The sequence below is a fragment of the Hyaena hyaena genome, unplaced genomic scaffold (genome assembly GCF_003009895.1).
Source record: "Hyaena hyaena isolate Hyena2069 unplaced genomic scaffold, ASM300989v1 scaffold_16, whole genome shotgun sequence".
Classification (NCBI taxonomy): Eukaryota; Metazoa; Chordata; class Mammalia; order Carnivora; family Hyaenidae; genus Hyaena; species Hyaena hyaena.
The window spans coordinates 6,705,960-6,850,138 of NW_024080650.1; the positions used below are offsets into that span (position 1 = coordinate 6,705,960).

Sequence of the window (144,179 nt, forward strand, 5' to 3'; positions counted from 1 at the left end):
AAACAGGGACAATGAAATCAGCCTCATAGGCTTATTAGAAAGGTTATTTGGAAAATACTTGCCAAAATTCCTGACAAACACCTCCAATTAATATGTTTAAGTTCCTTTCTCTTCTTCCTTTTGGAATAATATAATCTAATTGATTGGTAAGGACAGTTTTCCACAAGATAATATGATAAGAAAAATTGGGCAAACTGTCTAGAGCCGTAATATTGTAGCCACTAGCTATTTGTGCCTATTAAGCGCTTGAAATGTGTCTCCTATAATTAGGAACTGAATTCTTTATTTTATTTCATTTTAATTCATTTAAGGTTAATTTAAAATCTGATACTTGATTCAAGTATTGGAAAATGTTTATGAATATTTGGAACAATGGGTATGTGAATTCCTTTGTCAACCACAAATTATATAAAATTGAAATACAGATCAAGGATTTACTATGAATATTTAACACTTGAATTAAGATATACTATGTCAAATACTTACCATATTTTAAAGACTTGTTACAAAAAAAGAAAATGTAAACTATTTTATTAATAATTTTTACATTGATTACATATTTAAATGATATTTGGATATGTTGGGTAAACAGAATACATTACAAAATTAATTTCATCAGTTTCTTTTTACTCCTTTAATTTACTAACTAGAAAACTTAAAACTGGGACACCTGGGTGGCTCAGTCAGTTAAGCAACCCACTTTGGCTCAGGCCATGATCTCACAGTTCCTGAGTTCAAGCCTCATGGTCAGGCTCTGTGCTGATACTGTGTCTGCCTCCCTCCTCTCTCTGGCCCTCTCTTGCTTGTGCTCTCTTTCTCTAAAAAATAAATAAACTTAAATAGAGTTTAGGGGCAACTTGGCGGCTCCGTCAGTTAAGTGTCTGACTTCCACTCAGGTCATGATCTCACAGTTTGTGAGTTCGAGCCCTGCGTTGGGCTCTACACTGACAGCTCAGAACCTGGAGTCTGCTTTGGATTCTGTGTCTCCCTCCCTCTCTGTTCCTCCCCCATCGCACTCTGCCTCTCTCTCAAAAATAAAGATTTTTTAAAAAATTATTTTTAAGAGTTTAAAAAAATGAAAATTTAAAACTCCATAAATGACTTGCATTATATTTCTATTGGATGGTGCTTGGCAGAGAGTAGTAAATAATTAGACTGAGTTTTCTTACCAGAGTGGCTGGTGATCTTGGCCTTGGTCAGATATTTCATTAATTAATTGAGCACCTATTCTGAGCTGGAGAGAATGGAACAACTGAATCATAAATAAGCATATAAACAAACATTGTAAATAATACAATTACAAATAATTCTCATGAGCACAAGGAAAAAATATATACAGTAATGAATAAGGCCAAGAGATTGGGGTAGTTCCCTTAAATGAGAGAGCAGGCAGAGGAGGCCTCCAAGAGGAGAGACATTTGACTTAAGATCTGAAGGTTAAAGATGAACTAGAAGTGCAACGATCTCGATGAGAGGAACATTTTACAGAAATATTATCGTCTCAAGGTCAGAAAGCTACTCAGGAGTCAGACTGGGATTGTACACTCAGATTTGTCAGTCCCCAGAGTCTGTGATCTTAACCATTTGTGAGAAATGCTACTTTTCCATCTGGTGATAATATTGCCCTAGTCTTCTAAAGGGGTAAAATTATTGCTAGTGACCCACTGCCCTTTTCCTGCCTTATTGTATAGAACCTATCTTGTTATGTTTCGAATGTGGCATTCCCCAGTTAGATTCCTAAGGGAGGGAATCCATACACATAGGCATGTGGCATATCTTGGAGGAAAGCATCCTTTTCTATTCTTTTTAACATTTTGATCTTCTATGACAAGGATAAATTATGAAGATTGCAGAAATGGTAGAAATTATTTCTTAGGAAAGGAGTTAAACAGGTGTTGCTTTCTAAAGCTATGACTTAATGGGGTCAGGCTAACAAGCCTGAAGGAATAGAAATGACCTAGTGGGAAAATAATGGTAATTCTGAGAAAAGGACAGTGGATTTTGGAGCAGGGGACCAGCCAACACAATAGTCCCATGGGGAATTAGATCAGGAAGAGGCTTTTATAGATTGAAAAATTGGTGTAATCTGACATGCTGGGTTACAAAATTTTATAGGCAAAACTGATGAGGAGCACCACCTTTATCTTGGACTTTGGGTCTCCAGTATTTCTTTTCAACTTCCAGGGAGTGCTGTGAAATTACAAGTGTATGGTGAACCATTTATGTTACAGATTTTGCTTGATTTTTTTTTATGCTATGGCTAAAAACCCAGAAATCTGGTTAGGCTTTGCTTTACTTCACAAAAGAAAAGGACTAAAGAAAACCTTCACATGTACAAAAACAAATATGGAGGAAAATGACTCCAGTGTTGTGTGCAGAAGCATGAAGGAGGATATTGAGATGCACAGGTTTCGGGAAAGATCAGCATAGCTGTGTCAAAAGCATAATTCAAGTTAAAAAAACAACAACAACCTCATTTTCATGCAATGAAAGGAATTCTATATCTAGCTCTGATCTCTCCCCTCACTCCAGGCTTATAGATCAAATTGCCCACTTGGTATACAATCACCAATAGAAAAAATATCTTATGGTCATCCCAAATGGAACATGGCTAAAATAGAACTTTTGGGTTCTGTGCCTAGTTTTTTCTCATCTAGGGAAATGAGCACTATTTAATTGCTCAAGCCTACCCCCCAATATCCATTCTGTCATCAAGTCCAGTTAATTCTACTTCCAAAATGTATTTAAAACTTCTTTACTTTTTTCCACCTCCAAAATCATTCCCCACCTAGTGCAACCTGCTATCATTCTGTATAGCATCAAGAGCCTCTGAGCAGGTATCTTGGCTTTTATTCTTGCTTCCCAATTTGTTGTTAGGTGGGCAATCACAAGCCAACCTAGATCCAAGAAAGGTAATATGGACCGTCAACAATCAGTGAAAGGAGTGTCAAAGGATTTGGGGCCTTTTTTTTTTTTTTTAACTGCCACACTGACTCTTACAGAAATTGTAAAGTACTTCCATTGTCATTCCCACTGCTTCTGGTCACAGGCCTTCCCCAATATGAAAAAAAGTCCACACCAACAGCATCTCTCTTGAAAGTCACATTTTTGCATGCTTTACCTAAGAACTCAGCAAGCCTGTCTGTTTAGACTTTGAGGTGATTAATTCCAAGTAGCCCCTTACCTCTGTATTGCTAGCTCTTCAGTTAGCCTCTGGAAAATTATTTAGTCTCTCCAGGGCTCAGTTTCTCCATGAATTAAAAGTTCCTTATATCTCATCATCTCTAAGTGCCTTGCAATTGAGCCAACACTGTTAGAGTTCAGTCTCTGGCCGTGCTCACAGACTATGGATGTGTAGCTAATCATAAATTTTTAATTGCATTAGTTATAAGAGATCATTTCATCTTATGATCATAGGACATGATACAGTCTGAGGATTTGGGTTGTCTTGCTATCCCTCCTCCACAGCATCCCTAAATCATTTGAACCAACTTTAGACAGTATGATGATTTCTATACGCAATTTTATAAAAGCTACTTTCTCTGTTTTGGCCTAGCCAGTTTGTCCCCATTCCAGTTTTCCCAGCATGCTCCTATCTGATCTGGCCTTTTTTTTTTTTTTCCTGCAAAGTCTTTTCTTTCTAACTGCTCTAAGATTTTTCTTCAGTTGTCTTATTCAGAAGAGGCTTCTTTTTGTTAGCATAAATTTATAACAAAAAAATTTTTCTCCTGTATTTGAATTTATTTTGCTCTTGTATTAAAAGTACAATGCATGTTGAAGCAGAGAACTAAATTCCTTTTATATTTCAGGGTCCATTTAAGCTAGAGGAAAAGACAAAATATTTTTTTCCAAAATTATTTAGATGAAAGTTTTTTAAATTCATTGTGATTGAATTACATATAAGGAGAAAAAAATTTATTTTGTTTATCATCAAGCCTCTTTTTCTAAATTTTGATTCTGAAATATACATTAATATGTCACCTATATGTAAATAAATGTAACAAAAGTGAGTTCTTATGAAGAGAAATTTAATATGTTTAATCAAACTAAATAACTATCAGGTTCAAGAGGGTTGAGGTAGCTTTTTTAAAAAATTTATTTCTGAGAGGGAGAGAGACAGCATGAGCAGGGGAGGATCAGATAGAGAGGGAGACACAGAATCCAAAGCAGGCTCCAGGCTCTGAGCTAGCTGCCAACACAGAGCCTGACACAGGGCTCAAACCCACGAACTGCAAGATCATGCCCTGAGCTGAAGTAGGATGCTTAACCGACCGAGCCACCCAGGTGCCCTGAGGTAGCTTTTTTTTTCTTTTTTTACCTTTTCATTGCAGTATAACATACACACAGAAGATTACACAAATAATAAGTTTATGATTTTAGGAACTTTTCACAAACTGAAAACATCCATGTAACCAGCCAAAGGACTGACTTTTATCTTGCTAAAGGATTCTCAATGGTGGGCCCTTGAGAAACTCCTTACATTGTTATTAACTTTATGTAAGCATGAGGCTATTCCTGCCAACTAAATTATACAGTCAACTTCAACACCGTTTATATAGTAGGACCATAGTTTACACCTCATTTTTTCTACCACAGAGCTAGCTAAATGCCCTGAACTGAGGACACCTTCAATAAATGAATATGAGCTATATTCAGACTCAGTTTATTAAACATTAATACATGCCAATTTCTTCTTTTTATGCTTCTATTTCCTACTTCACCTACTATATCACTGACCTTCGAAGTCTTTTTGTTGGCCGCAACCTCATTGGCCAAATGGAATTTCTTGAGACTCTTCATCTATTCTTTCACTCTGAGCTCAATTGTTCCCATGTTTTTAACAAATATCTATATGGTGAAGACTCTCAAATTATAACCTATAATATAGTCAATTAATGGCAGTGATGGCCTCAGTTAATGGCCTCTTGGAAGCCATACCCCTTTGCAATGTGACTTTGCAACTGCTCCCATCATGAGGTAGAGTCTTTTTCTCCACCCACTGAATCTTGGATGGCTTTGTATCTTTCTTTGGTAAACAGAATACTGAGGAAGTGATGATATACTAATTGTGAGTTTAAGTCTTTTTTTTTATTATTCCTTATTTTTGAGAGAGAGACAGAGAGAGTGTGAGCAGGGGAGGAAGAGAGAGAGAGGGACACACAGAATCCAAAGCAGGCTCCAGGCTCTGAACTGTCAGCACAGAGCCTGATGTGGGGCTCAAACCCACAAATGGCAAGATCATGACCTGAGCCAAAGTCAGATGCTTAACCAACTGAACCGTCCAGGCACCCCTAAGGCTCTTCTTACTCTTGAAACCTTCCCTCTATTATATGAGTAAGCTCAAGTAGCCCATTAAAGAATGAAAACCCATGGAGATCATTACACTGACAATCAACCAACCCTCAGAAGTGAAACAACCGAGCCAACGCACAGCTGACAACTGATACATTAGGGAAACAAAGTGAAACTAAATAAGACTCCCAGCTTAACCCAAGGTAAGTTGCCAACCTGAAGAATAGTTATTGTTTAAGCTGCTAACTTTTGGAGTGGTTTGTTACACAGCATTAGCTAACTGATATACCAGTTTAGACTTATATACAGACATACATTCAACTACCAGACTGGCTTCTCCATATAAATGGTCCACAGCCATCCTAAAAAAAATCTACACTAAACTGTTGATTTTTACCCCCAAGTAATAATCTCCCCTTTCAATCTTTTCCTCTTAGAAAGTAGTTCCACTATACATCCAGATATTCAAACACAATATCTCAAAGATATCTTTAATTCTCCCTTTCCCTTACCACTCACACTCAAACCATTAGCAAATCCTGTTGACTCTATTTTCTAAATTTGTCTTGAATCTACACTTCTTTCCAGCACCTCTAACATCACTTCTCCAAGTTTAAGCCTCTGTCATCTCTTGCTTATACTACAGTAGTCTCCTATCCGATCTCCCCACTCTACTGCTAAACTTCTCCAACCGCTTTTCACACAAAAGCTAATTTTGATTTTTAAAATTCTACAATATCATGTCACTAACCTGCTTAAAACTCTTCAAAGACATTCCATCATGATTAAAATCAAATCCAGATATCTAATCGTGGCCTATAAAGTCCTACATGACCAAGCCCCAGTTATTCTCTCCAATCTCACCACCTGCCACTCTCCCTTTAACTCGCCTTATCCCAGCCACATTTGCCTTCTTGGTTCTCCCAGAACAACCTAATCCCTCACATCTTAAGAGTGTCATTCTTGCTGTTCTGTCCGCTACAAACCTCTTCCCTTGCTTTTTGTTCTTTATCTGGTGGGATCTATTACATCCTTCTCAGGTTAAATCTCATCACCTCTTGGAGGTCTTCTGGGACACTCTCAAGTGGTATTCCTGCTTCACTCATTTTCCTCCAACTCATTGAAATTATTACAATTCTTATTCTCTGTATATTTAGTTAACAATTCCTTTTTTTTTTTTTTTTTGTGCCTGTCTTCTCTACCAGATCAGAAGTCCCATGAGGGTAGGAGACTGTGTTGACTTTGTTCATTTAATATCATCAATGTTTACCACAATTTTTGTCCAACAATAGGCACTCAGGAAATGCTAGTTGAATAAATGAATTTAATATAATCCCCTCAATAACAATATCAGATAGATTTTTAGTATCCCAATTTTACAAATAAGAAACTTGAGGATAGATATTGTCTGTATAATTATTTTTCAGAGCAGATAAAGGGATGGAAACATGGTAGTAAGGCTAATTTGTTAGAAAAATAATAAGGGACTGAAACAAAATTAACCTACTGGGAACATATAAAAGGCCTAATCCTTCATCTCTCAATTCCAGTGACTTGATAACCAAGCAAGTGTGTACTTATTGGGAGGGAGTGTTGTAAAGAAATATGAAAAACAAAATGCCCCAACTCACAATTGGTTGTTCCCCACTCTTGGACTGTGGCTGCAGTTTCCATAGTCATGTCCTCATGAAAATAAATCCAGATGTAGGAAGAAAAGGTCATAAAATAATGGATTTTCTTTAGCATCTCCTTCTTAGCAAAGAGCAAACTATTTTTCCAAAGCCTCCAGCAGGTTTTTAGTTATATTTCATTGGCCATAATTTGGTTCTACTACTACTTCTAGACAAATCATTTGCTAAGGAGTCCATGACTGCCACATCTGGTCTGCATTCATCACCATTCATCACCTGGGCTAGGCTTGTTGCCACACAAATGCATCAAGATTCTGTATCTGTGATAGAAGGGGAGAATGGCAATTGATCATGTAAGCAACAGCATCTGTCACAGCAATTCAATTATCCTGTGTTCCTCTGTCCCATTTTATCCTAGGAATTATAGGTGCCCTAGATTCAGTCCATGGACTAGGAAATTCAGAGTTCAATATCATGACATTGAAAGTCAGCAAGGTTAAAGCCTATTTTTCTGAGAAATTGATGAATTCATATGTTGTACTCAAAGAAGTTCAACCTCTCACCTCTTGGCAATGGATAAACTCAAATACCAGGCATAGTGAAACAAAACAAAATGAAATATGGTACTGTTCTGATGATAAACCTAAAATTGTCCTGATAGATAAATCCAGCTATGTTTTAAATTCAGCACTTTACAAACAACCTAATATTCAAATATCAAAATAGATCCCTTTTGACTAAATCTCAATGTTGTGTTTCTGATAGAGACAACTTTCATTTTCCATAAAATTCAACCTGTTTGTTTATGCTTCATGCAGTCAGACAAGAATGCTGAAAAGTACATATAGCCTAATAGAGAAAAGTTTGGCCTGGTGGAACCAGCCTTCGCCTGAGAATTGGGAGACTGGATTCAAGTGTTTCTTTTTCCTAAAACTGGCTGTATCGGGGTGCCTGGGTGGCTCAGTTGGTTAAGTGTCTGACTTCGCCTCAAGTCATGATCTCACAGTCTATGGGTTCAAGCCCCACGTCGGGCTCTGTGCTGACAGCTCAGAGCCTGGAGCCTGCTTCAGATTTTGTGTCTCCCTCTCTCTCTGCCCCTCCCCCACTCTCTCTCTGTCTCTGTCTCTCAAAATAAAATAAAGACATTTAAAAAAAAAGAAAAAAAAAACTGGCTGTATGAACTTAGGCAAGTCACTTCATTTCTTCTGTGAAATAAAGAGATTAAATAGACTGGGAGCTTTCAGATTCTAAAATTCTGTCATTATATCTGATATCCAAGTTAAAGCCAACTGGACAATGTATTGGTAAGGGCAATTGATGTCATAACAAACAATGTCCTCAAATTATAGTGGCTTAATACCATAAAAGCTTATTTCTTACATAATGTTCCAATTAGATTCATGAGGCATTCCTGGTGTTTCCTCTGAGCAGTTTCAAGGACTCAGCTTCATTCATTTCATATCCCCTGCATTTGGCTTCCATGGTTTCTGTAAGGGAGAACATGAATAATAAAACAGGAGATTTTATGGCAGACATGTCAATTTGGGAAGATGCATTTGCTAGAATCTTGTCACATGGTCCCAGACTAAATAAAAGTAAGGTTGGATAATGTAACCTGTGCGACTATAAAGAAGGAACAGGATTGAAGAATATTGAGCTAGTCTCTACCATAAACATTTTTGGATATATTTCTTTCTCTGAATTCCAAGTAACTAAGGGAAATAATAATCTCACTTTGAATATTCCCATTGTGTCATTGCTTGTCTGTGTTCCCTAGCACCTCATACTACTACTATGTTTTATCATGAATTAACTCTTTATATGTCTATGTCTTACTAGTTGCTGGGAGGTTCCTGAAAGAGGGACCTTCTGTAATTCCTCTCTCCACCCTCAGGGCTCAGCACAGTGGATGGCACCTACTAAGGATTGGAGATACTGAACAAATCAGAAAAGAGGACATATTCCAAACTGTTTTGTCCTGATGTTGGTGGTCAGTGCTCATTCCCAAACATCTATATTGAGGAGGCATGATCTATATGGTTTAATTTTTGTGTCTGTATGGAGGAAAGGAATGGTAAAATTATGTTTGTTTAATACTTTAGAAAAGTTTTAAGAAACAGCATTTGTAATTTCACAGAAGAATGGGGAAGATTTATTAAATGGGGGTGAAAGAGGTAAAACTATCAACTTTGAACCCCATTGGTATTGAGGAAGGATGATAGAGTAAGTAAAGAGATGATTGTGTGTTTGTGAAGCTCAAATATTTTTCAGCACAAGCTGGCTGAGCCCATGGCCTTAACAGGAGAAGGTATCAAAGCCACCACAATGCCTGGCATAATAGTTCTTCTGCTCTAGGACAATTGCTGACTTTCCCTCCACCCATCCCATTGTCCAACACTGACACCCAGCATGGCCTAATCCAGAGTGCACTCCCAAAGAAGTGATTTTGAAGGTTGCTAGAATCTCAAGATGCCTATACCCTACAATTAGAAACTACCCCTGTAGCAGTCTCAGGTTTTCAGCATACAGACCAGAGATGCACACATGAGTTTCTTTTGTTTCAAGTTAAGGATGCATTTTCATGGTTTTTTAAAATTCAATAATAATAAACATTTGTTGAAAGCCCAACTTCTAGAAATGTACTATCCAATAGTCACTAGCCACATGTCAAGTGCTAAATAGCTATAGAGGGCTAGTGGCTATCCCATTGGACAACGCAGCTATAGAGTATTTTCTGGCATCACAGAAATTCTACTGGAAAAAACTGCCCTAGAAACTGCTTCCATACAGTGTGTCCAGCTTTCTGGATCAAGTTATCTCAACCTTATGTGGTAGATAAACTCTTTTTGTATTGTAAATATCAAAAGAGGTCCTACATTCTGCTAAAATTTATATATATATACAAGCAGTTTCTTAAAATAAATTGTACATATTTGTAGGGCCAGTCTACCTTGGAAAGCTAAATTTCTCATCTCTAATATGAATGAAGTTTTAACTGCCTGGAGCTCAGCCATCATTATAGATTAGAGGTTAAATAAAACAACAGATCTAATATCTCCTGAAATGTTCTAGAGAGAGAGACAGAAAGAGACAGAGAGAGCAAGCAATGTGAGACCCTTGTCAGATAACAGAAGTAAAAATGCACTGAAAAAGAACTTTGCCTATTTTGGAGGTATTATCTCCAAGTACATATCATTTAAAAAATAAAATTCTATATTAAAATATTCAAAACACTGAAACATTTGTACTCTTCATATATGTTAACCTCTAAGCTGTATAATAAGATATGGCATCATTTTTTTCCCAAGAGAAGTTCACCCAAAAAGTCAGGAACCTATTTTGTTATTGGTCCAGGAGAGGCAAGAATCTTACCTAATCTTCAGAGAGGCCATCTGGGCTACTTATTAGAGATATTCATAAAAATTCCAGCTCTACTTTTCCATAAATGTGGGAAACCTACTTTTGCCACTCCCTAAAGTAAGAGAGGCCAGATGATTTGGTTTTCATGGTTAAATATGAGCAGGAATGATGTACATCTCTTCCACTGTTAACATTTAGGTTTCTGTGCTTGTCTGATTCTTCTGTTCTTCTCATGTTGACAGTCATGGAAGCCCACACTGGAGTTTCCATCAGTGGAAATCCATCAGTGATTATGATGAAGAAAGGCCCCGCGATAATTTGCATTGGACAAATAGCAAGTAAAAGAATCAACTTTTATTATGTTAAGCCATTATGAACATGAAGGTGTTTGTTACTGCAGTACAATCTAGCCTGTTGTGACCAATACATCATCCAAATTCAGGTCATATGTCTCAAAATGGAAAAAATGAGTTCTGAGTCCTTTGTTTTTGTGAATAAAAATAGAAAAGCTATATATATGCAGATCAAGAGTTAGATAGAAGCAAGGGATCAAATTTGACAAAGTCAATCCTAGCCGTGATTTCTTATAGGCGTTAAACATACAAAGAAAAAAATAGCTTGTTCATGTGAGCATAAATGGTATGTAGAGATTTGTTTAAGCTCTGCTGTGAGGCAGGGCTTCTTTTTTTTTTTTTCAACTAAAAAATGCTATATAGGCTATGTATATCTACGATGCTTTTCCTACAAGAGGTTTAAAATTTTCATTCCCTTCTTTCTAGATAAGCTGCTAAGATCTTTTTTTCCCTTTAAGAGAAAATAAACCATTGAGATTAACATCCAGCTTGCTGAGTCATTTGTTTTCTACTTGAATGTTAACTACAGGGATCTGAAGGCAGCAAGGAGGGAGAGAGAGACAGAGACAGAGACAGAGACAGAGATGAAGATGTGGATTCTTCAGAGAGAGAGAGATTTAGGGAGAGAAGGAGAAAGATTGATTCTAGAAAGAAAGAAGAAAAATCTGTTAAGTCAAATGGAAAAGCAAAAATAAAATTTGAAATATTTAGCTAAGACAACAGTTTTCTTACTCTGTAGTGGGAGCCCTTTATTTCTTTCTCTTTATTTTTATTTTTTTCTAATATTTTATTCATTTTTTGAGAGAGAGATAGAGACAGCATGAGCAGGGGAGGGTCAGAGAGAGAGGGAGACACAGAATCCAAAGAAAGGCTCCAGGCTCTGAGCTAGCTGTCAGCACAGAGCCCGATGTGGGGCTTGAACCCACGAACCGTGAGATCATGACCTGAGCTGAGTCGAACACTCTTAACCAACTGAGCCACCCAGATGTCCCTGTGTAGGAGCCCTTAGTACAATACTATAATAAAAACTGTAATATGATTAAGATTTGAATCAGGTTTTCACAGTGGAAAAGAGCAAGGTCATTTAGAATGGGAAAGACCTAATGTTATTTAGCCCAGTGCCTCCACTATTAGTTGTCTGACTAACAAAAGTCAGCTCACTTTTCTGAGTCATTATTTCTTTGTCTATAAAAAGGGAATAATAAAACCTAGGATATACGTTGGTTGGAAAGAAAGAATACTATAAAATACAGTAAAGGATATTGGAAAGTACATGACACCAAGCAGAGACCACTGTTTCATTCTCTCTTTGGACTCTCACATTATCTCTTCTTTGTTCTACCAGAAAGTTTCTTTCTCTACAAGGCTTTCTAAAGACCAGCCTTAGAAGGACAAACTGTAGTTCTAATTCTGCCACTTACTGGAATACTGTGTTGAGTTTTTCACATTCCTGGGGCACCTGGGTGGCTCAGTCAGTTAAACGTCCAACTCTTGATTTCAGCTCAGGTCATGATCTCACAGTTCATGGGATGAAGCCCCACATGGGTTTCTGGGCTGGGTTCTCTCTCTCTCTCTCTCTCTCTCTCTCTCTTTCTCTCTCTCTCTCTCTCTGCATCTCCTCTGCTTCACACACACACACACACACACACACACACACACACTCTCTCTCTCTCTCTCTCTCTCTCTCATAATAAACATTTTTAAAAAGCTTTTCACATTCCTTATTTAATATTCACATAATTTTCTCTAAGTTTTCTCCCATTTTACAAAAGAAGAGGCTTAGACAGAGTTAGATACTATGTGCCCAAGTTCACATAGATAGTCCTTTAGTGATCTAATGCCACAATAATGCAGTCTTGCAAACATCCCTCAAATTCAGGGGCTCATAAAGAGCCATTTGGTATGCTTGTCAACCTGTGGATCAACTGGGCAGTTCTGCTCATCTGAATTGCCCAGCAGGGCCCACTCATGCAACTGCAGTAATTTGAGGTTTGGCAAGTCTCTCTAGTCTATGATCAGAGAACAATAAGTGAGCAGCAGGAAATGGAGTAACCTCTGGCTTCTTCATTGAATGAAATGCTGACCATGAGCCAGCAAACTAACCTTCCTTGGACCCTAAGCCAGAGACCTCCTTTGGTACAATGCTTTAAATCTGTACAGACCTGGGGCTCCTGGGTGGCTAAGTAGGTTGGGAATCCAACTTCGGCTCAGGTCATGATCTCACAGTTCGTGGGTTCGAGCCCCACATCAGGCTCTGTGCTGACAGCTAGCTCAGAGCCTGAAGCCTGCTTCGGATTCTGTGTCTCCCTCTCTCTCTGACTCTTCCCTGCTCACACTGTCTCTATCTCTCTCAGAAATAAATAAAAAAGTTAAAATTTTTTAAAAAAATCTGTACAGACCTGGAGTAGGGAAATGATGAAGTCAATGGTTCTGACAGAAAGGATGCCTCAATCTCCATGTTGTCCCTGAGAGAGATGACTGACAGCAGGACAGAGCCTACTAAAGGCATATAAAAAGCTTCTAGCCCAGGGCTAGGAGGGAAGGCTTTTAAGGGAAGGGCAATCAAGCTTGGGAATACACCACAACTAGAGATGATTGAAGCTGATGTTTCAACACAGTGCCACACCAAAATGTGGTCCATGAACCGGCAGCATCAGCATCACTTGGGAGTTTGTTAGAAATGTGGGCTCTTGGGACTCCACCCTAGACCTCCTGAGTCAGAATCTGAGAAGCACTTCTTTAGCAAGAATCAAGAGAGTCATATCATTGGGATGTCATCTGTAGCCAGATTTTCACTAGTAGGTGAATTAACCCTTCAAGTCCCAGCACCTTGCTGAGCCTCTGACATCCCAGCCAAGCTGTTAACACCTTCAGTTGCTCAATTGGCCCCACTCTCTAAAATGAGTATCTATTATTTTTGCTTACTTAGCATCCATTGCCCTTCCTGTTGACCTCACTCTGAGACAATTCTCCTCCCCAACTCTCAGTCCATGTCTTTTGGATGGGATTTATCATGGAAATGGACATGTGACCCAGGGTACTGAATTAGTGCAGAACACCCCTCCAGCCATAGTGACCCTTCTGGAAGAAGCACATAACTCAGACTAGCCAATGAAAAGAATAGTCAGGGATATTTGTTGGAACTATTAGAAAAGTAGCAGGCTCTCTCTGCCATTGACCACAGCTAGTGGCATCTATCTGAGAATGAGGTCAACACATAGATGATAAGAGATTAATTTTTGATGACATTGTTTGAGCACCTGAATCCAGTGTTTGCTTGAAGCCAGACTTAACCCTAGAATTTTTTATTATGTGTCAATATGTTGCCTTTTTTGCCTAAGTTACTGTGATTAAGAGTTCTATAACTTGCAAGAAACATATTCCTGATATACAAAGCCACCCCATGTCCTAAGCTTGCTGACCCCACACAAGTCCTCAGTCAGCTCTCAGCTTCCACTCTCTCTTCTGTTCCTCATCGCCTGCATGACATGATCATTTTCCAACCTCCAAATTTCAAAATTGTAATTGTACTTGTTTCCATGGTCACAAGCCAAATGGATTTTCATGAGATAATACTGGTAATGACCCCATAGATTTGGGTGGACATTATCTTTCCCAAGTATAACATAGACCTGAAGTTCTGGCCTCTATCTAGAACTTCACTATTCAAAATGTGGACCAGGAAAATCAGGATCACCTAGGTGTTTGTTACAGATGAAGAATTTCAGGCACCACCATGGACCTGCTGAATCATAATTTGTATCTTCACAAATCTCCAGTAATTCATGTACTCAAGTGGCAAAAGTTACTGCCTGGGAGTTAGAAGACTGTTTCTATAGTTCTTCCTCTGTCCCAGTTTTTTTACCTGTAAAATGAACAGACCAGAATATTTCAGAGATTTACTCCAACCTGGACTTTCTAAGATACTCATGTTTTTCAGTCCTTGACTCAAACAGACTGTGACAGCCTAGCATGCAAATTAATAGAAAAGGTTGGGGGAGGGCAGAAAAATAAAAGAATGCTTCCATCAGTCAGAAAGCAATTGGTTAGGCCCTTTGTGTAAAATGATATCCACCTCCGACTAGAAACAATTTCTATTTTAAAAATGAGAAAACAAGCCCAGAGAAGTTAACAGGTTTTCAAAAACCACATAGTGCAGATACAGCAGAGAAGAAATGGGAAGATACAGTAGAGCTGAGAAGGTACAAAAGAACAGAGGGTAGTGTTTGGAAATGGTTGCTCTGGAGCTGGACTGCCTAGGCACTTATTATTGGGTGTCCTTAGGAAGACACTTAACTGTTCTGTGTCTCAATTTACTCATTTGTCCAATGGGCATTATAATAGTACAAACTTCATGACATTGTAGGGAATTAAATCTGTAAAGTGTTTAAACTATGCCAGCAATACATAACATTTTATATATCTTTGTTAAAGAAATAAAAATAAATCTTGATCCCTGTCTAGAATGATTTCCATGGTACACCACCACTCTCCCATGCCAAAAATATCCCCTCTTTCCCCACAAGATTTCTGTAACCACCAGGCAATGTCTGAAACCCTACTTTAGTTCTTTTTTTAAATTACTTTAGTATTTTTTTTAACATGGTGAACATGAATTAATTTAACATTAATTTAATATTAAATAGTTACCTGATGATCCATTTTTAATAGAAACTACCAAGGCAGCAGGTTAGCTTTGCTAAGGTCTTGAAAGGAGAAGGGGATTTGATTAACAAATTAAGTGAATAGAATGAAACAAAAAGAAAATAAGGTAACATCTATTCACCAGTTTATCAATGGCTTACCTACAGCAATAGTTTGAAATACTGGATACATTTGGGAAGCTTTAAAACATTATCAATGTCCAGGGCTCACTTCAACACAATTAAATTAGAATTTTTGGAAATGGTACCTAAGCATGAGCATTTTTTAAAAAGCTCCCTATAGTAGACTGAATGATTTCTCCCAATGATATCAGGGTCTAATTTCTGGAACCTGTAAACATTATTTCATTTTGAAAAAGTGTCTTGCAGATGTGATTACGTTAGGGACCTTGAGATGAGATTATCCTAGATTATCTGGGGTGAGGCTTAAATGAAATGAGGCTTCATGTAACCTTATGAAAGGGAGGCAGAGAGGCATATGTGGACATATGAGCACAGAAGAGAAGGCAATGTGCACTTAAGAAGAATGTGTATTCTGTTGTTGGGTGGAATGTTATATAGATGTCTGGGAGATCTAGTATGTTTTAGTGTTGTTCAAGTCTTTAAACTTTACTGATCTTCTATTAAGGTCTTGTATCTACATTGAAAATAGAGTGTTGAAGTCTCCTACTATTATTGTTGAAGTATCTATTTCTCCCTTCAGTGTATTTGTGGTTTGCTGTGGTGTATATATTATTATGTCTTCTTGAGCAATTGGCACTTTTATTATAAAAATCTCCTTGTTTGTCTCTAGTAATAATTTGTGTCTGAAAACCTATTTGATCTGTTATTAGTATAGTCAGTCCAGTTCTCCTACATTTGTTTGCATAATCTTTTGCTGTCTTTTTTATTTTCACTCTATCTGTATCTTTGACTATAAACTGGATCTCTTGTAGCCAGCGTATAGTTGGATATTTGAACAATTTAACCAAGCTCTGTCTTTTAATTAGAGTGTTTTATGCATTTACATTTAATACAATTGATGAAGTAGGCTTTATGTCTGTCCTATTGCTATTTGTTTTCTATATGCCTTATGTCTTTTTCCTCTACTCCTCCAACTGCCTTCTTTTGTGTTAAATATTTTCTAGTGTACCATTTTAATTTCATTTTCATTTTGTTTCTTTTACTATTTTACTATTATTTCTAGTTATTTTCTTAGTGGTTGCCCAGTGCTTGGTGCTCCATGTAAGAAAGTCTTTTTCTTTCATCACTTTGAAACTTTTTATACCATTGTCTTCACGGTTTCTGATGAAAAATCAGCTGTTAATCTTTTTCAGGATTGCTTATATGAGATGAATCACTTCTGTATCTGTGTTCAAGATTTTTTTCTTTGTGTCTCCAGTTTTCCTACTTGAAGTTCATATTTAAGTTTCTTAAATATGTAGATTAGTGTAATTTTCCAAATTTGGGACATTTTGGCCATTATTCCATCAAATACTCTTTCTATCCCTTTCCCTCCTCACTTTCTTATAGTCCCTTTATGCATATTTGGTACACTTGATGGTGTCCCACTTGTCTCTGTGGTTCTGTTAATTTTTTAATTCTTTTTTTTCTTTCTGTTTCTCAGACAATAATTTTAATTGACTTATCTGTATTTTTAAAAAATTTTTTAATGTTTATTTATTTTTTTGAGAGAGAGATTGAGTGAGCTTGAGTGGGGGAGGGGCAGAGAGAGAGGGAGACACAGAATTTGAAACAGGCTCTGGGCTCTGAGCTGTCAGCACAAACCCCAGGGCAGAACTTGAACCCACAAACCATGAGATCATGACCTGAGACAAAGTTGGATGCTTAACTGACTGAGCCACCTAAGTGTCCCAATTGACCTATCTTTAAATTTGCTAGTTCCTTCTTCAGCCAACTCAAATCTACTATTGTCCTTCTCTAGTGAATTTTTCATTTTAGTTATTATACTTATAAGCCCTGGAATTTCTATTTGGTTCTCTTTAAAAATAATATCTATCTCTTCATTGATATTCTGTATTTATTTAAGTTATTTTTTTAATAGTTTCCTTTAATTTTGTAGACATGAGTTCTTTTACTTCTTGACATACTGATAATCAATCACTAACTTAAATTTTTTGTCCAGTTAGTTTACTGTCTAGGTGTCCTCATGGGAAGTCTCTATTGATCATTTTCCTCCTGCTTATGGGTCATATTTCTTTACATGTTTCAATAATTAGTTAAAAACTGTACATTTAAAATAGTGTAATGTGGCAACTCTGGAGATCAGATTCTGCCACCACCACTACCCCCAGAATTTATTACAGCCACTGTTTGTTTGTTAGTTTAGTGACTTTCCCAAACTACTTCAGTAAAGTCTGTATTCTTTGTTGTGTGTGGCCCAAAGTCTCTGTTCAGCTAACTTAGTAATCAGCTAATGAATGTATAGATTTCATTAAATTCCTTGAACCAATAAGTCTCACAGTCTTTGCAGAGAACTCTGTGTGTTAGGGTAATGTTTCAACACTCTAGCAGGCAATTTACAACACTGCCTTGGTCTTTACTTCCTGCTTTTGCAGAATCTCAAGATCATGCAGACATAAGACCTTCTCACTTCTTCTCAGGGCATGTGCACAGCCCTATGCAGCGGTATGAATATCTAGATTCCCAGAAATACATTGGAGTTTTTCAAAGCCCGTATGCACATCTCACTTCTCAGCATTTCCTTTTAAGTTTCTGTGTCACCATCTTGTTTGCCCCAACTATTATTACTGCCTCAGGCAGCTGCTATGTTAAATATTTGCTCCTGATTGTTTTTGACAAATGCCTTGGGGAAAACACTGTTCACACTGAGTTCTGAGTCACATCAAAGACAAGCACTGAGAGGGGTAGTTCCCAGGAAACTTTCAAACAGGTAAAGTAGTGACAATTCTCTTCAGATGGGGCTTCTGGGGAGCTCCAAATCAATTATGCCCCCCTTCATTGTCTTCTAGGTTTCTAGGCTGTCAAGGCTACCACAGAACTGAAGAGAGAGGAGTGGGAATAGAAAAAGGTAAATGGTAAAAATTTGCCATTCTTATCTAGATCTAGCCTTTTTTTTTTTTAATACATATTCTTCAAATTGTTGCATAGCTTTAGTTAATATCCAGAGTTCTAAAAAATTTTTTTTGGCTTTGACAATTTTTGCCAGTGAGTTCATTGCTTTTATGGAGTAACAGATTTTGGAAACACAATTATAAACACAATTATGTTATTGAGATGTTGACTCCCAATAGGCCTGTCCAGATGTTAGCTCACATCTCACTTTTCAATTTTAATCCAGATTCTCTTTAGCATTACCCAGAAAAACAAAAGGGTTAAAAATACATTTCAATATTCATTTTTGCTCTCCACTATAAAAGTGGATAGCATTTTAACAGACTGAGCAAACAAGATTTTAGAATTGCCAAGGCATTATAAGGTAGTCATTTAGGTAGAGGATTGAAGTCCATACAAATAAAGTATGCCTCCTTAAAAGCATTTGGAAATAATTTCATAATTTTGCTGTCTCTAATTCTTTTTTTTTTTTTTTTACTTTTTTTTATTTGGGAGAGAGAGCATATGTGTGAATGAGAAAGAGGGGCAGAGGGAGAGAGAATCTGAGGCATGCTCCACATTCAGCATGTGGAACCCAATACAGGGCTCAATTCCATTACCCAGGGATCATGACTTGAGCTGAAATCAAGAGTTGGACGCTCAACCAACTGAGACACCAAGGCACCTCGATCTCTATTCTTTTAAAGAGTTAATATATTCACATTAAAAAATGAAACATTAACAAATAAATAAAATTATGCATCTTTGTCTTTATTCTTTCCCAAAGAAACTGTCTTTAAATATTTCAGTTTTTTAAGTTCTTCTTGTTGTTTATAACTTTAATTTTAAATTACATACTTCTGTTCTTGATTTATAAACTTTAAATAATATGTATTAACTCTCTTTTTTAAAGATTAGAACATCATCTAATTGGCTCTTTCTCTCTTTTTAAAAATTTTTTTAAATATTTATTCATTTTTGAGAGCGAGAGAGAGAGAGCATGAGTGGGAGAGGGGCAGAGAGAGAAGGAGACACAGAATCCAAAGCAGGCTCCATTCCCTGAGCTGTCAACACAAGCCTGATGTGGGCCTCAAACCCACAGGCCCTGAGATAATGACCTCATGCTGAAGTCAGATGCTTAACCAAATGAGCCACCCAGGTGCCCTGGCTCTTTCTCTCTTATTAAAACACTGAAACTTTGTTACTTTCATTAAATTTTTGTTTTCTGTTGCTTAATTGTATACCTAACTTTGTATATAATCATGTAATATAATTAAACTTTCTTTCATTCTTCTACCACCTTTATACTAATTCTCTTAAACCTTTACCATAGAAAATGAGTAAATTGGGGCTTGTATATTAAATGACATCTCTCCACTTTATCCCCTTCTCAGCACCCTCCTTTAATGACCACATTCTGACAAGTTCTCTTACTATTTTTATAATTTAGGGCTCATAACATTTAGTTTCTATTAGGAAAACATAGTGAAGTCTCTTGTGCTTAATCTACAGCTTGATTATAAACTTTGAGAAATCAGTAAATAGTATTTATAGTATTATGATCATATAAATACTATTCACTGCAGAACCAAGTAGTGAGTCTTTAAATATTCCTATGACACTAAATCTTCATGCAAAGAAAATAATCAAACAAAAAGGACAAATGGAAGCTCTTTCCTTAAGCTCCATCAAAAATTGCTCAAAATTGTGTCATATTTGGACCAAAAATGTATGGTATAGCTTTTGCCTTTCCTGGCATTTATAGGGCACTTTTATTTTTATTATTGTTCAAAGAGATCTATGTCATTGTCAGACTAATACACCTTTTAAATCACACGATTTGTGAAATTATCTAATTTTTACTGTTTTATTTCTGTACGTGCTTCCTAGCTTTGATCTTAGGAAATAAATCCTACTACATTAGTTCTAACATTTACTAAATCCCTAGGCTTCTGCACTTTGTGGATTTTTTTGTGTGTATTGTTGTTTTTCTGGGGTACAGTCTTCAGAAAATATTTTTATTTGCAGAAAGAGTGCACAGATAGTAAACATCCTGAAACTGTGTGTTTCTGGAAACATCTTTATTTTGTCCTTAATTCCTTATCAACATTTTGGCTTAATATAGATTTATAGACTGCAACTTATTTTTCTTCTAACAATTCAAGATTTTTGAATTGCCTCCTGTCATCCAGATTTGCTGATGAGAAGTCTGGTGTTGATGTAATTCATGTTTCTTTGTAAGCAGCCATCTTTTTTTCCCCTCTATAGAAGCTTTAAAATCTTCTTCAAGGAAGTGGGAAATTATGCAAAAGACGAAGCATACTCATTGTGTGGGATTAATTTATAACCGAATAATGCTAACCTATTCATATTAATAACTGAGTCATTATTTAACAAAAAGTAATGGTATTGAGAGGATGCGGAAAGGGAAAAAGGGCAATATAAGAGAGCTTAATTATCATTGGTGATAACAATAAACCAAATGGTAGTCTATTTTATGAGTCAGAAATTAGCAATATCTACATATTATTTAGAAAGAAAAAATACATCACTCAAAGGAAACGATAATGTCATTGAAAACTGTTATCTTTCGGGGCGCCTGGATGGCTTAGTCGGTTAAGTGTCCGACTTTCGCTTGGGTCATGATCTCGCGGTTTGTGGGTTCGGGCCCCGCGTCGGGCTCTGTGCTGACGGCCAGCTCAGAGCCTGGAGCCTGTTTCAGTCTGTGACTCCCTCTCTCTCTGACCCTCCCCTGCTCACGCTGTCTCTCTCTCTCTCTCCTAGAAATAAATAAAAACATTAAAAAAAAAAAAGAAAACTGTTATCTTTTTATAGCTAGAGATAGCTAGATAGAGATAGATATACACTTATACATATATATATATATAATATATATAGAAATATATAATGTCAAGAGGAGAAAAGTGATATGAAGAAAAATAATTCAGGGTAAGAATAAAGAATGACAGTGAATTGGAGATTAGCATGGTTAGCTAGTTTGGTTTGTCAGAGAAGACTCCTTTGAAAAAGTAACAGTGAGGAGGTGAGACATGAGAATATTTGGGGAAGAGTGTTTCAGGTAAAAGTAATAGCAAATACCAAGGTCGTGAGGTGGAACTGTATTTGATTGTACAATGAACAAGAGGGTCAGTGTGATTATAATGGAGATAAGTATAAGGAGAGTGTTGGGAAATGAGTCTGAAGAGGCGGCCAGGAGCCTGATCTTGTAGGTTAAGAGAAGGACTTCTAAATGTCATAGTAGCCATTAAACATTTTTTAGAAAGATTTGTTTTTTGCAAGTGGCATTGTGATAGCTATATGAAAAAATAGGGGCTAGGAGACAAATTTGGAGGCTACTGTAAAAGCCCAAGTGAAAGATGATTGTGGCTTCAACTGTAGAGGTTGAGAAGTGGGTGAATTTAGACAATGTACTGAAAATAGAGCAACATTTGCTCATACATGAGATGTTCATGGGAAAGAGGTTAGTGAAATAAGACAAGATTTTCATCCTGAGGATGTAGGTGAATGTAGATGCCACTTACTAATATGGAGAAGGGAGCCATTTTGGAGTTAAAAATCACAAATTCCACTTTGTACATGCTAGGTTTTGTATCATATTTGCTTTATATTTATGTGCAGGTACTGAGTAGGAAGTTGGATGGACAAGCTACAGTTTAAGAGATAAATAAGAGTTGAATATGTAAATATGAGAACATTAACACAAATGCTACTCAAGGTTCTAGAACTGGATAAAATCACCAAGAAGTGAGTGCATAGATAGGAGAAAAGATACATGGCTGAGCCTATAGAGCTGGGAAGATGAAGAAAAGCCAGAAAAGGAGAATGAAACTAAGATGTTTATGAGTACTAATTTAGTAAACAGGACACCTACTGAGATTGTTAATTAAGAATATAAGAGATGAAGAGCAGAGAAAACCAAATGATGCATATATATGTTCAGTTTGAGATGCCTTTATCCTACAGATAAGAGTATTCAGTAAGAAGCAAGGAACATGACTCTGAAGCTCATGAGAGAAGATGGGATTAGTCATATAAAATTAGCAGACATACATATATGAACAATGATTAAACTCAGGGGGCATGAATCAGATTCTTTTAAGACAACATGTGAAGGAAGGAATAGGACATCGGTTCCTATTTTCCTACCATGAAGACTATACGAGTCTGAAAAAATCAATCAGAATTCTCATATTAATTTAGAATTAAAATAGGGGTGCCTGAATGGTTCAACCAGTTAAGCAGCTAATTGTTGGACTCTTGATTTTGGCTCAGGTCATGATCCCACGAACCATGGCATCGAGCCCTGCCTCAGGCTCTGTGCTGACAGTGTGGGGCCTGCTTAGGATTCTCTCTCTTCCTCTCTCTCTACCCCTCCCCTGCTTGTGCATGCTCTTTCTAAGTAAATAAAATTTTAAAAATTTAGAATTCAAATAATAATTGCTTGCATACACATCATAGAGTATTGTGAGAATAAAATGAGACCAAGTGTGTGATAGTGATTTATAATTTGTACAGGCCTTTGCAAATGTGAGCTGCTAAATTTTCTTCTCTTTGGCTTAGAGTACAAAAGTTTTCATGGTGGAGAGTAAGGACACATTATATGGACAAATGGTGCTCCCAGAGGGCTTGTGTGGAGCTCAGGAAAATGTATAGCGTAACCTGCTGGGTGCCACAATTTTACTGCTTTAACTCATCTGCTATGGAAAATGAGGAGTCAGCAAACAAAGGGAGAGAAACAGAGTGGAGGGCACTTCATAGAGCACTTTAAGAAATGGAATGAGTGGTATAGAGTGTCAGGTGAAGGCAGAGGTTTCAAAATGGGAAAAATGGGAAGTCCATTGGAAACGACCAGGAGATCATTGGTGCTACCTGCTGAGATATTAAAGTGAAGAAGTGCTCTGGTGCCTGTTAGGTAGCAGAACTGCCTGCCTTTCATGGCCAAAACTGATAGAATAGTTTCAGATATCCTTTGTCCATTCCCAGACATAACCTGAATTATTCACCTTAACCCATCTCACTCTGACTTTCACTGCCAGGGTTCCTGACTCCTGAAATAAGTTCCTATTTAAAATCTCATATCATTCCCTCAAAACCAGTGGTCAATCTTGCTCTTCTGTTCTGACCTCCTTGATTGACTCTTTCCAGTACATTTTGACTGCATCATCTTGACCCAATTCTTATTTATGCTCCTTATTTGGTATTGATCTCTAAATTCCCTCCTTGATTGTACTTGGCACTCTTTTCCTTTGACTATGTTGTTTCTGTTTATTCCAAGTAATCATCTTGCCAGCCTAGATCCCTTTCTTGGAATTCACCCCAACCAAACCTTGCGGTCAGTGCCCACAGATTCATCCCATTAGCAGATGGAACCCTAAAGCTGCTAATGAAAAAAGTCATACATAAGCCACAACACGTTGAGGCAGAGAGGTTAGCTGTAAAGGGAGGATGTGATAGTTAATTTTATGGGTCAACTTGACTGGGACACAAGGTGCCCAGATATTTGGTCAAACATTATTCTCGGTGTTTCTGTGAAGGTATCACTGGATAAGATTAACATTTAAATCAGTAGACTGACTAAAGCAGATTACCCTCCCTAATGTGGTGAGCCTCATCCAATCAGCTGAAGGCCTAAATAGAATAAAAAATCTGAATGGAAAGCCCAGTAATGGAAAGTTCCTTCTGCCTGATTGTCTTTAAACTGAGATGCTGGCTTTTTCCTGCCTTCAGATTCAGGCTGAAACAACATCTCTTCCTGAGGCTCAAGCTTGCTGGCCTTTGGACTGGTACTATACCATTGGCTCTCCTAGGTCTCTACCTTCCAACTTACCCTGCAGATCTAGAGGCTTATCAGCCTCCATAATCATGCTAGCCAATTCTTTATAAGTCTTTTTGCGTGTGTGTGTGTGTGTGTGTGTGTGTGTGACACACACAGGGGCAGGGAAGAGAAAATACATACGTATGTATATGTGTGTGTATACATTGTACTGGTTTTGTTTCTCTTTCTCTGGAGAACCCTGACTAATACATATGGAATGAGTCTGATAGGGTTGGAAGAGTCTGTACTAAAGCGTAATGATTATAAACTTGGCCTATGGGGTTCAAATTCCAGCTGTACCATTTATTCCCTGTGCTTTCAGTCAGGTTACTTAACCACTCTAATCCTCAGTTCCTTCCTCTGTTTCACCTAAACTCCAGTATGTGTCAAGCATATAGAAGGTTTTAGATGTTGAATAAATGAATGAATGAATACAGATGAAGAAACTAGGGCCCAGATGAATTAAATGATACATATCTAGTTAGTAGCTAATGAAAAAAAAATCAACCCTCCATATTAAAGCAGCAGTTATGAGTCATTACTTAGAGAAAGTTAAAAGTCTCATCAAGTTGATAGATTTATTTTATTTAACCAATACTTCATAAAGTCAGATATGAAGATTCTAAGTGCTTCACAATTTCCTTGTGAGTTGATTATAATTCTTGTCCCCATTTTACCTATGAGAGAACAGAGAGATGATAGAACAATAAGATTCTTAAAAGATTTACTGAAGGAATACTGTGATCCTTTTCCAATAGCCTTTTTAAGTTCCGCTAATTTTGACTATTATGTTCTCCTTCCTTGTGTCCCTAGTTGAAATGAGGTTCTTCCTCCCTCATTGACCACAGGAATGTCTTGGCATTGGAGAGAGTTCTAGGGTCATTCATGTACAAAGGAGAGCCTACAATGTAGATGAGTTAAGGGACAGGAGTATGGAGGTACCTACCCTCCTCTGGCTGATGAGCACTCTCCTCATTTCCTACAATGCTGTTCTTAGTAAAAACCAAAGTATTATTTAAAACTCTGGGTATGCAATCATATTTCTTCTCTACATGGCAAGCTAGAAACAGAAACCAATATTCCCAGTTCTTTTTTTACCTCTCACAAAATATGGCCCAACCTGAATGGCTTTAGGTAATCAGGAAAACCTGGAGAGTTTAGCTCTACAGCATTTAAGCTTTCACCAGGTACTATTTATTCACTATCTGTGAATGCGGTGGGGGCTAGGGTAAAGACTGGAGAGCATATAATGAAAAAGTGGTAAATACACTTTATGGAAAGTAAACCAAGGAATCAAAACAGTTGATCTGTCAAATTGTATATTCTTGTGCCCAAGCCTTGAGCCCTCATGGTGTCTTGAAATATAGTCACAGGATGCCAGGCATATCCCAAAGGTGGACCTTGGAGAAGGGGATTCTGAGCAGAGCAAATAATAACTATTTGTAAATTGACTTTGGAAAGATCATATGATATAAATTTTTATTAAAACTTTTATTATTATACTTTTTGAAGTAGTAATTTTTTAGTCAATCATACATCTTGTACCTTACCTAGGAAATACAATCTAAATACCTTGGATCTGGAGCTATTACAAACTAGAAGAGTTTGGGGCATGGTGTACCAGAAAAAGCTTTCAGAGACTAAATTAGCATAGTGTAAATGCCCATCCAGCAGAGCAGGTAATTTTCTCATTACTCATCAAATGAGTTCCTAACCATTAGTTACTCTACATGTTGGTTCTTTGTGGAAATAACTCACAGGCAGCTGAATCATTTCAAAGCAAATTTTCCATCAACTTCCTTCTCTGTATGGTTTAGACCTTTATAGACCCTGAATAACTTAAACTTGCTGATTCCCCACTGGTAAGGATGACTATTGATTTTTTTTTTAATCAAGCAATGAGAAACCCCTGGGGAGAAATCCTTATTATCATATTAAAAATATATTCAGGGCTATCTGATCATCCTTAGTAGACATATATTTATCCAGAGTTTGTTTCTCAAACTCTGCTACCTCTCCCAGAGCAAGATGAAGAACTTCCTAACCAGTAGACTTTTCAGCATAAACAGAGGAAAGTGGAAAATGCTGCCACCATCACAAGATGATCTTTTGGGCCTGTGGTATTTTCTGTGAAGCTTCGAATCAGTCTCACTCTCTCCTCTTATGTGTAATATTTAAAGATGTCAGTGTGTGGCATCAGCAGTTGAAATTCAGAATACCAACCCAGTCCTCCCCTGTGATTTCCACATCACTTTTGCCTGCAGGATGAGCCTAAGTCAGTGACGTACTTCCTTTATTTATTTGTTTTTTTTTTTTTTTAAATCCGGACTATCCCCCAGCTCCTCCGTTCTTCGACAAAACTTTCTGCATGAATGATTTCCAGTATGAGGGCCATACACATATTTTATTTCTCCTCCTTGCAGGCTTTTCCCCAGGAGACTTCCATGTGCTAAGTAAGTGTCATATTTTGGAAAGAAATCTTTACTGTAAAGGATTTTGTAGGGACATTGCATTTGTCACCACTTCCCTGAGCCCATTCCAGCTCGCTTTATAATGAAAGTGAGAACTGTAACTAGGAATTTTATTGCCAATTAAGGATCTGAGGACCATGCAGATTTTCTTCTTCTTTATTGTATAAGAATCTTAAATGTTTAATGAATATTTCAGCAACATGCCTTGTTTTAAGAATCCAGCTTTAATAAAAATCCAAACAATATCTGTTAATTATCATTGAAAACATTAATATTTCAAAATACCCTTTGGGTCAGGGAATCTTTAAGAAACAATGACTTCTACTTATTTCAGTTAAAGGGATCTTTATTAAATTCTTACAGCTTTGCTGGCTCTAAACGCCCCATTACAACTCTGCTTTCCTCCTTTCTTTTCCTGGGATTCTCTCTACAATAGCTTGCAATTAAAAACTTGAGCGTGGTTCTCAGGCCAGAGAATCGGGTGGGTGGTGTGGGTGTGTGTGTGTGTGGGGGGGGGGTATTTGTGTGTGTGGTGGCAGGGGTGGGGGCTGTGCGTTGTTTTTCCGGACCCAAGACAAGGATTTTCCATCGCCTGAAAGAGCCCCCAAGTTTTAACATTGCGAGGCACGACTTCTAATCGCAGTCTTCCCGGAAAAGTACAAACAGTTCCTCAGCCGAGGTCCCCCACCTCCCACGCGCTCTCCAACTCGCCCTCCCTGCGGAGAGCCCCACGACAGCCTCCACAACACCTGTGAATCATCCGAGAGGCTGCCACCGCGGAACCATTTACATACCCCACCACCCTCCCTCCCTCGGTGCCTTAATGCACAACAGAGGACAGTTAAGATTATTGCTTTATGATTATTATTTTTAATCTCCCATATGACCAGCACAAGTAGCTTTTCTCTCCCACGCCGTGTGGAGCACCAGAGGGCCCCTGAGCTAGCCTCGACTGGTACCCAGGGTTTGCGCACTGAATGAACCACCAGAATTTTGTAGTGTCCCAGAGATTCTTGAATCCGCAGTCCTCCACACTCCCCTTGGAAATCTGGGCGGTTCTATAGGCGCATATGCGCCTCCGTGAACTATTCCTAAGAAACCTAACATAAAACCTCAGGCTCCGATCACAAATTCAGCCGAAAACAGCGTCATCGATTTTGCCCTCAATAAACAACTCTCAACTCCAAGCCGTGAACTCCAGCAAACCCACGCTGGTTGGGTTAACTACTCTTCCCACCCCCTTCGCCCAATTCATTTTATATCTCTCAGAGATAATTGCTCTGACGTACTTTAATGTGTACGAGTCTGTCTCCCCAACTGACCACATTAATGCAAACTCCAAGAGCTCGATGCTGCTTTGATAAAATGAATTCACTCATAAAAATAGCAGCCCACGTAGCGTGGCCATATATGGAGCTGGTGAGGGTTGACAGGGATGCCCCTTCCGAGCCGTTTCTTTAGAAAAAACAAATTGCAACTGAAATCTCCTCTACTCTCCCTCTCCCGCCCCCATCTACTCTTCAGCCTTCCCCTCCCCTTCTATGACTCAACCAAAGACAACTCAGCAGGGAGAACAATTATACATAATCACCTATTTATCGCATATATAACACACATATATATACATACAGATACGTATGTACACACACACACACACACACACACACACACACACACACACAACACACACGCAGAATATCAGAAAACCAGTCGCGAGATAAATGTTTATTTGCCCGAGACCGGTGTTAAAATGGAGTCATAAGAATCGTCCCGTTTCAGGTGTTTATGAAAGACTACAGCACAAAGGTTTGCAGTAAAGCGCACCCGGAGCTGAGTCAAGCGGTCCGCACGTCTAGGCTCCTCCCCTCCCACCACCAGCTTCCATCCTCCCTCCGCCCTCCCCTCAACACACTTCCTCCCGCCCCTCCTGGAGAGGGCTATTAAAAGCTGCTGACGTCAAAAGGGACGGCCATCTTTGATGAGGGCAGAGCTCACGTTGCATTGAAGACGAAACCTCGGGGAGGTCAGGCGCTGTCTCTCCTTCCCTCCCAGCCCGGCGGCTCCTCCACACTTGCGACCTGCAGGGGCCGGGCGAACACCACCCTCTGAAGAAGCCAAGGTAAGGAGCCTCCACCTCAGTTCGTGGTTCTGGTTTTGGATGGCTACATAGCCAGAGGGGACCACAGCCGCGAAGACCAAGTGAGCTTGGGCAAATACAAGTATTTGTGCACCCAGGGTGCGGTATTCCGTGTGTGCGCGTCGGGATAGCTCCTGTCTGGGGCTTTATAAAGTATTTTCGAGGTGAGCTGCTTAGGGAAGGGAGGAATGGGGACACTGCGGATGGAGCGGTGGGGAGAAAGCGCAAGGAAACGTACAGAATAATAACTTACTCTTTCGAAACAGTAGTGGGACTCTCTCTCTTCCATCTTGCGATGCAGTTTTTAGAGATGTTTAGGCTACTGGGTGGTTTTTTTTTTTTTTTCCCTATATACCAAAACAAACAAACCCTGCCGTTCTGACCCTGTTAGTTTGACTATTGTCGTTAAGGCGCTATTATCCAGGGAAGAATTAGGGAGAGAGTAGGTTGTGGGAGCTGGGGAGGCGAAAGGAGAAGGGGGAGTTCCCGCCCCGGGCAAGCTGAGCAGCAGCAGCGGCGGCAGCCTCCATGCCCCGCGGACTTGATTTATGCCGCCTGCTCCACGTCAACTGCAGGCTGGCGGGAGGCGGGCGGGTCGTGCTGTGTGGGAGGGCTCTGCGGAGGGCTGGCGGGGGTGGGCTCGCCTCGGGGACTGCGGCGGCCCGCAGTCAGTCAGCACCCTGGACAGCAATACCGAGGGACCGCACAGGCGCCCGCGACCTTTCAGGACCGCGGACAGCGGTCGGCAGCAGCGCCGCATCTACCTGCGGCAGAGATGCCTGGCCAGAGCTGGGGGTTCAGGGCTGGAGGCCAAACTGCCTCTGTGAGACCCTGGTCTCACAAGACTCCCTAATAGAGAAGGCATGGTAGGTTAAATTTTTTTTAAAGGAAAAAATCCTTCCCACAGGACTCCTTTGCAGGCAGTTACCTGCTTTCATCATCAGCTCCTGCATAGCTTCAAAAAAATAAGTCTACTTGTGGAAATTTTCATGTTCCTCTCTACCCCTTTTTAGGCAGGAAATAAACAAATTAAAAAAAAATTTCCATTCATCTTCCAGTTGGATATCAAGGGTTTTGTTTGTTTTTGTTTTTAACACAGAGTATATCTGTCTACAGACCTTGGGTGCGCATGAATGAAGTATATATGAAGATGCCAACATGATCTGTTTACAGAAGTGATATATTTCCATATATATTTCTATTTGATAAAAAAAAAACAAAAAACATGGGGGTAGTTGAACTAAGCAGAATCAACTTTAAGAATGAAGCCCTCTACCTCTTCCTTCTCCCCCGTTCTTGTAATTCGGTATGAACATAAGCACGCACTCCCACAAATACATTTCTGAGAAATATTATTGGTCCTGTAGGGTGTAGATTTAATTTCTTTGGTCATGGTTTCAGAGTGAGTGGAAGTGTTTCCTATGGATATTGGTTATCTCAGTCTGCTAGTTTTTGATTTTGACATCTTTAAGACTGGTTTTCCTCAGGAAAATGCAACTGTGTCCTTCAGGCTAATGCAGGTGTTAGACTGAAACCGGACTCTGACCTAAAGATCTACTGCAATTTCTATTACGGCACTGCGGGATTTTGCTGAGACAGTGATAAGTACTTTAACCATTTTCTACTCTGAGGCTTGGGGCCTCTGAGTGAACACAAATTACCACAGGGATGTTTCCTGCTGTTTGATATAAATAAAATATGCATAAAATGGCCAGGAGCAAAACTGTGCTATTTGAATAGTTGTTAAGTAAGAGTAATAGCATAATAGGTAAGAATTTATGCAACGCATTAAAGAAACGCTGTCATGATCCTTTGAAAAGCCTCACAGTAAGATCTTGGATTGTTTTTGTTAGCCATAACTCCAATCATTTCTATACTAGAGTTGCTAAAATGCCCTGTCAATACAGAGAAAGTATTTTCATTCCCAGCTCTTCATTTCCTAGTTTTTTTTTTCAATTTTATATAACCATGTGTTTCCATGTATGTTGATCTGTTACTGTATATGGATGTAAAATCAGCATTCAGGGGTACGTAACTGTGTGGAAGAATTTTTTAACTCTGCAATCTGCAAACGAAATAAACAACTGTGTTTTAGTGATGGGAGGAGGGGAGAAAAAGGGGTAGGAGTCTTTGAAAATGCTTTGACTTCATGCTGCATGTCCAGACGGCCCTGCATAGTTGCGTCAAATGAAAAAGCCTAACGCTGCCGGAATTACGTGCTTGGACATTAGTAATTACTGCTGGGTTTGTTTGCTAGTGGAAGACTGGGGGGATGGGGGTGAGGTAGAAGACCGCAGTCAAGCTGGCAAAGGGCACAGTTCTGGGAAGAAGTGGCGATGTGCACAATTATGGAGCTAATTCTAGAACAGCTTACTGAGAAATTAAAGAAAAACATAATTGAGGCGTGAATTTAACATTTATATTATTGATAAGCCTTGGAGGAAAAAATGAAGAGATTTTCTCTTTTAAGTTTTAAGTTTTAAACATCCAGGGCAATACGGCAAGAAGAGGCAGGAACAGATGGACACAAGGATTGCCAGGAAACATTCATGTACACCTTCTGATGGTACCTGCTTGTTTGTTCATTGGCATTTTCTGCATTATCACCTTGGCATTCAGAATACAAAACCATTTATAATCTCCTTAACCTCTCCGTGGTAAAATCTCCCAAGAATTTATAATTTTATTTCTACTTTGTCAAACATGTATGACCATACATACACAAACACAGTAAACTGCCCCTTAATTAGCTTGTCTAAAGACATTCCTAAGTCTAAGTGATAACCCCAGAGTGATGATTATCAACCAGAAAACTGATATTTCTGTCAGTGACACCTCTTTCCATAGCAGCCAGCCTTCAGCAGAACATGCAGGTTTTGATGATTAGTAGAAATGAGAGGTAACTTGAGAAAGAGGTTGAGAGAGGAGACATGAAGGATAAAAATAGATCAATCTGCTTTTTATATGATGCACTATGAATAAACTATTTCTCTCACATTTGGAACTGCTTTTCAATTCTACAAAGGTAAGAAAATTGGTGTTGTCAGCATCAGCGTAGATACATTTCTGCAATGTCATCCCTTGTCAGCAAGGACCAACCTGATAGGAACATGTTGACCAATCAGTAAGTACCAGATACATAAATGAACTCCATGGAGTATATAAAGTCTCATATTTATATGATCTTTGACCTCGATAAGTTTAGCATGTAGCAATCTTAGTAAAAACAATAAATAATAAGATCAATAAGTAATACAAGAATGAAAATATAATACAACAGTAGAAGAAAAATCACGAGGGAGTATATAATTATTTGCCAAGTGAATGTGATCAGAAATAAGGAAGGCAATTTCTGAGGAGGACAGTGTTGCAGTGGACTCGAATGATCTGAGCAGGGCGGCAGGACTCCACTTGGCTTTTGGAGGTTGGAAAAGAGATCTTCCAAGTAAAAGTTATAGCATAGGTAGAACTACAGGTAAGGCAAACCCAAGTAATAGACAGCAAATGTCCATCCGTTTGGGTAGTGGGAAGCTTATGCTGAGGAAAACACTAGAACAGAGACAGACTTGAGGCCTTCAATGGAAGGAATACCATGCTGATGATTTGGCATTTTATCTTCTACTGTTGATTTCAGAGTAGAAGCTGATATAATAAAGTAACCAGGTCCTTTTTAACATCTGAGAATTGCTATTCACAGATTGGATTACATTTGCCTTCTTCCAGAAATAGGGGGGAGTAAATTGGTGTAAAGGATGATTAATTAAAAGAAAAAAAAGTAAGTCCTCATTGAGGCATCTTTTAAGATCCCTTTTCAGGATACACACAGACTTATGAGTCCTGGCCAGAAGTTAATTGTAAGTTTCAGATTTTCATTAGTGACTAGAACAAATTATTCAAGATGAGCACCTACCAGAGAGATTGAAAAGCAGGTCAGGAATCCAGGAATGAGAGTATGCAGAAGATATACTTGAATAATAAACATGCAGAACATATTTATCTCTCACACCTTTGGAGTATTCTGCATTATCAAATACACTGGCTAGCTAGATGAAAATAGGTGCCAGTTTTTCTGTGCATGTTTCAGGCAGCATGACACATGGAACTAGCCCCAAGTAGCTAAAACTGAACAACAACAGAAAAGCTATAGTAAATTTTTGGAAAACTGAGATGAGGTAGGCAGAATATAATATTTCTTTCCCTACCATCCTAGCTGACTTTGGCTGAGTACCCTCACTCCAGGGCTAGCTTGAGATCTGAACTATGCCTATTTCATTTTTAATCCTGTGGTTACTACTCACACAGCAGAGCTTCAGAATTCCAAATGCTGACAGAACTGCTGAACTGAAATAGTCAATGGCTTCATGTAGAGGAATAAGTGGTGGTTGCAGACATAGAGCTTGTTGCTATTTCAATTCTCACTCTGAAGTGTCAAGGGACTATCCTCATCTGTTCTTTACCAAAACACTGGCAGGAGAGACATCCTTAGGATAATATGTTGATTTCCAAGCTGATTCCCTGGGGGAAATTTGGAAATAGTGATGTTTCAAAGGAGGTCAAACTGGTAGTTATTGAACTGCATGCAGAGGGCCTTCTAAGTATCAAGTAAGAGGGAGGGAGGAGATACCACGTAGTAGTGGAGGAAGCAGGACTCGGTAAGTAGAGAAAGAGTTTTGAAAAAAAGATTAGTTGTAAAAGGGAAAAGATTTCAGAGAAATTTCTGGAGAGTTCTAGCTGCAACTTCAGAATTACAATCATTGCTATAACAATAATTGCTACTCCTTTCTACATAATTTTCTTCACCAGGATTTCAAAGCGCTTCACTCAATATAAAAGTATAACCAGTTTCTGATTTCTAAATGAATAATGCAAGTCACAGTTATAGTATGAGTTTATGTATGATATTAGATAACAATAAGGCATAGATCTGATTTAGAAGAACAGAGATAGCCAAAGCAGTGATTAATCAGAATAGGCCTATGGGGGAGAAGAGTGAGGCACTAATTCTAAAAGCTTTTACCTGTACTAGTTCATTGAATCTTCATAACATCCCCACAATAAGGGTACCATTATTATTTCTATTTTACAGATGAAGGAACTGAGGCAAAGAAAGGCTAAGAAACTTGCCTAAGATCACAGACCAGAGCCAGGATTTAAAAGCAATCACTGCGAGTCCAGAGACCAAGCTATTAACTATCTGTTATGCGACCGCTTGCATCATCCACATTTTTCTTATCGGTCAAATCAGGCACAGAGAATGTACATGATTTCTTTTCCAATATCTTTTCCCCCTCAATTGGGCTGCAGGGCATGATGTCAAGGATGCTTGCCAATCAGGAGCCAGGAGACCTGGTTCTAGCCCTGATGTCTGCTTGTAATTTCCTGTTCTGGAATCACACTATCTTTAAAAAAGTCACTCAACCACCAGTGAAACTCAGTTTGTTCATCTGTAGAATGACAGAACTGGAATAATATTTTCCAATATCCCTATCATTCAGAAGTTAATGAAATCAGTGCTGAAAACTCTGGGTAATAGGTCTGGGTCCAGTGACCTGTTGGTCTCAGCTGGCACTGCTTTAATATTGCTTCACTGCCTGATCTGACTCCCTCCCCCATTATAAGATTAATTTATATCCACAGCCTTCCTCCTCCTCAGCCTTTCTCTCTCTCTCTCCCCCAATAATTTCTTTGACACTACTTTTCTGAAGCCTTTCTGGTCAGACTTCAGAAATCCTCGCCATTTTCCTCAAAGCCCTGATCTGAGCCATTGCTGTTTTGGGGATCTTTCTTCCATCTCAATCAGATTTATTGCTGTCTGTCACAGACTAATTCCTACAACCTGCTTAACTTTTTATAATTCTTTTTCCAGTCTAATTAGCTGGGTTGTTTTTTCTCCCCTTTCTTGACCCCCTTTTGATGATCTCCTGTGTCTGACTTAAGACAGTTTATTAGCCACTATTGTTTCATTTCTCCTTTCTCTTCCTCTGCCACATAGAAAAAGAGAAGTAGACACTTTCGTAGGATCTGTGGGCTCTTAAGTATTTAAAAAGTAACAATTCCTTATGGCCTGAATCACATGATATTAGTAGCTAGCTAATCAATCACTAGGAGTGGGGAGTTAGAAGAACATTTCAAAAAAGCTTTGAGGTCAAGCCACAAGGAGAAGGGGAAGCTTTAAAGCCTAGGAGATTTAAAGTTCAGAGGCTAGCAGCTGGCAGTACAATGTTTATTAATTAAACTCATAATCACATGTGAATTAAAGTCCCATGTTCCAGAAAAGCCATGTTCTCCTTGTTGCTGCAATCCCATTCCTATTGCAATATTTCAGCATCTTTTCACCGAAGTAAAGCATAATATTATAAGAGGAGATCCTAATTGTTTTTCTTGCTGCTGACTCACAGAGGTTAGCCTCTGTAGTGATTAACTGACGATAAGAATAATTCTGTATCCCCAAAAAGAGATGGGGGGAAATCCTGTTTAAGGGCTCATGTTTCTTTTTAAATGCTTAACAGTCATTCTAGAGAAAGTCAGAGTGAATTGCAATGCCAGCACCGGATTGATGCTGAATGACAGCTGCACTAGATTTGTGGATTGTTTTCTGTGGTCATGGAAAAATATACATGATCCTCTTAGCTAGTAAAGGAAGCCAGATTCTGTTCCATGTGAAGTGGGGACTAGAACAACTCATTAATCTTTTCTTCTGCTTTTGGGTTTTTTGTTGTTCCTGTTGTTGAATTGATTTGGTTCCTCTTACCCAAAGATGGCCAATTCTTTTGTCTGAAATTGAGTCTGTTTGCACTTTCTGCTGACTCACCTCATCCATCTTCCAAAATGGTTCCTTTTATGCTTGAAGAGCAAGGATATATTCCTGCTAAAATGGGAGGTTCTACAAAATGACCATCTGGTCTCATCACTTCCAATATCCCAATAACACCAGTCACAGATTTTGAACTTGGGAGATGACTTTTCATGCCTGCAGGCTTGAGTGAGTGGCTTCTATTCTTTATTGATGGCAGCATATCAGAAAATGAAAGCCTCATATGTACCCGTTGGCCTCACCCCTATTTCAGAGAAAAACCTTGGGATAGCTCTGAGAATTCTGCAAGTTGGGCAGAGTCCCTTTCCTATGGAGAATCTTAGACAAAATTGCTGATTTCCTTTCTTCTATTCATCTTTTGTCCAATATAAAAAAATAATGACTGACAAATTGCAAAGCAGTCTATTTCTTGAATTTCTCTGCAGTTAGTCCAAGATTGGTCTGATGGCTAGCTAGAAGTAGTTCACACTGAGACTTCTCCATCAATAAACAGAAAGTAGAGGGAAATGAATGCCTGTGAGTCTGCTAGGAAGCCTATGTAATAATCCTGTCAAATGAATTTTTAATTTTAATGGGAAAGCCTATTGTAACTTCACTATAACACTAGAAATAGAGATAGCATTCCTCTTTTAGGCCAGAGAAATTGCTGAACATGTCTACTTTTTCCAGTTCCAAGATGACTACCCCTGTATTCTTCAAACATAATCAGCTGTCATTATGGCACTCTTATTAATTAATTAATTAATTCAACAAATATTTATTGAGCATCTGTCATGTGCCAGGAAAACACTGTACTGATTACTATAGAGCAGTAAATTAAAAATGCATGTTTCAGCCCTCAGTGCATTTTTCTGGGCATCCCCTTTTGAGGTATTATTATTTTAGAAGACATGTTCCACGTGGGATCCCTTTTTGAATCTAAGATATTAACCTATCTTAGAAAAGAACTTGGTTCTCTATTCAGTGTATACAAGTGATTGAAGGTTTTTACTGAGTGATCAGTATCCAGAGAAAGATTGCTACATCATAAACAGAATATATATTAAGAACCAGCCTCAGCCATCAAGGAATTTAGTAAATATCTAAGATACACCCCATGTAGATTTGTCTCTCTTGACATGTAATCGACTAGGATATCACCAAAATTTCCTTTAAGTATGTGTCTGTATGCCTGTATCCCATTCTATTAGGACCTCTTCCTATATAGATCATTTCCACCACTCACAGGGAAAACAGGTCAAGCTTTGAGGAACATGGTACCTCCTAGGCCAGAAAAAAACCTAGTGCTGACTATAAAGTTCATGGAGCAATACAAGAATAGGGTGACAGAGAGAAACAGCAGCATCTTTTCAATGACAGGACTTCCCAAGCCAATCCACTTCCCTCCTTTGAGAACTCTGTCTTGTTAAACAAGGTTCAAAGATTCAAGATCAAGTAGAAGTATGTGTTAATCCTTCAACTCTTGCTTTTAGAAATTTATCTCTTCTTACCGATGAGCAATGCTCCCATCTCCCTTATATGATTTATCACAGTGCTTTGTAATTACCTATTTATGCATTTCTCTTCCTTAACAGACTATAAAAGTTTTTGAAAGCAAGGGCAATATGTTAACCATCTTTGAACCCTTGGTACCTGTAACAGTACCTGTCACACACCAGGTATACAGGAAATGAATGAGTGAATGGGAATACCAACTGCCCTTTTGCAGAGAAAAGAATTCTACCACTGTAAGTAATTCCTCCTTTTACTGACCAAATGTTATGATTAAAACAACTCAGGAAGGTTGATTCACTCTAAATGTTGGAATGAAGTTATGTCCCAAGGAAGTACTTTTGTTCACCCCTTACTAGCTGCCAAACTTTGGCAAATAGTTTATTTTTCTGACCTGCTTTTTTATCTCCCGTGAATCAGGGGTTAAAATGCTAACAAAGAATCAGGTGATGCTCAAGCAAAGCATTGCTAAAAGCACATTTATATTCAGAGATGAAAAACCACTGCCTGTGAGTGATTTAAGTCAATTTCACATACAGAGCCAAGCTATTTGACATATATAAAATACACAGTTAAAATTCTTTGCTTTCCACTAAGATGAAAAAGATATTTAAATTTTTTTTTAATGTTTATTTATTTTTGAGAGGGAGACAGAGTGTGAGCAGGGGAGGGGCAGAGAGTGAGGGAAACACAGAATCCGAAGCAGGCTCCAGGCTCCCAGCTGTCAGCACAGAGCCAGACATGGGTCTCAAACTCACAAACCGTGAGATCATGACCTGAACTGAAGTTGGATGCTTAACTGACTGAGCCACCCAGGTGCCCCCAAAAAGATATTTTTGATGCTGCTGTCCATTCATATCATAGTCACCAGGGGGATAGATTGGTGGCTTCGTAGAATGGTGGCATGGTGGATACAAGATCTCCAAGTTGAGTTGTTCTCCCAGAAAATGCCCTCAAACACATCAGCTTCTGACTTTTCCTTTCACACATCCAGTGTTCTCTTACCTAGGGGAGAAAAATAAACTGAGGCATGACATGGTAAATGTCATGTCCCATTTGTCTTTAAGAAAAAGCTGTTATCAACTAAGCATTGAATTTTACATTTCTTTTTCCATAGTCCTTCTCATGAAACAAGTCTAAAACCCCTGGCCAGTTACCCAGTATCCTACTTCCTCCAGGTGGGAACACAGATACCACTTGATGATAATAAGAAAAAGGTAATTAACTTATTGAATGACTGTGGTATGGTGCACCAGACCCTTGAAATACAGTATCTCATTGAATCTCTATGGCAACCTAAATTCTAAAAGAGTTTAAAATTCTCATTTCTGACTGTGAAGTCTACGTTTTTTCCCACCACCTTATGAAATTTTCCTATGAGTTTTCCCAAGAGTTGCACAGAATCCACTGACATCTTCAAACAAAAAGCATGCTCCTGACATGCAGGACATGAGTCAGCAAAATCCAAGGAACTCAGTGCTCTGAGCTAAAAAGTCAAGTGGGATATGTTGGTATGAGTAACCAGGAGAAACTGAGTATCTGGAGAAGCTTATTAAGTGCTGGATTGAGAGAGATGGTTGCATACTTAGCCCATTTCTGCCACTTCAGTTATGTGACCGTGACCAACTTACTTAACCTGACCTGAGCCTCAGTTTTCACGTCTGTAAAAAGCAAGCAATAGCTTTTTACAGCAATAAAGAATAGTATTCTTTATTGCAGGTTATGTGATGGCCATTCTTTTCCTCTTTATAATGTTGAGTTTGCTTAAAGAAACAGGTCTTGGTATCACATTATTTTTTAGCTTGAGCGGCATGCATGATAAAATGGGAAAAATGTGTCAACAGTCTGATTTTTCTGTTTGGGGGAGGATTTTAAAAAATGCCTTTGAATAGCATCTTTGCTTTCAGAGTGGCTTTGTGATTCTCAGGATAACGTCTGGAGGCTAAAGAGGCTCAGTTACGGTTTAACTAAACGCTAGTCCCCTCTTGCTCGTTGCCTTGGGATTTAAACCTTTTAAGGAGTTAAAAAGAGATGGTATGCAAAATTTCCTACTATTCTTTATCTTAAGAAAAAGAAATTTGCTGTAAGCTATTTAGCAAATCGTTTTTAAAGCTACATCTGTTGGCTTCATTTTGTATTCAGCTTTGCGTTAGGTTTTTTTGTTGGGCAGGGTTGGATTCCTTACTGAATATTGTGTGTTTACATGTGTGTTTTTGTATGTGCACACAATATGCAGACAGAGAAGTGCAAACACAGACTCATTCCTGCTGCCAGCCTTGGGTACAAGATTCCCAAATGTCTCACCTCATTGTCAAAACCTTTAGGTTTATTCATAAGCCAATAAATAGAAAACCTGCACAGGCAACTTATATGAACTGCAAAATATATGTTTCTGAGTTATATTCACAGAATGATTTCTCTTCAAAGTTGGAAAAGGCCCCCCCAAACAACACTAACTATGGCCATGACTTCAGATTCTGCTTTTTGGGAGAATTCCTGTAAATCTAGGCTTATACAGGATAAGAGAGGTCTCTGCAAAAAATTTTTGAAGCCCACATTAGGTTTTGAGGATCTACTGTGTACTGGTTATTATATTATGGTCTACTGTAGCTAGTATTATATTTAATTTGTACACCAACATCCTAACTAGTGCATGTTATTTTCTATACTTGACTCAGAGAAGATACTCTTTGATCAAGGGCCTATCAAGGTGCTAAGTGCTGCCCCTTTCCTCTCCATGAACAGGCAGATACATAAACAGGGGTTAGTGTTTTTGTTTTAGTCTGATTAGGAAAAAAAAAATGGTTAAGACCAGCAGCCAGAATCAAACTAGTTCTCCTCCAATGCTAGGTATTGGGACCCACCCAAGGAGAAAGAGCTGCAGAGCTATGCGAAGTCAGACAGAAAGCTAGAATACCTAAGATCCTACCTCCCTCCTCCACCTCTCCCTCCCAAAGCACAGAACCTTTCTCAGGAGGTTTGCAGCTCGGAGGAGCAGAAAATGCAATCTTGCTACAAGCAGGCAGATCTGAGAGAAAAAAGCAAGTTGGCAGGGAGGAGGTTAGGAGCTCGTATCTTATAGACTACTTAAGCTGGGGTGGGAGGGGCAAATAAAGGAAGGGTTGGAGGGGATGGTGGAAACTATCTTCCCAGTACTGGTCTTCCCAAAGAGTAGAGGTTCCCATTTTAAGGGACAAGGTAGGAACTGATGAGTCTTTGAGCATCAGAAAATGATTCCTCCTTCTTCCACAGAGCTAATAAGAGAGAGAATTTGAATTTAAATTTAATATCTTAAGTGCAATATTACTGACCTTCTGCAATCAGTGATTCATTACTCTAGGACATTGGTTCTTAGACTATGGTCATTGGACCAGCAGCATCAGCATCATCTTAGAGTCTGGTAGAAATGCAGTTCTCAGCCTCCACTCCAAACCTACAGAATCTGAAACTCCAGTGGAATGAGGAGGGACAGAGTCTGTGTTTTCATCATCTCCAGGTGATTCTGAGACATGGTTAAGTTTGAGAACCAATGTCCTAGAGATCTTAGTAGCTCCTTCAAGTGTTCACATTCATCTTAAACTGGGTCTGATGGGGCTGAGGGGCTTCCCCTGTTCTCTACCTCACAAAAGCTGTGACCAGGTACTTAGAGAAGAACTATCCTGAGCCACTGGACTGAAGTCTCTACTCATCCTCTGACTTAGTAATAAAGATGCCTTTATTCTTGAGAATGAATTTGAAGGATGAGGAAGGTGAGCATCCAAAGCATGAAGATGGGGTTCTTCACTGGGGGACAGAGGGCTCCTTCATTCTACTTTTCTCCCCCTACAACAATGGCTCAATCTCTGGCTCCAAGAATCTTCCTTCAAAAACATATCAAAATTTAAAATCTCACCAAATGACAGGACCACCCCTTCTTTCTGCTGTGTCAGCCTGCAGCCTCTGCAAGTTACCAGAGAAGAAAATGTACCCACTGTGTAAAGATAAAGCAGTTTCCCATTGCTTTTCTTTTGGGCCCCACCATGAACTGTCATAGTATGGGGGGGTGCTATCCCCGTTCCACACATCCATGCAATCTCTTGTTTTCTCCTCTGGACCACAGCATGAACTGTCCTTGGAGAAAGGGTCCTTGTGGCTCATATCACCTCTTCTTTTCTGCCCTCCTCTCATGTAGAATCACACATTTGGGTTTCTGGGGCAGATCTTATACATGGCATTTTAAAAAAATGACAAATGACCAGGCCCAGAGATAAATTACTTACTAAAGTCACATGGTGAGCACTGCATCCAGCGCTCTTGACTCACAGCAGTGCCGCTTCTCTTGTCCTGGGCTGCCTTGATGCTTCTGCCTCCAACTCTTTCAAATTTCCTCTCTAGCACAAGTCCGCACTCCAGTCTGGACATCTTTCAGTCTGTTGGTACCCTCACAGGTCTTTGGCCTCAAATGGTGACCCAGCAACTGTAACAGCAAGGTAGGAACATTCCTATGGTTCTGAGCCACCAGCAGAGCTTCCTGAAAAGGTTGACTCTATTGCTTATGTCTGTTTGGCTTTGCACATGACAAAAACCCAAATGCAAACGGTTTGGGCAAAAATGCAGATGAATTGGCTCAGAGAATGTGAGTAAATGATTTGAACAGCCAAACCATGGGAAGGACAGAGAGGTGTTCAAACATGATTAAGGCTCTCGCTTTGCCTTCTGTCCTTGCTTCTTTCTGTACATTGACTTTCTCTTATTAAAAAGCCAGTTCCTCCTTCCACCTACCAGAAATATTGGCACCCAATCTGTACTTCCTACACATCCACTATGGAAAAGGCACTGCCATTTATTATCTGTGCCCCATGTTTAAAAATCTCAGGGAAAGACTTTGATTGGTCCAGCTTGGGCCAGGTGCCCAGCTTACACCAATGAGTTGTGAATGTGGAGTGTTATGGAAGAGTATGACTTACATGCTGGGACCACACAATTTGACTGGGGGAAGAACCAGGTTCTTAGCAAACATAATAAACCATATTATATGTCCTATATGCACAAACATACTTTTTGTCAGGTCACTTACCAAACAGTTGTATTAATTCAACCTGTAAGTGTTCAGTGATGCTTGTTTCTTTTTTCCAAATTGTTTCCCCCACTATGATCTAATTTTTAAAACTTTGTGGCAGCTTTGGAAGGAAAGATGGTAAAAGAAAAAAAATAACCATTTTTCAAACATAAAAACTAGAGCCTAAGAATTTGACTGCCCTGGAAAAGGCAGTCACATTAGTCAAAGGCAGAACCAGCTTAAGGATGAAGGTTGGCCAGATGTCCAGTTCTGCTCTTAATTAATGGATGGCAGACTAATGGCCCCTAGGCTTAATACTATCCAGAAATTTACTTTATTTGGCCAACGCTGTATTTGCAGATATCTTAAACATGAATGCCTTAAAGCAGGGTATTTCCTTTCCAATTTGCCAGAGCCTAACACTACACATCTTTATATACCTAGTTCAGTCCACATAGCTTTCTTATCTTCCAGCCCCTGTAGATATCTGAGTTTGCTTCTGCTGTGTACCAAAATTATGATATTCTTGGTGGTTCTGTACTGTCAGAATCAACCACAAGTAGAAGTTTCTTGGGTTATTTTGCCACAGTTTCTCCCTGCAGATGTCGTCATAAGTTATGTCAATTTTTGAGAGACCAGATTGGGCAAATAAATTGCACATAAATAAGACCAACCAATTTTTAAAAATTTGAATAGAATTAGCTTTTTGTTTTTTTCACTGACCCTGCTGGCAGTCCGGTGATGCTTATGAATCCCTTTGCAGAGTGACATTTTTTAATGTATAAACTAAAATACATAAGATTTCATAGGAAACAAATTGTATTGAAATACAGTTATCAATATATTTTTAAAATTTGAGATATAGTAATATATGGTCTTTTAAAAATTATAGCATCAAATAACAGTGAGTGAGTCTAATAACGACCACAATTTAAAAGTGGTGATGAAAATACATATTTTGAGAAAGATGTAACAACTGTGCGATGATATGAGGACATCTGTTGTTTCTACTGGTGCTGCATCAGGCTCTGGCACCACCTCTAGTCCTCCCAGTGTGAGAGTGGGAGAAAGCCAGTGGAGAGAAAGGAAGGGTAGATATATATGTCATATGGGCACAGGGGTTAGCTGGGGTTCCCTGAAAAGGTTGTTTCTCATTGTGTAACAAATTACCCCAAAACTTAGTGGCCTAAAGCAGCAATTTCTTATTGCTCATGGGCAATAGATGCTCATGGACAATAGATAGATTGATCATGGGCAAGGGTTTTAATTAGGTGGTTCTTCAGTCAGCTGGTAGATTGGCTGGGGTCTTCTTCATCTGTAATGTCCTCATTTCCATGAATGGTAGTTGGTACTGGCTGTTGATTATGGTGACAGGAGACTAGACCACATACCTCTCATCATCCAAAAACAGAAAGGGCAAGCACCAATATGTAAGCACTCTTCAGGTCTGTTTAGGCCACATTTGCTATTGTCCCATTGGCCAAGGTAAGTCTCGTGGCCAAGCATAGAGTCAGTATGGGAGGGGGCCACCCAAAATTATGGACATTGAGAGGGGAATTATTACAACCATTTTTGCAAAATTGTCTGCCACAGCCCCCACCAAACTTGGGAGCATTAGTCAGAGAAAGCCCTTCCATCTGCCATGGGCTGGGCACTAGGCTCTCACTGTCCATCCTGGGGTTACATAACTTCCACTACATACCATAAACCAGGGGATTTAGACATGGATTATTATTACTCTGCCAGAGTTAGAGCCCTTGGGGTTAAGTTTCGGATATCTTTGGGTCAAGAAGGCACCTGAAACATCTCACTGGATCTCTCCGAAGTAACTAAACAACCACAGACCCAGATGTCTGGTAAATTCAGGGGGTAGTCAAAAGGAAAATATTCTCTGAACATTGAGGATCTGGATTCAAACTGGTAAATATAAACCGCACACTCACATCACCTTTTTATTGTTTTGTGATGACATTTCTTTATCTGAAATTTCTCCTGGGCTTGCCTTGGTGGGGGCAGTTGTATTTCAAGTTTTTTTTTTTTTCTCTTTCTTTCCAGAAACCCTCCCCTATTTAAGCAAACTCCGCTTTCTCCTCTAATTGCAAGAGCTCCCCATAATGGTAGAAACAATTCTCAGCCAGCCCTCTGCCCAGTAAGAGCTTTCGAAATGGGAACCCAAGGGAGGAGGCAGTGGAAAAAACCCTGAAGGTTTTTCAACTGTGCTGCTGCGTCATGGAAAAGAAGCCAGGCACCTGCCTTGGTGCCTCACAGCAGGCCCCACCAGAGCTTTCGTCTTAGTCATTCTGTAGATGAACAGGGGATGTCTGACTCACCCAGCTGTCTAGTCCGGCACTTCAAAGAGCATTCTGAGTCCTGTGTTCAGTCCTTTTCTCAGCTCACTTTAGGTATCAGATGGCAGACTCCTGAGGATCAGACCTCGAGCAGAAGAATTGTTCACTGTTTCTGATCCTGTACCAGCTTCCTTACTGAGCTCCCTTCCTCTCCCCCTGCAAAATTTAAAGGTTCCTATATTCTTCAGTCAGAATGCTATCTTAGGTTGGGTCCTCCCAGAACCCGACCCTGAGGAAGGATATGAGTGCACATAGTTTACTTGAGAGGTGATCCTAGGGATCACCGGTAGGTGAGCAGGGAAACAAGAATGAGGAGGAAGCCAATGAGCGTTAGTGAGCAGGTTACGAGCTACTGGGGCTTAGGCCTGAATTACTTTGTTTCTAGGGCAAGGAATCTGGAGTATTGGTGAACCAGCTCCCATCCTTCAGTGGCTAAGGGCCATTCCCAGGAGTATAAACTTGCATCCAGCCCTGTGGAAGGCTAAGCCTACTCCAGAGACTAGAGAAATCCCCACTGCAGTGAGTCATAGCTTGGGTAGAGAACCTCAGAATGTACAGGAAAGGTGGATGCCAAGGAGATACAGGTGGAGCATTAAGAATGGCTCCTACAATTTTGCTGACTGTCATCTCCAGATACCCCAAGCTTCACAACACCTGTCTCCAGCTTTGGCACATGGATGGTTTAGTCCTGTGTTTATTCAACAGCTATTCATTGGGCTCCTGCTGGGTACAATTTATTTGGCACCTATGTGCTAGGCAGTAAACTAAGGTTTTTGCATACATCATCTCATATGATTCCCATGACAACCTGTGATGAGGAATTATTAGTTTCATTTTATAGATGAGAAACCTGAGTTGCAGTGAGGTTAAGTAAATTCTCTTAAGTCCCTCAGCTTAAAATGGAAGAGCTGAGATTGCCATCATGGCTCCACTTCAGGTCTCAGCCCCGCCCAGTATATCCCCGCCCCGTAAGGTCAGGAGACCATTCTGCTGATTTGAGAGAAGGCTCAGCCACGCCCAGCCCGGTACCACCGTTTTCCAGAATCCTTCCCCTCTTCCCTCTTTGTCCTGTTCTCAAGCTGGCTCCAGAGAAATAATTCCTGCCCCTTTAGTGTTCCAACCCTTTCTCAGGGCAGTAGGCTGTAGCCTCCCACCCTCCAGGCCCCGGACCCCGAGCATGATGACCTCTTTCTCCAACCTCATCACATTTTTGACTCTCTAGGTCCTAAACTCACACTTGCCCACAATCTGTGCTCCTCTAACCAGCATCCCTTAGGCACTTTGGCAGGTTTTGGTGCTTCTAGTATCCTGCTGAAGGAATCAGAGAATCATCTCTTCCTGACATCTTGTGACTTTAGGGCTGATTTCACTTGTGGGCCCCAAGCAAAAGGGCACCATTTTGTTTTGAGCAAAGGTTTGATTTTGAGCAAAAATGCAAGTCCCAATTTACTGTTGTTAATATTTTAAAAATAAAATGGCATGAGGTGAGGACCAGGAGAGGGGGTGGGAGGAAGGCATCAGCTCTCACAGTCCCTGGAGGACACCCTGCAGAAAACACAGAGCTGCAGCTTCCAGGCAGCAGAGAACTATAAACGGGGGCAGGTGGGGTGCAGAACACAGCACCATTTTGGGGATAATATGTCTGGCTTCATTAGTGCATTCCATCATTTTGAAAAATGGTGTCAGTAGAGCACCAGTGCCAATACCACACTGGTGAGTGGTCTGTTCTCTCCACCTCTCTAGTTGGTCAAGTTGGAACTGTGTTCTAGAAGTAAAACAACGTGGCTGAGGTCTATGATGGAAAGTGGCTTGTTGTAGATCAGTGAGTGTAGATGTTATACCAACGGTCCAGCTAGACCACATAAGTGACAACATCCAAAGTGTCTTAGCAGAGAAGGAAGAGTAGGGATCTTGGGTCATTCAGGCCTAGTTTTGAACCCCATCTTGGATCCCAACTCTCAAGGCACTTTGGAACCATGCTGTGCCAGCTTTGTGTGTGGGGTATGTTGTAGAATCAGGGACACTCAAGCTGGAAGAAATGTTGGGAAGCCTCCAACCCCAAACCCTCACTCACAAGTAAAGATACTGTTGTGACTTTGTTAAATTAACCCTTGTTAAGTTGAGTCCCCACAGTACACCACAGTACCCATGAGACTTCCCTAAGTGGAGGAGCAGAAGGAGACTGGAGCGGGTAGAAGCCCTCTGATTTCAGTAGGCAGCACCGGGAATGCACCGAGGCCTTTCTGGAACTCTGATGCATTTCTTACTTAGTGCTGTGTACGCTATTACTTCAAAACCAGAAGCCACAAGCAGCACACAGTTATTACCTCACGGTGTCCGTGGGTCACGTGTGAGGGCATGACGTGGCTGGGCTTTGTGCTCAGGCTCTCACAAGCTACCGGGGCTTCATTCTTATCTGGAGCCTGAAGTCCTTTTCCAAGCTAATTCAGATTTTTGGTGGAATTCAGTTCCTTGCGTGGTAGGGCTGAGGGCCCAGTTACCTGGCGGGCTCTCAGACAGGTACCATCCTCAGTTCCTTACCGCATTGCCCCCGACAGGCCCTCTCACGACATTGCAGTTTACTTCTTCAAGGCCAGCAGCAGAATTTTTTCAGGAGGGACCAGCACCTTCTTTTCAGGGCTTTCACCCGATCAGGCCAGGTCCACACCCAGATAATCTCCCATTCAACAGTCTCAAAATCAACTGATTGGGGACCTTAATTACACATGCAGAATCCCTTTACCTTTTCCATATAACATAACCTAATTACAGAGTGACATCTTGTCATATTCACGGATGCCACCCACACTCAGTGGGAGGAGATTCCACACAGAGCCTGTGTGCCAGGCGTGGGAATTGTGACAGCCATCTCAGAATTCTGCTTCCCACACTAGGGAAAGCCCAATTCTTCCTCCTTCAGCCGTCTACATGCCCCCACTCCGGAAAGCACCTGGATCCATATCACGCGGTCAGGGGCCTCCCAAATGATCATTTCTCAGCTGCCAGGCCTCATTCTGAACTGGGTAGTTTTGATGTTTGCAGACCTGCCTGCTGGCCTGTGTTGGGGCCCGCGTGCATTTTCCTGACCTTGATTGCCTCAATCCGCAATCATCATTCCAGAAGAGATGAGGCTTACAGAGTCCTGGAAGAGCAGGCAGGGGGTCCTAGAGGATTTGACTTTCAGTGTTTGCTGTTAGCGTCCTGCAGAGTGATGCCGATGGCTCCCATCACTCTGTGGGTCCAGCAATCACTGCGGGGAGGGGAGGTTCCTGGCATGAGCTGCGAAAACGCCTCTGGGAAGCAACTGCTGGGGGTGATAGAGATGTCCTGCAGCCTTGCTGAGCTTCCTCAGAGCCACTCTGAGGTCTCCCACTCCCCTCATGGGAGGTCAGTGTGGCTGTGGGGCCCTCAGCATACTGAACCCTGCCAAAGCCAGACTGCTTTGAGCCAGAAAGAGTGATAAGGGCCTAGGCCAGCTTTAAAGATGGGGATTGAGATGGACTTCAAGGGGCAGGCTGGAAGAGGAGATACAATCAGGACAATCAGAACAAAGTGGCCTCTTTGTTCACTGACCTACAGACAGCCTGGAACCGCCTCCTGGGCCTCAGAGGGCATTGGGTGATGTGAACCCTGCAGATCCTCATCAATAAGAGTTGGAGCGCATAGCACCTGTCAATTCTCCCTGCTTCCTTCTGCATTCGCCACATGTTTATTGAGCATCTATTACACACCCCGTGCTGCTGTAGACACTGGGAAAACGGGTGAACATCAGACAAGAACCCCTCTCGTGGAATAACATTTTAGTGGGACGAGACAAACATTGAACAAGCAGACAGTGCAGTATCAGGTGGGGCCAGAGACTAAGCAGGAGGTTGAAATGGGTTGCGGGGGTAAGAAGAGACTCAGGCAGGGGAGGCCCCTCTGAGGAGGTGGCAGTTAAGCTGCAGATGAGATTGGACCCATCATGGTGGGGAGAGTATTTCAGAAGGTCGGTGCAAAGCCCTGAGGCAAGAGCAAAGCTGGCGTGTTTGTGCATCTGGAAAACCAGTACACCTGCCAGGAGCGCAGCAAGGATATGGGCAGAGCACCTCCACCATCCAGTATAGGAGCCATGACTTTCCTGGCTGAGGAGGGGAGATGACCAGGCTATGAAGCACCCTGCTGCAAGAAAACATTAGGCTCCCAATTCTTAAATTAAACTAAATGAGCTAACATGGGAGGGTCTGTTATAAGAGGAAGCTCTCATTGCCCACGGGTTCTCTTCAAAAAACCTTTAAGCAGTCAGCTCCCACTATGCACTTAAAATAGGAATTGATTTACTGGCATTCCGTTCACCCAGCTTCTCAGAAATAAATTCAGTGCATGCTGGAAGGTGTCAAAAACCAAACTGCATACTGAATAAAACAAAGCAGAGAGAGGAGTGTATCACAAGGCTTTTGACCTGCAAACTAGGAAGACCAAGGCTGTGGGCACAGTGAGTTCCCAGTTGCTCACAGACTAAGGGATTTTTATAGGATAAATACAAAAGTTAGTTTTTTCAGGTGATTGGTTGCCTAGAGGTCTTTCTTGTCCAATTCAGGATAGTTGCGTCAGAGAACAATGAGTCCATAGATGGCATGGATGGACTTGGGGTTTTGGGGATTGGCTGGGTCCTCTGCTGACTTTGGAGGAGAACTGTAAATTCCTATAAGGGTAGGTTATGTTTCCTTAATGCACTTCTGTTAACCATGTCCACTTTGTCCTTGACATAAGTAAATCCATTTTAGTTTGGTTCTACAAAGGTTACATCTGAATATCCATTTTGCTAACCTAAAAGAAGAATAGGATTAGGTCCATCTAACCAGTACCTTAGAACCTTCCATCGGAACGACTTAAATCTGTTTCTGAGAGTAAATATGAGTGTATATGTGGCCTATTTGCAAGGAGTATGGTTCTAGGAAGAACCACTGCACTGTGATAGCAGAGAAGGAGCCAGTAGGTCAGGAGTAGGGCCATCCTAACACAGCGGTCCCTTGTGATTTTACTTAAAAACTGGCTTTCCTGCTCAATTGTGTAGCTCTTAAGAATGTAGATCATTGGGGGGTGCCTGGGTGGCTTAGTCAGTTAAGCGCCTGACTTCAGCTCAGGTCACAAGCTTGTGAGTTGCAGCCCCGCATCGGGCTCTGTGCTGACAGTGCAGAGCCTGGAGCCTATTTCGGATTCTGTGTCTCCCCCTCTCTCTGCCCCTCCCCTGCTTATGCTCTGTCTGTCTCTCTCTCTCAAAAATAAGTAAACCTTAAAAAGAAAATTAAAAAAAAGAATGTAGATCAGTGGTTTCCAAAACTTGTCTGCACATCAGAATTGCCTAGGATCTTATAAAAATTCCAAAGCCCATGCTATATCTTAAACCAATATAATCACAATTCCTGGGGAGGGCATTTTTATTAATATTTTATTTATTTCTGAGAGAGAGAGAGAGAGAGAGAGAGACGGTGTGAGCAGGGGAGGGTCAGAGAGAGGGAGATACAGAATCTGAAGCAGGCCCTGAACTGTCAGCACAGAGCCCAACACGGGGTTAGAACCCACGAACCGTGAGATCATGACCTGAGCCGAAGTCAGATGCTTAACTGACTGAACCACCCAGTGCCCCTGGGGAGGGTATTTTTAAATAAACTTTATATTTTGGAATAATTTTAGATTTGCAGAAAAGTGGTGAAGATAGCATACTTCTCCCCCTGCCCCCAAATACATACCCTCATCCAATTTCCTCCACTGTTAACACCTTACGTTATCCTGGTACATTTGTCACAACAAGGAAATTACATTAGTACATTACTATTAATCAAACTCCAAATTTTATGTGGATTTTCACCAGATTTTCTATTAATGTTCTCCTGTTCCAGAGACCAATCCAGGTACCACATTGCATTTAGTTGTGTCTCCCCTGTCTCCTTTCCCTATAGTTTTCCATCTTTCTTTGTTTTTTGTGACCTTGACAATCTTGAGGAGCATTGGCCAGGTACCCAATCTGGGTTTGTCTGCTGTTCTCATCATTAGACTGGGGTTATGGGTTTTAAGAAAGAATATGGCAGAAGCAAAGTGCCCTACTCATCCCGTCTTGTCAGGGCATATAGCAAATCCATGTAACCTCACTGGCGATGTTACACTTCACTGTGGTACTTCACCCAGGGTAGTGTTTGCCAGGTGACTCAACTATGAAGTTACTATTTTTCCCTTCCCATACTCTAATCTTTGGAAATGTGTCACTGAGTCTAGCCCACCATCGAAGTGTGTGTGTGTATGAAGGGAAGTGGTAATCAACTCCTACCTGCAGGCAAAAATCTGAAGGGCACATTTTCTTTTTTTTTTTTTTCATAGTTTATTGTCAAGTTGGTTTCCATATAACACCCAGTGCTCATCCCCACAAGTGCCCTCCTCCATGCCCATCACCCTCCTTCCCCTCCCCGCCCCCCCAGCCCTCAGTTTGTTCTCAGCATTCAAGAGTCTCTCATGGTTTGTCTCCCTCCCTCTCCCCAACTATTTTTCCTCTTCTCCTCCCCCAGGGTCCTCCATTAAGTTTCTCCTGATCCACCTATAAGTGAAAACATATGGTATCTGTCTTTCTCTGAAGGGCACACTTTCGTGGCTACCATACTGTCCTGACCTCTTTGTCTGAGCTCCCAGTCACTACTGTGCAAGGTTTTTCAAATAGTCCAGGACTTGCCGTATTTCTTCAGTCCCCTGGGAATGAACTGGCACTGCCTGGCTGTGTTACCTTGGGCAGGTTATTAGTTCCTTCTGAGCCTCAGATTCCTCATCTGACAAATGGATGTCAGTAGAGTATCTATTTCTAAGTTATTGTGAAGATTAGTTACATAATGCATATAAAGTTTTGACTGTCCTGCTGGACATAGAGCAAACATTCCATAAATGTTAACTACCAGATTAGTAATAATACTAGTAATGCCTTCCCTCCTCTAACCTTGTGAATCAGATATCTAGTGTACCTCAATGACATAAAACGGTAAGTTGAAGCTTACATTTGAGGACATATTAAGCAACTCATTCCACAAAATTTACTTATTAAATGAACACTTATTTAGCATTTACCATATGCCAGGCACTGTTCAAATCATCTTAATAAATATTAACTCATTTAGTCTGCATAAAAAGCCTATGAAGTGACAGCTATTATTATCATCCCCATTTCACTGATAAGGAAACTGAGGTACAGTGAGGTTAAGGAGCTTGGTTAACTTAGGCACACAGCCAGTGAGTGGTATAGCCAGGATTTGCACTGAGGCAATTTCACTCTCAAGTCCATGTTGGTAACCATTACACTATACCAAATGATACAAATAAGTAGTGTTGAGTATTGTGAGACTGTTTAAAGGGGGGCTTAAGCAGGTGAGGGAGGGAAGCCCAGTAAGGGAAAATATCCATGAAATCTTAGGTCAGCATATACTAGGCAAGTGTGGGGGTGGGGTAGAGGAAGGAGAGCAGGGGTATTTGGAAAGATTAAGGAACATTCTTGTTCCCCCCAAAAGGCACCTGATGTTAGGTATCCTTTCCCTGGGAAGTCTCCTCTCTCTCACCTTCTCACCTGACCTGCTTTCTCAATTCTTTAATGTGCACTTAGAAAAATTTGGCATGTCTTTGATATCAGGGAAATAGAGAGCGTAGGACACCTCTTTTAATAACTGGAACAGATGGTTGGCATAAAAAGAATCTGGACTATTCAAAACACATCCTCATGCTTTGTCGTCCACACTTTAGAAAATCAATTTGCCCTCCTTCATTTTTATGTCAGGAGTTTGGTAATTCAAAAGAAATTCCTGATTGTGAGAACTTAGATTAGCTATCAAAATGTGTTTGGGAAAATGGAGCTTACATTTGCATCTGTGAGACTAAAAAAGTACTATTTCTCTATGTTTAGGTCTTTACCCTGGGTATGTCCGCAGATCCATATTCTTGTACCCAAACACAGCTACAAACTTGGTGACGGGCGTGCTATCTTATCCATCTTTTAAACATCCACACACTAAAAATTCCCACATAGTAAATGCTCAATATGTGTTTTGAAATGGACTTATAATTACATAGACTCTTGATAAGGTGCTGTGACTTGCTTATGTTTTCCATTTTTGAAACTGCATCTTGATTCAAAACCTCTGGAGCATATGCAAATCACAAGCTCCATCCCTTCCTTTGTCCCAGCTTGTCCCCAGATAAAATCGACTTTCTGCTTCCAACACTGGCAAGGAAAAAAAAGTATGTTCATTTACATCATGATTGAATTTTTAAACATACCTTTGCTGACATCTGAGACTTCAATGTAACATGTCCTTCAGCCCAGGTAAAGAATGTTCTCAAGCATGGGTATTATTTAGTGGAGCTCATTGGAATTCACTTTGTGCTTGAATATGTTGATTCCACTTCTGTCTAAAGCCTGCTGGAAAAACTCAGAATTCCCATGGTTTTGCTGGGGACATTGATTCTGAACAGATTCTGCGTCATTATATTTCAAAGAACAGTCTCACGTTGAATTTTCCTGGTTTGGAACAAAAGAAAGAATGGTGGGCGTGCATGTTCTGTGCACATCTGTATGGGTATGTGAGGTGGGAGTAGAAGATGGAAGGAAAGAGATAAAAGGGGCTGACCTACTTATTTAGGGGGAGAGCAAATTATACTTGCAAGATTCTTATCAATAAAGACTGAAAGATCCCGAGCCCAGGAGTTCAGTTTGGCTAACACATCTTACAGAGTTGATGCAAGTGTTGATGTTTGGCCAACACATCAAAAGAGGCAAGCTACCTTGACAGTGATGGGCATGTGAAGGGGGTACTTGTGTTATCATCTTACACATAGAACCTGAGTGCAAACTGCTTGCTTGGTAAGAAAAATCACTTTCCAGACAAATAAACTAAACTTCCTACCCAATTGCCACCCATTAAGTTGTAAAGAATTTCAGTAGTCCCTGAATTCCAGAAAGAATAGATGTGCTGAGAGTGGCCCTTTAAGTGGAAAGATACAGATAGAAGAGGAGAGTAAATCAATACTCATCATTAATATTTATTCTCCAGGGGCACTCAGCAGCCCCCAAGGAGCAATATCCCTATAAGGGCTTATAGGGTAAGTTGGACATGGTGTTCATCGAACACCTGCCACGTCCATGGACTGTGCTGGCATCTGGTTGTGATCTGGTTAATAGAAGGTACTTGGGCCTCAGACCTAGGGGCAAGCTATTTAACCTTTCTGTTCCTCAGTTTCTTCATGTGTAAAATAGGGGTGGTGACAATAAGGTTGTAAGGATTCGCGCACACACAAAGAGATTAGACACAGTGAGTCAACTGTGTGTCAACTATGGTGCTTCTAGGCAATCAAGATGGATTAATTAATCTAATTAAAATCTGTATGACCCAAAAGCTAGAAAAGAAAATAGACAATTTCTTAAAGGCTAGGGCAAGGACTTTCCTACTCCCTAAAGCTGCAGAGAACTCTCTAGTTCTGCACAGATTGCTGTGCCTGATGACTCATTAATTGATGGCTATCAGCAGAGCAGTAAAGATGTGTCACCAACAATCACTTGGGCAGATTGGTGGTGACATCTGGGTTCAGCCCTGCATCGACTTTTTTTTTAACCTCTTGAAATGAAATGGGATGACAACGTTTTATTTTACCAACTACATTCTTCCTGTCCTGGCCCACAACTTCAATATTCCTTTCCAGACCAATACAGACATTAACCTGAAAATAAATTTCAGCGTCAATAGAGGAAAAGACTAAGAATAGAATTACTGGTTGTTCCTGATATGCCATATGAAAAATTTATATTAAGTCGTGCTTCTTTCTTTCCTCCTGGCCTATTTTCTTTTATTAAAGGATGTGAAGACAGCACCTTCCATAACTGATGTGCCTTCCAAGCATGCTTTATTTCTGTTCTACTTGCTGCCTGCTGCTTACTCATACTGATAGTTAAACTGTCTATAAAACTCCTAACATAAAAGGGGGAAAAGTTTGGCCACCAGGTATGGAAGGCAGAACAGGATAATGACACTATAGCCAACTCTTGAGGTATACCCAGTATATCAGTTAGCTTCCACTGGGTACCAACTCCCCAAAAGTAGTAGCTTCAAACAGCATTCATTTATTTAGCTTCTGATTCTACCAAGGCAGCAGTATGAGCTAAGTTCAGTTGAGCAGTTTTTTTTCAGTCTTGATTGAGCTCACTTTGTGGCCCGTTGGTGGGTCAGCCGGGAACCAGTTGGTCTAAGATGGCCTTAGCTAAGATGACTTATCTCATGAAGATCTATCTCATGATCTGCTAGGCTAGTCTGGTTTGTTCACCTAATGACTACATGGATACAAGGAGGGATGGAGGATACCTCAGTCTAAATCTATCTTAAGCCCATGCCTATGGGTAAGGAGGCCTAAGAAACTATTCTTCCTGATTGATTTCATGGGAATGATCAGACTCACACATGTATGTTCAGAGACCAATAGAAGTTCTGCTTGGCTACATGGAAGGGTATGGGTATACGGAGGCCCATGAGGACCCACGAACTATTCCCTAGTCAAACATAACACCTCATCTGCTTCCGTTGTTAACATTTGCCCTCTTTCAACACAAATCGTTTATATAGTGCTTCTTCTGGTTATAAAAGCAATTCATGGTAATTGCAAAAAAATGTGTAAAGAAAAGTATAAAAAAGAAAAAAATGTTCAACAGTGATCTCAAGGTTCAGACAATAATTAAAAATAAATTACTATATTGTATATATGGTATAACATTGGCTTTGTTTTTATCTGTGTTTTATATCTAATGATACTATCTGTTGAGCCCTACATTTCAGGCTTTCTGCTGCTTTACATGTGTTAACTCATTTAATCCTTACAGTACCAATCGTTTTTGTGATGTGGAAAATAAGGCTCAGAGAGGCTAAACACCTGGCTGGAGATCACAGAGCAAGTTAGTAGTGGAGTCAGCATTTGAAAAACTGCAGCCTCACTCCTTAAGCCATTCTTTTTTTTTTTTTAATGTTTATTTATTTTTGAGAGAGAGAGAGAGAGAGAAAGACAGAGTGTGATCAGAGGAGGGGAAGAGAGAGAGGAAGACACAGAATCAGAAGCAGGCTCTAGGCTCTAAGCAGTCAGCACAGAGCCTGATGCGGGGCTTGAACCCACAAACCATGAGATCGTGACCTGAGCCCAAGTCTGACTCTTAACCCACTGAGCCATCCAGGTACCCTTCCTTAAGCCATTCTTAGCCATTAGAATCTAGTGTCAGTCATCTTATTCAGTGTTATTCAAATTTCAGTGTGTATCAGAATCCCCTAGAGGGCTTGTGGAAATAGATTGCTAAACCCCATCTCTAGATGTTAAGATTAAGGTGGTCTGGGGTAGAGCCTGAGGTTCTGCATTTTTAAAAAATTTCTTTTTTATTCTATACAGAGAGTGGGAGTGAGCTGGGGAGGGACAAAGGAAGAGACAGTGAGAGAATGAAAGAGAGAAAGAAAGACCTAGAATCCCAAACATGCTCCACACTCAGCATAGAGCCCAATGCAGGGCTTGATCTTAAGACTATGAAATCATGACCTGAGCTAAAATCAAGAGTCAGACACTTAACCTACTGAGCCACCCAGTGTCCCTCTATTTCTAACAGACTCGCAGGAGATGCTGATGCTACTGGTCCACAAGCCACACTGAGTAGCTCTGCTCACAGCAGAATTTAGTTATGTACTGTTAATTCTGCTTCACAGATGGAAAGACAAGTTCAGAGAGGTTCAGTAAATAGGCCATGGACACATAGCCAGTCAACTCTGTTACTTTCTTTGTCCAGTTTACTCTCATGGAAAACTATGAATGGACAATTTTCGCCTCATTGTATGTCCCATGCTTTTCTTCTGTTGAGGCTGTAGCACTTAGGGAAATGGTTCAGGATTTAGATGCAGCCTCTGTGACAGACAGGCATTTCTGTGAGATGCTAAGATTGCAGTTATTCCTTCTTTATTCATTCATTCCCTTCATGAAGGGCTCTAGCTGGGAAGCCCTGGGATGGGTAATCCTATGAGCTCTGCCCCCAGCAGCTTGCACGTACTGATATTTAACTGTCCTCTTCAAAAAGATCTAAAGGGGGGGGGGGGGAAGCACAAAGATATTGCCTTTTGAAGCCACAGAAAGGAACATGCTCCAAAGGCTTCTGTGCTATTTTTAAACAGCAAAGAGCTTAGTAATATTTTGCCAAGTTTCTTATAAGAAAAAGAAAACCCTTCCTTGTGGTCACCAAGCTTTCATGATGTTCCAGCTAGATAGAGTATAGCTTTTGTGGCCATGTAGGTAGGATGAGCCTGACAGCCTTCTGGGTGTCTGTCCTCATGACTCAACGTGTGGTCCGGGGACCAGCAGAATAACCTTGCAACTTGGAAGAAATGCCAATTCATAAACCCCACTCCAAACCTACTGGATTAGAATCTCTGAGCCTGGAACCTAAGAATCTTTGTTTTTCCAAGCTCTCCTGCTGATTTTTATGGAGAACCTACAGAACAAATTATTTTGCTTCCCAAGGACAGCTGACTTTCTGGAAACTTCTGATTCTGCATGTCCCAAACTAGTGAGTGTCAAGATCACTGGGAGAGATTGTTAAAACAAATTTGGGGGCACAGACTCCCAAGTCAGCAGATCTAGACTGGGGCTCATGAATGTGTAGTTTTAGCAGGTTTCCTGAGGATGCTGATGGATGCTGCCAGTCCCCAGTTAGACAACATTCTTCGTAAAGAAAAAAAAACTGACCTTAACTTTCAAGACCTTTTTGAGATCTCTGATTCTATCCTTACATTTAAAAATACTGTTTCCTTAATTAGGGAACCCATTTTCTTCAGACAACTTCTTATTTCTAAAATAGTCTTCAACCAAAACCCACAGACTGTTTTGAAATAAAGCTTGGTCTGGTGTCCAGAGCATTTTTAAAGAAGCTGGTCGAGTCTAAGTGAGTGAAAGAGTGTAAGGTACAGCTTCACAACTTCATGTTTGGGAGGTATCGATAAACTTCCATCTGCTTAGACCCAGAGCCCACTGATAAAGGGTGCATGGGGCTACACTTTCTGGGTGCGTTAACCAGGCCCCACAAATATAACATCCAAATGGCCAAGAGTAGTCTCTAAATTCTCTGGAAAAGAAATCTTCATGTGTTTCTCTAACATTTGCATCTACTCGTAAGCCTTCAGTACTTCCTTTTGCGATATGTGCGTGTGTATGTGTGTGCGTGTGTATAATTTCTTAAGTTGTTTATTGGACTCTCTAATAAATAGTAACATGTTTACATTAATTAAGATTAACATGAGAACATATTGCTTTAACTGGTCAAAGAAAGATTGGTACCAGAAAGCTGTGGGAAATAATTAAGCAACATATATAGGAGTGCCCACTCAAGTTTGAGACATAGCATTGTGTCAAACACAAATGTTATAAAGAAGTATGAGCTATGATATTTATCCTCGAATTATTTACTCCATGATTTCTGTGTGCTAGCCACCGGTACTAAAAGGGTGCTCTTTGAGAACCTGCCTAGGGTAGTGGGGGATACAGATAACATAAAGAGACCAATGTAGTACAAGGTGACAATTGCTAGGACAGGACACCTGAATCCAGAGGAGCCATGGCCCAGGCTACCAGCCTCCTTTGGGAGATGCCATTTGTACTGAATTTTGAAGGCCAGATGGAAGCTGGCCAGATAAAGAAGGAGGGGTGATATTCTGGCAAACAAAATGACAGGGCTTTGGAGGATTACAGTCAAAGTTAAATAGGTAAGCATTTTCATCAGGGTTGCTCCTGAGGGAGCAAATGATTAATAAGCATGAGATCTGATTCCCTGGAAAATGTTAAACAAACCTGCTACTACCTCAGAAAAGCAACACATAAATCTATCTGACGGGAGTGATGTTTGCACTTGTGATTAAGGCACACTAACCTTTCCAGGTGGCTTATGTCTTAACATTTTGTTATTCATGAGATCTTTCATTTTTATTACATCCTTTAGGTTCTAGCTGCATGGACTGCAGACCCAGAAAAGCCTGTTTGTCTATGGATACCTGCCTCCTAGAAGGCAAATTTATGGAAATTTTAGATATTTGTGTAGCTATGGAGGAAGAAATCTCAAATCTGGTGGAAGAGAATGAACAGGAACTCAGGGAGACTCAAGGCACAAATTCTCTGGACACTGTGTCACTCCACCAGTATGTACCAAATAAGAATGAGTGAGAATCACAGACTTGCTTTCTACCATGGCAGCCATGATCTTCTAGAACCATCAAGGGCTCTACCATCATTAAGTGAATAAGACAATATGTGCCCTGATTTGTTTGCAAGCATGTATGGATGAGGATACATCAAATCATTTTGAGGTGCACACATGCAAACTCAGTAGTGACAAAATACAGTTTCCAGAGTTAAAACATGAGTCTTCTACCAACATACAGTGAATATATGTCAAAGGTTCACTCATGTCATTAGTGAACCAGTAGGCTGAAAAACTCATTCACAGAGCATTTGAGGAACAAAGATTTATATAGAAAGTCAAGAAAGGTATAATGAAATGAATCTGTCAGCTAAGTATGAAACTGATTAATGTCCTATAGGGCACTAAAATTGTAACACTCAGAATTATCTTTTCAACCAAACAGAAATCATTTGCATCTCTTCTGGATGAAGGTCTTTGCCCAGTCTTCTGTAAGGTAACATCTAACTTGATAGTATGGTCTCTAATTGAGAGTAAATGGTAAAAATGTTTGGGAATGATGGATTTATTTATTACCTTGATCATGGTGATGGTTTCATAGCAATGTACCTGTGACAAAATGTGTCACATTCTTTGCTTTAAATATGTGCATTTATTGTTCATCAGCTATATCCCAATAAAGCAGTTAAAAGAGAGAGCAGAAAAAAATACCAAGCAAAACAAAAGCACATTCCCTCAGAAAATTAGATGATCCTTGGGTGAGTCTATTAGACAATGTTTTGGTATGCTATGAAAGGATGCTATTGTTCTTTTGCTTCATTTCCAAGTTTTTGATAATTTTTCTTGACACTAATTAAAGCAGTTGATTCTATAATAAAAGAGATTTAGGTTTTGGTTACTTGCTAACTGTGTAACCTTGGGCAAAATATTTAAGCTTGCTTAAGTCTCAGATTTTTCCATCTGAAAAATTGAAGATAATCACTCCTATGTCATAGGCATATAACTAGGATGAAATAAAATGGCACATGTGGTGCTTAGTAAAGCACCTGGTGTATATTATATTAAGGACCTGGTATGGGCAACTGGTTGTCTTAGTCGGTTAGGCATCTGACTTTGGTTCAGGTCATGATCTTGTGGTTCATGAGTTCAGGCCCCACATCAGGCTCCAATGCTGACAGCAGAGACTGCTTCTGATCCTCTGTACTCCTCTCTCTTTGCCCCTCTCTGGCTTACACTCTCTCTCTCCCTCTCTAAAAAATAAACAAACATTATTGTAAAATAAAAAATAATAAAATATAGAAAAGGATCTAGTAAGTGTTAGTTGTTCTTAGTATTGTTTCCAAGTAAGAAGGTAGCTGAAGACCCTGAATGAGACAATATGGCAGATAGAAAGACCAAGAATGAGGATCTATGGATACTAAGAACTGTGTGATCACTTCCCTTTACCATATCTCTCATTTCTCACCTATTAAGCTATAAGAAGAGTAGACGAGGGTCAAAGTGGGATCTAACTTAAAATTTTTTCAATGTTTATTCATTTTTGAGAAAGAGACACAACATGAGCAGGGGAAGGGCAGAGACAGAGAGAGACACACAGAATCCGAAGCAGGGTCCAGTCCCCGAGCTGTCAGCACAGAGCCTGACATGGGGCTCGAACTCCGGAACTGTGAAATCATGACCTGAGCCGAAGTCAGACGCTCAACCGACTGAGACAACCAGGCTCCCCAGGATCTAACTTTTAAAGTAGAGTTCACTGACCAGTACTTGAACTGAATATTGATGGAATTCTGGCTTCTTCACATTCAGAATCTATTCATAAGCACATAGGGCTGAATGGCCACCATACTGTAACTCAGTGATCAATGGCAAAGACTCTGGATTCAGGCTCTTTGGCTTCAAATCTCAACTCTGCCATTCACTAGCTGTGGAACTGTAGGTCATCCACTTAACCTCTATGTGCCTTGATTTCCTATCCATAAAATGGAGACAGTCAAAGCACCCATCTCACATATAGTTGCTGGGATCCTTAAACTGCATTATCAAATCCAAGGATCTAAACAAGGCTTGGCAGACACTAAGCATTCAGTGATCATTCCCTATGATTAGGGCCTTTGGATGAGTGGCTGAGTAGCCACAGGTCACAGACATCTGGCAAGACTGAGGACTTTTTGTCGAACTTCTTAGAGTGATGAAGGTTGAAACTGTAATGTTCATATGCAGGGCAATTCCCCTTTGGAATGTCATTCAGCACTAACTCTAAAGGTATATTTGGGGTTGTCTGGCAGTGTATGCAGTTTAATGACACAAAAATGTTCTGTGATCTACGTATCACCCACACCCTGGGACTGGGGAAAAGGTGTTGGCACCTACAAAGGGGCTGGCCAGGCAGGTTTCGGGGTGACCTGGCCAGGCCTTCTACCCTGCTGACTGACCAGGTTCCCTAAGCAGGATGCGCCCCCGTGTTCCCACAGAGCCCACAGATGGCTTACCACCTGCTTTTGGCAAGACAGCTTCTCCTTAGTGCTGAGAACTGGCTTGGCCCAGAGCTGCAAGAAGATCTATCCCCAGAGGATTTCTATAATGGACACTGTAGCCCCCCATGAGATCCCCTTGGATCCTTTTTGCCAGCCCACTGCTCAGATTCTGTAGGTTTTGCTGTTAAAGGCAACCTATGACTTTCCCCATGTAAAGCATAGCCTGTGTATAAACCCAGAGAGGATTGCCTCATCCTTACAGAGTTCCAAAAATGCAGGCTCCCTGTCCCACTTAGTGGCTTTCACCAATAACTGACCGGTGTGGGGGTCTAAAAGCCCAACACATTGGCCTTGAGGTGGGATGTCCTCTAATGTGCATTTTACACATCAGAGCTCCCTGCAGAATGAGCTTTTCTTGCTTGGCTTCTATCTCTTCCTTGATTTACTTCCTCCACCCCCTCCCTGGTCTCCCAGGGCAACAGAGTGGGTGGGGTTCCGGGGGGGAGGGGGCTTCGCCAGTAAACCCCTCGCACTCAGATTCTTGGCTCAGGGTTGACTCCTCGAAGAAGCCAGCCCAGGGCCACCTCTTTCTCTTACTCTCATTGCCTGTGGAGAAATGTTTTTGTGAGAACTTGTGGAAGTTTCTATAAAGCTGGGGCTTGTTTTGAGCAGTTGGCCCCATCCTGAGCTGCTTGCTTTGTAAACACTTTGAGAACTGGCCCGGGAAGTAGGAAAGGAAGCCTTGGGGCTTTTGGTGGGTGAAGAAAGCAGCTATTCAGAATCCTCCAAAGAAAAAAATTCATGTTCCTAGGGTAACGTGTAGGCTAGTCAGGCCTGCCTTACTTGAACCTTTTTCCATACTCTGGGCAGTTCCAAAGCCTCCAGAACTTCTCATGAAAAAGATACAGCCTGCTCTGTGCCTCCTTGACCTCAGAAAAGTTCCCTCCACTTCCTCCTTCAGCTCAGCCATAACAGGAGGTCTGAAGCTTCTGTTTCTTCATTTGAGGTAAAAGATTGCTGAGGCACACAAGGATTCTTCAGTGAAGCTATCTGCTAGCCAGAGGTCCTTGACAAGACCTGGCAAGATCCCTTCCTGAGAAGATGTCGAAGCAGCCTATAGCCTGGTCTTGTAAAGGACCTGAAGGTCTGCCTATTTGAGTTCGTGAGGCTACAGAGTCCAAGTGGGCCCTTGAGTGAGTTTGATGACCATAACTGTCAACCTTCCAGATTTCCAAAAATCAGGATGATCTAACATGGACTCTGGTGCCAGAAACCACATTGAAGTTTCATCACTTAAAGGACCCTGGCCACAGGTGACACTTAATTCTTGTACACCGTCTGGCAATGTATCCTTCAAATGAGCAAATAACTTCTTGACCAAGACAAAGGCTGGGTAGGTAGGGGTGAATGGAATGGATTAGGGTAAACTCTTCCCAGTTTCTGGAACAGTTTCTAGAACAGCTACACACTCACACTCACACACACACACACACACACACACACACACACACACCTTCTTCTGTCTTCTCAGGGTTATGGGTGAAATTTTACTGAAGTCTGTTGTTCCTCTTTGTAATATACAACCACTAGTTGTCTGTGTAATGCCTGGCAGTAAGAGAGACACCATAAAGGTTTCTCAGACACAACAAAGCTAAAAAAGAGCAATAGCTAATGCAGTACAACTCATTCAAAAACTTAGTAGGCAAGTTTGCCTTTCCTGTGATCTAACAGAGGAATCTTGTGGGTGAGGGGAGAGAAGATTGGTGTTCTATATTCATTGAAAATGTTTGTTTTCTTGAGTATAATTCTGGCTTCCTTTTCCTTTGTATAATCTTGTTTTGATGACTTCAGTCTCCATTTAATGATTTTCAATGGGGCTATTAAGCCTAGGTCAATGATACTGTGATGATTGTAGAAATAATGTTGAAAAATAAATAAATATAAACAAAAATACATAAAAATGGATCTCACTAAATTCAAAATTGGTAATAAGTCAATCTGGGACATTACATAGAAAAACCTTTCTTTGGAGATAATGCAAAGGTCTAACCAATATTACAAAGGGAAAATATTTAAAATAGAACAGATGGATTTATGCAGGCCTGTTATTGGCAAAGCTCCAAGCTGCTTGCAGACAGATTAAAGCCATCTTAGAGAGGATGAGCTTTCAAGTTGTTTTTCAACACCTAAGAGTTCTGTAAGGGAGTGAGTGAGGGTTAAAACCACAACTATATCACTATAAGATATAGCAATGGTTAAATTTAAGACAAGAATATACTCAAAACAGTTTGTTACTAGTCTCAGTCTTTTTTCATATGCATCTGTGAGTCTATCCGCTATTACAAAGTACAGTTAACTAACCTGCATATTTTTAAAAGGTTTAATTCCAGGATAGTTAACATACAGTGTTATATTAGTTTCATGTGTACAACATAATGATTCAATAATTCTATACATTACTCAGTGCTCATCATGATGAGTGTACTCTTAATCCCATCATCTATTTATCACCCCACCAACCTCCCCCCTGGTAACCCTCAGTTTGTTCTCTGTACTTAAGAGTACTAATTTACATATTTTACGCTGCATACATTAATGAAGAAAGAATGAATTATTCCACAAATGACATTGAGAAAAGGTGCTGTTTGGAGGAAATCTCAAATTAGAGATTAACTCTTTCCATATACACACTAAAATAACTTTTAGCTGTATTAAATTAAACTTAAAAATGCCCTTTGAGAAAGACTTTTAAAAATGAATTTTAACTGTTCTTGGCAAATATTTCATAAATAAATAATTGAGGAAATCATCAGTTAAAAAGTATACATTTATAAGCCTTTGTAGAAATAAATGTCTTTAAAACATTTATTTTCTTTGCCCTGTAAATCCAATTCTGGAAGTCATTGTAAGGAAATAATCCAAGGTGTAGATAAAGTTTTTGTGTAAATATGTTCATGGCAGTCTAACCTATAATGGCAAAAAAAGAAAAAAGAGAGAGAGAAAACACAGCATTAAACGTCCAGGAATAAGAGATAGCCAGATAAATCATAATATATTTATATGAAACAATCCAGTCTTTTAAAATGACATTTGACAGGCACCTGGGAGGCTCAGTCAGTTAAGTGTCTGACTCTTAATACTGGTTTAGGTCATGATCTCACATTTGGGAGGTCTGTGGGACTGAGTGTGAAGCCTGCTTGGGATTCTTTCTTTCTTTTTCTCTTTCTCTCTCTCTGTGCTTCTCCCCCACTCTTGCTTGCTCTCTCTCTCTTGCTCTCTCTCTCTTTCCCCCCCTTTCTCTCTCTCAAATAAAATAAACATTAAGAGGGGAGCCTGGGTGGCTTAGTCGGTTAAGTGTCCGACTTTTGCTTAGGTCATGATCTCTCAGTTCGTGGGTTCGAGCCCCGCGTCAGGCTCTGTGCTGACAGCTAGCTCAGAGCCTGGAATCTGCTTCAGATTCTGTGTCTCCTTCTCTCTCTGACCCTCCCCTGCTCGCGCTGTCTCTCTCTCTCCTAGAAATAAATAAAAACATTAAAAAAAATAAAAAATAAAAAAAATAAACATTAAGAAAAATTTAATGAGGGGTGCCTGGGTGGCTCAGTCGGATAAATGTCTGACTTCGGCTCAGGTCAGGATCTCATGGTTCATGGGTTCAAGCCCTGTGTCAGGCTCTGTGCTGACAGCTAGCTCAGAGCCTGGAGCCTGTTTCAGATTCTGTATCTCCTTCTCTCTCTGACCCTCCCCTGCTCACGCTGTCTCTCTCTCTTTCTGTCTCTCTCTCTCAGAAATAAATAAAACATCGAAAAAGAAAACTTAAAAAAAAAAAAGAAAAATTGAATGGAATTTGAAAACATAAAAAATAAGAAAATGGCATTTGATCAATGTTTTATGATTTAAAGTTTTTTTATTTCTTATTTTAGAGAGAGAGTGAAAGAGAGAGAGGGCAGGGAAGAGGCATAGAGAGAAGGAGAGAGAGAATCCCAAGCAGGCTTCATGCTGTCAGCCCAGAGCCCCATGCGGGGCTTGAACTCTTGAACCGCGAGATCATGACCTGAGCCGAAATCAGGAGTAACATGCTTAACTGACTGAGCCATTCAGGTGCCCTGAGCAATGTTTAATGATTAATGAAAAATGTCAAAGTATAATTAATAATAAAAGGAAAAACAGTATAAATACATCTTAGTATGATCCTAATTTAATTTTTTTTAATTTTTAACGTTTATTTCTGAGAGAGAGAGAGAGAGAGTGAGCAGCGGAGAAACAGAGAGAGAGGGAGACACAGAATCTGAAGCAGGCTCCAGGCTCTGAGCTGGCTATCAGCACAGAGCCTGACGCGGTGCTCAAACCCACAAACTGTGAGATCATGACTTGAGCCGAAGTCGGACGCTTAACCGACTGAGCCACCCAGGCACCCCAGTATGATCCTAATTTTAAAATAAATTTATGTATATACATACATATATTGCTTCTAAATGGTACAGTGGTTTCAGTCTTGATTTATCTTGCAATCACCTGAAGAGCTTTAAAATATACTGCTGCCTATGACCCATTCTTGGAGATTCTCATTTAATTGATCTGGGGTGTTGGCTGGGCATCTGGAGTTTTTAAAGGTCCTCAAGAGATTTGAATGTGCCCCACCTCTTCCTCACCAGGTTTGAGAACCATGGGTATAGGACGTTTAAGATGCTTCACTAAGTGCACTAGGAGATAGCATGAATATCCATTCAGCCCTCCAGAGCAAAAAGTTCACCTGGTGGCTGCAACCAAATATAATGGCATAGTCCCCAAAGAGAAACTCACTTGTTTCTATTATTAAGAAAATTATCCTAAACTAGGAAATAAGGCAAAGGATGGAGGCATGTCTAAGGGATGCACTCACAGATTATGTAATCCTCTTTGTTTAACTTACTGTTAACTTTTGATTAAGCTCCATATTCTGTGAAGTTACATGTTTCTTAACTTGAAGACTTTTGTATGCTAATTTAAAGGATTCTATCTGGTAAAAAAAAAAAAAAGATAACTATAAAAGTTACAGTTGTATTGCCCTGTAAGATATTCACTAGCTTTGTATCTAATTTGGCAATCTCCTCCCAGCATGATTGTGTATGAATTAACTTTGAACCAAATTTAGCATCTTATTGGTTCCCTCATTAATGAGTGAAATAAATCCTTGACACATGTTCACTCTATGTTTTTATAAGAATCATGTTTTTAGCTTCTTGAAATTGCACCTTGAAACTAGCAATTATCAAACACACATTCAATAACAGAAGTGAACATGGAACACTCAACACATTTATCCAGCATGAACATCTTACCATTTGACCACAGAAAGCTTCCTTCAGGGGCACCTGGGTGGCACTTTTGGTCAGGTGTCCTACTTCAGCTTGGGTCTTGATATCACAGCTTGTAAGTTTAAACTCCACGTCCAGCTCTGTGCTGACAGCTCAGAGCCTAGAGCCTGCTTCAGATTCTGTGTCTCCCTCTCTCTCATATGCCTCCCCCACTCATGCTCCCTCTGTCTCTCTCTGAAAGATAAATAAACATTAAAAGTCTTTTTTAAAAAGAAAGCTTCCTTCTCTCTGATATTTTTGGTACATGCAAAATAATAATAATAATAATAATAATAATAAGAAGAAGAAGAAGAAGAAGAAGAAGAAGAAGAAGAAAAAGAAGAAGAAAAAGAAGAAGAAGAAGAAAAAATCCCCAGGCCCTCTGCCCACAAGGTCTAGTCCAAAGTGCTTCTTAAATCCACTCCACATTAATGATAGTGAGTGCCAAGTAGAGTAACTGAAGAAGCCAAATTTTTACACTGGGGTAGTTACAGTCACATTAGTTGCTTACCTCAAGCAATTGGAGATTTGGGTAAATCTCATTTTATAAATCGGTCTTTTGTTCCCATTGACTTACACAATCACTTCAAAGACACTTTATCATCAGTTGGAGCTCTTCTGCCATCAGCCAGGGACTCCCGTCACTTCAGCCAGACTTTTTAGTTTTTTGTCCCATTCTTTCTGTCAAGTACTTAACTATCTGTAACATGTTAGAACGTAAGTTAGGAGCTTTGCTATTAGAAGAAACTCTGCAAGTGAATTCATTGTTGGAGCAAATAATTTTCCATGAGTCTCTTAGCTTAACTACTTAAGTAGGTTGGATGATGCTAAGTTTGTTTGCAGTAGATTGTGCTTGTAAGTCCTGCTTGCTTCAAAGGGAGATATAGCAGAACTGTTATTTGAGGCAAAAACATAATAATGATTATCTCCATCATAGGTGAAAATTATAAAGTCCAGTGTGAATGCCTGTATCCTTTGATAGGATATTGTCAGATTAATCTGCGAAACAATCATTAAGTTGTCATTTTTGATCTTCTCACCTCCATCAAGCAACTTTGCAAGTAACTCAGCTCCTCCCTGGAACTTGTCCACTTAGGGAATGTCTTCCTCATTTACAACCACAGTGGATCTTTTAATACTGAGAAGCAGATGGTGTTCCTTCCTGCATCGCAAACCTTTCCCAAAAGGGATAAGAGGATAGAATTATATCCATCTAAATTTTCATTTCCATGACTGTCTGTGGAAGTAGTATATACTGGGGAGTCATGTTAAAGGGTTTGCTCCAGCTAATCAGCAAATCCCAAGTCCCATGGCTATAAAGAACCCACTCTTATATGGGGAACCCATGCTTGTATAAGGTGTATACTGTATACTGTAAATAACCTCAACTTCTTTCATAGAGCCAGAGACCTCAGGTTTGGAAGAGAATCCATTGTCCCTTTTCTTGACTGAATTTTGGCCACCATTGGCCACTAGGCTTTCCTTGATTTTTTTCTAAGAACAGGAATGCACTTCATCCAAGGTTTCCAACCCAGGCTTTGGATAGATCTCTTCAGTGTTCTTTATTGAGCCAAACTCTGTTATCCTATAACTTCTTCCCAGTGCTTATGGTTTTTTGTTCCTTAGAGTTTGTAGTAAATTGACCTCTGCCAATTTGCTATTTGCCAGTAGTTATTTAATAGATATCTACAGCATTTAGTAGTTAGTCAGGTGATGTTTATAGCTCTCCTTTCCCATGACTGAGAGTAGGTATTATGTTCAAGAAAAACAAGCCTTGGGATGACTTCTTCCCTCCATGCAATACTTTTTAAAAAGAAGACACAGTCCTAGTTGAACAACCTGTTTTACCAACACAATATCCCAGCTTTCTTCTGGGCAGTCCAGCAAGCACCTTCTATAAAAGTCTTATCTAGGGAGGATGCAACAATATTCTAGTAATGGGTGACCTTGTAGTCAGATCAGGTAATAGTAGTGTTGTGGGTTGTTTTTAATGTTTATTTATGTTTGAGAGAGACTGTGAGCAGGGGGTGGCTGTGAGAGAGGGGAACAGAGGATCCAAAGTGGACTCTGCTATAACAGCAGCGAGCCCAATGTGGGGCTTCAACTCACAAACCAGGAGATCACCCCCTGAGCCTAAGTCAGATGCTCAATGAGCCAAGCCACCAAGTTCCCAAGAGTGGTGGTTCTTAAAGTGTGCTACCTGCACCATCTGCAGTGGTATCACCTGAGAATTTCTTAGAAGTGCAAATTATCAGACACCATTCTAGAGTCACTACATCAGCAGTCTCAGTTTTTATAAGCTCTCCAGGTGAGAACCAGTGGGCAAGAGAATTGCCTCTAATCATAACAGAATAAAGGACCAAATTTAAGCTTTAAGTCAATAGCATAGATCCAGACCAACTATACACATACATACACACCCTATGTGTGTTATGGGGGATGTTAGTGTCTGTACAGTATTTCTAGCCAATTCACATATTTTGAATACTCATTTCACCAATGATAAGTCATTCCTAACATACATTTCATTACTTAGCAAACCTACCAGTAGACCGCAGAGAAAGGAAGTTGAAGCTCTTATGGTAGCTGTCTTAGGAATGCAGGCTTCTTTTATTTTAAAGGGTTTTTTTTTTTTATTTTAATGTTTATTTATATTTGAGAGAGAGTGAGAGACAGTGTGTGAGTGGAGGAGGGGCAGAGAGAGAAGGAGACAGAATCTGAAGCAGGCTCCAGGCTCTGAGCTGTCAGCACAGAGCCCGACGTGGTGCTTTGAATTTACAAGCCCTGATATCATGACCTAAGCTGAAGTTGGATGCTTAACCAACTGAGCCACCCAGGCACCCCTTAAAGACTTTTTAAAATGATTGTTTATTTATTTATTTTGAGGGGGAGAGGGGCAGACAGAGAGGGGGAGAGAGAATCCCACACAGGCTCCATGTTCAGCTGGAGCCTGACTCGGGAATGTGGGCTTCTGATTAAGAATCTATGAAATGCTAACTGCCCACCCCAGGACTGTGTATTCCTGATTCTGGTGCATACAGTGTTTACCAGTCACCTCTGGTGTACAGTTTTCAACTAGCATATATCCATGCCAAAGAATTTTAAGTTAGATAACAAATAACTTAAGGGTTCATATATAACAAGTCTAATGTCCCTTCCTTGTGGTTAACTGTTGAGTCTTGCCCTGCCTTCTTTTGTCCCAGCTAAACACCCTCACATCTTCATTCATCTTTAGTACAGTGTGATGTCAAAGACCTTGACCAGGGCACCTGGGTGGCTCAGTCGGGTAAGCGTCCAACTTCAGCTCCCGTTATAATTTTGCAGTTTGTGGGTTCGAGCCCCGCATCGGGCTCTGGGCTGACAGCTAGCTCAGATCCTGCAGCCTGTTTCAGATTCTGTGTCTCCCTCTCTCTCTGACTCTCCTCTGCTCACACTGTCTCTCTCTCAGAAATAAATAAAACATTAAAAAATAATAATAAAAAAGACCTTGACCTCTCTGATACCCTCTCAGCTTCAAGTTATCTGCAGTTGATGAATACGATAATTTGTTGGAAATCACTCATTTATTTTGTGGGCTCCCAGATTCTAAGATAAAGGTACTTACACAAACACAAAGACACAAATGTTCCACTTTCTGTACCCTGGCCACCACACTCTAGATTTTGCTCAAACTCAGAGCCCCTTTTGCCAAGCTTCTCTTGCCTATCTTTGTCCTCTCTACATGGGTCAGACATGTGGAAATGTAGGCAAGAATATAGTGTGTGACTCTTCCTCATAAGTGTAAGGAATGAACTTCCAAGTATCATACACACGCGCATGCGCGCACACACACACACACCCTTGATGGCTTCCAGATGAGTTAAAGAGTATGATAAAGTTTCTTTTTCAAAATTTGAATAGTTGTATGTCTATTTCAATATATATTGGGAAAACATAATTAACACATAAAACTTCTCATTGTATAGATATTATTACTTTGAATGAAGATTGAAACGTGAGTCCATTAAAACCAATTTTAAAAAGGATCAAGTTATAATCTGGTGTGCATTTATGCTTTAATTGTGAAGAAAACACAAGAAGCCCAGGGTTTTGAACAAACTGTTCATATGGATAACAGGTCTAGGATATGTTGGACCTGGTTTTGGGGGTCTTCATCATGAGTACCTTTTCTAGGAAAACAGATCATGGTAATTGACATCATTTATCTATCAAGCTGTTTATTCCTCCAGAAGAAAAATGCCAAAATCCAGCTAGTTTAGGAACACAAATATCACTGATTCTTTGATAAATCCCATACAGCTCATATACCTTTTTGAAATTCTGAAGATAAAAACTTCTATACCAAGACCAGTACCCACCGGAAGACATCTAAGCTAGAAGAAACTACAGTTTTGGTTTTGTTAGTAGAGAGATGATATGATGACAGATAAAAAGAGCAATTGCCTCAGATTAACAGTAAGAAAAGATTACAGGCCACATCAGCATTAGTCATGGTATTTTTACACATTCTGAAAACATTCAGTGAGTGTAGACAAGACTAATCTCTTCCTTCCAAGTTTTCTGATATTTGAAGTTTCAACAATACTTTAAGATGAGCCCTAGAATGGGACTTAAGGGATAGATTTGGGTTCTAGAAGATGATATGACCTCCAAAAAACTACTCTGCCTCTCTGAGCCTCCCTTTCTCCTATGAGGATAGTGCTCCAATAACCCTCAAGTACTAGCCACTCTGTGATATTTTGGATATGGATTCTTCCAGTTTGGCTAGACTTACCATTCTTTGGCATGGTGAGGTATACAGGAAATTTTTATTCTCCTCCTGCCCCACCCCTTTCCTGATGCAATGATTTGTTCATTCCTTTCAGTACCTGGTTTACAATCATGCATATTTCATAAAATGTAACTCACAGGCCAATGGAAGTTGTCTTCAGGTGGGTTCCTCCAAAGCAGGCCCTTAGAGAAGGATTTGTATTCAAGTGATTTATTAAGGTAGTGCTGCTAGGAGAAACAAGAAAGGCAGAGGAGGAAGCAGGATAGTGAGAGAGGAAGCTAGGGAGTGAAGTGATTGCGGGAGAGGTCTTAGGTCTGGCAGGACCCCAAGGGAACCTTTGGAAGGTCCATTATATTTCATGCTATGTCTTGCCTTAAGGCAAACACAGCAAGGCTTTTGTTTTGCTGTGTTAGTCAGTCACCAGCTAAGGGTCTGCCCTGGGGAGACCCAGGCACATACATCTCTCAGTGGATCAGGCTAAGCAGCCTTAGGGTGGTCTTACAAAAAGGGGTAAAGTCAGGAGTGAAATATGCAGAAACTAGGGGAGTGAGTCCGGCATGAAGTATGCAGAAACTGGGGGACCTCCATATGGAATGGGTGAGGGAGATCCCAGGGGGCTGAACAGAGCACCAGCATCCATTGCTGAAGGCAAGACTGTCAGGGCACATACATGAGCTTCCAAGTGTTGCCTTAGTCCTGTGGGCATAGAAAGGGCTTTGGGCTTTTTTGTTTGTGTGTTTCTTCTTTCTTTCTTTCTTTCTTTCTTTCTTTCTTTCTTTCTTTCTTTCTTTCTTTCTTTCTTTCTGTTTATATTTTGAGAGCAAGAGAGCATGAGCAGAGGGAGGGACAGAGAAAAAGGGAGACAGAGAATCTGAAGCAGCCTCCAGGCTGTCAGTGCAGAGCCTGATGTGGAGCTCAAACTCATGAACCAAAGACCGTGACCTGAGCTGAAATCAAGAGTCAGATGCTTAACCAAACTGAGCCACCTGGGCACCCCCAGAAAGGGTTCTTTCTGCTTGGTCTTGGATTTTGTGTGTTCATGCACTTCTTAGTGATACCATTTTATTTAGTGAGTAACAAGACTTGTTTTTCTTGTGGTCAAGTGTTAGTCCTGCATGGATATTACTGTCCTCCCAGGAACAAGCCGGGTTCCTTGGAATACAAACGTTTTCATCAGTTCTTTCCTAGGCAAGATGGAGGAGGAAACTGGAAAGCAAAAGGCTTCTAGCTAGAGCTGCTTGAGCCATCATCCCTTAGAGGTGGCCATTCCACTCCAGCTGTATGCCAGATGTGGCTCCACTCACATAGCCCTCAGTAAACACTGGCTAAACAGCTAAACCAATTACCGTCGTTTGCTTTGATTGTGATCAGGGTAAATGAAATGAGGTTTGGTTCTGCCCTTCCTTTTCTTCCTGGTCAGTGAATCCTCATTGCTTCAGGCTTCAGCTCCCAAGTCAACAATCAAGAACTGTGGCATAATACAGACCTCAGTGCTAAATACCCATTTGGCTGCATTTGCAAAACAAAGGAAACATTGGCACTTTTGAAAGGAGAGATTTAGGCATAATCAGTGTTGGTTGTGGCTGGCAGCCCTGTTGCAATTAAGAGATGCCAAAACTGGCTGCAAGGAGGCTGGCTGCTTGAGGGTCGAAGACCAGGACCCTAAATAACTAAAACCAAGCTGAAGCCACTGATCAGCCATGCTGTTATTGTGCCCAGAATAGTCCAGGGAAGGGGCTTATCAAGGAAGTCAGAATTTTCTTTTCAAAAGAAACCAGATCAGGACTGTATTTGTTTACATATCTAGATGTACAGAATCCCATTTAGGAATGGTGTGGTGTGCAATGGTTTGCAAAATGAAGAAGCCAAGCTTGAAAGTTATCGGGCTGTAATGGTGGTCATTGACTTCCGTCAGAGAGACTGGGGAAGTGTGACTTCTGTGAGCTGGTTGAAATATCTGTCACTTGAAATGGTTCTTAAGGCAAATTTCCCTATAAGGAATGCATTCATAGTGTTTAACCTAGCCCATTCTATGCCATCAAATATTGTGAAAAATGTGGTGGGGGAGAACCAGAGGCTTCCACTTCATCAAAATAGCCATGTATTTGCATTTTTAGATTTGCATGGTTTCTTGGTAGGATTATCAGAGTTTCCCACTGGATACCTGCAAAGCCCTCAGTCCTACATGAAACTGTACCTGAATCTAGGGAGTGTAAGAAGGACCTATTATTGCTGAAAATGCAAATTCTAGCCCCACCATCATCAGTCTCCTCCCATAGTTGGTATAACTGGCAGTCTGCATTTTTACAAGCAACTAAAAAGGTTTCAGTGCAAAGAGACCTTAGATCATTGCTACAGAGAAACCCTTTTGTGAACACTTATGACTTATCTGTGACAAGTTTGGGTTTGTTTTAGAAGATGGAAAGGATGGGGCTAAGATGTATATTCCAGACCCTTGAGTTTAACCAAAGTTGGGCACCATAAATAATATAGTGAAGGGGAATGGGTGATACAGGCTTCCAGGTATGGAATGAGTAAGTCATGGGGATGAAAGGTACAGTATAGAGAGTATAGTCAATGGTCTTAGAATAGTACTGTATGGTGTCAGATTGTAGCTACACATGTGATGAGCATAGTATAACTTACAGACTTGCCAAATTACTATGTTGTACAGCTGAAATGAATGTGACATTATGTATCTATACTTCAGTAAATAAATAGATAGTGAAACAGGGTGTATGGGTGCAATTCTATTATTTAATATTGATAAAAGCTACAATTTACTATGAAAAAGTAGCAATCATGGGGATATTATATGACAATGCTCCTGCAAAATATAAAAAACAAAAAATGGGCTGAAATGTAAGAAGAAATTGATAAAGTTACAGTACTGCAGAGGGCTTGAATACATGGAAATCAATAGGTCAAATTGACTGATGGTTTCAGGGAGTTTGAATAACAAATTCAAATTATCAGCTTGATTTGATGTAGGTAGGTAGCAAGATAGAGTCAAAGATAGAATAGACTTTCTTTTTAAACATAAACCAAACATTCCCAGAAATTGGCCATGGACTGGGGTTCAAAGGAAATATCACCTAATTTCAAAAACTACATCATATGAGCCACCTTCACTGACCATGGTGAAAAAAAATAGAAATGACAAGCAAAAGATCTCTATTATTTAAGCTGCTTTTCTGTTATTTAAATTTTAAAATCAGACTTTCAAATAACTCTTGAGTTGTTTGAAATTAAAATTGAAACAGAAGAAATTAGAATAAAGGAAATTAAAACTGAAATTTAATGCTATTTAAAAATAAATAACAAAGACTATACCATATGCCACAATTTTTAGGATAGGATCACAATAACACATAGAGGATAATTTATAGTAATAAGTATACTGTACCAAAAATAAGAAAAATGTAAAATAAACGAATCTTTTGTCAATTCAAGAAGCTATAAAAAGAACAACAAAAGTAACATCTTAGGAAAAAGAGAGAATTAAAATAAGCATAAACCCAGGGAAAAAAAGAACTAGAGATTAAAAGCATGGGTGGAGGGGTGCCTGTGGTTAGAGTTGGTTAGACATCTAACTTTTGATTTCAGCTCAGGTCATGATCTTGGTGTTCATGGGATCAAGGCCCATATCAAGCTCCCTACTGACAGCGCAGAGTCTGCTTGGGATCCCCTCTCTCCCCTGTCTTTCTGCCCCTTCCACTGCTCAGCCTCTCTCTTTCTCAAAATAAATAAATAAACATTTAAAAAATAATAATAATAAAATAAAACATGGGCAGAGATGATAAATGATATCAAGAGCTGGGATATACTGAGATGTACCTGTCAAACCATTCTAATATTTTCCAGCATATAATTGAGACTAAAAATAAAATAATTTCTAGTTTTTGATTAAAAGACAAAATTAGCCATACAATGTGCTTTGAGAATAAATATGCTTTGAAAATACGCTTTTGAAAGTGACCCAGATTCCTGATCTGAAATTTATCTGTGTGGTAATAGAGAGTTACCTCTAAACATGTTTCCTAATCTACAAGGCGGGGATAGTAAGAATTTGCAGACAGTGTGTCATTTAAGGTTCATGTAAGTTATTTTATGAAAAGCACTTAAAATAGGGCCCAGGAAAGAGTAAGCCCTCAGTCAATGTTAGTGTGATTTTATTAATAATTAAGGAGAGTTGTCCAACCTGGTTTATAAAATCCTTTTATTCTTTGGGCGTGGTTGAGTACAGTGAATCTTCAATAAACTTTTGTTGAATTTTAAAGTGTATCTCCACCAGAAAGCAGGTTGGTTCTGCAGGAGGAGAGAGAGATTACCCCAAAGAGGCCTTGTTCAAATGATTAGCAGTGTGAGAAGACACCAAGTTGTAGGGTGCAGCTCTGTGATAATTCAGCCAATCGGTGTTGATGTAGAAGGGTTTACTTAAGATAAACCATGGAAAGAAATAGATGTTAGCTCAGGGCATACTCCCCTTACATCTTTTCCAAGATGTTCTATCCTGATGGCACTCGAACTAATGGCCAGTGTCCCCAGCATAATAGCTATCCATGTCTCTGTTGACCTTGCCTATTAAAAACACACATCCTGGTGGCGCCTGGGTGGCTCAGTCGGTTAAGCGTCTGACTTCAGCTCAGGTCATGATCTCACAGTTTGTGGGTTCGAACCCCAAATCGGGCTCTGTGCTGACAGCTAGCTCAGAGCCTGGAGCCTGCTTCAGATTCTGTGTCTCCCTCTCTCTTGACCCTCCCCTGCTCATGCTGTCTCTATCTGTCTCTCAAAAGAACAAAACAAAACAAAACAAAAACCACACACACACACACACACACACACACACACACACACCCTGTATTTCTATGCTCACCTCTTCTCCAGGTTCCTAACCATGTTTGAGTCTAGACTCTTCATTTTGAGAGAACAGTGTTAGCCTAATGCATGAAAATAAATAAGCCCCTTGACTGGGAAGAAAGGGTTGTCTCTATATTTTATTTGCCCCATGTCTAATATGAGTCTCAAATAGACTCGCAGCATTGGAAATTGAAGGGCTTTGCAAATTATACTTGACATCAAGTTATAGCTTCAGCCTGCCTCCTTTGTACCACATGCTGTGACAGCCACAGCCTCTCAGGTGTTTCTGTCCCTAATGCAGTCCAGTGCTGCTGCTGGGGCTGAGGAACCTTGGCCAGAAGCTGGGCACGGAAATTAGGAATCTTTGTGAGAGCTGTGCAGGCTTCCCAGAAACTTGTGATGCATTACATGGATTAAATCAATGATTTTTAGTCCTAGAATCCTATAGAAATTGTCAATCAAAAGCGAATTTGTATTCTATTTTAAATGAAAAAATGGTTCAGGAAATGCAGGAAGCTCCATGAGAAGGGACTTCTTCAGACAAATATAGACAGAAGAAAGCACCCTGCACTGTGTCTGTCTACAAGAAATGTACAATGCCCTGCGGGTACGGAAGACAGATAAGGAATGCTTTAAGGATTTTATTTAACTTGATTTAGCCCAGGGATGAGTAAATGCTTTCTGTGTAGGACCAGAGAGTAAGTACTTTTGGCATTGAGGACCGTGGAGTCTCTTGCAACCACCCAACTCTGCCATTGTGGTCTGAAAGGACCACTGATGGTAAGGAGGCCAATGGGTGTGGAGTGTGCCAGTAAATCTTGATTTACACACCCTGAGACTTGAATTTCATATACTTTTTCCATGTACAGAGTCTGCTTCTTCTTTGAGTCTATTTAACCATTTAAAATATAAAACCATCCTTTGCATTGAGCCAGTACAAAAATGGGCAGTGAACTGGACTTGGCTGTAAGTCTCTGAAGCCCCTGGCTGAGCCTACAGTTTCCCCAGTCTGGGTAACTGTGGACCCTCTTCGCTTCCCACGCAGCTGGTGGCACGTACTAACATTCCAGAAGACAGGGTTCTGTATATCTGAGCTCAGCAAAAGTGCTGTCTGTGGGCTAAGGCAGCAGCATCGCCCCAGCTTGTTGGAAATGCAGAATCTGGGACTCCCGTCTCAGACCAACTGACTCGGAATCTCTGAGTGGGATCCACTACTCTGTTTTAACAAGATTTCCGGTGATTCTGATGTCCATTGCAGTTTTAGAAGCACTGCCCTAGACCACATCTGGAAAACTGCTGACTTAGGAACATTAAATGCCACCTGGAGGGTATCAGAACAGCTCGTTCTGTCATTCACTCAACAAATCAATTAACATGAATTGAACACCTACTAGGGGCCAGACCCTTTACCAAACACTGGTGATTTGAGATAATTAATAGGATACTGTTGAACCCTTAATAGCATGGGAGATTATCTAACATCAGAGCCCCAGGGAATAGTTTTGAGTGGCTCTGCTTCTAATTTCTTCACTTAACTAAACAGGCTTTGCTGGCTGGGACCACACTCCTAGCTTGAGCAACACACAGGCAGGAGGTTCAATGTGCTAATATGAAGTGTTCCATGCCGCCTAGATAATAAATGCCCTTTCACTGTTAACATCCTTTCAGCTGGTGAAATTGCTGTTCATCAACGTCAGTATGTATGCCTCTTCAGGTGTTATCTCTTAGAATGTTAATATTCTTGGGTTTGGGGTTGGTGGGGAGAATTTATCAAACACTAGCATTAAATACCCCAACAGAGGATCTGGAGGTATGCTTCGTGTCTACTCTCCCTCCCTTCTTATTAGGAGAGTGGACATTGCTCTTTCAGCTTAGAAATGCTGTGCATTTGAGATCTGTCAGGTTAATCAGCCTCCTTCCAAATCACGGACATCCCCTACATTTTAGAGCAGGACTAAGGTATGGGAGCTCCTAGGGAGATGGTAGAAGTGACAAAAACAAAGGTACCCACCCCATGGCTTCTCTGCCTTCACCTCAACTGCCCGTCAGCCAGATCCTCCAGCGCCATCAGCTTGAAGCCATGGGACCCTACAGCTGTTTTTCAACTGCTGAGAATAGCAGCCTTGAGAGGAGATTGCCAAGGAAACCCATGAGACTTTGTGTGTGTGTGTGTGTGTGTGTGTGTGTGTGTGAGAGAGAGAGAGAGAGTCTATATGAGAGAGAGACAGAGACAGAGCGCATAAGAGAGCATCACCAAGAAATAGACCTGGAGAGAGAACTAGCAACAGTACTACAAGGACCTGCCTTCTAATAAACTAACCTAGTAGGAGGAAAGGTCAGTTGCTTGCTTGGATTGAAGGACGATGTTCCCCCAAGGAACCTAGCAGCAAAATACAAAGATGGTGAGCTGGGCAAGAAGGTGTCTCCACGTGGCAGTCCTGTGAGAGGTGCTGCTTTGAGTTTGGAGGCTCAGGCACTTTGCTGGTTTCCCTGGGTTCAGTCTTCTGCTCAGCACCGCAGCAACACACCTCCTGCCCAGACATTAGTAAAGGAAAGCTAATTAACAAACATTGGATTAGTTCCACTCTTAGCAAAGGGCATAGGCTTATCCTGAAAGAGTGAGGCTTTCTGAATATTAAGCCCCCACATCCTTACAAACAAGGTTGATCAAAACTTTCTATAATATATTTCCCTCAAAAAGCCTATGAAACTGGTATCATGTGCCCTGTTGAAAAAACAGAGGTCCAGAGACAGTGATAGATTTGCCCAGAGTCACCCAGCAACGGAGTGTCAGAGCCAACGGTCTGTCAAAGCACTTGGCTACTACACTAAACTGTGGCCCACGGTCTCCTCAACCTTTACATTGATGCACCATGTTACTCTAGAGGGTGGATACCAGTCACTCGGAAGAACATTGGAATTTTGTTTCTGCTTATTTCAAGGTTCAGAAGTGGCTTAGTGTAAATTCCTTTCCAATTTGTGTTTGCTAGATCCGTAATTTCTGAAGTGGAGAGGCGTGTTTAAGTAAAACACAAAGCATTTAAAGTTCTATATCATATCATGAGTACATATTCTGGTGACCAGAATTGGTGTTCAAAAATTAGCAGGCTCAGGGTACCTGGGTGACTCAGTCAATTAAGCCTCCGACTATTGATATCGGCTCAGGTCATAATCTCACAGTTCATGGGATCAAGCCTCATGTTGGGCTTGGTACTTGGGATTCTCTCTCCCTCTCTCTCTGCCCTTCGCCTGCTTGCTCTCTCCTCTCTCTCTCTCTCTCAAAATAAATAAACATTTTTAGAAATTAGCAGGCTTATGGTATAATGCCCTGCTGAAATTTTAAATGGCTGCCCGTAGAACTAACCTAACACAAGGTTACTACCTTTATTTTTAAATGCTGGTAAGTAGATTGTAGCCCTGAAGCTTTTTTTCCTTTTCTTTTTTTTTTTTTTTTTTTACTATGATTCCACATTTGACGCTTTACCCAAGACCAGTTGGGTATAAAAGAACAGTGAAATCTATTATTTACAAAGAAGATTTGCTTTAAGACTCCTCCTATCAAGAATCCTGAATAGTCTGAGTTACTTCACAAGAGTAATACATGTGGAAGAGTCTAATAATATGTACTAAATTACAGTTCCAGAGGAATTCACCTTCGCTGTTGAGAAGACAGTATAGCAGTGAGCCTGGGAGATGGGGTCATTGAGGGCCTGCCTCTGTGAACCTGATTATCTTGATGAAGAGTTTTTGTTCTATTTTTGCAACAACAACAAATAATAATTACTATAGTACTTAAACATTGCTTCAAGGCCCTGAATCTAAATTCCTTTCCCATCTTCAGTTTTCAATAGAAGGGAAAAAAAAGATGTGTTTTTATGTGTTTTTCAGTTATGAAATCATGCTCCTATGCATTATTTTTATTCCATCTTAAGTTTCTTCAGGACTTCATTAGTTAGCATAACACCAGTTGCTATAACAAAACAAAGTCCTCACATTTTCAGTAGTGTAGCATGATTGAAGTACTGTCATTTCATATGAAGGTTCAGCTCTTTGTGGTTAACTGTCAACTTTCCTCCGTGCCAGGATGCCAAGGGCCCAAGCTCTTGCTGCCTCATGCCCTGGCCATCCTCTAGGGCCCTGTTTTCTTGTCTTTTTTTTTTTTTTTTTTTGGAAGAGAGGGCATAGGAGGAATGCCTATTTTTCTTTTTTTAAAGTTTATTTATTTGTTTTTGAGAGAGAAAAAGAGAGCAAGAAGGGGAGGGGCAGAGAGAGGGAAAGAGAATCCCAAGCAGCCTCACCCTGTCAGTGCAGAGCCCAATGAGGGGTTCGAACTCACAAACTGTGAGATCATGACCTGAGTTGAAACCAAGAGTTTGATGCTTAACCGACTGAGCCACTGAGGCACCCCAGGAATGCCTGTTTCTGAATTGCTTTAGCCTGGCAGGGATGCACATCATTTCCACTGTAACTATTGCATAGTTACATAAACCACCCCCAGCCACACGGCACTATCTCCTGCAATAGGAACTGGAAATGTAATTCCCAACTGGGCAGCCATTTCCCTAAAACCACACTCTACAATGGAAGAGGGAGGAAAATCTCCAGTGCCCACTTGGCCATCTCACCCACAAAGCAAGAGCCCATGCCTTCTACAATTGCGCTGCACACAGAGGTTTTATCATATCAAATATTTATCCTCTTGAACCCTTACTTAGGCTCTTTATCCCATTACCTCTGATGGCCTTTCCCAAGGACATGACTTCCTCAGGGAGATCTGCTGTGACCCATGGGTACCCATGGTATGTTCCCAAATACAATCAGTTTCACAATGAATAATTTAATTTCCTTATTTTACTCCCATCTTTCTAATTAGACTGTTGCTCTGTGAAAGCAGTGAATTTAGCTGTCTCAGTCATCACTATATCCTTAGTGCCTAACACTGCCCTGGCATATTATAGGTATTGAATAACTATTTGAAAAAGAAGGAAAGACAGGATAAGGAAAGAAGGGAAAAAGGAAGAGGGGGAGGTGGCTGGTTGGCTCTGGAGGGAGCTCAGTCTGGCTACCTGTAATCTGCATCATATGAGATTTCAAGAGTGTAACCATAAAATGGGCGGTCACATTTCAGGGATAAGGATCCAGCCCTTTTTGGGAAAATAGCTCTGCATACTCAGCAAGCCTTCTTGGCAACCTCTGATAACAACTGAAAGGGACTAAAGATTTTCTGCCTTTAGCTCCTTGCTGGGGAGGAAAAATGTACCTCTATCATTCAGGAGTCTTCTAGCTGGTCTAAGAATTAAATGAATATGAGACAGATTAACAGGAGAAAATCAAATTTAATTATGTATGTATGGGGAATCCACGTAAACACGAGTTCCAAAGACAGTTGGTCAAAATGAGGTATATATGTCACCCTGAACTAAGGAGAAGGGGGTAGGGATCTAGGACTTCAAAGGAAAGGGAAAAATTCACAGGAAGATAAAAAAGAGTAAATGTTAGCTGGGCTCTAGAGAAAAAGTGGGGCATAGGGAGGAATTTTAACAATCAGACTTTATTAAATCCTTCTCTGTCTACCACCGATAACTCTCTGTCTAGTTGTTGTTATACTGTAGATAATTCCTCCTCCTTTCCTGGAGGAGGTCCTCTATCTAAATTCTTGTAGGTCTGGGTACCTGGTTGGCTCAGTTGGTTGGGCAGCTGACTTTGGCTCAGGTCATGATCTCACAGTTCGTGGGTTCGAGCCCCGCATCGGGCTCTGTGCTGACAGCTAGCTCAGAGCCTGGAGCCTGTTTCAGATTCTGTGTCTCCCTCTTTCTCTGACCCTCTGCTGCTCACACTCTCTCTCTCTCTCTCTCTCTCTCAGAAATTTAAAAAAAAAGTTATAAATAAATAAATAAATAAAATTCTTGTAGGCAGTTAGGAGGAGGGTCAAAATTTCTTCCTGAGTCTTTTGGGCCTTGACTGTTTTTGGCTGGCAATAATCTGCCAAAGTGGCACATCTTTAGGTGGCTTGCCCTTAGCCCCTATATTCTAAATGCTTCTAAATGCAATAGAATACTACTCAACATCAAAAAGTAACAAACTGTTAATACATGCTACAACATAATTTCAAAATAATTATGCTAAGTGAAAGAAATGAGGAAAAAATGGTACATACTGTATCACCCATTTATATGAAATTCTAGGAAATGCAAACTAATTTATAATAATAATAAGCAGATAAGCAGTTGTCTCAGCACAGGGGTGAGGTGAGATGTAATGAGTGGGTGGGTAAGATTACAAAAAGCATGACAAAATTTTAGGGGGTGATGGATATATTTTCCTAATTGTGGTCATGTTTTCCTGGGTGTATATGTATGTCACAACTTTTCAAATTATTTGCTTCAAATATGTGGGATTTATTATATGTCAATAAAGCTCTTAAAATAAAATAAAAATAAAAAATAAATATGAAGTTAAAAGCATACTAACCCAGAACAACATCCCTCCACATCATTATTCCAAAATCTTGGGTGGTTTGTGTCTTAAGAATGCTTCTTAGTTATCTGATATCTTCATAGGTATCTGTTTCCATTGTAAAGTTGGCAAGGATACATTCATAATGCACCCTTTGGAGAAACAGCAAAATTCTGTTGATCCCAGTCGGAGTATGGCTTCCATTTTTCAGAAGATGACTGAGTTTTGGAGACAGTGTGGGCTATTGAGATCTTCTCCTATTTGCACATACTATATGCACTTATATAAACCCTTACATGTTCAAATCTGTTTCTTCCAGGTTTTGTGTTAGAACCCACCACTGACCCCCCAGCCCAAGTACCCAGCCACCCCCCACCACCACTACCATGGCTGAAGATGCGGACATGCGCAATGAACTGGAGGAGATGCAGCGAAGGGCTGACCAGCTGGCTGATGAGGTGAAGGATGGGACACGGGAAGGGAACAGAAGATGGGGAACTGAGTAGTTTGTCTTATTCAGGTTCAGGTGGAAAAGGTCTTCTAACATCTCAATTTAGAAAACAGTGGAGTATGACTTTGATAAACTTAAAAGTATGCCCATCTCTAGCTATTACTCTTCAATTAACACAAAAAATGGAGGAAATCTTCCAGTATTTGAAAATTTTTATTCTCATTAGTAAAGAAGTCACTTGTATCATTGACAAACTAGTGAAGTTCCAACATGTCCTCATTATTTCACTTTCCTGTTACTCATTAATGTAAATGAAAATATCAGCCGACATTCACGTTAGAACTGCACTTGTTCTTTGCAAGCTTAGCATTGGATACATGAGTTCAGCAAACCTTAACAGAAACTTTCTGGGAGAATAAATTGGCTATATGAAATTTATAATAAAAGGTATTGTGTATTTTATTATCTATAAATTTAATGCTCTCCATCCCTTATACCAGAAAAATAATAAACTTAAATACATATATATATTCATATATTTTTTTCCAGAGAGCTATTTGTTTAGCATTTACCAGCATACCACTGCTTATAGCCATTTATTTCAAAACACAGTCTCCTGACAGCAATTCCAGGAAAGTTAACGTTCTTCACATTCCTGCAGAATCTTGTCCAAAATAAGTTTGTCACTTAAAAGCAAAGCCTTGAGAAATCACACTGGTTGTTGGAGTCTAGTAGTTAGTTTCAAAGGAACTGAGAAAAAAGTAACAATGCTGTGCCCGAGGGACCAGTGCTGACTTCAGATTTTCCATCTCACTTTGTCTTATCTAAGGATGAAGAAAATTATTATAGCTGTCTTCTATAGGCTAGTTATTTCAAACATGCTTGATTTTTTTCACCCTAAGGCGACAGCTTAATTTGTATTGATAAGAACTTCCAATTGCGTTTCTAGGAGCTTTATGAGAAACTTGATGTTAGATTCATCTCAATTCATGAAAAATTATGTTTGTGTTTAAAATTCAATATTCCTGGTCCAGGGAGGCCAAATTAGTCATCTGAGTATTTGAGATAATTTTTCATGCATCCTGCACATGCAAAATTATCTTTCCCAGATTACTTTGTCTTTGATATCAAGATCAGCTTCATGTGGTTTTGATTTTAGAAGATCAACTTTAATGTAATTGCTTTAGGGAATCTTATTATGTAGAAAGACTGATAGGAAAGAGATTGAAAATGTGTTTCGGTTATAAACTTAAAAGAATGTGTGATAGTAACCCTTTGTGTTTCTCAAGTGAAGAGAGTAGTTCTGATTTTCCAAGACCTCTGGATTCTGCACTGATAATATTTATGTGCTTTTCTTTTTCTTTTAATCTCAGTCACTGGAAAGCACCCGTCGTATGCTGCAGCTGGTTGAAGAGGTAAGGAGTGGCCATATTTCAAGATAAATGAATCCCTTTTGCTGGCATATTCTTTTCCTAGACCCTACTGCCTTTTCTTAGGCCATGATCCCATTGATTCTAGAACTAATGTAGTCTACCAGGAAGGCACATTAATGAGGAAGATGTCAGGTAGCCATTAAAGTATCCCCTCTCGCTCCCAGCCCTGGCTTCCTTTATAGTCTGGGAAGTAGAGAAGGATGGTATTTCCAAGTAAATGCTTCCAACCAAGAAATTTTCATATAAGATTGAATCACTTTAAGCAAATATAAAGAAATTATCTACATAAAAACTTCCTTTGTAATGATTTTGATGCCTCTAAGTCACATCTAACCTTGACATTTTGTTTTGACTTAGCCACATATATGACTTTTAAAAATATATATCCCAATAGACACAACGTTTTCAGAAATTGTAATATTGAGAGTCAGGCACTAAAATTCATGAAATAATAAGAAAATTCTTTGATAAAAGGAATTTCAAGTCCACAATGCAAATATGGAAGCGTTTTTACGTTCCTGAGTACGGATTGAATATCCATTTGTGAGGCATGGTTAATGAATCCCAAGCTATTTTTAAATGGGTAAAATAGGACAGATAGCAATAATGGAATCAAAAGGGCATTTACAATAAACCTTGCTCTTTCCAATTTGGTAGAGCAGCAGTCAACCAGGAAGAATAAATGGATTAATTGAACTTGGCTTTTGGGAGAGATGAAGTGGAAAAAGAATGGGATGGGCTATATTTATCTTAACTGAATAAAACAAGCCTAATAGTTTTTATTCAGTGAAATGCTGTTTTAGCTACACTTTGAAGCTGCTTATCAATTCATGTGTGGTTATCATTTTTAGAGATCTTGCGTGTTCTCAAGGAGAATGATTAAATGAGCCTATTTGCCTCGTGCTACTGTAAATTGCTTATGCAATGACATGAAAGGAAAGAAAGATCAATTTTATAAGGCTAAAAGGAAGTTCAGCTGCCTCTCACACACAGAAGCCAACGTCTCCCCTTATTTCTGCACCTTCAGCTTCTTACCCAGAAATGAAATAGTGGCTACATGTGAAGTGCCACAGGAGGTGTGGGGAGAGGGCAGTGCCATGAGCGCCCCAGAACACTGAGGGAAGGGTGGGAGGTACACTTAATGAAATCGGTTATCACGAGAAATGAGAACTTGAGCCTACAATGTAGCACAAACTGGCCCCCATAGGAAGGCAAGCCAACAAAGGAGCCCTTGGCATTACATGAAGTAGCTTTCCATCTCTAAATGAAGAGAAATATCATCTTTGCTCTACCCTGGGAACACGACTCATGCAGAAATACTTGAGGACCAAGAAGGAGGCAGATATTCTAAATCTAAGAGTGCTGGTGAGGCTTTCAGAGTTAATGTATTGTCCCTCAACCCATCATGAGAACAAATGAAACAAATTTTCATGACATTCCATGTGAGCTCTCATGTTGACCTGAGGGGAACCCACATGTCAGCTGATGTAATTATGGTGTATGTCATTATGACCTTCAACCAGAGCCTCCAGGCTCATCTTTCATTTTTGTTTACATGTATACATGTGTCTAGGAAATTTCTAAAATACCTGTACTATCAACAATTTTCCCACCTGTGCAGTGTTGAAGCACTGCTTAGAGTGTGGGGAAATGGTGGAGCAAATGCATAAAATGCACCACTTTGAACTGGCCCCTCACCCATTGGAGTCTTTGGGCCAACCAATATTTTTTTTGCCTCTTCTTAACATGCAAGTGGTGTCAACTAGTCTTGAGAAAGTCGTATCTGCTCTAATTTATTCTAGGAAGCAGAGGGTCTCAAAAGCTCTACTGATTAAAGTAGGGGACTTAAATCATACATTTTTGTTTCTCCTAAGGTATTTCTTGATCAAGCATGAAGTTGCATCTTAGTACAAGGGGTGAAACAGATGGAAGCTAGTCCCTGCCTCTAATAAATGAGAGGAGGCTATTAGACTTTCTATCCTCGGGAAATTATGAATGCTATTAGAATAGATTGATTGCTCTTACTTCCTCCGGGGTTATTTTATATTGATGGTCAAACACCCCTTATGTCTAGGGCATTGGCTATTCAGATGATAGTCTGCTTTTCAATCAAAAAAGAAATTCTCTTTAAGGAGAATCAACATTAAATATTCATCAAGGGCAGAAATCATTTGGCAGATACGAAGAGCACTGAAATACCAGAATCTTGCCCATGATCCCAAAGTGCATCAGTGCTGTCTAATTTGAATTGAGCTGAATTCTTATTGAAATTTAGTCTCAAAGACAGGAAAGGTCACTAAACTTGTAAAGTCTCCTAAGGCAGACAACCACACTTTCAGTTCAGTATATGACTTTGTGCCACCCCTCATTGACTTTAGGGTGTAACAGAGTGGCAGGTGTAGAAGCTTACTTTTTAATAGAAGCCATTATTGGCATTGCAGGGATGGTGTTAAGTTACACAGAAGTCATTTGGGAAAATTCAGAAAAGCTAGATACCATATACTGGTAAAGAGATTAGAAATCGTGTAACACTTGGTTCCCAGCCTAGAGTTGCAAACTGGCTCTTCTGATGGTTGTTCTTCAACAAACATGTATGGAATTCCTAACTTTGGAGGTCTGAGGGAAGATACAAATTGATATCATGCCGAAACTAGGTAGGAAAATAACTCTCCAAATTCAAGGCCTTACTTGCATTTGGAGCACAGAAGAGATAGCAATTAATTCTGGTAATAGAGTCATGAATGTCTCTACAGTATTTGGTTCCAGGCGAAAAGGCTGACTCTGCTGACAATAAATGCTGGAAATGAAATCTACACATGAATACCTTGGGCTATGAAAACTAGCCCCAGGAAAGCCCCACTGCTTTAGGGAGGCCAATTCAGAAGCACCACACAGAGCTTTCCTGGAGTCATCATTACTGAGGCTCTTCATCATTGTATGACTTAAGCATCTTTTCTTTTCATCTCAATGTATCTTTCAAGACACCTTGGCAATGAGAAGAGAATAAGCATTCTAAAGCTCTGTCTTTGTTATGCCAGACTTTCTACTAAAACTGGAAAATTGAGGCAGGACAGTTGTTTTCCCATAGGTAGATGTGGGGTCTTTTGGAATTCTAGCAGTGCAGATAGTGCCTGGATAGTCCTGGTTTTAGTTCAGATGTATTGGACTTTGGGGTGAGCAGCTCAGAATGACAAAAGAGAGACTTAAAAATGTTCTAGTAACATGGTCTTAGTTCATCTGCAAGAAAGGGAAAATAAAAATAGAGAAAGAAAAAGAAAAAAGAAAGAAAAAAAATCCTGACATCTCCAACTCGCCGGTTTTTAGGTAGACAATTTTCCCAGCAATCGCAAACAGAAACCAAGAATAGAGCTAAGACAAAAACGGAACCACCTTCTCTCATTCCTAGCTATTAAAACATAATACTCCTTAAGAATAAGAGAAAGTAATATTCTGTCTTCCCTGAAATATTAGCCTCATCCCTGCCTTCTCCCTTGCATTTCTAGTATCCCCAAAGAAAAATCCAGTTACTTGGATAAAAACTGTTAGCAAAACAGTGGAGTCAAATGTAAGTTCTAAAATTATTGAGAACCTACTATGTGCTGGGTACTATACCTAGAGCCATCCTCATCAAACATACATAATCTAACTTAACCCTTGTAAGTAGCCACCTTTTACTACTCTTCTGGTCTCCATCTTACCAAGGAGGAAATTGAAGTATACAGTGTTAAGTAACTGCTTGAGACATCCAGCTATAAATGGTAGAGATGAATTAAAACCCAGGTCTACCTGATCCCAGATTGAGAATTCTTACACACAGGACTCCCCTTCCACCAGCAAACCCTACCATATTTACTTTTTGCTTTGAGAATTCTGCAAAACGCAAAAGGATCTGAGAAAATAAACACAACGACCCATTCTAAACTGATTGAGATTCTATACAAATTAAATTAAATCCTTTATCTTAATTGCTTTTTGGAAATACAGCCTCCCATAAAGTTGAACTTTTAGAAGCCTTTACTTTCTTTTTTTTTTTTTTTTATTTATTTCTAGGAGAGAGAGAGACAGTGTGAGCAGGGGAGGGTCAGAGAGAGAGGGAGGCACAGACTGAAACAGGCTCCAGGCTCTGAGCTGGCAGTCAGCACAGAGCCCGACGTGGGGCTCGAACCCACGAACCGCGAGATGATGACCCAAGCAAAAGTCGGACGCTTAACCGACTAAGCCACCCAGGCGCCCCAAGAAGCCTTTACTTTCTGAGCTCATTTTAATCTTTATAAGTACTCTGGGAAGTAAGGGAGCTGTTTCTGTCCCTGTCTGACAGCTAGGGAAGCTGAGACACAGAATAAGTGACTCTTGCAATAGAACTACAAAGATAAGTGTAAAATTCAAAATTACTGACTCCCAGATCCCAGTTCTGTCCACCTAACCAAACTGTGTCTTACTCTGTGAAGCAGTTGAGAAGCCATACACTTGGCCCTTACCTTAGTGGCTGGAGCAGAGTGGAGGCTCAATAAATAATCAGTGAATGAATGAGTGAGTGAGTGAACGAATGAACGAACAAATGAGTGAATGAACACCAACCCAGCAACTACCTAGTCTTATCTGACATCTTTGCCCTTATCTTAAACATGGGGAAACATCCTAAAAGGTCAATTGACTCTTCCACAATGTCATGACTCATTGCTGATTGAGCTAAGAGCAAAACCCAGTGTTCCTGACTCCCTGATAGGTACCCACAGCTTCTGTCTTCCCAAATGGGACAAGTTCTTGCTCCTTCAAATTAGTTCTGTGAATCATTTCAGCACTGAAACATTGAGCACCAAATTGAACAAATGTGAAATTATATGTGCAGGCTTCCATAGAAAGTACAACAGAGAGTATAAACAGATGAGACCTAGACTGCCCAGACTGAAGTCACTAGCCTGCTTCTCACCCCGTGTCCCTAGTAGAATGGAACAGGGATTTCATGCATGGCCTTGAGTTGGGTCCTGAGAGGAGAAAATGCTCTCTGAGGCGACTGTGTCCTCCCTACTACTTGCCTTGCCTTGTCACATCCGTATGCTTGACTAAGGCCATCTGCTTTTTAAAATCTCTAGGCAAAGGCTAAAATTTGTAGGAAAAGGGGCACAGAAATTGTTAAATTACCAGCTAGTGTAGACAAATGTGTTCTGGGGCCTGGAATCTTGCTGCTCAGCATGTGTCCAGGCACCAGCTGTATCGTTAGATGGTAGAGCTCATTCAGAATGCAAAATCGCAGGCTCTACGGAACCAGTCCTACTGAATCAGGATCTATATTTAAACAAGCTGTTTCCTATGCAGGGAATACATATGCACTTGAAGATTTGGGAGGTAGTGGTCTGGAAGCTTCTGATGGTAGTTAGTAATGATGATATTTTTGATTTGCCTAGATACCCTTTTATAGACACATTTGCTGAAGGTATTTATTTTATATACACTTTTGTCGTGCTAACAATAGGCCAGGCACAAGTCTAGCACGTGGGACATACTGTTTCACTTAATTCCCATGACAACTCAATGAGGTATTAACTCTTATTGCTATATTACAAATGAGGGAACTGAGGGACAGAGTAATTAAGACATGTACCCAAGGCCCCACAGCTAGGAAATGAAATCACCAGGATCCCAAGGCAGAGTCTGGTTTCAGAATCTGGGTTGTCAAGGACCCCTGAAGTCATCCTAAGCTCTGCAAACTACACCCTGGCCTCAGAACTAAAGCCTATCAAACCATGCTCAAGAGCATCTTGGCTTTTCCTGTCTAGGAGAGTTAACTACACATTCTCTGAAAAGGTGAGCTTATAAAACTCACAGAAAACAGTTTCAGTGTTCTGCTTTTTGGAAGTCCTATTGGAACTGTTAAATACTATTAATAATATTAATAATAATAAATAGGTAAATAAATCACTTCTATTGACCTGCACTAACTTCTCTTTCTTAGTTCTTAGTTTAAAATAAGTCCCTGGAAAATAAATAGGGCCATGAGAAATGTCTTACTTTCAAGCTTATTCTAGGGGTCACCATGAGCATTCTTCGAAAAACCAGTTAATCCCAACTATTAGCAATGCCACCTTATTACTTATTAATAATCACCCTATGAAACGAAAGGTCTTTCCTTAACTAGTTTGAATTCCCAGCAATGATGGATTTTAAAGTTGAGCCATGCAAATATCTATGTTCCTTTTCCCCTACCCACCAACTCCCACTTCCATCCCCCAAACGGTTCAGGTGTTTGATTTGTTTAATCATAAGGAGGGAAGTGAGGGGTGCCTTTTACAGATTTCTGCACAAAGTAACCACAGTAAAGCTTGTGACTGAATTATTTTCTCACTCTATTACTGTAAAGAATTTTAGATTTCAGAATAGAGAGCCCTTATTTCTGATCTGCCCATCCATTTTCTAAATCTCATAGAACTTTCCCCTGTAGGGAAAAAATGGGTGGGTGAGTTCTGTTTGAGGCTGTATTTCTCATCCTTTGTGAAGCAATGATCTCTTTTGATCAACCAAAAAATTTCATCCCTAAAGTTTCTTACTTTCCAGTAATGCATTCCTTCCCTCTTCACTTGAGGAAAACTTCTGATGTATCATGCCAGAGAAGATTTAGTCTAGAAGATTTTGAAAGATTTGCTTTCTGTGGTTGGTGTTATAGAAACTGTAAGATATTTCTGTCTTCCAGATAAAAATCACGGTATAATACTAAGTTGTGTATTCCAGTTCTGTGCCAAGCCCCAACCCCAGCCCCAGCCCTACCCCCGTGGAGACTGAGCTACATCCTCCTCTTCTATCCTAAGAATCACTGAGAGAACAAGTCCATAGGTGACCCCTTCCTCTGATACGCCCCGCCCCAGCCCTTAAGACTCTTGCCTTTTTCCTCCCTCTCTTTCCTTTGGTCCTTCTTCATTTTCCATTTCTTAAGCTAATTGTCCCCTTACTGATTTCTCTTTCTCTCTTTTCTCTCTCTAACTCCTTTTCAACTTTGCTACCATTGTTGGAATGTAGAGTAAAGATGCTGGTATCAGGACTTTGGTTATGTTGGATGAACAAGGAGGTAAGTTGAGATTTCTTCAGTAAGAACAATTCCTCATCTGAATAAAGTGCATTTTCAAAAGATTATTTGTGCATACACAGGTGGTCCTTTTGACATGTATTACATGCATATATGAGTATAAGGGTTCTAGAGTTTTCATCATCTTGCTTTTGCCCCTTTCTTTGTTGAAAATACTGGTAAATGTATGGGACTATTGAGACCTTCATGACTGATTGAATGTTACTACTCCCTCTGTTATATATGTTGGAATAACAGAATTTTGAAGGCAAAAGTCATTTGTTTGGATTTCCTTTTATTTGGTAGTATTTTGGACAGTTTGAGAATTCTGTGATCCTCCTTATCCCCAGTTTTCCCCATAAACTTAGCTTTCTTGTAATAATCCCTAGATAGGATGAGAGAATAGTATATCACATTGTCCATTTCTTCTGACCATTCTAATTCAGTATCTGGCGGTTTTGATTTCCACGTCATCATGAGGATTCCTTAAACAACTAGAAACTGTCTTTAACAGGATAGAAGCTAAGGGAGATCGTTGGAAAATGGGATATTGAATGACTTAAAATATTTAAATTGTTTTTTAAATTATTATAGAAATGTTAGAAGCAATAAAAATCAGAGAATCCAGGAAATCATCTCTGTACTCTAAAGTGGAATCTAGAAGGGTAATATTTTTTTTTCTCAATACATCTAGTCATATGGCAAAGCTTATTTAATTCTAGCCAAAAGTTACTTATCCAATTCTATTCTGAATTCTTATCATAACAAACACATTTTTGTGAATTTTTCTCATTATTTATATTTTTGAAAACATTAGAAAATTCTTAGGAATCATGAGAAAATTTTTTCAATGTCAAAAATAAAAATGTAAAATGTATTCACAACATGGGACACCACAAGCCAACTTCAAAAATAAATAAACCTCAAAGTGGGGAAGGGGGAATTGCCATACAGACATACAGTCATACGGCATTTCCCTAAAATACAGACAGACCTGCATATCATCAAAGAAAAGGGCAAAACCTACAAGCAAAATGGATTTAAGATATAAATAAATTGTCAGTTTATAAATAGACATGTGAAGCCATGCTTCAACCAACAACAGTAATGAGACGCCACTATTTAACAGACTGGTACAAATTTTTAAAATTGATAATCATCAATGCTGTGAGTGTTTTTGATTAAACAGAGATTCTTTATGTACAGATAGGCATTGTAGACTGAGAAAAAAAAATTGAAGGGTAATGTGATAATCCTTTACAGTATGAAGTGCACACATCCTTGACCAAGACATTCTACTCCTAGAATTATATGCTGTAGATATACATTGGCATCTATAAGAAGAGAAATATACATGCCTTACCTATAATAGTATAAAACTGAAAATAGCCCAAATGTCTGTCAGTGGGGAGAGCAACCAAATTAATTATGGTCTGGCCATAAAAGAAATATTCTTCAATCATGAAAGTAAATGAGATAAACCTTTACCAACTTCTGAGGAGTTAGGGCAGGGACATGGAGAAACTAGTGGAAGGTACAATTTGGGATCCTCTGGGAAGCAAATGCTAAGAATCAGAAGTGTTTAGGATCTATTATAGATGCCTGTGATGGGTCAAGGGAAGGCGAGCAGGAGTAGACAGGGACAGCCAGTCAGATTGATACAGGTCTGACCCTTGGAAGAGGAATGGAGGGGAGGAGATCTGGGGAGGAGGAGGCTGAGACTGCAGTGCTGCTCTGAGAAAGTGTCAGCCAGTCTGATGGGGAGCCCAGTAGCTAAGACAACCTAATGACAGCCCCTTGATGGGCAGGAATACCTCATCTCTAGTGATTCCATTGTGTTCAGCCGTAGGCTAGAAGCATCCCAGGGAGAGCATGGTCTCCATGTAATTGCTTTGGCGGATCCCATAGGTACATCAGCTAGAGATGTGAACTAACTACAAATTCCCTCTCAGAGAGAGTTCTTGGTGGGGGGGGGGGGGGGGGCACATCCTCATGACTATCATATAAAGACTTTTGTTTCTATATTATTTATTTGTCTCAAACTTTGTTAATGAATAGATACCAACCAATAAAAAAAAATCAAGAGAAAAATTTTTTTAAAGGAATTTAACATCAATCCCAACACTTCCTTGCAATTTTTGAAACACAGATTGTCAAAAGGCATATACAAATAAGGGAGTCTAGTGAAATAGTTGTGTTTTGAAGGAACTACAATAGCTGTGGCAATCTTCAGAGCTCCCCGAATGAAATTGCTATAATTGTGAGACTTGCTGGCTTGGTCTGCATAACAATTCCCAGATTTTGAAACTCAAGACACAGCAAATCATTTTTTTTTTTCTAATTAAACAGTAGGTGCCTGTGTAGAAGAGCAGTACCTCATTTCCAGAGCTAAATTGATACATATATAACCCAAATAATTAGGAGTTCCATCTCATTAACTGTTTTTGTCAGTAATTTGCATGTGAAGGGGATGGAAAAGGGAGCATGATCGGCTCAGGATGATGCTTTTTTCCCAGTACTATAAAGCATGGACATGAAGACTTGGAAAATAATACATACAAATGTGGAATCAAAAAGAGAAAGTGGGGCACCTGGATGACTTAGTTGGTAGAGCATTAGACTCTTGATCTCGGGGCTGTGAGTTCAAGACTCACATTAGGCATAGAGCATACTTAAAATAAAAATAAATAAAATAAATTTAAAAAGAGAGAAAGTTAATAACATGCTTATTGGGGTTGCAAATTTCATTGCATTTTGATGAAGAAAATCCAGAAATAAAATTTGCCAAAGTCTCCATACAAAAATATATTATTCATAAACACAGATGATTCCCGTGAACATCTATATGTTATTCTCTGAGAAGAAAAGCAGAATAGCAGATTTCTCCCCAAGACAGTTAATGTTCTCAAGTCCAACATTTAATTTGTGGCCACATCACAGTAAATGCTGAATTCTTCGGTTAGACATATTTTCTAGAATAGCCGTGGTTTTACCAGATGCATGGTGATTACCTTGATACTGAGAAGAAAGCATGCAACTGTAAAAGCTCCAAAAGCAAGTGGCTTCTGCCTGGTCTTAAGTGTACACATGTTCCATTTATACTATAAGGTGATTAGGACCTTTTAAAATGACAGATGAGCATATCTTCACAGCTCTCTTCACTGCCATGGTAAATGCATTTTAATTCTGTGTATTCTGTGTTTAGTTGTTTGGATCAGTAACTGCTTTAAAATGTCTCTCCAGTTATGCTCTACTAATTTTGTCTATGCCTCAGCACCAAAAATGTTGATTGCTTCTACCCTGCACAGGAATTTCAAGAAACAGACATCCTTCTAAAGAACCATTCCAGGTTGTCCAGCTAAATGCTCGCACTCGGCAATTCTTTATGGGATTCTTGTTTTATACCCAGGTATCAGGAGACACCAAGAAGCACTGAGCATGACAGATGGCCCTGGAAATGCACTGAGTCCTGAGACTTTTATTTCTTTAGAAAACTTGTCTCCAAGTGAAATCCCCATGAAACCACCTCATCGCTAATGTGGGCTGATTTAACCTTTCACCTCCATATCTCTTGTTCCTTTTGTTGGTCTTTGCCGGGTTATGTGTTTCTTTCAATACCGAAGACGTGGCCCTTGAGAAAATCCCATGGGATCAATTCCAAACTAAACAGTGAAATCTTTGACCTCCCTTCCTGGCAGAGTAAAAGCAAAATAAGGCCTCTTCCAGAGTGACTGCCGACTTTCTTAAAAGGTTCATGGCAGTACACAGTAGCATTTGAGGAAAGATTCCTCTTGCTAAAGTCTACACACCATTCTCTCTTACAAATGACTAAAGCTGCACTGTCCAAGATGGTAGCCACTAGCCACATGTGACTATTTAAACGTATTTAATTAATTTCCATAGGTTCATCAATGCTAAGGAAAATGAAAATCATGTAGGCAGCACCTGGTAACTGAATATACTCCGGAAGCCTTGCGCACTGGTCAATAGCATTGACATCTTGCTAATCTTCTATGGTTGGTTTGTTTTTAAACCAGGTCGAGGATTCTAAGGGCCTCATGTTGCCTTACTTAAATAAGATTAGTTGAAAAGATCTCTAAACTTAGATCCCTGAGCATCTTGCCATTGGTGGATCAATAACTAGTCATCCAAACATGGCAAAAGAAAGTACTATCTCTTGCCCCAACATATAGTATCATCTACTGGAATACTTCTACTAACCCAAAATGTTACTGTCTTCCCAGTCTCCAAGAAGAGACAGAAAACAGCCAGAAAGCAAGCTTAGGGAAGTAAGGAGCAATCAACTATGTACAGTACATTGCATCAGCCAGTCGGATGCTGCTGTCCACCCTGGAAGGGAATGAGGATATTGGTTATTTTCAAGGATTTGCTGAGAGATTCCTCACAGAAATCCACAGAAAGTCTATGAAGTCCCAATATACCAAACATCCACAAACATAATACTCTAAAATGAAAAGTTAGAATACCTATGACAAAATAGTTCCACATGTTTTTAATTAGGGGTTTGGCTCATGATTCGGTAAAATGATCAATTCAACCAATATTGGTAGCTATAACATAGTTGTCGGAATCAACTTTTCCGTAAGAGCTTCGGCATCCCTCTCTTCTTAGCTATGACCTTTACCTAGGAGTCTGGCAACCCATGATAGAACCCAGCTCTTAGGAATACTGATTGGGACCAGCCTGTTTTTTTTTATATTTTCATTTGAATTCCTGATTCAGAAATACAACACTTGTGGACCAATTCACATTTTTATTTTATTACCTTTTATTTTTATTGCCACCTAATCCCTGGGGCCAGTGGGTGGGGCTCCTGAAATGTTGTATTTTTAGCCAAAATATTAACTCAAGAGAAACTCCTTGGGAAGGACGAATGCCTGAATATTATGCCATAATCTGTGTGTATTTCAGCTGGCATTAGTGGAATGCAGAGCGCTTTCCCTCTGAGTCCAGATGCTCCCATCCCAACCCAGCACTCCAGGAAGCTTTTAGCAATTATTCCATTGGGATTTCTGTCTTTACTTAACCTGGTTCTTCTCTTGACAATGTTGAGCTGCCCCTCTCTCTCCCAATCCCCTCATTCAATAGTTGTTGTTTTTTTTTTTTTAATGTGCAGACTAGTTTATTACGTTCAGTAAAGGGAACTAGAATGAAGTCTTTAGAAAGGTACAAAATCTGGAATGTAAAGAGTTGCCATTCATTTTTTTTCAGTCTTTTTAAAGATTTTCTTAAAGACATTACTATACCTTTACTTATTCAGCAAAAGTTCACCGGTACAGCATTGTGATTTCTTCCAGTAATCCAGTGTTGGAGAAACACCTAAATTTTGGTGTCCTCCATCATTTGAGGAGCATAGCACAGGTAGCAGATTGCAAATAAGCTGGATTCTATCCTTTGCCCTACAAAAGAGAACACAATGCGCTTTTGTTTTCCAAATGGATAGTCTCCCCGGTTTGGGTCAGTAAGGAACTTAATCTTTGTTTTTTAGGAATGATAATCTTCACTCTACGATTTAATGTGAAATTGTTTTCAAGTGATTATTTATATTCTTAGACTGGAAATATTTATCAGTTTTATTCTAATCAAGCCTTTACTCCCAGAAGCATGTGTACATGGAAATGTAGATGAAAAGAGGGACCGAAGTGTAATTAGGCTTTGTAACTAGACAGCCATTGCTTTGCTGCTTTCTTTTAACAGTCTTAAAAGCTGTTTTAAAAAACCCTTTACCGAACATGTAATTTACTCAATTTGGTGACATAACTGTTGAAAAATTAATCAGGTTAGTGAATGTAACCCTGGCAACCTAGAAGCGCAAGCCGGTTTTATGGCTATCGATCTATGTCTCAGATACACTCAGGTCGGCTTTGCTGGGAGTGATGACTCTATGTTCCAGCCTGCCACCCTCCTCCAGAGACCCATGCATTTGTTTTCCCTGCTGTCTTCTTGGGTTTGGGATCTAACATGCCCCTCATTGTAGAGACTGGGAAATCAAGTGAAATGCCTTCCAGAATTTTCATAGCAAGTAAGTCATAGGATGAGAGAGGAATTTAAATGTTCTGGTACTTGGCACATTACTCCTCTGATGTTGCTTTTTTTTTTTTTTTTAACAGTGTCTATGGATTAAGTATTCAAAACTAAAAACTGCCCATGGGTTTACCTTTGGCTAGACAGCCACTACAAGGGGGAAAAAGATCAGATACCCATTGCTAATTATCGCTGTAATTATTGTTTTCCCCAAAGAAGATTAATTCTATTTTCTACCCTTACTTGATCAAGGGTGCTTAAAGCTAAAAGATAGAGATAGTTAAAGTTGAAGCAGATACCTTCTCTAGTAACATGAAATCTGAATGCCTAAAACATAAACTAACACCCTGTTTTTCTTTCTCTCGGGTTTCACTGGTGTCTGAGTAAGTGAATATGCTGTGCTCTTTTCCTGGACACTCAGAATCAAACAGGCCCACCTACCCCATCCCATCATGTCTGAATTACAAACTAGTTCGAGCATCGTTTCTGTTCGTTTCCTTCCACCTGTGCCTGTGTAGGGCAGCAGCACCAGTTGACAGCAATGCATCCTCTGGACCATGCATTGTAATATCTTTCTCTTTCAAATTCCGTTCCACATAGTCATTTCTCATGTTCTGTTGGAAACCCCCAAAAAATTCATTCCACACTGTCATCCCTTTGTCCTAACCAGAACAACTCGATCGTGTCGAAGAAGGCATGAACCATATCAACCAAGACATGAAGGAGGCCGAGAAAAATTTAAAAGATTTAGGGAAATGCTGTGGCCTTTTCATATGTCCTTGTAACAAGTAGGTACTGGGTACCAGCTCTAATCTGTGGCGTCCAGTTTTCTTTCTTTCTTTCTTTTTATTTTTTTCTTTTTTAATGTCAAAGTGAATGTCTGAAGTTTTGTCTTTTTTTTCTTTGTCCTTTTCCATCTGCTTCATTCTGTGGGGATAAAATACTTGTGTTTAATCAGAACAACTGGAACGCATTGAGGAAGGGATGGACCAAATCAATAAGGACATGAAAGAAGCAGAAAAGAATTTGACGGACCTAGGAAAATTCTGCGGGCTTTGTGTGTGTCCCTGTAACAAGTAGGTGCTGCCTGCCTGCCTGAAGCTTTGGTTTCCCAAGGCCCATCTCCAAGCCTTGACACGCTCATTCCTGCCAAGCACAGAGGCAGGATGAGCATGTGGCATGCAGAACAGATCAATACCGTCTCCAATGTATTCATCTCATAGCATAGATGATATTAGTGGGAGTTACTGTTGATGCATTAAAAATCAGGCATACTACAGTGAAAGCTTCACTGTCAGCAACTTTTATTGATAAACGTTTCAACATTTTCCAGAAAGTGTACCTTGAGCCAGAGACCAGCCTCTAGAAAGAGGCACCCAGGGAATTTTCTTTTCCCCCAACCCCAAAAGCCAAAATTGCAGAGTTAGAAAAGACTGGGGGTGAGTTTGGAAGTCGAGAAACACATATGTCTTGGTTTGATTTTTTTTTTTTTTCCAGAAGAAAAAGAAACCAGTAATTTGGCCTAAGCAAGCATCCGTAAGATAGTATGAGGGAGATTTCCCCTGCCAGTTACCAAATCTGCCCAGCGATTAGGCTATAGATGCCACAGCTGAACCCACCATAGAGGCCATGAGCCCTTTGGCAAGAAGTGCTCAAGCCTTACTCAAATTGGACCCATCCCTCTGAAATTCTTCCTCTTGGAAGATCTACCCGTACACTGACTAAAATGTTGAAATGTGTAGATTTTGCATGCACGACATCACAAAACATTCAACTGTCCTCCAGGTTCTGCAACGCTTTTTTGGAATGTAGCAGAAATGTGACATGTGGTTATAAAGGTTTGCAACAGAAGGAACCTGAAAATAAGGGTTCTGGAAGATAGTCTCATTTGACTAGCAGTGAAAAAAAAATGCATGAGTGGATTGTCCAACATGCATTTGGAAAATTAAACCCATTACCCGATCTCCCTCACCCCTCCCACCTCCCTTTGAACAGAAGCCTTTTTCCTAAAAGCTCTCCTGATCCTAGCTTTTAGAACAGCAATTGATGTCATTTCTAGCTGATTATACGACCATTCACATCCTTTAAACTTTGAGGCTGATTTAAAATATCCCACTTCCTGTTTAGGAGGGGGAGGGGCTCAATTTACAAACAAATTTAAAACTGTTTTAAAAGAATAATCTACAGTAAAGCCTGATTAACTGGAATCTAGCTAACTGGAACCTTCAAATGTATTGATACATTTGCTTCCTTCCACTTTTAGTAAAAAGAGACAATTGAACAAAGTGGGGGCAGAAATCACATCAGAGACTTAAAATGGTTTTCCTTGAAGGGCAACCTGGGAAGTTTGCATTCTGCCACTCAGTCTACATCTTATAACTTCCATACCTAAGGGAACTAAACACCAAGAGTTGATCTTCAGAGGGAAGATCATCAGGCATATCAGGAGAAACTAAAATCAAGGGAAAAAATCAGTCCTGTTCACTACCCTAAAACTCTAAGGCAGGAAAGTGACTTGAGAATCTAACGGATATTCACCGATCACTCCGAAACAAAATTTTCCTCCATGGCCTGCTGTCAATTAAAAAAGGCATTTAATTCACCAAGATGACTCTGCTATGCATTCCAGTTAGTCAAGATTTACCTGTATATCTTTTCAGTGGCCACTTGTACCCCCAGGTGAGATTTACACCTGTTTAGTGATGAATTCCAACAGATACAATTTCCTTATTCATTAACTGTGTGGAGAGAGTGTGGAGGCAGGCCCCACTCCGGTATGGATTCTAATGTTCAGATGAAGTGATGGCCCCTACGAATTCCACATAGTAGTTGGCACTAATTCCTTATTGGACAAGAGACCCTAACTGAGCTTCAAAGCTTGACTGAAGTGTTCCCTATTGTGTGTAAATAATTCTTTAAAAACCATGTGTCACAACGCAGTGGCTGGTGGTGCCCTGGACTCTCTGAGGGCTTCGCCCTGTCTCAGCATGTTTCGAAGGACTATGATAGATGTACGGCAGTTATGTGAGTCTATGTGCAGCATTGTGGGTGCAGTGATTCGCCTTCTTTCAGAAACGCAAACTTTCCCACCCCCTTGACTTGGCCAAAGATGGTATATCAGATATTTTACATAGCAGAAAACATCACAAGTCCATATAACTTCCTTTAATGTGAGGAGGGAAGGGATGGGGGGTTGGAAAAAAACAAAGCCAGACTCTGAGCTCTATTAAATTTGTTTTTGGATGCTGTCCCACTGAGTGGGCCCATGGCTCTTTAGCACAGAAAATTCTGACACCTCTGAGGGCTGTGGCATTATACACTAGATTGTGGGAGTTGCTGAAATTCCATTTGTACAATTTTCCAATTTATCTCCAGGGTTGCTTGGTCCTTAGCCTGCAAATATTAGTATTAGAGCCAGTTTTAATAGATGGCTGCAATCCTCTAGTGCAACAAAAAAAATGAGTGGGGGGTGTTAAATTCTGGTGTCTTACAATGGAAAATGTGAACATGGGATCAAAGGAAGTTCTCTTGTTTTTGGATGAAAAAGCATATGGTTTCTACTATGCAAAGAACCTAAAAACATCTTTGATTGCCTTAAATTCCAACACACCCACCAAAATATGCTGCACATGTTTCTATTGGGCACAACAGGTATGCCTGGATTTTAAGTTTATCTCCAAGGCAGCTCAGTGAAATATGGCCCATGGAGACCACACCAGTTCCAGACCACTCTCCCCTGTCACATCCCAGAATAGCCTGAAGTAGGAGTTTTTAATCACTCCCACCCTCTCCCCCCCACCGCCCTCCAGCCTGACAAAGAAGCTATTGAACCTGCGTTTCAAATCCTCATGAAGGCTATTACTGTCCTGCTAGTGCCTTTTTCGAGAATGGTCAACTCCTGGAGTAGTTTGGCTTAAATGAGAATGCTTCACTTTCTACTCATGCCTGTAGCTGGTGCATGAAGAAGACATAGAGGGATTTCCTTTTCTGGTGCTAGATGGCTTGTTCTCTCTTCTATTTTCCTGCATTCATTTCACTATGCCTCTTTTACTTTTTGTCTCTGTGGACAAAGGTTTGTACATCAACTAGATGTATAGTGACTGTTTGGAAGTACCGATATATTATCTAATTCAAATCGCTCTAGAGGCATCTCAAAGACCACCACCCTTGGCCAACCACCAATCCTTTATGTCCTTCATGCAGAGTTAGAATAGCTAGCTCCACACATGCGTTGGGGGAAAAATTAAAACAGGGAATCTACATGATAGTGTGTAAAAACTCGGTCGAGTGTGTTTTTCTTGATGACAGTGTGTTGCTGTGGTGTGATGTACACACTCTACTTGGCAGTCTTGTTATGTGTCTGTCTGCCAGTATGTTTTTCTGTGTGTTTTGTGTCTCAAAATATAACCATGCCACTGAAATAGAACTGAATGTCCTCCAGCTACCTTAATCTTTGTCTTAAGCCCAATGAAACTGCAAAACCAAACCAAAGCAAGAACAACCTTTGGGCAAAGGTTTCAGTCTCGACAATTGCAATTGGCTTAATTGGAAATGAAATGAGTAGCTGAGGCATGGTGGTGGCCAACTGTTTGGGTCCAGATTATGATATATCGGTATTCTCTAATGCCTCAGATTAAAACCCATTTGCTTGGTTCGGTTCTTCGCTTGAAGAGGTAACCATTGTTGTGAGCTTGATGCTCCACCCCTTGCCTTGTCACTCACCCTCTCTTTTGCATAGGCTTAAATCAAGTGATGCTTACAAAAAAGCCTGGGGTAATAATCAGGATGGAGTGGTGGCCAGCCAGCCTGCTCGTGTGGTGGATGAACGGGAGCAGATGGCCATCAGTGGTGGCTTCATTCGGAGGTGAGCCACATGCAGCCAGTCCTGTAGCAGTTATCTATCATTGAGTAACACATTACCCTAAGCTGAGTGGTTCTTGAAGCAACAGCCATTTTACTGGTTACTTATAAATGTATGTTAGCTGGACAGTTCTTCCAAGAGTCCCTCTTGGGCTCCCTCATTATGTGCATGTGGGTGCAGGATCACCCAAGATGGTCTCACTTGTCTGGTAGTTGGCTGGGGCAGGACACCTCCATTCTCTTCTGTGTTGCCCCTCCATCAGAGCAGCCCTGGTTTCTGATGTGGTGGTGGCAGCATTCCAAGGGGCAGGCTCCAAAACCCAAGCACTTACCAAGCCCTGTCAGGTTTCTCAGTTTCATCAGACACAGCGAGTCACATGACCACCTCCAGTATCAATGCAGCAGTAAACGGGCATCTCATTCCACCAATTTAATTGAGCAGAACTTACTAAAGATTGTTTATAGAGGCATGGGCAGGATTAATAACAAGCAATAGTAAAGCACTTGTCAACAAGCAGCAGCAGGAAGAGTCCTAAAGGGACAGGAGCTGTTGTTAGAACCTGACTATAGTTACCACTGTGGGCGAGAGATTGTAGAGAAATGCAGCTGTTGCAAAACCAGCAGGAAATGAGAAAGGGAAATAAATGACCCCACTCTTCTCTCCTCTTGCTCTCCAGTATCTCACTCATCACTGCCAAAGTCTACTGAAGCTGGAGGGTAAGAGAAGCTGGGGGATGCAGTTGTAGAGAAGCCAGCATCTCTGGGGAGAGAGCAAAAATGGTCAAACAATGGATCTGGGGGTACAAATAGAGAATAACAAGCATACCTGACTTATTTCCTTTGAGACCTGGAAGCAAAAGCCAACTTAAATACCTATTTAAAAATCTTAAATCACACAGCTCTGCCGATCCAGAACTCAGCTCTTGGGAGACCAGAAAACAAAATAATAATGACAAATATTCTTATTGTTAAAAAAAGGGGGGGGGAACTATCCCTTTTTATAGGCTACTATGGAACTCAGCAATGACTAGAGTACCATTCGTTAGAGTAGTGTACAGATAGTTATACATCTCTCTATTCCCAGACCATTGTAGCTGATATTACCAAGCAATAATCCAGATTCAAGTGACAGTTTACTATCACTTAGGTATAAGGTCTAGATATCTATATAAAGCCTCATAGTCGACAGTTCTATTCTTGGTTCTATCTGCTTCCAGGGAAACTAGACCAAGAGTTCTCAATCCTGGCTACAAATTAGAATACCTGAGGCTATTTTTTAAAAACATCACTACTTGAGCCTAGCCTATACCACCTGAATCAGAATCTCTAGTAGTGAGACCCAGGCATCTGTGGTTTTTAAAGCTCTGGTGGTTTGTTGAGAATCACAGAACCAGAAGTATGCCTTAGCTGTTGATGATCATTAAAATAAACTTCTATGTAAAGAAGCTAGGAAGTTCTCCTTTAATTTCTTCTGGCCTAGTCTGCTTTAAAAACCGTAACAAGCCAGTCAACACTGGAAGTTACCATGGGGAATGAGTTTTACCCCTCTGGACATTTTTAGCTTATCACCGTCTGTAGTGGTAAAATATTAATTAGCCAGAACATTCTAGAATGAATACTGCATTTACAATAAAGAGCTACCACCTTAGGAACTTTCAAGCTGAGCTATGTAAAAAATGGCAAGATGGTAAGGCACTCTGAGAGCCAACTCTTTCCTCCCCAAAATGGGACAATAATCTTTTATTGCAATTTTCCCCTTGAAATCGCCCATTCACAATGCCACCAAAACCTCATTGCATTGAAATCTGAGTCAATAGAAATCATCTTGAGTAAGCAGCTCCCTTTGGAGTTCTTGGGAGCAAGCCGGATTAAGGGGCAGACTATAATTATCATTCCCCTTCCCATGGATGTTGGGCCCAAATGGGGAAGAACATGAGCAGAGAAATTCCCTGAGTTAACACAATCAGCCTTTTCTTTCATTCTAAATTTAACTTTTGGAAACGTTGGTTGACATTTCAGAAGGAAAATACAGTTTCTAACTAGTTCCATCCTCATTCTCCAACTTGCAATGCTCCCAACTAAAATGACTTTATTTTTAAAAAATGAAAATTGAGATAAACATATGAAGAGAGGAAACGATGAGCTGGTGGAAATGAGAGAAGTAGATACATTAATCTATTTAATATGCCTTCTTTAAAAATAGAAACTCAAGAGTTCAAAAGTGAAATTTAAAGATTATTTTCTAAAGTAGGGGTGCCTAGCTGGCTCAGTTGGTGGAACATGTGACTCTTGGTCTTGAGGTTGTGGGTTCGAGCGCCACATTGGGTGTAGGGATTACTTAAAATCTTTTTAAAAATTATTTTCTAATGTATTAAAGCTAAAATATTCTCATATTGAACAGAGTAAATGTGGAAAGGGTTGATACTTAGGCATCTACAGATTTTCCCTAAGCTTTGAGTCCTTTGTATTTGAGATTTTTCTCACTTTCTGTCTTCTAAAAATCGCATTTTGATTCCCAGGGTAACAAATGATGCCCGAGAAAATGAAATGGATGAAAACCTGGAGCAGGTGAGCGGTATCATTGGAAACCTCCGTCACATGGCCCTGGATATGGGCAATGAGATCGATACACAGAATCGCCAGATCGACAGGATCATGGAGAAGGTAAGCTTGTGGCAGTTAACAAGTTTCCACTGTTCATTACTTCTTCTGAAGTAATCACTGAGAAAGAATGAAGGACATAATCAGACCCTCAAGCTGTAACATTGGGTTCAGAAACACCATAGATGGAAATTTACCCCTTATTTTCTAAGACAAAAATTCACCAACATACAAGTAAACAACAGGGTAGAATCTAGCAGATATTCCTATTTCAAGCATTGTATTAGGTAGCAAAGACCATAAATATGAGAAGGACATCATCTCCACTACTGAGAAACTCACAGCCTATGGGAAGCAGTGAGCCTCCAGACGAATTTTAATTAATTTGCTAAGAGAGCCATATGTAAAATTCTAAGTAGAGTTAGATGAGGAGAGATTTCAAGAGTTAAGTTTTGGAACAATCTCCCCAGAAAAAGTCAAATTGAGTCTCGAAGGTTGGTTAGGAGCTTGTCAAGAGATGATGTAGGAATAGAATCAGGAAATAAGGGAAAGAATACTTACTTTAGTCTAACCAGAAAATGAATATGAGCTTTGATTTTATAAATGCCAAAGCTTTCATGATAGTTCAAAAAGGCCCAGATTCCTTTTCTAGTTCAGCAGTTCACATGTCCAGATCTCAAAATAGAGAGAATAATCTGATGAAGCTGAGTTCACACAAGGACACCAGATGTGGCTCTAGGACTGAACCCCCTGGTGTCAACAAGAGGCATAAAGAAAAGTGGAGAGAATAGAATGGGAAGGGATGGGTTTGGCGGCTTGAGATTGGAAAAGAACAGAAAGAAACACTGGGTAGCTTTCATAAAAAAATTTAAGGCACCAAAACCTGGTATCCCACACTATACAAATCGGACATACTTTCTACAATCTTTTATTCTGGCCCTCCCCAATCAGTAGAGTCTTGAATATTGCTTATAATCTCTTATGATGTCAAAATGACAACAGGAAGAAGTAGATACATTATAGTTTTAAAGGTCTTCGTGCATCTATAATCAATTCTAGTTGGCTAATCTTATATTGTATGAATTTATTCCCTGGGAGATGTTGAAGTTTTGAGCTTGAAACCCTGAGCTTTGTTTAAACAATTCATTCCACTTTGGTGAGCAGAGAGAGATGCTTTGAATTAGAAGGCTAAATACTAAGTTTCTTGGAACCCAACGCTTGAACAAGGAAGGAGTAAACATAAAGGGAATACTTGGCTTTTTTGTGCTCTATGTGCCCTAAATTAAAAATATCTGATTGCATAATATTTTGCCTGATCAATATTGAGCTACACAGATGTCAGCGTTGGTTAGCAAAAAGCTTGTGCTTTGCTGACTTTTACAAGTCATGACATACTTATCCTTGTTAAGAGCCTTTGATATGCTAAAGCTTTTAAAGCTGTGCAAATCAATAGATTTTAGAACAATATTGAGAGTTTCAAAAAGCACTGGAGCCAACACAGACTGACCTACCCATTATGGCCTAGAAAAATGAACTAAGAAATAATTGCCGAACCACCTTCCATCAGGAAATGATTTGAAAAAACAAGTAGTCCTTTTCTGTCAATGGATCCAATTTACTCACGGATGTAGGGAGATAATGTACCTCTAACTCAATTAGAGTTCCAGAAGGAGAACTTTTACTAAGAGAGAGGGGTCAGACCTTTATTGATGGAGTTGGACTTGAAGCACAAAAAAGTGTTCCTGGAAAGGCAAGTGGCGTCTTAATTTTGCCACTTTGCATTCCTAGTTCTCTTCTCTAGGGAAAAACCTTTCATTTGGGGCCCAATTTACTACAAGAGCAAAGACATGCAGCTATGAGGTATAATTGGAAGGCAGACAAGTGGATAGGAAATAGCCGTTATGATTTGTATCATCCTTTTAAGTGTGGAATTGCTTAAGAGGGAAGAGAGGGGTCTAGTTGCCTTCAAATAGCCGGCCTTGGTCTTACTCCCCAAATCACAAGCTAAACATGATTAGAGTCCATTTCAACCCAGCGTTGCCCCAGGTGATACATGTTATATGAGCTGCAAAATGATTAATAGACTTCTACCTCCTCATGTAAGTTCTTACTTCTGGAAACAGTTTAGAAGGTCTCCTGCATATTTAAGAGTAAATTAAAATCACACAATAAGAGTAAAGAGAATCCTTTTATGTTTCTCCCATATTCTCTCATGACCCCAACAACAACCTTCATCCTATCCCATCAGTCTTGATCCTTTCTCATCACTTGGATTGATAGTGAAGTTTGGGAAGTCCAAAACAATGTTAAGTTTTTTTATATTTATTTTTGAGGGAGAGCAAGCAAGCATGAGCAGAGGAGGGGCAGAGAGAGAGGGAGACAGATGATATGAAGTGGACTCTGCACTGACAGCAGAGAGCCCAATGTGGGGGGCAAACTCACAAGCTATGAGACCATGACCTGAGCTGAAGCAGAACACTTAACCGACTAAGCCACCCAGGTGCTCCCAAAACAATGTAATTTTTAATACATCCCCATGGACTGTCAAGAAATTACTTTGTCTGTTTAAAAACCTTGCTTTCTGCTTTAAGGTATATATATACAGTCTTCTAAGGTTAAAATGGTTCAATTCTTTTAGAAAACTACTAAAATGGGGCAAGTTTATATTAACTTCTTTATGTTGCTCAGGAAATGGTGGTATTCAAACTTTGAATTTTTTTAATGTTTATTTATTTTTGAGAGAGAGAGAGAGAGACAGAGAGACCAAGCATGAGTGGGGGAGGGACAGAGAGATAGAGGGATACACAGAATCTGAAGCAGGCTCTAGGCTCTGAGTTGTCAGCACAGAACCTGAGGGGGCTTGAACCCACAAACTGTGAGATCATGACCTGAGCCGAAGTCAGACACTTAACCAAGCCACTTGACTGAGCCACCCAGGCGCCCCAGTATTCAAACTTGGATTTAAAGTTGTCAGTATCAGTGGTAGGGGCATCTGGGTGGCTGGGTCGGTTGTGTATCCAACTCTTGATTTCAGCTCAGGTCATGATCCTGGGGTCATGGGATCGGGCCCCACATGGGGCTCTATGCTGGGTGTGGAGCCTGCTTGAGATTCCCTCTGTGTCTGTCTCCCCTTCTGCCACTCTCTTCTGTTTGTGCATTCTCTTTCTCTTTCTCTCTAAAAAAGGAAAAGAAAAGAAAAGAAAAGAGAAAAAGAAAAAAGTATCTAAAGTTGTCAGTGGTAGATGCCACACACACATTGAAATACAGTGAGGCTGAAGCTTTAGTATTCCTTGAATTCTCCTATCAATGAGGAAACATAGCATTTGAAAACTAAGACCTTAGGTTCCAACAGCATTTCTCACTCACCAGCTTCATGACCTAATTTCCTCACCTGAAAGATAATAAGGAAACAGTTCAAACCTCAGAGGACAATGGGCTGCCATGTAGGGTAATAAGCATCCACTTCTGGCATTCTGAGCAGGGGCCTAAAAGCTACCTGCCATGATCTGAAGTTGAGATTTCTAGAGTGTTCAGAAGGGTGAGCTAATGAGCTCCTTCTAACTCTCTTACTGGCTCTGTGGGGATCATCCTTGCTTCTCACAGGGGCAAATCATGTAGCATAGTGGGTATGCCAGTGAGCTTAAAGTTCTCTAAATAGAAATGTGAAAACTGGGGTGGACTTTAGTCCACAAATACAGTCCTAAAGCATATAAACAGAATGAACACAGAGGCATTCTCCAAATACCAGGAAGACATCTAAAAGATTACATCAGGATTTTTTCCCTAAAAGATCCTATCTCTGTTATAATTAAAGAGGTAGAACCCTTTGTGTCAGATATACGGGCTTGAATTTTGATTGCTTCATAGAAAATTTAGGTGGAAATCATAGATGTTTATTGAACATAGGTTTGTTTCAGAACCTTTGACAATATCCAAAGAATAACCTCATGCTCTGCTTCAAGATATCCCCTTTTACCACCAGGTGAAGGCTCATCAGTGCATTCTTTTTTTTTTTTTAATTTTTTTTAACACTTATTCATTTTCAAGAGACAGAGAGAACAGAGTGTTAGCAGGGGAGGGGCAGAGAGAGAGGGAGACAGAATCCAAAGCAGGCTCCAGGCTCTGAACTGTCAGCACAGAGCCTGATGCAGGGCTCGAACTCACTGACCGTAAGATCATGACCTGAGCCAAAGTTGGACACTTAACCCACTGAGCCACCCAGGCGCCCCTCACCAGTACATTCTTAATGCAAGAGTTTCTAGAATGTTTGCCTCCAGAAATGCCATCCATTTTCAAATGAGTGATTTTCTTCATTTGAGCTTTCCTTAGTGTTCAGTATGGAAAAATAGCATAATTGAATCTGCAGCAACATTTCACATTGGTCTGAGCCGATAATTTTCCTTTGCACCAAAGGGTCATTTTTCCTGATAGAATTTATAGCTAAAGAGGGAAGATTTAAGAGCCAAGTAAAATTGGAAAGAATATCTATTTTCCATATCAGGAAACTAAGGTCCAGAATATGAGTCTATAGATCAGAACAATAAAGGAAAATTGATGCTCTTACTTGTTTTGAAAGTCAACTTTTGATTATCCAAACAGATGGTAGGAAACCATCGCCAGATAATTCAGAATTAGAATAATCTAGCAATATTTCTATTTTAACTTGGCAAGTTTCTAGTTGAATGTGGGTAATTCTAAATGTGCTGGGAATTCACAATTAAACTGAATAAAGAAGATCTAATTCAGTGGAGGCAGGAAAGCACCAAGTACCATAGTACATGCAAAATCAGTAATCATTGAATAAATACTGGTTGACAGAAAAACAGTTGTTTCCCTACACTGCCTCTCAGCTTTCTGCTGCTCTTCCTAGGCTGGAGAGGGGCAGACACCCCTACCAATCACTCTAGGACAAAACAACTGACTAAACAAAATCTTCATCTTTGCCTCTGCTTGCTGACTCATACTCCTCTTAGTGGTATTAGGAATAGTTCATTTTCTGGGGCTTAAAAGTTTATCCTGGTAGCAACTCTGGGTTTCATGCTACATATACAGCAAAAGGTAACCCAGGCAGTAAGACCAGTCAAGGCACAAAATTATGATAAATGTCCCCTTGTTAAAACAAGTCAATTATAAGGGGCACCTGGCTGGTTCAGCCAGTAGAGCGTGCAACTCTTGATCTTGGGGTCATGAGTTCAAGCCCCATATGGGGCGTGGAGACTACTTTTGTTTTTAAAAAGCCAATTATCAAACTTCCAGGAGTGAGTCTTCAGAAATGAGGCCTAAAATTATTTTTTTAATGTTATGTTTATTTTTGAGAGGAAGAGACACAGAGGTGAATGGGAGAGGGACAGAGAGAGAGGGAGACACAGAATCTGAAGCAGGCTCCAGGCTCTGAACTGTCAGCACAGGGCCCGACATGGGGCTTGAACTCACGAACCATAAGATCATGACCTGAGCTGAAGTCGGACACTTAACTAACTGAGCCACCCCGACAACCTGAGGCCTAAAATTATTAAACATCCCTAAAACAAGTCAAGTTTTCATTCAATAACAATAATTTCAAGATAAGATATATTAAGCACTTAATCTTTGTAAAAAATCATTCTAATATATTATATATATAAAATCATTTCATTTTCACAGCAGACCTAAGTACTATAATGATTAACATAATGATTACCAGTGTGGACTCTGACTCCAGGCTGCCTGGTTTCCACATTGGGAAAAAGGGATTAATAATAATACAAAGGAAGTAATAATAATATACACCTCATAGTTGATATTAATCTTGATGTTGTCCAAGTTGAATGAATGGGACATAATACACACTCATGGCTGTTAGCAATATTCTTTTTTATCCCCAGCTTATGGACAAGAAAGCTGAGGCCCCAAAACATTACATAACTGGCCCAAAATGACACTGCTAATAAGTAGGCTGTGATTTGAATCCAACTGTAAAAGTGGTGGTTACTCAACTCAATCCAACAGATGTGAATGCCTAACATAGAAATCATTGGGTGCCATTCCAGGATAGAAAGATAAATGATGTAAGCCTGTCCTCAAAAGGATGCTCTCTGGTAGGGTTAAACAGTCATGAGAACTAAGATCAAGCCTCTCTGGTCATGTCCAAGTGGAACCACAGGCAATGGTTCTGGAATCACAAAAGAAAAGAGGGTCAATTCTGATGGGGAAAGTTTCAAGATGCCTTCATTCAAGAAGGGAGCATTTCAATAGACCAAGAAGGAAGAATGGAATGTCAAAAGGTAACCTGAACTCTGTTTTCTTTTTCCCTTTTCCTAGGCTGATTCCAACAAAACCAGAATTGATGAGGCCAACCAACGTGCAACAAAGATGCTGGGGAGTGGTTAAATGTGCCCACCTGTGTTCTCTTCCAAATGCTGTTGGGCAAGATAGCACCTTCATGCTTTTCTCATCGTATTACCTAGTAGGTCTGCACACATACACGCATCAGTCCACTCCCATTGTGAATGTTGTCTTGTGTCATTCATCAGCTTCCCAACAATATTATGTGTTTTGTTCTTTCTGGGTCTCTTTCTTTCCAAAGGTTGTATATAGTAGTCATTTGGTGGCTCTAACTCCCTACATAAGATGTCTTGGGTTTCATTTTTCTTTTTCTCTCCTCAGTGGTGTTTGCTGAATGACAACAATTTAGGAATGCTCAATGTGCTGTTGATTCTTTCAATACACAGTATTGTTCTTGTAAAACTGTAACATTCCACAGAGCTACTGCCACTGTCCTTTCCTTGGGTGTCAGGCTCTGAAACTCTCGAAATTTGCTGTCCTTGGTTCCTCATGGCTGTCATCTGTCTTTATGATTTCATGATTAGACAATGTGGAATTCCATAACAGGCATTGCACTAAAAGTGATGTGATTTATGCATTTATGCATGAGAACTAAATAGATTTTTAGATTCCTACTTAAACAAAATCTTTCCTCATGGACAATAGCATACTGATGAGAAAACACACACACACACACACACACACACACACACACACCAACAGAAACAACAAAACAACAAAGCATGCTCAGTATTGAGACACTGTCAAGATTAAGTTATACCAGCAAAACTGAAGTAGTGTCACTTTCTTTCTGTCAATATATAGACTTATTAATCATAATCATCCTTTTTTTAAAATAAAAGAATTTTAAAAAAAGATGGATCTGACACCACTTAATCATTTCCAGCAAAATATACGTTTGGCTGAACTATGTCAAATGAATGTAATATAGGATTTGTTTGCTGCTTTTGAAGGCTATGTTTTGGAGAAAGCAATCTTGCTGTGAAACAGTATGGAGATGTAAATTTTATAAGGCTGACTCTTATTAATCACCATTTCCCCTTGTGGTTTGTTATCAGTACAATTCTCTGTTGCTTAATCTAGAGCTATGCACACCAAATTGCTGAGATATTTAGTAGCTGATAAAGAAATCTTTAAAAAAAAATAATATAAATGAATGAAATATAAACTGTGAGATAAATATCATTACAGCATGTAATATTAAATTCCTCTGGTCTCCTCTGTCAGTTTGTGAAGTGATTGACATTTTGTAGCTAGTTTAAAATTATTAAAAATTATAGACCTCAGATGTCTGCTTTAATTTCTTCATGGACTCCGTCTGGTTTTGCGGTCACATGAGAAGGGGAAGCCTGGCTACTTCATCCCATTGCTCCTAAGAAGCCAGTTCTGCGTGCTGAGAACACTGTATGGGGAAAGAAAAAAAAAGGTGTACCTTTTAGACACAATTCCAATGGCAGGTGCCACTTGGCTTGATTTTTATAATATGTTTCAGAAATACTTGTGTGTGGATTCAGTGTTGGCTATGTGAGAAAATGTAGTTTTCCAGAAGATAGAAAAAATGTCTATGGAAAAAATCTGTGGTACTCAGACTTGACCCAACATAGATTTAGGTATATCGAATATCAATCAACTCTTTCTTCCTCTCCCACACACCAAAAGTGAACCCTCCACAACCACACCACTGGTACCTCCACTTTTTTAAACAGCTTTATTGATGTACCATACAATTCACCCATTTCAAGTATATAATTCAGTGGTTTTTAGTATATTCACAGACTCATGCAGTCTAGTATTAGAATACTTTTATCACCCCAAAAAGAAAGCCCATACCTATTTGCTAATAGATCACTCCCATTCCACTCCCACCAGCCATAGGCAACCACTAATTTATGTACTGTCTCTAGATTTGCCCGTTTGAACATTTCGTGTAAATGGAATTATACAGTATGTGGTGGCTTTGTGTCCAGCTTCTTTTATTATCATAATGTTTCCAAAGTTCATCCGTATTGTAGCATGTAACAGAGCCTCATTCCCTTTAAGGCCAAATAATATCCATTGTGTGGATACCACGTTTTGTTTACCCATTCATTGATGGACATTCAGGTCATTTTCACTTTTTGGCTATTATGAGTTATGCTGTTATGTATGAACACTTGTGTGCAAGTTTTTGTGCAGACATGTTTCCAATTCTTTCAAAATCATTTTTACCACCATCATTGTTTCTGTCACCAATAAAGCCAACACTTCCACCACCATCATCTCCACCAGCACCTGTACCACCCCTACCTCCACCATTGCCACTACTGGCTTGGTACCACCTTCCCCTTTCCACTTCTGCAACCTAACCATCATCTTACCTAATACCTTCAGCATCTCCACCTTATCACTGCTATCATCCCAGTCACTACCATCACATCCACCACCTGCCACCACTGTCATCACCCTCACCTCCACCTTCTGTGTCACTTTCACCAATACCATCATCACCACCATTACCTCCCTCACCTCCGCTACCACTTCTGCCTCTCTCTCTTACTCCATAATATCAATATAGATGAATTTGTCCTGGTTGCCTTGATTGGCCACCCGATAATTTCATCCCTGAAAGGAGTTCTGGACGTTTGCTAAGAGAAGTTAAGGAACGAAAACGGTGATGACAAACTCATTACTTTCAATAAATGTTTGCAGTACTTCACCCTCTTTCCAAGCCTCAGAACAAGTTCTAGACATACCCAGATACTCAGGGAAGTTATTCTGAGAAATAACTATAACAACATATTTCCTTCTTTAAAGTTAAAGTAGTAGAGAGGATGCTAAAATATGGAGAAAGTGAATAAATATTCTGCATATGTCAAAGCCATTAAAGAGTTAGTTTATGTGTCATATCAGAAAGTTTATATTAGAAAGTTCTGTCCCGGGGCACCTGGGTGGCTCAGTCAGTTAAGCATCCAACTGTTAGTTTCTGCTCAGTTCATGAATTCAAGCCCTGCAATGGCTCTGCACTGCTTGGAATTCTCTCTGTCTCTCTGCCCTGCCTTGCTTGCATGCACACAAACTCTCTCTGAAAATTAATAAACTTAAAAAAAGAAAACTCTGTCCCAAATTCCATATCCTCTCAATCATCTAAAACCCCATACTGGATACCTGAAAAGTGATATACAAGCATTTTGCTTTAAGGCCTATGACATATTTCATTCTGAAACACATTACCTTGGATAGCTGAGTTTGTCCAGCCTCAAATCTTATGCAGTCAATTCCTTTTGGCTAAAGGAGGACATACTCCCTGAGGATGTATCAGCTCTGGGTAGGAACCAAGTTAGGAAGTACATTAGAAATATAATTATTGGGGCAAGGCTAAATCTTCTGTCTCCCTCATCCTTGGCCCTTCTACAAACAACCAGAAGGTGAAAGGTGGTCCCAGGTCCTAGGAGCAGAGTCCTTTCCTCTTGCCTGTCTCTCCATTTGTAGTTTCAATTTCCCTTTTTTCAAATTCTCCCCCAGCACCTCCTTTGACCAACTTTCCCGACCTTTGTGTCACTGATTTGTCAACAAATTAACTGCACTCAATATTAAGATAAAAAGGAGAAGATTCATATACTTTGTGATCATCTACTACCTGCCAGGTGCTATGTTAAGTGCCTTTTTTTATGTTGACTCATTAAACCTTCTTAAAAATGCTACAAAATGGGGGTCATTAGCCCATTTTTCAGAAGACATTGATAGTTTATTTGAACAAGACCTCTCAGCTAATAATTGATGATGTAGATATGATTCAAACCAGATGTGTATGATTCCAAAGCTATAGGGAGGCCTGGAAGATGAATCTAGAATTGTGCCTTTCTCAATTCAACCAGCCAGGAAACTCCAGGAGACATTTGGCTTCACTAAGAGCAGCAAAGACAAATGTACTGGACTTTTTAGCCAAAAGTGATGGTGAACACCTTTGATTCATTTGTTCATTCATTCATGAAATATTTATTGAGCTTCTATGCCAAGCCCTGTTCTGTATTGGAATTACATGGGGCAGGGGGAGGGGAGAAGGCAGCAGGGGGAACAGGGAAAATATTCAGCATTCATTGAATTTATATTCAATCTGGGGGAGATAGATAAACCAACAAGTCAAATATGAAGCATATCAGATGGTATGTGTCACGCAGAAATGTAAGCAGTGGAGCGGGGAAAGAGTGCAGAAGGTGGAGAGGATATTATTTTAAGACAGAATGATTGGGAAGACCTCACAGATAAGTTTAAGTAGAGAATTCTTCAAGGTTTGGAGTTGCCAAAATGATATGCCCAGGGTGAACCCAAAGCAGATTGGGGGAATGATGAAGCAAATGTACAAAGTATATCTTTTCATAATACTGGAACTCCTCCTCTGCATCTCAATCAGTCCTGGTTTTAACTATTTCCCACATTGTCTGGAAAAAACTTGCATATATCCTTGGCTTCGAGAGGAAGGAGGCAAATCCAGAGGATGAAACAAACAGCGTGCGAGGAATGAACATCAAGTCAAATTGTCTCAGTAGAGTAGAAAATGCTGACTTCAAGGTCCAAGTGTTCTTTATACAATCATTGACATACTAGTTTGCCTTCAAGCAAGTTAGTCACAAATCTCAAGTTCTCTATCTAGGATTTGGAAGCTCAAATCCATCTTCTACAATGTAGGACACTTTGGGAAACAAGGAAACTAAAGAAAAATAAACATTAACAAGTCATTTAACCTCAGTGCCCACGGCTATTTCCCGGATGAGTTGCCAAAGCATCCAGCATTTAACTACTCCAGAGTTTCATTCTTAGCTCCTCCAGCCTCTTGCCATAACACAGCTTCAAGATCATTCTGTTCTGGGGGCTTATGGCCTTAAGTTCATGATTCTTTTTCTACAAGCAACTCAGAAAAAAATGGCCCATAATCCTTCTACGAGACACTGCTAGTGCCCTACCCATATCCTCTGAGCACTTACCTCTGCTCACAAAAGACTGTTTGCAGTGAAGAACACTGCCTTGAGATAAAGGACACCAGAACTGCTGAAGTTTTAGTCCTCTGGGAAGCCATCCTTAACCAAGAATGGATGGGGATTGGTGAATAGATGCTCAGTTTCTTTGGCCCCAGGCTGGAATAGCTTTGAGCTGTGTGCTCTACACTGTTTCCCAGAGTTCCTGCAGCAGAATCAATCTCCAATCCCTCACATGATACCTTGCCTGGTAATTATCTCTGTCTTTATTGGCTGACTTTTCTTCTCTCCTTCCCATCTCACTATTTCTGTTTCCTGGAATATCTTCTCAAATAAACTACTTCCCCTGAAATCCTTGTCTCAGGGTACACTTCTGGGGAAATTCTACCCCAGACAATACATTCTCATGAGATACATGCCAGCTTCTGAGCATCTCCCCCAAAACACTACTGTAGAGAAATGTGCTCTAAATTTTTCACCATGGAAAGGTGAAAGGTCAGTCTTTCTGACCTGTATTCAAAGTTCATAAAAGTTCATAAAAGAGCGTTAATACTGCTTTTTGCTATTGTTCATGTCCAACACTGGAATTATTCCCTGGATGTTATGAGAACCAAATGAATTGTACACTCTGCAGTTCTATCCTAATTTTTTTAATGCTTATTTACTTTTGAGAGAGAGAGAAAGAGACAGTACAAGTGGGGAAGGGACAGAGAGAGAGGGAGACACAAAATCCAAAGCAGGCTCCAGGCTCTGAGCTGTCAGCACAGAGCCTGATGCATGCCTTGAACTCACAGACTATGAGATTGTGGCCTGAGCCAAAGTCAGATGCTCAACCAACTGAGCCACCCAGGTGCCCAGTTCTATCCTAATATTACATGTTGTTATCATTGCTGCCAATACTTCTAACAATAATGAGGCAAACTAGAGGGGGCTGGGTGGCTCAGTAGATTGAGCGTCTGACTTTTGATTTCTGCTCAGGTCATGATCCCAGAGTCATGGGATCAAGTCCCACATCAGGTTCTGTGCTGAGAGTGGAGCCTTTTTGGGTTTCTCTCTCTACCTCTCCCCTGCCTACATGTGCTTTCTCTCTCTCTCTCTCTTGCTCTCTCGCTCTCTCACTCTCACTCTCTCAACCTCTCTAAAATAAAAAAATAATAATAATTCTAAAAAAAATGACACAAACTAGGCAAAGGATCCAAAGAATCTCCTGGAGGCTATGAACCTTCTATAACAGTTTTCTACTGCTTTGTAACAAATTTTCCCAAAACAGGGTGACTTAAAACAATAAATATTTATTTAGCTCACAGTTCTGTAGTTTGGCATTTTGAGCTAGGTATGGCTGGCAGGTCTTCTGGTCTTGGCTGAGTTTCTCATATGATTATAGTCAGCTGCAGGTCAGGTAGACAACTTAGCCTCTGTGAATTGGCCAGCTATTGGGTGAGGCTCCTCACTTCTTCTCTATGTGGTCTCACATTCTCCAGCAGGTCAGCCAGGACTTTTCCTCATGGTAAAGTCAGAAAGAGTGGAAGCATGCAAAACCTCTTCTAGGCTCACTGCCTCTACCATATTCTACTGGCCAAAGCAACTGACAGTTCAAATTCAAGACATAAGGAAATATACTCCACCTCTTTACTGGGAAAAGCTTCAAAATCATATTTCTTTCAAGGAGAAGGGTGAATAATGTGGCTATCTTCACAATCCATCTAACCCTAAAGAGGCCTATGGACTCCTCCTCTCCTCTGTGTCTTTATAATCTCATCCAAACAAAAGGTTAGGGTGAGCCCTCCATGTGTCTTAGAATGGACTCATGCTAGTATCCTTCCCTTTTAGAAATATTCAAAAGAAAAAGCGTAGGGCTCAGCAGACCAGCAGCCCTAGGGAGGATTTGAGAACCGTGGGCAGAATGATCATAGGACTGAGGATTGCTTACAGGATGTGGCAGCCTGTCGATAAGACTGACCTTAATCCTGAAATAGGGAAACTAATCCCTCCTATTCAAAGTGATACGGTTTCTGTACTATCATTAACCCCTAAACAACAGAGCTTGAAAAAAACTATTTTAAAATGTTCAAAATAGAACTGTATCCTCAACCAGCACTTGACAAATGCCCTTATTCTAGAAGCTTCTGTAGTTTTTCCTTGCCATCTCTTATTTGTTGCTATTTTGTGGGAATCTACAGCGAAATTTCTTGGGGGAAGAGGGCTTTCTTTTATTTTCCTTTCCTCCCATTCTTTTCTGTACAAAAATATACTGTTCTCTTTGCTAAAGGATAAAAAAGACTGATTACTCAGGGATGAAAAAGAAATTATGTGTGTCAGAGACAGCTTAAGTATACACAAGATGTATCCTGGGTATCTGGGGGAGTGGGGGTGTGGGAGGTGACTGCTGTCTTCCGAGGCACTGTCTTACTTCTTTAAAGGAACTGTGACAACCGCCAGTTTAGGAAAGATGAGGCAAGTGCTAATGGTGTGTGTTTTTAAACTTTCAGAGGCTGTAGAGATAGAAAGCCCTAGAGACCTAAACCCATATTCTCATCTGTTGTTCAAGGCAAAACTCCAAACTAGGCCAAGGAGATTCTCCAAGGGACTAGAGCTTTTATACCTCTCCACTAAAAATCCACTTTGTTTTCCACACCTATCAATTTGACCATGACAATGGCCCATTTCAATTTCTGCCGGCTGAACTTTCATGTATACACCTGAAATGCAAATTTCAGCTCCAAGAATAATGAGCAGTTAGTTCTTCAGTCATGGTATCCCTACCAACTATCTCCACATAATTTTATTCCAGAGCTGTAATTTCAAACCAAGAAGAATCACTGGAGTGCTTTGGAAGCATTTTCCCCACCTCCAGGAGATTGAGTTAGGGGGTATTACTGGCTCGTTCCTCAGAAAACAAAACCTGAGACAGTGACATAAGTCTAAATAGTTAATCTGGGAGTGTGGTTCCGGGGAGCAGGAATGAGTGGTGGGAGAGCGAAATGCTGAAGGAAGGAAAACTAATGCAAGAACGCAGGATAGAGTTGGCCATTGCTACGGGCACCTATCTTGGTGTTTAATTCCCATGAGGCAACTGAGAAACCTTACAAAATGCACATTAGGACCATCTTCCTGGGGCAAGAAAAGGAGATTTACCCATTTGCTTCCATCACCTTTTGGTCAAATGTAGTCACGGGACAGGACGTTAACTCCCCTGTACTTCTGGGTTGTGCACATGTATGTCAAGGTGTTCTATCCAAGGATGTCGTGCCTTAGAGGAACAAAGAAGTTCTACAGCAGAAGTGAGAGGTGGGTCTGAGGTAGATAGCCACTGTCAGTTCATGCTTATATGAGGCTGGTTGAAGTCTGCATGAAATTAGTTGCTACGCTGTGGCTGGAATAAGACACAGGGACAAAAGAATCTGAAGGTATATTTAAGAAGCATCTAACATGAACTGCATACAGCTGTGCAAGTTACATACAACTCAACCATAGGGGACATCATTTTACATCATAACAACAATTCCACATGTCCCTACTCCATATATAGGGTCAACTGAGCTGTTGTTTGAAAGAGCTTCCACTGATAAAAAAGAAAACACAGGAAAAACAAAACAAAAAATAAAAACTTTAAAAGACCACTGTTCCAGACTAACTTGAAGGACAAATTTTTTTAAAAAGGCAATTATAGAATAGCTGGCAAAAATAAAATTTTTTGAAAATTTTATTTATTTCTAGGAGACAGAGAGAGACAGCGGGAGCAGGGGAGGGTCAGAGAGAGAGGGAGTGACAGACTCTGAAACAGGCTCCAGGCTCTGAGCTGGCAGTCAGCACAGAGCCCGACGCGGGGCTCGAACCCACGATCCACGAGATCATGACCTAAGCTAAAGTCGGACGCTTAACCGACTAAGCCACCCAGGCACCCCAAAAATAAAATTCTAAATATTGGTTTTGGAGCATGGGTTTCAGATGATACCAGAAAGGCCTAAGAAAGACTTGTTATTGTTGTTGTTGTCATTATTGTTGTTGTCTTTTTGAATCCTGAAGACCCAGAGGTAAAGGGTTAGGACATTCAGCATAAGAAGGAAGAAAAGAAAAAGGGACACCAAAGAAGATAAGACTGAACAATGCTGGCAAAGTGATAACGGAAGTAAATGAGGGCAGGAGTGACATAACTAGTTAAAAGGGAACAAGGAAGAAATATAAAAAGGAACTTTTAAATAAAAATAGTGACTGGAAGATTGGAGGACATGGGGCTAGTTAAGGACTTTAGTTCCCTGTTGCCACTTCCAGGCTATTTCTCCTTCATCTTCTCGAAATATCCCCACCCGTGTTCCTTGGTGCCCCCTTGATTCTCATGGCCATCATCAAGGTGACCTTGATTACAAGTTTCTATAGCTTGAAGCTGTTCTCATCTTCAGCCTCAATGCATACATTTCTCCAAACTCATCCTCTGACCAAAATATTTCACACCTCTCTTCTCTCATGTTCTTACATCTCTGCCTATGCCCTTCAGACTTCTAGATCCTGCTTTTAAGTTATCTATCAATAGTCCAGCTTCCAGTGTCAGCAAAATCCCCAGTGCATGACGCCTTCCACTCTCATATCAGCATCTTCAACTTTTTGCCCTTCAGCCTGGACTACAAACCCCCAAACTCTGGATCAATGTAGTCCTCTGCCTGATTCCTCCTGTGCCTGGGGTTCTTGGGAACACAGGTGAAAATTATGCTGTGACCTGGACTGATGCCAATAAAAACATACGGTCTTAGTGAAACTCTCATGCCCAGTAGGGGGCGCTGTAAATTGATCCCACCACTTGGAAAACCATTTGGTAGTATCTATGGAAGATAAATGTGTACATACACTATGATTTAACAATTCTGTTCCTAAGTATAACCTTTTTGTTCACCAAAAGACACATTTATAATAGGATGTTCGGTGCAGAAATATTCATAACCTCCTCAAACTGGAATTTACCTAAATGCCTATTAATAATAGAATAGGAAAATCTATTATGGTTGTTTACACATGTAGTACTTACAGCAACAAGAATGAGCAAAGCACAATGACCTGTTGAAGCAACATGCATAAACCTTACTAATTCACTGTGGAATAAAAGAAGCCTAATAAAAAGAATATACTGTTTGATTCTGTGTATATAAAATTCAAGAACGGGATAAATTAATCCATAGGGTTTGAAGTTAGGATAGTGGTTACTCTTGGGTTTAGCGAGTCAACAAGGACACAAGGGAAGTTTCTGGAGTATTGGCAATGTCCTATTTTTGATATGGGGGCTGATTACATCGGTGTGTTCAGTCTGCAAAAAATTCACTAAACTATGTAATATGATATGTGTGCACTTTAGGGAATAAATGTTATACCTCAACAAGAAGTTTTTGAAGCTGGAGCGCGTGGGTGGCTCTGTCAATTGAGCACCTGACTTTTTATTTCAGCTCAGGTCATGATCCCAGGGTCGTGGGATCAAGCCCCATGTCAAGACCCATGCTGAGTGTAGAGACTGCTTGGAATTCTCTCTCTCTGTCTCTCTCTCCACCCCTCTCCCCCCCACCCTCTCTCTCTCTCAAATAAAACAAATAAATCATTTTTTAAAGAGTTTTTGAAACAGTTGTAAAAGCAACAAAATACAGCCCCCAACTTCATCTGGCTCTCTTTTCCACAGCAGGGGTCTCTCAAATATAAAGGAACCCCTCCTGCCTCACCCTTTTACCTCCTTCTCTCTTAGCATGACTTTATCTTATATTCTAAGGGAAAACTGAAGTTGTCAGCAGGAGCATAGTTCACACAATTCCATCCCAACGTGAAAAATGCTTCCTGGGGTAGAGCAACTTGGCAGTCTGCAATTATCAGGCAAGAATTATTTGCATTTCCTGTCCCTTCAGTTTCAAAGTTGTCCCTTTTCTCCCTTGTTGTACTGTCTTCCCATATCAGTCAGCCTCCTAGAGGGACTGAGTAATGCAAAGAGAATGTCATAATAGGGACTATTTATGAAGGTGTGGGCAGGTGTAGGGAAACCAGGAGGGAGCGTACAGGCCCCCAGGACTAGCAACAGTGAGAGACCTTTCCCTTCCTTATTTCCAAAGACATGAGGGCAGGGACCAGTTCCCTGAACCTGGAAAGGGGGGTTCTGTATACCATGGAGAGGACTGCCTGGCTGAAGCTGTGGCCTTACCTGGAGAGATGGAGCTGACTTATGGCAACGTGATGGAACAAAGCAGGGGATAAGCACAATGGTTTCCTTCCCTTCCCACCTTCTGATCTCTGGCCGTTCCGATGCTTCCCGGGTGCTAAACCCACAAGGACCCAGGGGGAGGAAGGAGGTGATAAAGTACACATAAGTTGGCCTGCCAGATCCAGACAGGGTGGAGAAGGGAAGGGCATTGGTTTAGAGGGGTGAACAATGGCATCAACACACTTTCTCCCCACAGATCACAGGCCACTGGAGGCTATTGTGGCCACGGGAAAGTCTTACTAAAGGTACTACAGACCAGGAGCACCTGGGTGGCTCAGTCAGTTAAGCATCTGACTCCTGATCTCAGCTCATGTCTTGATCCCAGGGTTGTGAGTTCAAGCCCCACATTGGGCTCTGCTAGACATGAAGTCTACTTAAAAATAATAATAATTTAAAAAAAGGTACTGTAGACAAAAGGAGGGGAAAAGGTTCTCACAGTGAAGGATCACATGACTGGAATTAAAAAGTCAAGAATACAGGACTCCTCTGAGCCCTATGGAAACTCCACATCTGGCTCTTTATATTCTTTTGTTAGTTCACTGCCTTTGTTCTCTCATGATATTGCCTCCATGTTTTCTCTACTCCTATCCATCTCAATCTTTCAGCTTCTGCTTTCATCACTTATTTCTTTATTCTCTAGATATTTCTTAGTCAAATTCCCGAAAAAGAGAAACCACTCCTGTGTTCAAAAAACAGGCAACACCATAGGTTGCTGACCAGAGTATGTTTGGATTGGTTGAGCTCAGTCACGTGCTCCCCCTTGGTCCAATTAGCTATTGCTGGAGAGTAAGTTCATGTGACATAAAATATGGCCACCTAAGCAGCAGAAACTTTAAGGAGAGGGAGTGCAGTGGGTGAGTACCTATTGATAGCTATGTATTTATCTTAACTCTTTAGTGTAAAAGATTTCCTTTTTAATTTAGAGTCTCCCCAAACACAGCTTGAGATAGGGACTTGATTTCAAGTACTTTACCTGGGGGGTGATTCCAGGGAACAGGAGTAAAGGATCTGGTGAGGAAGAAAGGCCCATATAAGCATGTGTTGTCAATATCACCACTCTAGGTAATGGGGCGTAAATTCCGTGTGACCTCGGAGAAGTTTGCAGAATCCTTCTCAGAATTTGTCCATTCAAAAGATGAGAGGCAGGCATTTTTTTCTCCCAGCTTTAGTGAGATATAATTAACATATAACATTATGTCAGCTTAAAGTGTACAAGGGGATGATTTACTACATATTTATATTGCAAAATGATTACCACAATGCAGTTAGTTAACACATCTTCCCCTCGTATAAACAATTTGTGTGTGTGTGTGGTAATGTTACCAGACAGAGAACCCATTCCGAACTCAGATTCAGCTGCTCACTGCTTAAAAATCAGTACTCGAGGGACTATTGAGGGTGGGAAAGCAAAGTTTGCTTTATTCAGCAAAGCGGCCACCTGGGGAAAATGCAGAGCATTTTAAAGGAGGAGGCACAGGAAAAGGGAGGGGACTATGCGTGAGAGAAACAGGTGCCCAGGTGGTTAGTTGATTAGACCCTGAACAGACCTAGCATCTGTTGTTGAATGTGGTCAGGCATTATCTTCTGGGAGAGTTTGGTCCTTCACTCCTCAAGGCCAGCCTCAAGGAAAGAAGGTTAGTTCTGCTACAGATAAAGGGATTTAAGTCTTAAGGACTTGATGCAAGGAGTGTAGAAAAATAGTAAAGGAGTAAAGAAAAATAACACTTAAGATCGGTTAAAGTGCTGTTAACAGTGGGAACGTTTAAGATTTACTCCTTTAGCAATTTACAAGTATAAGATACTGAATTTGTTAACAATAGTCACCATGCTGGATATTAGATCCCCCAGAACTTACTCATTTTAATAACTGGAAGTCCGTATCCTTTGACCAACATCTCCCCAATTCCCAAACCGCCTAACAACCATAATTACTATGAGTTTGGTTTTTTGAAGATTCCACATATAAATGAGATCATACAGTATTTGTCTTCCTCCAACTTATTTCATTTAATATAACACTCTCTAGCTCCATGCAAGTTGTCCCAAATGGCAGAACTTTCTTCTTTCTTATAGCTGAATAATATTTCATTGTGTATATATACCACACTGTCTTTATCCATTCAAATGTCAGTGGACATTTCTATGTCTTCGCTATTATGAAGAATGCAAGACTAGCATTTATTAACTAGCTTGCAGCCCCACGGGTGGATGATTATTATTTCTCCCACAGAGCCATCAATTCCCCCATACCTCTGAGCTTGAGTGTACTGGGCTAAGCAAGCACTCACTAGTGTTCAGGACACTGGAAAAGCCCTGGGCAGAAAGGAAAATTCAAAGTACACAGCAGAGGCAAGATGCAGTCTGCTTGAAGTGAGTCACAGCCTACACAGAACTATATCCCTATCCACGGCTGAAGTTAGAGCTGCAGCCAAAAGACCACGGATGGCTCTTCTACCAAGCAGTAGTTAATATCCAATGTTGTCTCCATTTCCTAGTCTACTCTTTGCAGTACACCTCTCATCCCCTTTGACTTTTGATTCATGTCACCATGAAATCCATCATAGTTTCTGGATACACAAATAAACAAACCACTTTTCAATCCTTTGTGCACCTATCTCCCTGCTAACCTCCAACTTCAAAACCCTCTCTTTGTTTTATGTGCAACCACTTTCCTCCGTGTCTTCTCTTTCTCTCTGGCTTCTCTTTCTTAGTCTCCTTTGGTTTCTCTTCCTCTGCCCACCATTTAGGGGTCAGTGTTTCCCTAAGGTGCAAAATTTGGGTTGCTTCTCATCTCCATAAACGCAACCTTGCCTATAAGAGTGTCAGCCACTGCCTCCAAGTGGATGATGTTCCAAAGTATATGCCTGCTGCAGCCTCCTCTTCTGAGGCCCCAGACTGCTTTTCTGCCTGCCTACTAAACACCTCCTTTCAGCTCACCCACAGGCACTTCAAACTCATCATGACCCACATTGAAACGCTTACCACCGCCCCCTTCCAAACTCTTCTGCTTCGGAACTGAAGCCAAGTTCCACCCCCTCGTTATATTGGCTGCCAAGCCTTGTCTGAACCACCTCCTAATATTTCCCTCCTCTGTCTTCTTTTCCATGGCCATATCTGGAGGAGCGCAGATTCAAGACTAACCACCTGAATGCCTGCCTCGGTCCACACCAGTCCCAGGATGAAACCATCAGTCTGATTATGTTATGCCTCTTTAATCCTTTAGTGGTTGGCTTTAAGATAAAGAGTAAACTCTTTAGCAGGATGTATGAGGTGATTCATGATCCAGGGGCCGACAACAGTTAGGGCCCATCCATTCCAACTGCTTTCTAGCTTAGTAAGATCTCTCAGTTACCTGAAAAGGATGTGGTTCCCAACCCCAGCCTCAGTCTTCCAACCCACTCTGGCAAACACCAGCTCATCCTTAGGACTTCGCTCAGGCATCATCTGAAGTATTTGGTTTCCCTGATCATCCTGAGGTAGATTTAGGCCCTCCCCTCACATTCTTGTCAGCGCCTCCTAGTCAGTCTTCAAGTATGATACGTATCCTATCACACTGAAAAATTTGCCTTTCAGTTTGTCTTTTTTACCACACTGTAAACTGGTATCAGTTACTATTGCAGTATAACAATCATGAAAGCCCAGAAGCATACAACAATAAATATTAGTCTCACATTTCTGCAGAGTTCGACCTATCTGAGCTGGGTGGTTCTTCTGGTCTCTACTGGGCTCACTCATCTATGGTTGGATGGGGTTCTGTCTGGGCTGGGTTGGGCTGGGACAGCTTATCTAAGGTAGCTCTCTTCCATCTATCTCTCGGCCTTGAAAACAGAGATTTTGTCTCATTTATCATGGTACCTGGTGTTGAATTGTTGAATCAAAGAGACAATGAGATAGCTAGTCAATATTGTATATTTTAAACAGAAAGTATGAAATTGAAACCACTGGTGTCCTCTACTCTTCCCAAATCCTCCAGCCTACCCAAACCTAAGACAGCATAGTATCCTCTCACCTCTCCTCATAAGTACTATCTTTTCACTATTATATACTATTATTTTTCACATTCTAATGATTATAATATAAGACTTCTATGTTTCTTGCATCTTCCCAGCAAAACATTTGAAAACCAGGTGGTATTTTATCGACAGGGTAAAAATGATTTGCTGCATTCTCTGGAGCTATTTGAAAGAAAGACACTCTACTCTGGTGGTTTAAAATATATCTGCAGATTCTTTGACACTTCCTCAAACAGGTGCAGCTGAATTCTCTTCCCCTAAGTGTGGGCATAGTGACTTACTTCTAAGGAATAGAATAGTGTGTAACTTCTGAGACTAGGTAATCAAAGGCCTTGTGGCTTCTTCCTTTCTTTCTCTTGGATCACTTGTTCCAGGAGAAGCCAGCCACCATGTCATAAAGGCATTCAAGCAACCCTGTAGAGAGGCCTATGTGACAAGGAACTGAGGCCTCCAGCCAACTAGCATATGAATAAGCTTTCTTGGAAGCAGATACTCCAGGCCTTTCTGAAGATTGTAGTGGCCTCCACCAACATTGGACTGCAATTTCATGAGAGACCCTGAACCAGAATATGCTGCTGCTTTATCCTAAGCCTCAGAAACTTTGCGAGTTAACAAATGTTTGCTGTTTTAAGCCTCTAAGTATGCAGCAATGAATAACTAATTCAGCCAAGTTTGAATAAATTATTAAAACCTCTCCCAGAGCCCAGGTTTCATATTTACAACATTATAGTGGCTTCCAAACAGCTTATAAAAGGAAGAAAATACAACCACACCCCCACCTTGGAGGCTCCCTACTTAATGTTAAAAAAAAAAAAAAGGCAAAATAATTATCTACCTTCCTTGGAGGCTAATAGAAAGAAATCTGTCAGGTTTTAGAAAAGACTGTCAAATCGGACTATAAATGTCATCCAGGAAGTCTGTGTTGGAAAGCAAATTTACAGAGGAAGAACCGAAAAGGCTCTAACATCATCCCCTTGACTGAAGCCCAATCCCTAATTTTCAAATTCCACATTTAGCCATCGCCTCCTCAGAGCAACTAGATCACTAGTACATTAACATGACCCCCATGTTGTTGAACTTGTCACTTGCTTTATACCCCTCAGCTTGGCCCTGAGAGATAAAATACTGCAGGCCAATCCCCATTCTAGCCCCAAAGGTGATAATGAGGGAAATCATGCAACTCCTGAAAATAATGACAAAAGGGAGCAGCGTTTGAGGTTGTGAGTCACGGCTGACTGGGAGTCTGGAGGAGAGCAGAGAGAAGAGACGAACATAAGAAGAGCTGAGCAGGAAATAAACATGAGCTCTGTGGACACAGCACCCAAGGGAACACCCAGGCCTGAGGCCTCAGAAAGCTTCAGAGCAGGCGGGGCTGGAAGGCTGGACTGGCAGGTTCACAGTGGGAGAAGCCTCTACAGGTCATCTCAGCCTGGAGAAATACCACCCGCCCATTATCCAGTGAGTTTTGGCCATTGACATGAGGCCTCACAAGCCCCTGAATGTCCCTGTTTAGCCACTGAACAGCAGCATTTACTTCGTCTTCGTGCAAGAAACAAATACCAAGAAGCCACTTTGCACTCAGCACTGTGCCAGAACCAGGAAATACAGACATGGATAAGACCCTAAGATTTTAGAATTTCACAGGGAGTTTGAACTAGGAAGGCCATATAAAAGAACAAAGCAAAAGCAATGAGAAGATTGTTCAAGGAACTCTGAGAGACCGAGGAGGGGTGCCTACTCAGACCAGAGCCTGCAGGTGGTGGGATAAAAGAACTAGGAATCTGCCCAGAGAGGTGGCACGTGAGCTGCAGAAACAGGACTCACTGTGATGAAGTATGTGTGTGGGCAAGAGTAGGGTGCCCAGGTGACTCCAGAAACAGGTGATGTCCACAGCTGCTCTCGGTTTTCTGACCGCTGCAACAAATTACCACAACTGGGTGGCTTTAAATAACAGAGTTTTGTTCTCTCACTGTTCTGGAGGCTGGATATCTGAAATCAAGGTGCTGACAGAGCCATAGTCCCTATGGAGTGTCAAGTGGAGAATCTGTTCTAGCCTTTTCCAGCTGCTGGCATGCTTTGGTGTGCCCACATCACTCCATTCTCTGCCTCTGTCTTCATAGCACTTTCTCCCCTGTCAAGTTTTCGTCTGCCTCAAAGACACTTGTGATTGCATGTAAGGTCTATTGGGATAGTCTAGGGTAATCTCTGCCTCTCAAGATTCCTAATAATAATGTCCACAAAGACCCTTTTTCCATATGAAGTGAAATTAATCGTTTCCAGAGAGTAGGACCTAATATCTTTGGGATCGCACTACTCAGTGTATGACAACAACATAACACCTGGATGTGCAAAGATCCTGGTGAGCACTTATTTCAGCATTCATTGGGCTTAAGAAGAAGTGAGAGATGAGGTAGGCCATTACATTATACACCGGGTGAATTATACATGTACAACTCGGAGAGAGCACAGTCAAGTTCTCTCTGCAGCCACGAGGGCAGATTTCAGTATCAAATGACACCACTACGGGGCTTTGAGACAGAAAAGTTCAGCCCCTGACCTTACAAATGCCTAGTGCCTAGAGTATGTGGGCAATATATGCTTGCTAAATAAAATTTTAAAAAATGAACTTTTACAAAGACTGTAGGAATCAGGGTGGAAATGGGGGAAAGGCAGGAGTTCAGGGAACTGTAGTGGGACCCCTAGGCCTACAAGGGCCCTACTGAAAGTGCCAGAGCTGACGGGAGGTCCCTCACCTGGGAGAAGATGTCACAGCACCCAGGGCAACCCACTGTTGATGACTGACTGATGCTGGGGTACTGAAGGCCAGCCCACTATGGTGAGACAGTTCTTAGTGCTTTGGATTCAGGTGAACCCATGGAGTCAGGCGAGGCTGCAGATGAGACCACATCCTTGCTCTTCCCCTGTTCTGCTTCACCCAGTCACAGGTTACTCTCCAAAATGCCTTCAAAATAAATCACTTGCACACGAACCCTCATCTCAAGCTCTGCTCTGAGAAACCCGACTTAACACAGCCTCCCGTCCTGATGATGTGGCTCTTAGGACCATCTGGGCTAAGCAATGAGTTAGCAAGCAGAGGTTCAAACCAGTCATCACCGACTTCTGGGAAGATGCTAATTCAGCACACATTACAATGCAGGAAGAAGGTTTATCAAAAAAAATCGGTATTTAGTAAATACATGCCAAAAATCCAATGGTCTGTACCGAGTGGTTTTTTTCACTCAGAACTGCTTATTTTTTTTAGTATGTATGTATGTGTTTGTTTGTTTGTTTATAATCTCTACACCCAACATGGGGCTGGAACTCATGACCCTGAAATTGAGTTGCATGCTCCTCTGACTGCATCAGCCGAGCGCCCCCAGAACTGGTTTCTAATTAACGACTAGGCCTCTGTCGCTTCTCTCACTCTTCACTGCACTAAAAATTTCTGGTTTTGTGATACATATTTTGTTTCCTTCAACTAAATTCTTAAATCTTCATGGAGGAGTCCCCCTGCATGATGGGTTCTTTTCGCCGTAGTACCTGTCACCATAGCTGGCATTCCGTGGGGGCTTAATGAAAACGTAAAGTTCACATTCTCCTGGATTTGTGTGCGCTTTAATGCTTATGGAGCACTTCACGTACCCAAAGTGTGTTCCACAGACTAGAAGTGTCACCATTGTCTAAGCACTTGTTAGAAATGCAGAATTTCAGCCCCCAGCCCAGATCTCTGGGGTAGGGCCTAGAAATCTGTGTTTTAACAAGACCTCTGTGATTTTATGGGCACTAACATTTGAAAACCACTAACATGTCAGCACACTCAACTTGTTGGAAAATGGGTCCCGGGGGGAAGATGGTCGTCAGAAAGCCACAGACAAAGAAGTGCAACATCGACAGAAACTGAACCCCCAACAAATTTGCCTCCATCCAAGCGTGTGCCATGCAAGTGCTAGGTCAGGCCTGTACTGTCCCACCCCCCCACCAGGACTCAGGCACCAGGTCCAATACTGGCTGTCTTGGGCAAATGATTTCTCTCCCTCAGCCTTGGTTTCCTCATCACTAGAATGGGAACAATCTTAGTACTAGCTCATATTGACTAAATACAATACATTACATTATGGTGCATTCATACAAAGGAGTACTCTGAAGGCTTAATGAAGGAGGCTTATATCTGCTGTTACAAAAAGATGTTCAAGTTATATTTTTATATAATGCAGGATTCTAAAGAGCAAGTTGTGTATATGTATGTGTCAGGTTAAAAATAAAGGACTCATTACATATAGTGTACATTACTCGTATACAATAGATTGCACACCTGTGTGTTCCACATATACATTAGCATGTATGTGAACTTAAGGAAGACTCATTAACATATACACACAAATACTCATTACAATATATTGGTAATGTATGAGTTTCCCATAGGAAACTAATACATGTATATATACTTTATGTATATACACATGTATACATATGTATATATAATATATGGACGTATAATAAATATACATATATAAAATGTGTGTGTGTGTGTAGGAGTCCTCCAGTTTTAATCTCTCATACACACATACAAAGCACCGACTATAGGTGAGGTGCTGAAAATACCAGGGAAAATAAGAAAATCAAGGTCTTGTCTATGGGAAATTTACATTCTAACTAGGAAGGCAGCCAACAAAAAAGCGAATAAATAAATAGGATAATTACAGATTATGATGAATGTTATGAAAGAAATTATCTAGACGCTCTGATTGCAACTTGGGAGAGGTCTAATAGAACAGGAAGAGAGGATCTCAGGAGGAGGTGATATTGAAGCAGGGACTGATGGAGGATAGAGAACTGATGGTTAGCATTGCTGGGGAAAGGGTATTCCAGGCAGAGGGAGCAACAAGGATAAAGGCTCCAGGATGGGAATGGGCCTGGCTTATCTGAGGACACACAAGAGTAGAACAGTGTAGTAGGAGACTAGTAAGAATTTTAGAAGTTCCAGTGAGGAAGCACAGTATGCAAACCTGCGAACCTTGAGAATTGTGTTAACATATTGGATTTTATTCTAAGAGCAAGGAGAACCCATCAAAACGTTTATCCAAGAGACTAACACCATCTGATTTATGTTTTTAAAAGGTCCTTTAGCTGCTGAAAAGAACAGGCTTGCAGGGAAATGTGAGGGAAAGCAGGGGACCCATCTAAAAGGACATTACAAAATCCAGGTGAAATATGGTACAGGTCTATACTGACTGGGGCAGTGACGGTGGAGAGAGATGAGAAAACTTGAGTATTGCATTGGAGGTAAACCCAGAACTGAACAAAGGATTGAAAGGTACAGGACTGGTACAGGAGTCAGTTGGCCATTGGTTGGTCCAGACTATCTTTACCTAGGACAACTCAAATGGAACCACTCAACTTTGCTCCAGCTTCATTCTCCAATAGTATGGCCTGGGCTTCCACTCATGGAGACAGCAGAGACACTTAGTCACAATAGAAATGAATAAGCATTTTCTCAAGCCTCTGCTTGAGTCACATCTGCTAATATGCCATTGGCTAAAACAAGTCACATGGATGAAATCAGAATCAAAATCAGGGAAATAGGCTCAACCTCTTAATGGGGGAGGCTATAAATCCACATGGCAAAGGGTATGGATACAGGAATGGCCAAACAATGGGAAGACGGTGCTTTTCAGTGGACCAGGAGCTCTACATTAACAGCGAAGGACAGGAGACAACAGAGGTTAACACAATTGTGAAATGTTGAAAATGATATGTGCCTATCACTGTCTGTAAAATCAGTGAGCTTAGGAAGCCAAGAATTAAATTGATAAATAAATGCTGTGAAATGCCCTAGGGCTGATGTGTATGCCAAAATTAGGGATGCTGTGCTCCCTGGCCAATTCCGTTTTATCACAGTGAAGCAGAAATTGCAGGACAGCATGTGATAGACGGACAATTTCATTCTCTTTAGTTGATTAGTGACCCAGTCTCTTAGCGATTAGTGACCCAGTATCTTCCCTGACTGGGATTCTTCTGGAATCCCTGAGCTGGTTTGTTGTCCACAGAAGCCCACAGTAATTTCCCTAGAGAAAGCAGAATTTCTGCTACTGTCCCCAGACAAACCATTCAGACAGTCAGGTGGAGGTGATGATGGTCGTGGTGATGGTAATGGTGGCAGTATATTTTCACTCTGTTTTTGTTTTGTTTTCTCACTCAGGGCATAAGTTGTGGGCCCTTGATGACATCAGTCATAATTTTTAACTGTATCGGGACAAGAAGGGATAAGCATCTCCCTAATTTCTAGAAACATAAATAGCAAGGAAACAGGATGTTTAAACAAATAAGAGCTTTTAACAGAAGGTCTGCAGATGTTGCCTCTGCTTCTCCTCATCAGTGTAGATCTGTGGTCCGTCTCTGGGAAGGGGCAGGAAGCCTTAGGGTGCCTTGTTCAAGAACAGTAGATAAAAGTCACGGTCTGGCAATCCCATCTGCTTCCTTGAAGAAGGAAATATTATAAAATAGTAATGTCAGGGCCCCAGGCAACACAGTTTCCCAAGGGTCTCTGAGTTAACTCAACAAACATGTCCTCTTACATGCAAACGTGGACTCCTGATGGGGGTGGGACAGACAGCTGAGCACACTATGTTGGCCCGCAGTGCAAATGAAAAGGTACCATCTGTGCTTCTGCTGAAAAATGATGATGCAGAGATGTGACGTTTCTAATGTTCCATCTGGGTATAATTGAATTGCCTCTTTAAAATAAAAAATCCATATTTGATATACATCCTTTCTTGTAATGGTCTCCATCTATCTTTTGTTGTTTCTGGAGGATTTATTTCATGAGAACTATGACATGAAATATGAAAAGCTAAGAACAAAGGTCTTTGGGGGATGGCTGTGGCGTTTGTTGTTTCTTTGGCTGACTTGTTCTTCATTTTCTTGTCATTTCAAAAACACTTTCCATATGCAAAATGCCCTCTCACCCCCTGGGAAAAAAATGCCCTGACTAGATAACTGGATAGACAGGCAGAAGGTGAATTATCAGTCTGTTATCTACACACAGAAGGAAAACAGGACATGAATTTGCCAGAATACCCCGTTTCCCACATTTCCAAACCAAGAAAAGCCGCAGTTAATTTTCTTTCCTAAAAATCATGTTGGTTCTAAAGAACATTCTGAGAATAATAATAAGGGTAATTAGAAGCACAACTTGAATTCAGAGTGACTTGCTTCTGAAACATTAAAAGCCTAAGAAGGAAACAAAAGTATATGGAGGGGACTCTAACATGCCTCTCTTCAGGTACAATTATAGATTTGAAATCTGTTGTTATCTTACCATGGCAACCTTCATGCTTAATTTCCCAAATGTTGAACTTTTGTCATCCTCCTCCTTTAGGGGAGCCCTTCAACTACTGCTTTCCCTGAATTCATGTTGTGTCCTTGACTTCAATACCTAACATTCCTCTAAGCACATGCTGGGAGCTCACTTCCCCAAACCAAGAACAGTTAACACCAGGAAGAATTGGGTTATGCTCTCAGCAAAAGCACTTAAATGTGTTCTTTCTGTATGATGGAAACCAACAATTGAATATAGCTTCAAAAGGTCCTTGCCAACTTTTTTGGCTTCTTTTTCTATGCAGTTCCATTTTAATGAACACTTATTAAATATCTACAGTGTGCTGGGAACATTGGGAAATACAAAGATTGGAATAAGTCATACTGTCTGATCTCAAGAAGTTTACAGTGTAGAAAGAGAGTAAGATCCAAGTCACCAAAAAGCAGTTCTCAATGAGTGATTCCCACACCAGCAACATCAGTATCACCTGGGGCTTTGTTAGAAATGTAGATCTCTGGGGCACCTGGGTGGCTCAGTCGGCTGGGCATCCGACTTCAACTCAGGTCTTGGTCTCGTGGCTCATGAGTTCAAACCCTGCATTGGACTCTGTACTGACAGCTCAGAGCCTGGAGCCTGCTTTGGATTCTATGTTTCCATCTATCTCTGCTCCTGCCCTGCTTGTAATCTCTCCCTCTCTCTCTCAAAAATAAATAAACATTAAAAAAAAATTTTTTTTAATGCAGAGCTCAGACCCCTCCCTACACCTTCTGAATCAGGATCTCTGTGAGTCAGCAATCTGTATTTTCAAAGTTCTTCCAGATAATTAAAATGCTCCTTAAAATATGAGAACTGCTGCTGTAAAGCAATGGAACACAAAAACCATAAGAGAGATACAATGTGCTTTGAGTAAAGGGAAAAGTCACATCTGTTTTGGAAGGAGGGGATTTTTAGGAGTGATTGTATTTCTGTGAAGCTTTGAAAGTTTGCTTGGATATTGAAATGTAGGGAGTGGGGTAAGAAGAGGACATTTTGGGTGAGTGAAATTTGAGCCAAGAAACAGAATTAAGAAAGCAGAAGGCAGGGGCGCCTGGGTGGCTCAGTCGGTTAAGCGTCCGACTTCAGCTCAGGTCATGATCTCATGGTTCGTGGGGTTGAGCCCCGTGTCGGGCTCTGTGCTGACAGCTAGCTCAGAGCCTGGACCCTGCTTCAGATTGTGTGTGTCTCTCTCTCACACTGTCTCTCTCTCTCTCTCTCTCTCTCAGAAATAAATAAAACATTTTAAAAATTTTTAAAAAAAGGAAGCAGAAGGCAAATCAGAGTCTAGATTGATAGGCATGGAAGAAGATGGAGGTGAGAATCAGAAAATATAGGTTGGGGTCTCAAGCACCAAGTAGAAGAGCGTGTTGTCTAACTCAGTGGGCAATGACAAGCCACCAAGGTTTTTAATCAGAGGAATAACAAAATTTGAGCACTGCTTTTGTAAGACTTATGTAAGGGTTTCAGTAGGGTAACTTGAAGCAGGAAAATACACAGGAAGTGGGGAACCAATTGAGTTGACAATTGCAATATTTTGGGTAGGTAATAATGGAAGTTTCAACTAGGGGGTTTACAGAGAAAATCTGAGTGTAGTAATTGGAGAAAATGTGAAAGACTAGATCAATAACGTTTAGCAATTGATTCAATACTAGCAAAAAAATGAGAAGAATCAAAACCTTGATTAACAAGAGATTAGTCACATCATAAACCAAAGAATAAGGCAATCAGAGGAAGAGTTGGTTTTGGAAGGGATTTGTTTTGAGCATAGTTGACCTTCTGTGATTTGGTGTATCATGAAGTTGGGAATGCAAGCATAGAGTTTATAATAAAATCTACAATATTTGACCACATAGGCACATGAGCCAGGCATACGACTTACATCATGTAAAGCTTATACTAACTTTATGAGAAGGCATTATTAGGCCCATTTTTATTATTTAAATTAGATCCTGTTGCATATAACAGAAAATCCAAATAAACAGTGGCATAATCACAAGGTTTATTAGCCTGCCGAAGAAATCAGGCAGGATAGATATGGCAGCTTCAGCAAAATCATCAAGGGACCAAGTTCCTTCTAATGTCCTTCAGCATCATCCCCTGGGAAATTCTGCCCTCCAGATACTTCATCAGTCAAGATTGCTGCTGAAGCTCCAGCTGAAAGGATGGGAATGCATGCTCATTGAGAGGGTGAATATAAAGAGTAGGAGGTTGGAAGAAAGAACCTTGGAGGATGACCACTAGGAAGGGCCTGGAGGAGGCATAGGGAAGAGAGAAGGACCATGTCAACAAAAGGCAAGGAAACACAAGGCTTAGAATGGCAGGAGAGGTGGGAAGGTAGTATCAGGTGGTGCAGTCCATGAAAAACACTTAGTAGGTTGGACAAGGTGAAGTCCTTGGTGACCTTCAAAAGAAAGGCATCATTCAAGAGTTCTACGGCAGCAGCTCTTAGAGTTGAGGAAACACTAGGTGGTGAAGTAGTGGAGCAATAATTTCTCTCCCATGAAGTTTGGTGATACAGGGAAAGAGAGAAACAGTGGTAATGACTGAGAAATCCAGCAGCATTGAGGTAATGTTTCATAGATTAGGAGGCCTGGACACAATTTCCTTTATGATGTCAGGTCTCCTGGAGACCTGATTTAAATTGCTTGAGCGTGTGGGCTGAGACAAGGAAGAACTTCTTCCCTGATCGGCAGCCATAATCCAGTTCCTCCCAGGAAAAGTAAAGCGAGAGTTGGCTGATACTGTAGAAGAATAAAGTGCTGACACATTTTCTAAAGGCCGTCTGATAAGCTTAATTAATTCATTTTCGGCTTTCCCTCCAAAAGCTGGTTGGAAATTCCTCTAACTCTGGCCTGTGGTCTTGAAGAAAAATTAAATTGCGAAAGTGAGGATGTTTCCTTAGGCCACACTCCCCCCAAGGTCAGCGAAGGCTCTCTGGGCGCTTTGCAATGGCAGAGCTGCAGCTCCATTTCAGCAAAAATAAATATCAGATTACAGACATTGTTTTTGCAGCTGACTGAGGCTTTGGTGTAGTGGCGATTTCATTCTGCAGTTGTAAATGAAGGGAGCACAGTGTTTTTGCATCCTTTCTTTATGAAGCCATTTTCTCCCCTCAAGAAGTACATCCCCAGAGGATTTTTTCCCACCAAATGTCTGGTGCTTCTGTTGTGTTCATGGTGCTTGACTTGCTTTAAAGGTTGTTAAGAATAAAGACAGATAGTTGGATCAGTTCTCTTGGTACCTTTCACATTTCCTCACTAAATTTCCACCCCACCCTTCTCTCCCTCCCTGGAAAAGCCCTTATGCTATAAAATTATGAAAGAATGGCAGAGACTGAAACTGCAGCATGCCTTTGCAATTCTAATTTTCTAACCTGAAACCAGTGAGCCATAAAACTCTGGAAGCTAAAAGCTGCCTGAGGCAAATCCAAATCTTCTGGCTTTAAAATAGCAACACATCTTTTACCATTTTAGCTATTTTGAGGTAGATTTTCATGCACAGGAATGCTTGTTGAAATTAAATATGTTTCATTTGTGTCTTTTTTTCCCCCCTTCTGGAGAGATAGCAGGATTGAAAGGTACTTGATTTCTGTGTCTTAAATTAAAGACTAAATCTGAGTGCCCTGAGTAGGTATTAAATGTCGGAACTGGGAGTTAGAAAACTATCTAGAAATCTAGATCAGATAGGCCTGATACCACTCTGGAACCTGGGTACATTTAGGAAAGTTGCCTTACTTGAGCCTGTCTTTAAGTGTTCCTGTATTGTCACAGCTCTTAGTCTGGGTCCCCCAGAAACAAACCCTATGATGAGGTTCTGAGGGAAAGTAGTTTATTTGGGAGGTGATTACAGGAAACATTGATAATGTGACTGAACCAAAGGGAGTTTGCTTCCTGATGAGTCACGGAAATTGCATGAGGTGAGTTGTTGCATGAAGAAACTTTATTTGGAGTGAATAAGATCACGGAGAATGGTTTCCAAAGCCATGACTCCCTGAGATAGGGTAACTGGGTTCCTTTTGTTGAGGGTTACGATGAATAGATAGGGAAGCCATGTCATCGTATGTAGAAGCAATGCACAGGCACCTTAAGGAAACCTTCTATACTTAAATTATATGTTATGTAAATGAGGCTCCTCCTTGGGTGGAAATTTTAGCATGAGGTAAAGGCAAGTACCAGTCATTCCAGGGGGTCACACCATGGTCCATCTGTGCAAGTGCAAGTCATTTGGCTCAAATGGTCAGGTGGTCTGGGCTGGTGCCTGCCTTGTCAGGCCTGTTGCCAACACCAGAGGGGTGGTTTGGGTTCATTTGCAGGAGTTAAAAGGTAAGACAGAGAGAAAATCTTAAGGAAAAATGTAAGACAAAGTTTAGTGAGTATACGCAGGTGGGTGGTAAAGGTCAGGTCTTAGGGTCCAGCTGGTGACAGTAAGAGGATGGGGAAGTGAGCAGAGGAAAGAAAACAGCTCATAAAAGGTGCCACTGAGTGCAACTGCTGCTTGATCCTGCTCAGGACTCTGGGAAACTGCATAACATGCACAGACATGTCCTACCTGAGAGCTGGGAAAGCTTGGGTAGTTATCAGCCAACCCCCACCTGTCATTGGTTGACAGTCCTGACCAGAGATGTCAGTTCTTTCCAACGTCCTCTATGGATTCGATGCAATCCCAGTCAAAAGACCAGCAATTATTTTGTAGGCGTCAACAAACCAATTCTAATGTGTATATCAAAAAGCAAAGACCTAGAACAATTTGGACAATACTAAAAAACAAGAGAGTTGGAGGACTTATAGTAGCCAATGTCAAGATTTACTATAAAGCTGTAATAATCAAGACAGCATAGAAGTGGGTTGGGGAAGAGTAGTGGAACAGAATAGAGAGCGTAGAAATAGACCCACACAAATATAGTCAATTTATCCTTGACAAAGACTCAAAGGCAATTCAGTGGAGAAAAGACGGTTTTTTTCAGTAAGTGGTGCTGGACCCTAGATACTTACACTTTTCACAAACATTAACTCAAAATGAATCATAGATCCAAATGTAAAGTGTAAAACTATAATAGTTATAGCAGAAAATATAGAAGAGAGTCTATATGATCTTGGATTAAAAGATGAATTTTTTAGGTGCAAAACCAAAAGCACAATCTATAAAAGGGGAAATTGGCATGTTGCATTTTATTAAAATTTAAACCTGCCCTGCAAAAGACAGTTAAAAAAATGAAAGAATGGGAGGAACTAATTGCAGAACACCTATCTGATAAGGGACTTGTATACAAAATATACAGGGAATTCTTAAAACTCAGCAAAAGACAGTTAAGAAACTGAAGAATGGGAGGAACTAATCGCAAAACACTATCTGATAAAGGACTTGTATAAAAATATACAAGGAATTCTTAAAACTCGACAATAAGATAAGAAACTCTTAGAGCTAAAAAGCTACAAAGATTGTTGATAAAAACAACAGGTAGAATGTGATTTTGATTTTGTAAATGATAATCACAATACATGCATAAATAAGTCATTTCTCAATTGTCAATCTTGTATTCTTTTTTTTGGAAAGAGAGTTGTTAAACATTAAACATTTCCCTCCACAGCTCTTAGTCTTTTTAACTGAGCTAAAGAGATTATACAGTGGGAGAAGGAATTGCAGGAGAAACTGACAGGCAGAGAGAAGGGATGCATTCCTAAAAGGGCAGGAGGTGCCTAGGAGCTAGAGGCCCCTGGTCCCATGCTTCATGGACCCGGTACCCATAGATAGTGGTGAGGCCTGAGAGGGAACCTCAATCTGCCACTGAGCCTCCCATCCAGGGGAAGTCTCAGTGCTCCTCTGGACCCTGAAGGAAGTCCCTGCCCTCTTGAACTGCTGGACATTAGGTAGTGATAAAGTCTACCATGTTGGGTTGAAGATCAAAGGCACCCCCCAGCTTTCCTGGCAGTGTATAAGCCTCCTATTTTTCTCTTTGACCCCAAGAAAGCTCAAAAGCCTCAGTACTTACAAGGATCTTCTGACAACTTGGTAGGATACAAAGGTCAGAGACAGATTTAATTTGATTTGAAGAAAATGTAGAAGTGTGACATTCCTTAGAAAACTGAGTTTATTGGGGCGCCTGGTGGCTCAGCTGGTAAAGCATCCGACTTCGGCTCAGGTCAGATCTCATGGTTCATGGGTTCGAGCCCCGCATCAGGATCTGTGCTGACATCTCAGAGCCTGGAGCCTGTTTCAGATTCTGTGTCTTCCTCTCTCTCTGCCCCTCCCCCACTCATGCTCTGTCTTTCTTTGTCTCAAAAATAAATAAACTATAAAAAATTTTTTTAAAAAACTGAGTTTATGTGTAGGTAGTCACATGCACTTTTGATCCATATAAATGGGAAAACAACTATAAGAGGAAATGCCAAATTAATGATAGGTGGTGAATTCTGAGTAATGGGACTATAAGTAATTCTCATTTTCTTTTTATTTACTCTGTACTCTTTGATTCCCATGCAATGAGAATGTATTACCTATGGAAAAATGGGGAAAGGCTAGGTGGTACCATGTATAGGGCCTGGGTTTTGGACCCACATAAACCTGGGTTTGAGTTACTTTTTATTTGCTGGGTCAGTTTGATAAAGTTATTTACACTTCTTTTTCTTTTTTTTTTTTTTAACTTTGGCTCTCATTTCATTGCACTGATCACGTGTCATGGCTGAGAATACATTGTATATTGTTGGACTCTCAGTTTTTGAATAAAACACAAAACAGTCTTTACTAGAGCATAATAATCAATTCTTAAACATCCCCAAGGTGGTCTTAGATGGGATGTTTCCTGAAGATATGCAAAAATATGGCTAGGATAGGAATGTGTATTGTGCATCCTAACACAAGAAGGGAGACAAGAAAAGGATCATGTATTGAAATGATTAGCAAGTAACTATTTTATGTAATTACCAGTAATTTGAGGCAGACATGAATGAACAGGAATACTTGGAAGATGATTGTGACTGAAAAGCATTTCAACATGGGGCGCCTGGGTGGCACCTGAGTGAGTATAAACAACTACTCAGTGACATTTCTACTTATTTTACTTTTAGTAATAAAAATTGTTTTCGATCTCATACATGATTGAACACATATTTTGCTTTAAAACAAGTCACAATTGAAGGAACAATGGTTATTTTTCCAACGAAGCTACCAACATGCTCAATCTTAAGGCTTCAACAAATGTTGCATTCTATTTTCACTGAACAGTAAGACCTTGTATTTTGATTATTCTCAGTAAATAGCAATTTTGTTTCTCTGGTTATTTCCATTTGCCAAACAGTCATGACAGATTAACATGGTGGCTACTGCTTTCAGGGGACTCTGTCAGAGGAGTCCTCATTTCCATCACAGCAGCTGCTGGCGATCTTTCATCTAAAGTCCATCCATTGGGGGCGCCTGGGTGGCTTAGTCGGTTAAGCGTCCGACTTTCGCTTAGGTCATGATCTCGCGGATCGTGGGTTCGAGCCCCGCGTCGGGCTCTGTGCTGACTGCCAGCTCAGAGCCTGGAGCCTGTTTCCGAGTCTGTGTCTCCCTCTCTCCCTGACCCTCCCCTGCTCACGCTGTCTCTCTCTCTCCTAGAAAAAAAAAAAAAAAAAAAGATAAAGTCCATCCATCAGGACTTCTCTCTGGTGGCCAAGGTGTCCTGGCTGCTATGGCTTCATTCTGCTGAATATGATTTTCCTGAAATCTCCTGGATATTCTTTGTGTTACATAAAAATATTTCTGTAAGCAATGTTCTGAACTGGTGGTCTCTTCGGGTTTTACTTCTCTTGTTGTGAGGTCTTTAATGCAGTCTGAAAAGCAGATTTCTGAAGGCTTATTGTCTGTTCCAAGAAACTCTTTAAACTATTTTATCAGATCAGATTCTGATATTTATGCAGCTGCATTCTTTCATTATCTTTATTAGTCACCTTTTCTGATGCATGGGTTTCCTTTTTGTTCTGGAAAGTCAGTTGTCCAAACTTAGCTTGAAGGTCTCCAATGAGGCCTGATTTCTTAAGCACAGGCTCTCACATATGACACAGGTGCAAGGCTGAGCTGCCAGTAGATTCTAGGGGTGGAGGGTCTTGGTCAGGGCATCCTGTAGTCGCTGGATGGATGAGAGCACCAAGGTATCTACATTTCTAAGCCTTATGTCTTTACCTATAAATCCCACTGATGTCCACTTTGTAGTTATCAAAGAGATTTATAAAGAGTGCAGAGTAGTTTGCCATATAATTGCACACATAGATACTTACGATTTAAGTGTACACTTTAGACTGGTGAACTTCACAGTATGTAAATCTCAATAATGTGAAAAAACACATAAAAATACTTATGATGCTTTCGTGTGAATATTTAAATCAACGATGGAAATAGCTAACCTAGATACCCTGATGAATATTTATAAGGTTGGCATATGTCCATCATTTATATCTTTAAATTAAACACAAAAATAAAAGCATTATGTTTTTCAAGCTTGTTCCATAATGCTAACTGAAATGCCCAAGAAGATCTGCATTCTAACAACTCTTTCTTCTAAGAATGACTTAAAGAAATACAAAGTACAGGTTATCATTTAGAGGTGATGGCTTTGTTCCTTGATGGATTGTTGGATGGTTCGGAGATCACTTAATCCCTGCACACCTGACATTTATCTGCTCCTAAAATGAAAAGAATGGCCCTTGTCATGAGATGAATTCTATCCCTCCCCAAATTTATATGTTAAAATCTTAACTCCCAGTACCTCAGAATATGACTGCATTTAGAGATAGGGTCTTTAAAGAGGTAATTAAGCTAAAATGAGGTTGATTAGAGTGGGACCAAATCCAATATGACCGGTGCCCTTATTAAAAAAAAAAAAAAAAAAGTTTAGGTCATAAACATACACAAAAAGGAAGACCATGTGAGACACAAGGAGAGGATGGCCATCTACAAGCCAAAAGGAGATATTTAGAAGACACTGACCCTTCCAACACCTTGATCTTGGACTTTCAGCCTCCAGAAGTGAGAAAATACATTTCTGTTGTTTAAGCCATCCAATCTAGGATACTTTCTTATGGCAGCACCACAAAACTGATATAGTCTTTTTGCCTGTCTGAATTTGGGGTGTTGGAAGGAAACTGAAAGACATATAGGAAAAGCTTAAAAATCCTTTTTTACAAAACTCTAATAAAATTGTTATCATTTGTGGTGTACCTACACTTAAAATTACGATGTGGCAGCTATTCCTATTCCAAGATATATAGCAAAGATATTTTCACTTAAGTTTAAAATAAACTATGGCAGGGAGGAGAGTATCGAATTACAAGTTTTTGTGATAGCTTTCTCCACTCTCTGCAAATGATAAAGGACATAGTATTTGCTTGGTTCCTTTATTAACACTTTATGCTGAGATGTGGAAGGAGAAAAGACCTGAAGAAGTTACCATAATGAAGTTACTTTTCATGAATACAAAGCCAGAAAAGAGGGAATGTAGGGAGAAGACCCAGCACAATGGGAGACTTTGGGAGAAAGAGATTCAGGAGCTATGGGTGGGAGAAAGAGGTGTGTAAATAGGGTTCCTAAAAAGGTATGCTAAGTAGAATGAAGTACCATGTCTCCTCATTCTTCAAAGAATTGTCATAAGGCTTTCACATTATTCTCCAAGGTCCTTGATTCAAGGACCCTAAATTCATGGTGCTTTTCCTGACATTCCAAAATGTTGAAGACGTTGTGAGATGAAAACAAAGTAGCTTAAAAGATAGCTCATCCATTTAGTCTGTTTTTCTTAAACATTTCCACGATGTGAAATGCAAAGTAATGTGCTGTAAAGACAATGATTAAGCAAAGGGTATTTTAAAGTTTACTTTTCTTTCCATTTGATTTCTCTGCTTTCAAGTATCTGCTCCTCAGCCCATCTGTTGTCCTATTTTGATTGTTTTTGGCAAACAGATGCAGGAGGAGAACACTATTGCCTTTTCTGTTTTATATAACCTCAGAGATAAGAACATAATGTTAATAGGGTTTTCTTTTGTGGGGGAAAATTGTGAAGTATTGAAATACATCAAAAATATTACTGGACGTTTTCAAAGGAAAATTAAGCATTGTCTAACATCCCTCTCCCACTTACTGGTTCTATGGTGTCTTTACAACTTTCATTATATTGATGTTATTTACAATTCTGTAAGTTATAGATAACTGAAAGAGATACAAATGATTCTTATCCAAAAATATGCAAATGAATTTGGAGGACATTCCATTAATTTCCCACTCTCTCTGTGGAAGAAGCC

The 144,179-nt window shown here is 40.3% G+C and overlaps 1 protein-coding gene across 2 annotated transcripts; it reads left to right on the forward strand.

Annotated features, from left to right (window-relative positions):
* The first annotated feature begins 28,635 nt into the window (after nucleotides 1-28,635).
* SNAP25 (synaptosome associated protein 25) lies at nucleotides 28,636-112,654 on the forward strand. 2 transcript variants are annotated; one of them, XM_039224922.1, is made up of 8 exons: nucleotides 28,636-28,780; nucleotides 82,915-83,053; nucleotides 84,420-84,461; nucleotides 91,491-91,539; nucleotides 98,252-98,369; nucleotides 102,320-102,445; nucleotides 104,961-105,105; nucleotides 111,343-112,654. In XM_039224922.1, the coding sequence occupies exons 2-8, from the start codon at nucleotides 82,982-82,984 to the stop codon at nucleotides 111,409-111,411; spliced, it is 621 nt and encodes a 206-aa protein (XP_039080853.1). In that variant the 5' UTR covers nucleotides 28,636-28,780; nucleotides 82,915-82,981; the 3' UTR covers nucleotides 111,412-112,654. The 2 variants fall into 2 exon arrangements, with proteins under 2 accessions (XP_039080853.1, XP_039080849.1); XM_039224918.1 differs by lacking the exon at nucleotides 98,252-98,369 and adding an exon at nucleotides 98,540-98,657 and having other exon boundaries at nucleotides 28,641-28,780.
* Nucleotides 112,655-144,179: the final 31,525 nt, after the last annotated feature.

What these genes read in the sequence shown, in the direction of transcription:
- SNAP25 (XM_039224922.1), top strand. Translation starts at nt 82,982, where the DNA reads ATGGCTGAAGATGCGGACATGCGCAATGAACTGGAGGAGATGCAGCGA. An exon ending in AGTGGTGGCTTCATTCGGAG is followed by an intron (nt 102,446 to 104,960) that starts GTGAGCCACATG and finishes TTTGATTCCCAG; the next exon opens with GGTAACAAATGATGCCCGAG. An exon ending in TCGACAGGATCATGGAGAAG is followed by an intron (nt 105,106 to 111,342) that starts GTAAGCTTGTGG and finishes CCCTTTTCCTAG; the next exon opens with GCTGATTCCAACAAAACCAG.